We start from the raw sequence: 144,179 nt of genomic DNA, 5'->3' as shown, positions 1-144,179 counted from the left end.
TGAATCTTCGAAGGGCCCACACTATGGCAAAGCATTCTTTTTCAACTGCAGACCAGTTCTGCTCCCTGCAGAGTAGTCGGCGGCTGATAAAGGCCACCGGATGCTCCCTTCCCTTTTCATTGAGCTGGGCAAGAACTGCCCCAACTCCCTTGTCTGAAGCATCCGTCTGCACATTGAAGGTCTGACTGTAATCAGGGGCCTTCAACACAGGTGCATTGCATAGTGCAGCCTTCAATCCATCAAATGCCTTCTGACATTCTTCAGTCCAGATCACCTTCCTGGGCTGCTTCTTAGCAGGCAGGGTGTCCCCTGTGTCTGTGTCAAGCGCACAGACAGGCGTCAGCCCAGGGGTAAGTGAAAAGAGACGGGACAATCTCCCCAGCAGCTCTTTACACTCCACCTGCTGTTCAGGTGTCAGTTCAGAGGCAAGCTTAACTCCCTCAAATGAACCATCCTTCTCATCACCTTGCAATAAGTCAGGGAGGGACTCAGTCTCCTCTTCTAACTCTTCAGCCATTGCAAGTAAAGAAACCGTGTCATTCCTGGGAAGACACACCACCCTCTCTAAGTGTACCTCCACGACTGGTAGGGAAACCAAGGGTGCCTTCATCGGGCCACCAGACATGCTGCTGGCCTGACAGACCAGACAGGTATGGCAAAACCTCTCCACATCCTGACCTACTCCTGGCCAGTAAAACAGAGGTGCTAACCTGTCCTTTGTCTTTTTGATGCCCAAGTGACCAGCTAGGGGTACTTCATGGGCTAGATGCAGCAGGAAATTCCTGTGCACCTGAGGAACCACCAACCTTTTGCTGGCTCCTGGCTCTGGGTCAGCAGACTCACTGTAAAGGAGTCCATCTTCCCAAGCCACCTTGTGCTTTCCGACTACTCCAGTGGAGACCTGCTCCTGAGCAGTCGTCCGCAGACCAACAAGTGTAGGACACTCAGCCTGTGCCTTACAAAACTCCTCACGGGACGGTCCTCCTGCCACAAGCAGCTCCTGCAGCTCTGGCAGGGACCCAGATTCCAACACCTTATCCACCTCTGGATACTTGCCCTCCTCTCCAACCGGAGCAGGAGGTGCAGACACCAGGACAGGTGCCTTCTCAGAATCTGCCCTTAGTTCTTGTTCTGACCTGTTCCCCTCTAGTGTCTCTTCCACTAAAGCGGTCCCCGCTTCACTAGGAAGCAGTTTTTCAGTCTGTGCCCTTGTGAGCACAGCTGATGAAATCCAGGCCATATAGGCCTCAGGGCCTGGTACTAACCCGGGTTCAACAAGATCATTCCCCAGAAAGCACCCAGCACCCTGCTTCTCTCGCACCCCGACATTGACCATGGCATTCTTGCCATTCACCCCTACCTGCACTCTAGCAAGAGGGTACTCCATGTCATCACCACTAGCTACAAGTCCATACCCCTTGGAACCAGGAATGATCTCTTCGGGTTTGAGATATTTGCGTTCAACCATAGTCCTGTGGGCACCAGTATCCCTCATGGCAGGAACCTTCCTTCCATTGATACGTGCCACACTCATATACCCCATTGAGTTAGGGTGAATATGCTTAAGGGCATCTGGGTCAAGTTCCCAGATGTCCCTGGTGACTAAGTTAAACTCACTTGGGCCTCCCTTCATGTCTGCCCCCACTGAAAGCACACTTGCTATCACGGGTGCCACTGGCACCACGTCCTTCACTGGGCAGTCTGGCTTTAAGTGTCCCTCTCGGTGGCACTTATAGCATTTAATCCCCTTCGGAGTGAAAGGACCCTTTCCTCCTTTCCCCTTCTGGTACTGACTAGAGGCCCCGTTCCCCTTAGACTCTTGTCCTGACTGAGAGCCTTGGGAACCGTTCTGGCCCTTCCCCTCTGGTTTAGGGCCAGCCTGCTGGGAGTTCTTCTCCCCCTTGGGTTTGGAGAGGGGTTGGCCCTGCCCCCTGTTCACTCTGTTGGCAAGCCACTTATCTGCCATCACTGCAAGTTTCTCAGGATCCCTCTCAGGAAGGTCAGACAAATACTGTCTGAGTGGGACAGAGCACTCTTCCCGGAGACGCTCTGCAATCATCACCTGATTTAGGGACTGGTAATCATTTGCTTCCATCCCTCTCACCCACTCATTCCAGTCTCTCACTATGTCATGGACCCAATTCTCAAAAGGAACCCCCTCTGCCTTCTTGTTCTCACGGAACCTCTGCAAGTACTGGGCTGGTTTCAACCCAAACCGCCTAATCAAAGCATCCTTCATGCACTCATATGTCAGACTGTCTTTCTCAGGCATCTTTTCAATCACTTCAGTCCCTTCCCGAGGGAGGCGACTCAGTAAAGTCGCTGCTTTGGACTGACCATTAAGACCTTGAGCCTTACATGCTAAATGAAAGGCACGCATCCAACTGAGAATATCAGTGCCAGGGACATACATGTGTATCAATTCTTTTGGTACCTTGGTGGTATTTTCCTTTCCCTGGGACTTTGAAGTGGATACACCATCCACAGAGCTAAGCCCTCTATCAGCTGCTAACTTGAGCTTCTCTTTCTCTAGGGCTATCCGCTCTTTCTCCAATTCCCTATCCTTCTCTTTCTCCCGTCTCTCCCTTTCTTTCTCCAGCATCTCCCTTTCCCTCTCCTTCTCCTTCCAAGCCCACTCTTCCTGTCTGACCCTTCGCTGCTCCTCTTCTGCCTGGCGGGCCATCCTTAGCGTCTCCCTTTCAAACTCCCTTGCTTTCTCCTCTGCTAAATCCTTAGCTTCCTGGAGTTTAAGCTGAAGTTTAAGGGTCTCTGCTAGCTCAGTCCCTCCTAAGTAGGCGAATCCTGGGACAGGGGAAAAGGTAGCCCTGGAGATAGGGGGAGGTGAAAGTCTAGGGGCAGGTCTAGGGGAATACCTAGGGGAAAGCATGGGGGAAAGCCTTGGGGCTGGTACAGGAGAAGCCTGCCCTGACTGACTTGGCAGGCTTGTGGTATCAGTGCTCTCCAACTCTTGCACAACAGTGACTTCTTCTTCAAAGCATTTTCTCATGTGGCTAATCAGGTGTTCCCTGTCCTTAGACCTTGGGACCTTCCACCCCCTTTCTGCACACATTTGCTTTAACTGCTCCACAGTCAAGTTCTGCAATTCCAAATCCTCTCCAATGTTATCTGCCATTTTATATATAGCTTATGGATATCTACTGGAATTATCAACTGGCCTCAGTGTCCACTGAGCCTGAAGTCTAGTGATCCGTCACCGCTTGCCACCAATGTTAGACCCGGCTTCCTGGGCACCAGGACACTCAGGGGTAACTGCGCTCCAATCGCATCAACTGGAGTGTTCCCTCACTGATGTCCTGGGGCCTCAGTACTAAAGGACCCGAAACTGGATAACCAAGTACTCCTCTCCAGCACTTGACTCTCTCAGGGTAGCGAGACAGAGCAGTCCAAGGCTTACTCAAGGAGGTGAGCTGGGGTTAGACATTCTGAATACAGTGTAAACCGTACCACCAGCTGATAAACTCAATGTCCAGTCAGTGCTTTACTTTTTATAAAAGAAAAGTACTTTAATACACATAAGATAATTATTCTACACATAAAACTAGGATAAACAGTGAAAACCAGAAGTCTCTACAACCCTCTGGGGCAGAGTTCTGACCCCAAACATTATTATAGCGCCTAGACGCCAAGCACTATTAAAACACAGTTAACATGAAAACACACAGTAAGCATTGCATATTACAGATCATGTTACACAGGGCTGTTCTCATTCACTAGGGCCTTGATACCAAACTTTGTATTGAAAGGATATAGTTTCAGCATAGGATGCAAAGTCAAATGGTCGTGACCGGCCCCATAACCCCCCACCCAAAGCAACAGAAGTGCCCTCCCATTGTGAGTGAGGACACGGCTCTAGTGGTGTCAGGGATCTGATCAAAGATGCCGGATGTCTTGGCACAGTTTACTGGAGTCCCACTAGTCCAGTAGCCACTGGCTAGCTGAAGAAGGGTAGTGGCTGGGCAGAGTGCCAGTTCACCCTGATACCCTCAGAGTTCACAAAAAGAAAGGTGGGGTCTGCTTCACTGGCCTCTCTTCCCAGTTACTGCTTGTACAGGCTCCCAGAGCGCAAGGGAGGAGCCTAGAGGGGATTTGATCTCACCTTCAAAGACTAGAATCAAGCATCCACCTCTCTGGCTCTCGTCATGTGCTGCAAGCTTCTTTCCACCAGCCTCTGTGATGTGCTGTAAGCTTCCTTCCCACACCTTTGGTGATGTGCCGCAAGCTTCCTTCCCACACTGGGCAGCTGTCTGTAATTTCCTTGGTCCAAAGCGAACGCTCATCCAAGCCTCACAAACAGCTGGTCCTTAATGACCTTCCTTCCAGACCGCAGTGAACAGAGTCTTATCATCTGTCTTCACACCAGCGGGGTCCGTGCCTGGCTATCTTCTCTGTCATAGCCCAGTCTTCGAACCACAGCTGACCACTCAGGCAAGACTTTTATCACCTCTGATTGATAGGCTCATCCAATCAGAGGGTCTGCTACTTTTTACACCTCCAATCACAGACCATTCACCGCGTGTTCCATGCATGGGTAAAGCACGTAGCAGGTCGTGTTCTGGTATCAGGCTGCGCCACCCTCTAGAGAGGAATTTTAATTAACTCCAGCCCAGGAGGCCCTGACAAGTGAGGGAGGGTCCTATCCACAGAGTTAGTGCAGCTAAACCCAGATAAGAGCTGAGGGTCTCCTCCAGCCCACCAGGCCTTTCCAAGGAAATAGGGAGAGGGACGGGGGAGCTGGGATGTCCAGCAGGACAGCTCGCATTCCTCACACTGGCTCAAATCACCATTCTTCCCCTGTACACCCACGGGCTCTCAAACACACATCAGCCAGACAACGGCAACAGGCCCACAGGCATGGCAAACTGCACAGACTTGGTCAGGAAGGTGCCTAGGGACTCACCCCTCCTGACTATAGATTTATTGCTGCCACCACTGTCAGTCTACCACAGCCTTAATAGAGAGGGCAGTAGCCACTCTCTGAAAAATAGGGGTGCACTAGGCATGCCCCCTCGACCTCAGAGCCAAGCTCTAGGGTCTCAATCCAGGTAAACAGGGTGACCCTCAGTGGACATGTATGATTGTCATGCTCACTGAGGTAGGGATCTAGAAACTATACAGTAGCTTTTTGAGTGACTTGCCTGGAGATTAGCATAAGGCAGGGGAAGCACTCTCTCCAGAGACATGCAGGAGACTTCCCGTCCCAACAGAGAGTCATTTTATCTCTGGATTTCCCTTCTCTTTTTGAAACTCAGGAAAAGCAATATTGTCATGGTGTCATCAGGGCATTAAGTGGAAGCTTTTTCAATATTATATACACACCATAGTTGCTGCCTATTTATCTTATGCAACTAACAACCATTGACAAAGCCAATAGTCCTGACTTGTTGCAGGTATGAAACAGCAAAATACAAGTCGGCACAGAGTTTTACTGTAGGTGTATTTAAGCCACATCCTTAATTACATTGGCCACGCCCCTTTGAGAGATATCCCAGTTTTTTCATCCCACTTAAAACCCTGCTGAGTGGCATCGGTGGTACAGCAGTAGGATGGGTGAGGAAGTCATCATCATCATCATCATCATCATCTTTATTCGATCATATTAAAAATGACCATAAAAGCACATATAAATACGTCAATAAAAAGATATTATTACATAATATTTTCCTTTAAAATTACAAATATTTCTTCACAGTCCTGAAATAAGATGAGAATGCGTAAAAAATATAAAGTAATAAGTAAAACATTTAAAAAATATAAAGTAATAAGTAAAACATTTCATATTGCGGGTCTAGTTAAATTATGATTATTGATCATACTCAGTGGGCTACATGTCATCCCCTTCCTTTTCCTCATGCAAGCCCATAAGAATGTTGCCACAGAGTAGAAAACCAAAGGGTCAGGCAATGTTTTTAGAAACAATAGTGCTACCCGACACTGCTTAAAGACCATTTTCTTTAAAATTGGTTTCAGATAGGCGTTCCTTTCGCTCTCATAGAGCCCGCAGAATAAAACCAAATGCAGTTCAGTTTGGGGTGATAGATTATCACACGGGCACCTGCTTAGATTGGAGTGGTTATAGGTTTTTTCAGGATAGCCAAGCATTAGAGGAATCAAATTAGTGCGGAATCTTAACAGTATAAATCTATGTTGCGCACGGTTTATGTTGGCTAGGTAGGAGAAATTTCCCTCCATTAGTGGTGGATTAAGGTAATGAACCTGTACTGCGTTTGTCTCTTCATAATGTTCCCTACGCTTATATTCAGCCATCAACAGAAACGTAACTTAGCCACTTAGATCTTTTCCAATTATCCATCTCTAGGCAACTCTTAATTACCATTTGTGTCAGAGGTACTGTGTCTCTCCTCCAAATAGAGTGCCATAGAAGGAGTGTGGCTAGTTTTATATAATCTGATATGTAAGGAAGGGCCAATTCCGTGTGTAAGATCCCATTTGTGAGGGACAAAGGGAGGCCAACCACAGATTTAAAAATTGTATTTTCGATAGTGTGTAGTGGTGTTGATGCGACTGTGCCCCAGACCCCAGCTCCATAGGTCACGGCTGCCTTTACTCTAGCCTGGTATTTGTTTTTTATTGGCAATAGGGGTTTGGCGCACAATTTCTTTGCGAAAGATTTTACGGCAGTAATACCCCTCTCCATCACCAGCCTCATTTCTTCCATCAGTTTTGCTCATGACAGATCTTAGTCAAAAAGCATACCTAAATAGGGGAAAGAGTCTACAACCTCAATTTTTATTGCGTCTGCGCTAAAGTGTGGGACGTTGTCTCTTTTAGTACCCCCAGCTATAATTATAAAAGACTTCGATTGGTTTACTTTTAGCTGTAATGAGTCCATAAAAGAAACATACGCTGTTATGAGCCTTTGTAGCCCAATCCCCGTTCTTGCAATTAAAACTGCGTCATCTGCATAGGACAGTATCGGTAACTTTTGGTTTTCGTATAGAGAAACGCCTCTTGAGCCACTGTGAGCACCTTCTCCACACCATTTGTATATAGGGAGAAGAGAGATGGGGCTAGTACACAGCCCTGTCTTACACCTTTGGAGATTTTAAAAAGACGTGTGCAATCTCCCGATTTAGTGTAACGCACTGAAGCCGTTGCATTTACGTACGATTGCCTAATAAAATTTAAAATAGCAGGTTTAACCCCCATCATTCCCATTATGTCCCATAATTTGTGGACCACGCAGTCGAATGCCGCACTCAGGTCCATGAACGCCATGTATAATTTGCCGTCTTTCACACTGGTATATTTACCAATGGTCAATGCTAAATTCAAGCATTGATCCACAGTACCCTTATGTAATGTTATGCAACAGACGCAGAAGATTTGGGGACATATAGCAAACAGGGTTCTTAAAGGGCTGCCCTTTGCAAGACAATTGAATATATGGGATTACAGGCATTCGGATGAAAGGTTATGACTTTCACACAGGGAAGCGAAGGGAGTGGCTGTCAAGTACTGGGAGATTTATACCCAGGACAAACACTCGTAAATTTTCAGGAGGCACAGGACTCATTTGAAGTGGGCCCAGGACAATTTCTGCAATATGCTAAGTTATCTGGTCCGGCCATAGGGATCTGGACAGATTTCTCTAATGTATCTCCTACGTCTAGTACTCTAGAAAGAATTCCGCAGTTGGGCATGGAGTGCCATTTGATTACATTAATATACAAAGCCCTACCATTAGACAGAACCAGGCCTGCATTGAAGGCCAGTGGAGTTTGAGAGGCAGACGTAAGTGATCAGATTACAGGTACAAATTGAGTTGTGGCCTGCAAAATGGTGAAGCAGGTCTCAGGTAATGCTCAATTTAAATTGATTTATGTCAATTTTTTACATTGCAGATACCTGACGCTGAACATTCTTGGTTAAATCTACCTGGCTAGGCCTGCAGAATATCCGAGAGGTGGGGTGGATGGGGCTTTGCTTATACATTTATCCTGAACCTGTTCAGGGATGACACACTTCTGGACAGAGTTCACCACATGACTACATAGAACAACAAGGATCGAAATAGCCCTTTCTCCACAACACTGCTTACTACGGCATTAAAGTTGGCCCAAAGCAAAATAAACTGCAAAAAAACAATGCAATATAAGTTGGGTTTTTCAGAAGTGGCAAAGAATAAGTGGCAAAGAATAAAACTGTGTCTGGAGGCCCAGCAGTAGCTTGCTATTGTTGAACTTACCATTTTGTACTTACCTTGCGGAAGTCTTTTTTGAAATGCTAACCATACCCGCAGTAACGCTCCTTTGCCTCACCTGGAGGTTTGGTGCCTGCTTTGTCTGCCTGCCTTGCCTGGAGTCGTGGTGCTTGATTCATCTTGCCTGCATCACCGCTCCTGAGTAGGATGCTCAGGGGCCTGTAATATTAATATAAAAGCACTTTCCAACAGAGCCTTATTGGTACAAAGTTGTAAGGGTGAATGTTGTATGGACAAAAACCTAGAGTAATGGATACTTGTTTTTGTGCATCACTATTTCTGGATTCTGAAGTTCCTGAAAATAGAAAGATACTATATGAGATTTAGAAAAGTACTTTTTTTGCAAGACTGTTACTTGAAAGCCTTTTGGGATATTTGAAGATTTTTGATATACATTTCCTCTGACACATCCTCATCTAAAGCTGGTTTACTAGTGGAAGTATTTACGGGTTGACTATATAATCCCCAGTCACGCATGGTAATACGGTCCTCCCTGAGTGGTACAATAGGTATTAAGGAGAGCACAAACAACAGCAATTATTTTTGTAAAACATTGCTCCCTACAGTTTACAGCAGTACTCAGACTACAATGTCTAGAAGCATAACTACATATGTGCGCTGAATTGAGTCTCAACACCACTTGAATGTAAATGAGATGCATGCAGTCTTTCAGTATCCCAGAAACTAACAATGAAATGATTCTTCCATCTCTCTGCCAGTATTGTGATACTTGTAGCATTAACAAATCATGCACTGGAGAACATTTTAGAAACATTTGCAATGTTCTCAGAATGTTCATTATGAGGAGCTGAGGGAGTAAACAAGTGGAAATATTTCTTTACACTCCCAAGATCAGAAGGTTTTAAAATAATTTAATGGTAGGTAAGCGGTGTTGCACATCCTATCCCATCATCACTTGTCAGTTATCTGGTTTTCCCTTTATTCCCTCCGGTGAACTGAACACTCATATGTGTCCTCTGCAAGTGCTCCATCCATTTGCTTTTCGGGTTGGCGGAGCTCTGACCCAAATTGTTTTGATTGTGAGTGAGACTGGTTGCTTGACCATCGACCAAGATTATGCGGTGATAGCTCCCAGTAGCAGCAGGTTAATATTGCAGGGGCACAATACTTTTAACCTGTGCAGATATTGGATGCTGGTTGTCCAGGTCCCCACACTGTGGTCTCTTGCCTTCGCTATGTATGGAAGCTCAGTATGTATGGTTTACTGATACTGGGTGAATTGTGGGGTAGAGTTTAAACTGGGTGAATGATGCACAAGTTGGTGACCCTCAAGCAGTGGGCTGACCTAGTCCACGGTGAACATGTTAATTTGCTTCCTAAGCCCACCTGCCGGAAACCACTTCTAGTTGGTGAATAAGGAGAAAGCTGCCAATGTAGTTCCTTTGTCATTTAAGGTTTCCTCCTGTTGTAGTGTAACCCACCTGTCTCCTGCTTCCTATGCTGCTACTGATCTCTGAAGAAACAAGAGCAACTGAAGAAGGCTTCCTGGCCTGGAATAAAAAAAATATTAACCAGTTCCTATTGGCATAACCTTTGACTCTTGGCTTCAGAATCTAGGAACTGTTAGTGCTTGTCATCGGCAGTTGCAGACTGTTAGAATTGGGGGTCTCTGGTTGGCATAGGTGAGAACTTGTGACAAGCAGGGACCCTCTCCTCTAGTCAGGGCAAGGGACTTACTCTTTAAAATAACCCCTGCTCACCCTCTAGGTTGCGTGGCGTGAGCAGACAAGGCTAATCTCAGAGCGTTATGGGTTAAGCACTTGTAAATACACACAGTAACTCAGTGACAACACCACACAAGGACATCAGTCTAGTTTTATATCAAAAATAGGTTTTCTTTATAAAAGGTTTAGCACAAGACCCAAATAACGTTTGTAAAATGAGGCCACAATACTACTTAGCAAAAATAAGAGTTCCGTTAAAAATGCATAGTTTTTGGTTCCTGTGCACTTTGCGCACTCTTGTCCGACTCTCACAGTGCAACAAAAACTGTCAAAAGGTACTATACAAGTGTTGCGGACTCCTTGGTCCGTGGCGTACACACAGGGGTACGAGGTGAGGGACAGTACCTTTTGGGATGATGAGTCCGGCTCGAATGAGGCGTCTGGGACGTGTGGTCAACACAAAGATGCTGGCGGCTCCTCTGTGAGGCGGGCCCCAGCTGTGGTAGGCGTCTCGTTGAGAGACGTAGAGCAGGGGTTCCTCGAGGAGCGGGGCGGGCGATGTTGGTCGTCTTCGGCGTTCACCGTGTTCGAGCCGTACCTTCGGTTCGGAGCTGCTGAGTAAATGCGGGCAGCTCGGCACGAGGCAGCTCGTACGAGGTGTACGGGCCGAGCTCTCTCAGTGCGGCGCGGCCCCGTGATCAAGAGCGCGATGTGAGGCTGCTGGTACGCTTCGTGCGTATGGGCCGTCCTTGGCTTTGTGAGGCACTCCGGTCGGGTTTCCAGCGGTGGGGGCGGCGAGGCGAGCAGTGCGGCTCGAAAAGGGGGGAATAGTGAGGCAGCGTGCGGGAGGCCCTGGCGGGAGGGTGTGAGTGTCGGCTCGTAGCGGAGCAGCTCACGCGGTGCGGGGGCGGCCAGGCACAAGCGTCACAGCAAAGAAGGGGATGAGGCACACTGAGATCGCGGCTCCAGCGATAAGAAAGGGCAAAGTTCTGCAGATCTGTCAGCGAAGGCAGGAGGAGTCCAATAATCCTGGGACTCCGTTCAGGGGGCAAGCTCACCCACAAGCCCTTGGAAATTGTTTGAAGCACAAGTTGCAAAAGTCTCTTTCAGTCCTTTGTCTCTCCTTTCACAGCAAGGCACCCACTGCAGGCCAATCCCCCAGGTTAGGGACAGTACTCCTCCTTACAGCTTCTTCCAGGTCCTTCTCGTCGGGCAGAGGTTCTTCTTGGTTCAGGCAGGATCTGATTTCTTAGGAGCAGGGCTCCTATATTTATACTGCATTTCTTTTGTTCTTTCAGGCCAGGGGAGCTTTGCCTGGTTCAGCCCAGTTCCTGAGCACCTTGTTGACATGATGCAGGCTTCTGCTTTCAGTGTGCAGGGCAGAGACATCAGACGCTCCACAGGAGGTGGAGCCAGCATTGTGGTGGCAGAGCACAGCCCTATTCAGAGTCAAGGGGCACTCCTCCCACCCATCCTGGTGTAAAATTTCTGTTCACCACCTGGCTGCCCAGCCTGTCTCCTGGAATTCCCCAGCCCTGTCACACACAGAAACCAGACAGCAGATACACATCCTAGCAGAGGCGGCTGAAAAGGTTAGGCAAGTAAATACCAACTTTCTAAAAGTGGTATTTGCAAACACAGAACATTAAAATAAACTTTACTAAAATATGTATTTTATTATTCTGAGGTCAGGCATACTAAACTCGAATTTCTCCCATGTTCCCTGAGTCTGTTAGGAATGTAGAATGTAACAATTCCACAGCCCATTCTGGCCTATGAGAACAAGTAGCCTTACAATAGTGAAAAACGAAAATGGCTGTAATTCACTATTAGGACATGCCACACACATCAGGGCTTGTCCTACCTTGTGCTTTCAATGCACCCTGCCCGTGGACCTACCATAGGGGTGACTAACATGAAGTTAAGGGAAGGTTTAGGTACTGGCAAGTAGGTGCACTTGCGCAGTCAGCATGACAGTACCAGACTGCACGCAGGTTCTGCAATGGCATACCTTAGACACATTTTACCAGGCTGCTTCTGTGGGTGGCACAACCAGTGCTGCAAGCCCACCAGCAGCATTTATATTTACAAGCCCTGGCACTCCTGGTGCACTTTACTGGGGTCTGACAGTAAACCAAATAAGCCAATCATGGAATCCAATCAATGTATACACTTTATACAGGGAGCACTAGCACTCTGGCACTGATTGGCAGTGGCACAGTGCTCTGAGCAACTAACACCAGCAAAACACATGAGGCAACAGCAACAAAAATGGAAGGGAGACCCACGCCAATAGTGCCAGGTCTAACACGTGTCCCCTCCAGCTGAAATGTGGGGAGAACTACCCTACCCCAGGGAGTTCTCATCACTAAGGCAGAAAAATCTGGACAGACCATCAGCGTTGGCGTGATCTGTGCCAGGGCGATGTTCCACCGTGTAATCCATACCCTGTAGGGAAATGGACCACCTCAACAGCTTTCGATTCTCACCCCTCATTTGCATCAACCATCTGAGGGGCCTGTGGTCTGTCTGAACCCGGAAGTGAGTCCCAAACAGGTAGGGTCTTAGCTTTTTTAGTGCCCAGACCACAGCAAAAGCCTCACGCTCAATTGCACTCCACCTCTGTTCCCGGGGAAGTAACCTCCTACTGATGAAGGCTACAGGTTGGTCAAAGCCCTCCTCAGTCATCTGTGAGAGAACAGCCCCTACCCCATGCTCTGAAGCATCTGTCTGCACAAGGAACTCTTTGGAGAAGTTGGGTGCCAGGAGCACGGGCGCTGTGCACATGGCAGTTTTCAGGGTGTCAAAAGCTTTCTGACAGGTGTCAGTCCAAATCACTTTCTTTGGCTGCTTCTTGGAAGTCAGCTCTGTCAAGGGTGCAACAAGGTTGGCATACCCCTTGACAAACCTCCTGTAGTACCCGGTGAGTCCTGAGTCTGGGTTTTGGGGGGTTCCCAACCCAGGATGGTTTCAATCTTGGGTTGAAGGGGCGCCACCTGGCCACTCCCAACTTGGTGTCCCAAGTACACCACGGAACCCTGCCCGATCTGGCACTTGCTTGCCTTGATCATGAGGCCTGCCTTGCGCAGTGCCACCAACACTTCCCAGAGGTGGCGCAGGTGTTCTTCCCATGTGACACTGAACACTGCGATGTCATCCGGGTAGGCAGCACTGAACTCATCCAGCCCACCAACACCTGGTTGACCAACCTCTGGAAGGTGGCAGGGGCATTCTTCATCCCAAATGGCATAACCCGGAACTGGAAATGCCCATCTGGTGTGGAGAATGCCGACCTCTCTTTGGCCCCATCAGTCAAGGCGATCTGCCAGTACCCAGACGTTAAGTCAAACGTGCTGAGGTACCGGGCAGCCCCTAACCGATCAATGAGCTCATCAGCTCTGGGGATGGGGTGCACGTCAGTTTTGGTGACTGAATTGAGTCCTCTGTAGTCCACACAGAACCGGAGTTCGGGTGTGGCACCCGGCGCTGCAGCCTTCGGGACCAAGACCACTGGGCTGGCCCAAGGACTGCTGGAGGACTCAATCACCCCAAGAGCAAGCATCTTTGAGACCTCCTCTTTGATGCAAGCCTTGACCCTGTCAGTTACCCTGTAAGCCTTGTGCTTCATAGGTAAGCTGTCTCCTGTATCCACATCATGGACGCACCGATCTGTGATACTAGGAAACTGGGAGAACAGATAAGAAAACTGCCCCAGCAGCTGGCGACAGTCATTCTGTTGCTCAGGGGTCAGGGTGGGAGAGAGGTTAACTCCATCCACTGACCCATCTTGCTCTCTGGCTACCAGGAGGTCAGGAAGAGGCTCAATCTCCTCCTCCAGTCCATCATCTGTTGCCAAGAGCATGCCCACTTCGGACCTCTCCAAGTGGGGCTTAAGGCGGTTGACATGTAGGACCCTCAAGGAGTTCCTAGGAGACTGCAAGTCCACCAAATAGGTGACAGGACTCTTGCGCTCCACAACCTCAAAGGGGCCTGTCCACTTATCCTGGAGCGCACAAGACTCCACCGGGGCCAAGACCCATACCTTCTGTCCAGGTTGGAGCTCTACCAGAGTGGCATTCTGGTCATACCACCGCTTCATTTCTTCCTGGCTGGCTTCCAGATTTGCCTCAGCAAGTGCTCTGAAATGCCTAGTCTGGTTTCTGAAGGCCAGCATGTAGCTATATACATTCTGGGGAGGTTTCCTGGGAGATTGCTCCCAGCCCTCTTTGTCCAGACTTAAAGGTCAACTCACTGGGTGGCCATACAGGAGCTCAAAGGGGCTGAACCCTAGAGACTTCTGTGGCACCTCACGGTAAGCAAAGAGCAGGCATGGCAAGAGGACGTCCCACTTACACCTCATGGGTTCTTCCAGACCCATAATCATGCCCTTCAGGGTACGGTTGAATCTCTCAACTGTAGGAAGGGGGAGTCTCTAGTTGGCGCAGTGCAGCACTGGCGACAAGCAGGGACTCTCTCTTCCCCGTCAGGGCTGAGGGTTACCTTCAAGACAACCTCTGCTTACCCTCTAGGTAGTGTGGCTTAAGCAGTCTTAGGCTAATCTCTGGGGCACATAGGGTTAAACATTTGCAATATTACACCACCACCATCAACCCACCACACAATGACACCAAACTGTATTTTGTAAAAATATATACTCTTTATATAAATTTCAAGCAGGCTTGTAAATACAGTCTTGGTTCACTTTAAAACGGTTCCAGTGTACTTTATATTAGGTTGCCACAGTTCTTTCTAGCAATAAGCAATCTTTGTTCAGTGTTTTCAAAAACAGTTTTTATTCGGCTTATTTCCCCCTAAAACGGGGATTCCAGGCTCCTCACGGTACTTTTCTCTGTCCTGATAGTCAACCAGGATTCCCCCAGCTGTCCGCGGCCTCTCTGTGCCCCTAAGTTACCCCGCGATAGAAAAACGGGCCCGGTCTGCCCCCTCTCACGCTTCTGGCGGGAGCGGCGGCCGGGGAATCAGCGCCTGCCTCTCCGGGCGGGCTGCGCGGCTGTGCACGGCTGACAGGGGGAGAGAGCGGGGGCCCTGGGAGCGCTCCACACGCAGCTCCGAGGGCTGGGCGGGACAGAGGGAAAGAAACAGTACCTTGCTGGGGAGTTGGCTGGGCGCAGGTCAGCGCTGTAGTCCGCGTCGCGTTGTCTTCCGTCCGATGTCAGGAGCGAGCGGCGGCTCGGCTCTGGCTCGGGGGTTGGCGGTGCGGCCCGCGCCGGGTTGCACTGGGCAAGCGCCTCGGGATTTCCTGACGGGAGAGCACACACAGAGGGCAGTGATCCTCGGCGCAGGCCTCTTTTGATCCAGGCGACGATCAGGCGCCCCACGCAACAGCTGTTTCAGCGGCGGCGCGTTCAGGGGCACAAGACTCGAAGGGGTGCAAGCAGGCACCGGGCGCCACCTTCTCTTCACGATGCGAGCTGCAGCTCGGGGCCAGTCACGGTGCTTGGATCAGCTGGGCTGGTCTTCACGTTGCTTCTGGGCCAGGCAGGCGGCAGTCACTTTGTTTAGAGCGAGGGCAGCTCCCAGAGTGGTGCTAGAAAGCGCGATTGTCAGAGCGCGCTCTGCTTTTCCTGGAGAGGCTCGCAAAAGGAAAACAGCGTCTTGCAGTGGTTCCTCTGTCAGGGGGTAGCGCCCACTGTTCCTGGGGCGCTGGTCAGGGGGCAAGTTCACAGGCAAGCCCTTGGAGATCTTTCAGCAGAGTTTGGCACAAAGTTTCAATAAAGCAAAAGTCTCTTGTAGTCTTTTCTTTTCTCTCCTTTGGCAGCAAGGCACCAGACACAGGCCAGAGACAGCACTCCTCCTTGTCCTTCCAGGTCCTTCTCTTCGGGCAGAGTTTCTTCTGTAGCGCAAACAGGATCTAATTTACAAGGAGCAGGGCTCCTACTTTTATACCCAGTTTCTTTTGTTCTTACAGGCCAGGGGGGCCTTTGCATAACTGCTCCAGTCCCTGAGCACTTGTGGTGGGTACTTCTGCTTCTGCATTCAGTGTGAGGGCAGGCACATCAGCCGCTCCCCAGGGGGGCGGAGCCGGCATTGTGAGGACAGGGGCAGCCTGAGCACTTTGTTGACAAGCTTCGGTCCTTCCTGGGCCAGGTGCAGGCTGAGTCATCAGTCGCTCCCCAGGAGGGCGGAGCCAGTATTGTGGAGGCAGAGCACAGCCTGATGCATCATTCAGGGGAAACTCCCACCACCCACTAAGGTGTCATCCTGCTATTCACAACCTGTCAACTCCTAGCCCTGTCACTCACACACTCAGACAGTCAGATACACACAAGAGCAGAGGCGGGCTGAAATGGTTAGACAAGCAAATGCTAGCTTTCTAAAAGTAGCATTTGCAAACACAGGATATTAAAATAAACTTTACTAAAATAAGTATTTTATTATTCTGAGTTCAGGCATACTAAACATTAATTTCTACCATGTTCCCTGAGCCTGCTGGGATTATAGAGTGTAATAATTCCAGCAGCCCATCTGGCCTAGAAGGGAACTGGTAGCCTTACAATAGTGAAAAACGAATTTGGCAGTAATTCACTATTAGAACATGCCACACACATCAGGGCATGTCCTACCTTACACTTACAATGCACCCTGCCCTCAGGCCTACCATAGGGGTGACTAATATGAAGTTAAGGGAAGGTTTAGGGGCTGGCAAGTGTGTGCACTTGCCCAGCCAGCATGACAGTACCAGACTGCACGCAGGTTCTGCAGTGGCAGACCCTAGACACATTTTAAGGCTGCTTCTGTGGGTGGCGCAACCAGCGCTGCAGGCCCACTAGCAGTATTGGCATTGACAAGCCCTGGCACTCCTGGTGCACTTTACTGGGGACTAACAGTAAATCCAATGAACCAATCATGGACATCAATCACATGTACACTTTACAACAGGGAGAGCATATGCACTTTAGCACTGGTCAGCAGTGGCAAAGTGCCCAGAGTCATTAAACCAACAAAAACAGGTCAGAGAGAGTATTGGAGGAAGGCAAAACGTTTAGGGATGACCCTGCCAAGAGGCCCAGGTCCAACACAACCCCCTTCCAGCCAAAACGCAGGGTAGACCAATCACCACTGTGATGGGCTTCCCTGCTTTGGGCGATAGAACCTGGACCTGGCCCGCAACAGCAGGGGCACATTCCAGTTCTACGCCAATCTGAACCTATTTCAAAACCTCTGTCCATACTCTCAGGGTCCACCAAGCCAATCCCTGGGGCACCCTTCTCTTCCCCTGGGGACACCACCTGTGCAGCGTCTAACCTTAACTCGCTCCCAGGTGTGTCCCAACAGGCAGTCTTCAAATCACAGTGGCCACGGACAGTAGTCAGGGCTGAGACCCAGGCCTCATGCCTCTCAGGGCTCCCAAACCTCTGTGGCCTCAGAGAGCGGGGGGCAGTAGCCCCAGGTGCTTGGCACCCTTTGTCCACTCTCCCTCCTGTCAGGTCAGGTATGACATCCTGGCAATGACCCACCAGCCCCAGGCCTGTACCTGGCGGCTGGACCAAAGATTGGGGTGGGCTCTCCCACACCCGGTCCTCCTCCTTGGGGCTCTGTACCCTCCCACCTGGAGTGGCACCCCCTTCCAGAATTGTCAGGGCACCTGTGGCAGGTGATCTGCACAATTCTCCCACCAGTTCAGGGGTGCTATCCTGCAACTGGGGCGCCAGGTCAGGGGGGACACCCTGCACCTGGCCCTTAAACCTAGTGTCTAAACCCTCAAGTTGACCCGGGGTCAGAGGCGAGGACTCCCTCCCTCTGCACCCCTTTCCAGAGTACTGCCCACTCCCAACCGGAGTGGTACCCCTAGAAGCGACATGGGCCAGGACACTGATTACAGTGGTCCTGCCCTCCAGGTCAGACAACACCTGACCCTGGCTTCTCAACTCAGGGACCCAACCCTGCAGTTGAACACTTGCCTGGCGCACCAGGACTTCCCGGGAGCACGCCTGCCCCCCCTGAGGGTGGCACATAACTCATGTGTCGTGCGACAGTCTGCCTGGCGCAGATCTCCCAACCCCTGTCCCTCTGACAGTGCGGGAAGATCCCCCAGGACAGAAGTGGTGTCCCCCTGGTCATTCACTGGGGACGCAGCCCTGCTGGCTGGCCCCTGACCCACTGGTTCTTCCACTGGGGACTCTTTCCCCCTCTCGCCCCTCTTTCTGGACTTCTGCACCCTCCCAACTGGAGCGGTACTGCCAGACACCAGAACTACTGGAGCTCTGCTTACAGAGCCTCCATGTTCTCTAGCCACTGGGGGATCCCCCTCAAAGGGTGACTCATCCGGACAGCCTAGGCTCCCCACCTGGTGTTCCCTTAAAGAACCATCCAGGCTCTGAGACTGAGGTTGGGCACTACCGGGACAAAACCCATTCTCACTCCTTCCCCTTAAGGACAGGACGTGAGGCCCTACACCTATCTCACTACTACAGGACCTAGCTGGGCTACTCTGCGCCACTTCCACCACTCTGGGCTGGAAGATACCTGAGCCACTCCCCACAGGATCACACCCCAATGCCTCTCTAGACCCACTGGAATCCACCACAAGGTCTGCCTCCAATGTGAGCTCCCTGGGGCCAGAGAACTCACTCTCAAACAGGTGTTGGCATAGCTCTGGAAAACTGGGACTTAAAGTATGCTCTCCCACAATTGGATTACACAGCCCCCTAGCAGGGTTAACCAAATTATCCTTCACCTCACCATCCAGCGCCTCACACACATACTCCACACCATTCTTCTGAGACTGGCCAGACAGTAGCGAACTGTCTCTGTCACACAACCCACACTCTTCTGGGCGGTCCTTACACTCACCCACCAGGACCTCAACCATGGGGGAATCCCTCCCACCACTAGGACCATGAACTCCTACGCCAGCTACCCTATTCCCTTCAGGGACGCTGCGCACTACTGGAGCTACCTCATGCCCTTGAACCTCCTGGTGTATGTTAACCCCCTCCAAGTCAGGTGCCATACCTCTAGGTGCGCGCGCTATGCTGTCTGCACTGGTTACATTAATGTTGCTGCCACCATCTGAGCTGGACTCCACCTCCAACTCAGCAAAGCTCAATCTCTGAGCTACACACATTTCTTGTTGCTGGGCTGAAGCCCTCCTGGCCTCACGCCCCTCGAGCTCCAAGTCAAGTTTCCTCATTCTTAAGTCATGCGCAAGCTCCATTTTCATTTCTTCCAGGGCTAACTTCCTAGATTCTAGCTCCAGTTGGCAATTCAATTTCAGCTCCGCCAACTTCATTTCATGATCTCGGGTTGCCTGTCTGTCCGCCAGCTCCTCTGGCGACAGACCTCGGCCAGAAACACTGCTACCCAATGGGGAGGTTGCACCCCTCCACTCTGGAGTCAGGGGTCCCTCCAGCTGCTGTTCTGCATCCTCAAATTCAAAATCCTTTCCAGGGGCATTCCTTGCCTTGACCCAGGCCCTCAGCGCCTTTTGGAACTGCTCCCTTCTGGAGAGTCCGGTCATGGAAATGTTCAAATTTTTGCAGAAGCTCTTGAGCTGTTTCCCGGTGTAGTTTTCTAGTTTCTCCCAATCACAGTCAATAGAAGAAATGGATGCTGCCCTTTCCATTTTCACTGACACAGGCATGACTTCAAAAACACATGGAGATCTCTTCTCGCAAATCATAAATCAACAAAAAATGTCTGTGGCTTAAGTTACTGGACTGTCATCACCGTGCAATGGTCAGTAGCTAAGGTAAAAACACTGCAAATGTAAATCCGCAAATCCTCACCGCTGCGTCCAATGTAGGAAGGGGGAGTCTCTAGTTGGCGCAGTGCAGCACTGGCGACAAGCAGGGACTCTCTCTTCCCCGTCAGGGCTGAGGGTTACCTTCAAGACAACCTCTGCTTACCCTCTAGGTAGTGTGGCTTAAGCAGTCTTAGGCTAATCTCTGGGGCACATAGGGTTAAACATTTGCAATATTACACCATCACCATCAACCCACCACACAATGACACCAAACTGTATTTTGTAAAAATATATACTCTTTATATAAATTTCAAGCAGGCTTGTAAATACAGTCTTGGTTCACTTTAAAACGGTTCCAGTGTACTTTATATTAGGTTGCCACAGTTCTTTCTAGCAATAAGCAATCTTTGTTCAGTGTTTTCAAAAACAGTTTTTATTCGGCTTATTTCCCCCTAAAACGGGGATTCCAGGCTCCTCACGGTACTTTTCTCTGTCCTGATAGTCAACCAGGATTCCCCCAGCTGTCCGCGGCCTCTCTGTGCCCCTAAGTTACCCCGCAATAGAAAAACGGGCCCGGTCTGCCCCCTCTCACGCTTCTGGCGGGAGCGGCGGCCGGGGAATCAGCGCCTGCCTCTCCGGGCGGGCTGCGCGGCTGTGCACGGCTGACAGGGGGAGAGAGCGGGGGCCCTGGGAGCGCTCCACACGCAGCTCCGAGGGCTGGGCGGGACAGAGGGAAAGAAACAGTACCTTGCTGGGGAGTTGGCTGGGCGCAGGTCAGCGCTGTAGTCCGCGTCGCGTTGTCTTCCGTCCGATGTCAGGAGCGAGCGGCGGCTCGGCTCTGGCTCGGGGGTTGGCGGTGCGGCGCGGGCCGGGTTGCACTGGGCAAGCGCCTCGGGATTTCCTGACGGGAGAGCACACACAGAGGGCAGTGATCCTCGGCGCAGGCCTCTTTTGATCCAGGCGACGATCAGGCGCCCCACGCAACAGCTGTTTCAGCGGCGGCGCGTTCAGGGGCACAAGACTCGAAGGGGTGCAAGCAGGCACCGGGCGCCACCTTCTCTTCACGATGCGAGCTGCAGCTCGGGGCCAGTCACGGTGCTTGGATCAGCTGGGCTGGTCTTCACGTTGCTTCTGGGCCAGGCAGGCGGCAGTCACTTTGTTTAGAGCGAGGGCAGCTCCCAGAGTGGTGCTAGAAAGCGCGATTGTCAGAGCGCGCTCTGCTTTTCCTGGAGAGGCTCGCAAAAGGAAAACAGCGTCTTGCAGTGGTTCCTCTGTCAGGGGGTAGCGCCCACTGTTCCTGGGGCGCTGGTCAGGGGGCAAGTTCACAGGCAAGCCCTTGGAGATCTTTCAGCAGAGTTTGGCACAAAGTTTCAATAAAGCAAAAGTCTCTTGTAGTCTTTTCTTTTCTCTCCTTTGGCAGCAAGGCACCAGACACAGGCCAGAGACAGCACTCCTCCTTGTCCTTCCAGGTCCTTCTCTTCGGGCAGAGTTTCTTCTGTAGCGCAAACAGGATCTAATTTACAAGGAGCAGGGCTCCTACTTTTATACCCAGTTTCTTTTGTTCTTACAGGCCAGGGGGGCCTTTGCATAACTGCTCCAGTCCCTGAGCACTTGTGGTGGGTACTTCTGCTTCTGCATTCAGTGTGAGGGCAGGCACATCAGCCGCTCCCCAGGGGGGCGGAGCCGGCATTGTGAGGACAGGGGCAGCCTGAGCACTTTGTTGACAAGCTTCGGTCCTTCCTGGGCCAGGTGCAGGCTGAGTCATCAGTCGCTCCCCAGGAGGGCGGAGCCAGTATTGTGGAGGCAGAGCACAGCCTGATGCATCATTCAGGGGAAACTCCCACCACCCACTAAGGTGTCATCCTGCTATTCACAACCTGTCAACTCCTAGCCCTGTCACTCACACACTCAGACAGTCAGATACACACAAGAGCAGAGGCGGGCTGAAATGGTTAGACAAGCAAATGCTAGCTTTCTAAAAGTAGCATTTGCAAACACAGGATATTAAAATAAACTTTACTAAAATAAGTATTTTATTATTCTGAGTTCAGGCATACTAAACATTAATTTCTACCATGTTCCCTGAGCCTGCTGGGATTATAGAGTGTAATAATTCCAGCAGCCCATCTGGCCTAGAAGGGAACTGGTAGCCTTACAATAGTGAAAAACGAATTTGGCAGTAATTCACTATTAGAACATGCCACACACATCAGGGCATGTCCTACCTTACACTTACAATGCACCCTGCCCTCAGGCCTACCATAGGGGTGACTAATATGAAGTTAAGGGAAGGTTTAGGGGCTGGCAAGTGTGTGCACTTGCCCAGCCAGCATGACAGTACCAGACTGCACGCAGGTTCTGCAGTGGCAGACCCTAGACACATTTTAAGGCTGCTTCTGTGGGTGGCGCAACCAGCGCTGCAGGCCCACTAGCAGTATTGGCATTGACAAGCCCTGGCACTCCTGGTGCACTTTACTGGGGACTAACAGTAAATCCAATGAACCAATCATGGACATCAATCACATGTACACTTTACAACAGGGAGAGCATATGCACTTTAGCACTGGTCAGCAGTGGCAAAGTGCCCAGAGTCATTAAACCAACAAAAACAGGTCAGAGAGAGTATTGGAGGAAGGCAAAACGTTTAGGGATGACCCTGCCAAGAGGCCCAGGTCCAACACAACCCCCTTCCAGCCAAAACGCAGGGTAGACCAATCACCACTGTGATGGGCTTCCCTGCTTTGGGCGATAGAACCTGGACCTGGCCCGCAACAGCAGGGGCACATTCCAGTTCTACGCCAATCTGAACCTATTTCAAAACCTCTGTCCATACTCTCAGGGTCCACCAAGCCAATCCCTGGGGCACCCTTCTCTTCCCCTGGGGACACCACCTGTGCAGCGTCTAACCTTAACTCGCTCCCAGGTGTGTCCCAACAGGCAGTCTTCAAATCACAGTGGCCACGGACAGTAGTGAGGGCTGAGACCCAGGCCTCATGCCTCTCAGGGCTCCCAAACCTCTGTGGCCTCAGAGAGCGGGGGGCAGTAGCCCCAGGTGCTTGGCACCCTTTGTCCACTCTCCCTCCTGTCAGGTCAGGTATGACATCCTGGCAATGACCCACCAGCCCCAGGCCTGTACCTGGCGGCTGGACCAAAGATTGGGGTGGGCTCTCCCACACCCGGTCCTCCTCCTTGGGGCTCTGTACCCTCCCACCTGGAGTGGCACCCCCTTCCAGAATTGTCAGGGCACCTGTGGCAGGTGATCTGCACAATTCTCCCACCAGTTCAGGGGTGCTATCCTGCAACTGGGGCGCCAGGTCAGGGGGGACACCCTGCACCTGGCCCTTAAACCTAGTGTCTAAACCCTCAAGTTGACCCGGGGTCAGAGGCGAGGACTCCCTCCCTCTGCACCCCTTTCCAGAGTACTGCCCACTCCCAACCGGAGTGGTACCCCTAGAAGCGACATGGGCCAGGACACTGATTACAGTGGTCCTGCCCTCCAGGTCAGACAACACCTGACCCTGGCTTCTCAACTCAGGGACCCAACCCTGCAGTTGAACACTTGCCTGGCGCACCAGGACTTCCCGGGGAGCACGCCTGCCCCCCCTGAGGGTGGCACATAACTCATGTGTCGTGCGACAGTCTGCCTGGCGCAGATCTCCCAACCCCTGTCCCTCTGACAGTGCGGGAAGATCCCCCAGGACAGAAGTGGTGTCCCCCTGGTCATTCACTGGGGACGCAGCCCTGCTGGCTGGCCCCTGACCCACTGGTTCTTCCACTGGGGACTCTTTCCCCCTCTCGCCCCTCTTTCTGGACTTCTGCACCCTCCCAACTGGAGCGGTACTGCCAGACACCAGAACTACTGGAGCTCTGCTTACAGAGCCTCCATGTTCTCTAGCCACTGGGGGATCCCCCTCAAAGGGTGACTCATCCGGACAGCCTAGGCTCCCCACCTGGTGTTCCCTTAAAGAACCATCCAGGCTCTGAGACTGAGGTTGGGCACTACCGGGACAAAACCCATTCTCACTCCTTCCCCTTAAGGACAGGACGTGAGGCCCTACACCCATCTCACTACTACAGGACCTAGCTGGGCTACTCTGCGCCACTTCCACCACTCTGGGCTGGAAGATACCTGAGCCACTCCCCACAGGATCACACCCCAATGCCTCTCTAGACCCACTGGAATCCACCACAAGGTCTGCCTCCAATGTGAGCTCCCTGGGGCCAGAGAACTCACTCTCAAACAGGTGTTGGCATAGCTCTGGAAAACTGGGACTTAAAGTATGCTCTCCCACAATTGGATTACACAGCCCCCTAGCAGGGTTAACCAAATTATCCTTCACCTCACCATCCAGCGCCTCACACACATACTCCACACCATTCTTCTGAGACTGGCCAGACAGTAGCGAACTGTCTCTGTCACACAACCCACACTCTTCTGGGCGGTCCTTACACTCACCCACCAGGACCTCAACCATGGGGGAATCCCTCCCACCACTAGGACCATGAACTCCTACGCCAGCTACCCTATTCCCTTCAGGGACGCTGCGCACTACTGGAGCTACCTCATGCCCTTGAACCTCCTGGTGTATGTTAACCCCCTCCAAGTCAGGTGCCATACCTCTAGGTGCGCGCGCTATGCTGTCTGCACTGGTTACATTAATGTTGCTGCCACCATCTGAGCTGGACTCCACCTCCAACTCAGCAAAGCTCAATCTCTGAGCTACACACATTTCTTGTTGCTGGGCTGAAGCCCTCCTGTCCTCACGCCCCTCGAGCTCCAAGTCAAGTTTCCTCATTCTTAAGTCATGCGCAAGCTCCATTTTCATTTCTTCCAGGGCTAACTTCCTAGATTCTAGCTCCAGTTGGCAATTCAATTTCAGCTCCGCCAACTTCATTTCATGATCTCGGGTTGCCTGTCTGTCCGCCAGCTCCTCTGGCGACAGACCTCGGCCAGAAACACTGCTACCCAATGGGGAGGTTGCACCCCTCCACTCTGGAGTCAGGGGTCCCTCCAGCTGCTGTTCTGCATCCTCAAATTCAAAATCCTTTCCAGGGGCATTCCTTGCCTTGACCCAGGCCCTCAGCGCCTTTTGGAACTGCTCCCTTCTGGAGAGTCCGGTCATGGAAATGTTCAAATTTTTGCAGAAGCTCTTGAGCTGTTTCCCGGTGTAGTTTTCTAGTTTCTCCCAATCACAGTCAATAGAAGAAATGGATGCTGCCCTTTCCATTTTCACTGACACAGGCATGACTTCAAAAACACATGGAGATCTCTTCTCGCAAATCATAAATCAACAAAAAATGTCTGTGGCTTAAGTTACTGGACTGTCATCACCGTGCAATGGTCAGTAGCTAAGGTAAAAACACTGCAAATGTAAATCCGCAAATCCTCACCGCTGCGTCCAATGTAGGAAGGGGGAGTCTCTAGTTGGCGCAGTGCAGCACTGGCGACAAGCAGGGACTCTCTCTTCCCCGTCAGGGCTGAGGGTTACCTTCAAGACAACCTCTGCTTACCCTCTAGGTAGTGTGGCTTAAGCAGTCTTAGGCTAATCTCTGGGGCACATAGGGTTAAACATTTGCAATATTACACCATCACCATCAACCCACCACACAATGACACCAAACTGTATTTTGTAAAAATATATACTCTTTATATAAATTTCAAGCAGGCTTGTAAATACAGTCTTGGTTCACTTTAAAACGGTTCCAGTGTACTTTATATTAGGTTGCCACAGTTCTTTCTAGCAATAAGCAATCTTTGTTCAGTGTTTTCAAAAACAGTTTTTATTCGGCTTATTTCCCCCTAAAACGGGGATTCCAGGCTCCTCACGGTACTTTTCTCTGTCCTGATAGTCAACCAGGATTCCCCCAGCTGTCCGCGGCCTCTCTGTGCCCCTAAGTTACCCCGCGATAGAAAAACGGGCCCGGTCTGCCCCCTCTCACGCTTCTGGCGGGAGCGGCGGCCGGGGAATCAGCGCCTGCCTCTCCGGGCGGGCTGCGCGGCTGTGCACGGCTGACAGGGGGAGAGAGCGGGGGCCCTGGGAGCGCTCCACACGCAGCTCCGAGGGCTGGGCGGGACAGAGGGAAAGAAACAGTACCTTGCTGGGGAGTTGGCTGGGCGCAGGTCAGCGCTGTAGTCCGCGTCGCGTTGTCTTCCGTCCGATGTCAGGAGCGAGCAGCGGCTCGGCTCTGGCTCGGGGGTTGGCGGTGCGGCGCGGGCCGGGTTGCACTGGGCAAGCGCCTCGGGATTTCCTGACGGGAGAGCACACACAGAGGGCAGTGATCCTCGGCGCAGGCCTCTTTTGATCCAGGCGACGATCAGGCGCCCCACGCAACAGCTGTTTCAGCGGCGGCGCGTTCAGGGGCACAAGACTCGAAGGGGTGCAAGCAGGCACCGGGCGCCACCTTCTCTTCACGATGCGAGCTGCAGCTCGGGGCCAGTCACGGTGCTTGGATCAGCTGGGCTGGTCTTCACGTTGCTTCTGGGCCAGGCAGGCGGCAGTCACTTTGTTTAGAGCGAGGGCAGCTCCCAGAGTGGTGCTAGAAAGCGCGATTGTCAGAGCGCGCTCTGCTTTTCCTGGAGAGGCTCGCAAAAGGAAAACAGCATCTTGCAGTGGTTCCTCTGTCAGGGGGTAGCGCCCACTGTTCCTGGGGCGCTGGTCAGGGGGCAAGTTCACAGGCAAGCCCTTGGAGATCTTTCAGCAGAGTTTGGCACAAAGTTTCAATAAAGCATAAGTCTCTTGTAGTCTTTTCTTTTCTCTCCTTTGGCAGCAAGGTACCAGACACAGGCCAGAGACAGCACTCCTCCTTGTCCTTCCAGGTCCTTCTCTTCGGGCAGAGTTTCTTCTGTAGCGCAAACAGGATCTAATTTACAAGGAGCAGGGCTCCTACTTTTATACCCAGTTTCTTTTGTTCTTACAGGCCAGGGGGGCCTTTGCATAACTGCTCCAGTCCCTGAGCACTTGTGGTGGGTACTTCTGCTTCTGCATTCAGTGTGAGGGCAGGCACATCAGCCGCTCCCCAGGGGGGCGGAGCCGGCATTGTGAGGACAGGGGCAGCCTGAGCACTTTGTTGACAAGCTTCGGTCCTTCCTGGGCCAGGTGCAGGCTGAGTCATCAGTCGCTCCCCAGGAGGGCGGAGCCAGTATTGTGGAGGCAGAGCACAGCCTGATGCATCATTCAGGGGAAACTCCCACCACCCACTAAGGTGTCATCCTGCTATTCACAACCTGTCAACTCCTAGCCCTGTCACTCACACACTCAGACAGTCAGATACACACAAGAGCAGAGGCGGGCTGAAATGGTTAGACAAGCAAATGCTAGCTTTCTAAAAGTAGCATTTGCAAACACAGGATATTAAAATAAACTTTACTAAAATAAGTATTTTATTATTCTGAGTTCAGGCATACTAAACATTAATTTCTACCATGTTCCCTGAGCCTGCTGGGATTATAGAGTGTAATAATTCCAGCAGCCCATCTGGCCTAGAAGGGAACTGGTAGCCTTACAATAGTGAAAAACGAATTTGGCAGTAATTCACTATTAGAACATGCCACACACATCAGGGCATGTCCTACCTTACACTTACAATGCACCCTGCCCTCAGGCCTACGATAGGGGTGACTAATATGAAGTTAAGGGAAGGTTTAGGGGCTGGCAAGTGTGTGCACTTGCCCAGCCAGCATGACAGTACCAGACTGCACGCAGGTTCTGCAGTGGCAGACCCTAGACACATTTTAAGGCTGCTTCTGTGGGTGGCGCAACCAGCGCTGCAGGCCCACTAGCAGTATTGGCATTGACAAGCCCTGGCACTCCTGGTGCACTTTACTGGGGACTAACAGTAAATCCAATGAACCAATCATGGACATCAATCACATGTACACTTTACAACAGGGAGAGCATATGCACTTTAGCACTGGTCAGCAGTGGCAAAGTGCCCAGATTCATTAAACCAACAAAAACAGGTCAGAGAGAGTATTGGAGGAAGGCAAAAAGTTTAGGGATGACCCTGCCAAGAGGCCCAGGTCCAACATCAACCAACCCATTTCCTTGGGGGGTGGTAAGGAGTGGTGAACTTGTAGGTTACACCACACTCTTGCCAAAGGGTTTTCATATACTTGAATATGAAATTGGTACACCGGTCAGACACCACCTCTAGAGGGAATCCCACTCTGGAGAAAATTCCCACCAGTGCACGTCCCACCACGGGGGCCGTCACTGTCCTCAGAGGGATGGCTTCCGGGTACCGGGTGGCATGTTCCACCAGGATAAACCTGTTGCCCATGGCTGTCCTGGGGTTCAGTGGCCCCACAATGTCAATTCCCACTCACTGGAATGGTGTACTGACTACAGGGAATGGCTGAAGAGGAGCCTTCTGCTTCCTCCCACTCTTTCCACTTGCCTGGCAAGTCTGGCAGTTCCTACAGTGAGCATCTGAGTTCCTGTGCATTTGAGGCCAATAAAAGTGGGTGACAAGCCTTTCATAGGTCTTGTCCTGCCCCAAATGCCCTGCCAATGGCACATCGTGAGCCAGCCCCAGTAGGAAGGCTCTGAAGCGCTGGGGTACCACCAGCGCACGGGCTGACCCAGGCTCAGCAACCTTAGGCTCTGAATACAGGAGGTCATTCTCCCAATAAATGAAATGTGTTCCAGACTGATCACCGTTGGCCTGGTCTGCAGCCTGCTGCTGCAGACCTATGAGAGAAGGACATTCTTTCTGCGCCCTGCAAAATTCCTCCCTGGAGGGGCCTCCTTTATGCTGCCAATGGGTCAGCTCAGGCAGGTCCCCCAGTTCAGCTATCTGTTCCCCTGTAGGTTCCAGGGCATCCCCCTCAAGGTCTGCTTCCTCCTGGACCCTGGGAACAACAGGGGACGGTTTCCCGCGCCTCATGCGCCTTCTCTCTAAGGCCGGTTCCTGGGCCTCTCCCTCAGGCTCCCGGACCTCTTGAGCACCCCTACTGGCTGCCATTGACCGGGTGGTCACGCACGCCCAGTCAGGCAGACCCCCATCTTCAGGTCAGTACTCTTCTCCACCTTCTCCCAAGGTGAACTTTCCAAGTCGTTCCCCAACAAACAGTCTACAGGCATGGCAGTTCTCACAGCTACTTGAAGAGTACCAGAGACCCCCCCCACTCAAAGGGAACCTGATCCATTGGACACTGACTCTCAGTGTTGTTGGCGTTCACGACTCGGCAGAATGCATGTGGGACCACCTGCTCTTGAGACACCAGGTGATGCTTGACAGCTGTCATACTGGCTCCTGTATCTCTAAGAGCCCCCACCTTTTTGCCATTGATGGTCACCCACTGCCCATATTTCTTAGTGTTATTGTTCAGTTGGTTTTAAGGGACCACCTTACAGTCTCCTAAAGAGACAAGGGACATTTCTACTGTACCCCACCCACCTTGGGCTGCTACTTCGTCCCCAAAGGCTACACTAGCCATCTGCCGGGGCGGAGCACTAGTGGGTGCTGGTTTACCAAACTAGCAACACTGTGGATCATTGGCAAAATGACCCAGTTCACCACACTTGTAACACTTTGGGGGCCATCTTTGAACAGGTGTACCTGTCGGTGCCCCGGCGGGTTTCTGGTTTGGGGGAGGCTGAGAACCTTTTCCTTGGTTCCCCTGGCGATTACTTTGGGGCCTCTTCTGAAACTCCCTCTGTTTGCCCTTGTCCCCCCCACTCATCTGCTGGGAACCCTGCCCACCTTTGGTGGAGTCTCCCACTTGACCCTTGTGGACCCTGATGCTGACCCAGCGGTCCGCCTCCTCAGCAAGCTTCCTAGAGTTAGTCAGCTTGCTATCAATCAGGTGCTGGCGTAGCTCAGGAAAACAATTACTAGACAAGTGCTCCCATGCAATTAAATCAAAGAGACCTTGAAAATCATCAACTTTGCTACCCTTCACCCAAACATCCAGTGCTCTGCAGAAAAAGTTACATACTCCACATACGTACTATTAGGAATTTTTGTACAACCCCTGAACCTCTGTCTGTACAATTCAGGAGTGAACCCATACCTGGTCATCAAAGCTTCCTTCATGTGTGGGTAAGAATTATGGACCTCAGAGGGTAGATCTAGCAGTGTGTCCCGCCCCTCACTAAGGAAGCACCCCCACAACCCCGCTCCCCAATCTCTGTCAGGGACCTGGTGGGAAGACATGGCTACCTGATAGGCCTTGAACCACTGCCCTATGTCATCATTCTTAAAAAACTATTTTACCACTTCTTTCAGTATGTACACCCTTGGTTCTACCTGCCCTGGCGAAGCGCTGCCACCAGAGGGAGTATGTTCCATACTTTTAGCTTTCAGCTCCAACTCCCTCAATTTAATCTCATGCTCCATTTGGGTTCTTCTCTCTTCCATAGCCACCCTTTTGTTTTCCATAGCCAGCTGTCCATTAAGTTTTGCCTTCTCCATTTCATGTGCCCGGGTTTCCTTCCTGTCTGCCAACTCCTCTGGTGACAGGACTCTGCCAAAATCATGGATGCTTTCTGCTGGTTCAATTTCCACCACATTCTCAGGTGCCCTTGACTCCATCCAGGCCCTCAGCACCTTTTAGAAGTGGGACTTGTTTTTACATCCAGACTGTGAAACTCTAAACTTGAGACAGAAGCCGTTCAGCTGGGCTAAGGTGTAGTTCTCTAGCCTCTCTTCTTCGAATTCTATTCCGTCAATGTCAGGGATGATAGATGCTGCCTTTCCTCCATTGAGTGAACCAGGCATGACTTTTCTTTAAAAATGGAGATCTTTTGGCAAAACAAAAATCAATAAGTATGTGGCTGCGTTATTGGTCTGCACTCACTACGTGGTGTTCACCAAATTCGAAATCCTCACCGCTGCCTCCAATGTAGAATTGGGGGTCTCTGGTTGTCACAGGTAAGAACTTGTGACAAGCAGGGACCCACTCGTCTAGTCAGGGCAAGGGACTTACTCTTTAAAATAACCCCTGCTCACCCTCTAGGTTGCGTGGCGCGAGCAGACAAGGCTAATCTCAGAGCGTTATGGGTTAAGCACTTGTAAATACACACAGTAACTCAGTGACAACACCACACAAGGACACCAGTCTAGTTTTATATCACAAATAGGTTTTCTTTATATGAGGCTGAGCACAAGACCCAAATAACGTTTGTAAAATAAGGCCACAATACTATTTTGCAAAAATAAGAGTTCCGTTAAAAATGCGTAGTTCTTGGTTTCTGTGTGCGTTGCGCACTCTTGTCCGACTCTCACAGTGTAACAAAAACTGTCAAAAGGTACCATACAAGCGTTGCGGACTCCTTGGTCCGTGGCGTACACACAGGGGTACGGGGTGAAGGACAGTACCTTTTGGGATGAAGAGTCCGGCTCGAATGAAGCGTCCGGGACGTGTGGTCAACACAAAGATGCTGGCGGCTCCTCTGTGAAGTGGGTCCCGGCAAGGGTAGGCGTCTCGGTGAGAGGCATAGAGCAGGGGGCCTCGAGGAGCGGGGCGGGCGATGTTGGTCATCTTCGGCGTTCACGGCGTTCGAGCCGTACCTTCGGTTCGGAGCTGCTGAGTAAATGCGGGCAGCGCGGCACCCAGTACGAGGCGTACGGGCCGGGCTCTCTCAGGCCCCGGTAATCAAGAGCGCGATGTGAGGTGGCTGGTACGCTTCGTGCGTACGGGCCGTCCTTGGCTTTGTGAGGCACTCCGGTCGGGCTTCCAGCGGTGGGGGCGGCGAGGCGAGCAGTGTGGCTCGAACAGGGGGGAAGAGTGAGGCAGAGTGCGGGCAGCCCTGGCGGGACGTGCGAGGGTTGGCTCGTAGCGGTGCGGCTCACACGGTGCGGGGGCGGCCAGGCACAAGCGTCATGGCAAAGAAGGGGATGAGGCGCACTGGGATCACGGCTCCAGCGATAAGGAAGGGCAAAGTTCAGCAGATCTGTCAGCGAAGGCAGGAGGAGTCCAATAATCCTGGGACTACGTTCAAGGGGCAAGCTCACCCACAAGCCCTTGGAGATTGTTTGAAGCACAAGTTGCAAAAGTCTCTTTCAGTCCTTTTTCTCTCCTTTCACAGCAAGGCACCCACTGCAGGCCAATCCCCCAGGTCAGGGACAGTACTCCTCCTTACAGCTTCTTCCAGGTCCTTCTCGTCGGGAAGAGGTTCTTCGTGGTTCAAGCAGGATCTGATTTCTTAGGAGCAGGGCTCCTATATTTATACTGCATTTCTTTTGTTCTTTCAGGCCAGGGGGCTTTGCCTGGTCAGTCCATTTCCTGAGCACCTTGTTGACATGATGCAGGCTTCTGCTTTCAGTGTGCAGGGCAGAGACATCAGACGCTCCACAGGAGGTGGATCCAGCATTGTGGTGGCAGAGCACAGCCCTATTCAGAGTCAAGGGGCACTCCTCCCACCCATCCTGGTGTAATCTTTCTATTCACCACCTGGCTGCCCAGCCTGTCTCCTGGAATTCCCCAGCCCTGTCACACATAGAAACCAGAGAGCAAATACACATCCTAGCAGAGGCGGACTGAAAAGGTTAGGCAAGTAAATACCAACTTTCTAAAAGTGGTATTTGCAAACACAGAACATTAAAATAAACTTTACTAAAAGATATATTTTATTATTCTGAGTTCAGGCATGCTAATCTCGAATTTCTACCATGTTCCCTGAGTCTGTTAGGAATGTAGAATGTAACAATTCCAACAGCCCATTCTGGCCTATGAGAACAGGTAGCCTTACAATAGGGAAAAACGAAAATGGCTGTAATTCACTATTAGGACATGCCACACACATCAGGGCTTGTCCTACCTTATGCTTACAATGCACCCTGCCCGTGGGCCTACCATAGGGGTGACTAATATGAAGTTAAGGGAAGGTTTAGGTACTGGCAAGTAGGTGCACTTGCGCAGTCAGCATGACAGTACCAGACTGCACGCAGGTTCTGCAATGGTAGACCTTAGACACATTTTACCAGGCCGCTTCTGTGGGTGGCACAACCAGTGCTGCAAGCCCGTCAGCAGCATTTGTATTTACAAGCCCTGGCACTCCTGGTGCACTTTACTGGGGTCTGACAGTAAACCAAATAAGCCAATCATGGAATCCAATCAATGTATACACTTTATACAGGGAGCACTTGCACTGTGGCACTGATTGGCAGTAGCGCAGTGCTCTGAGCAGCTAACACCAGCAAAGCACATGAGGCAACAGCAACAAAAATGGAAGAGAGACCCACGCCAATTGTGCCAGGTCTAACAGAGACACATACCAGTGCTTGGTTAGCAGTTACAGCTCCCAGGCGAATCTCCAGCATGTGTTCACCTTCAGCAATTGGAGCCTCCCAGGATGGATCAGGGCTTTTGCATCAGTGGTGACAATGACTCCTTTTCCATGGGAGCCCCAGCATCAGGCAGCGGCCCCTCAGTCTCTTAGCACATGGTATGCAAGGCGGATGAAACAATGTTGCTCTTCAGTTGAATGTCTTGTTTCAGTTCACTATGGGAACCACTCTGAGGAACCGCAAGACCCTTCATGCCTTAAAGTGCTGGGAAGCCTTCGGGTCGCCACACGCTATACAAAAACTACATAATAGAATAGATACGGGTCGATTCCTGGCTTCTGGGTGTTTTCCACATTGGGCACATGCTGGGCTTCTTCTCCTGGACAGTATCTCCAAGTGCAGGGCCAAGCACGCTTCTTCCATCTCTGAGAAGGCAGAAAGACAGTCTTTTAAGTAATGGGCAAACCATCAGCTCACCCAGCAAGAAGTGCAGTCTTCAGGTTATGTATCCTTGCCTTCAGTAGACTGGCTGTCATGCAGATACCAGCCCTGGTCACACGGCAGGTTTTGGGGCACTTGGTAGAGCACTCCCTTTATTGATCATGAAGAATTGGGAACTAGAACTGAGTGCATTTTGGGTCCCTCTGACAAGTGTCAAAGCATGTCCTTCTCAATAAGAATCGCACCTGGTTAAGGCAACATCAAGTTATAGCACAAAATTAGCAATGTTACACTGTACCTCAAGAACAGACGCACCAATGATTTAGGTTTAATAACCCAAAACCTGGTTGCTACAGTCAACAACCATGGTCGGGATAGCAATGTCTGAAGGTTAGAGAGGAAATCAACCCTGGGTCAAATCCAGACTACACAAGGGACCACTGCACCTGGCAAAGTGGACCGCATTACTCCGCAAGTAAGTTCCTTATTCCAGAGTCCTTCACTAGCGATGGCAGGGGTGCAGATGGGGAGGATTTGGACTTTTAAGAGGGAAGGGGCTAGGAGCAGCTCTTACAGCTGATCGCCCTATCAGAATACTGGAGATGTTAGAGCCATTCTCTCCAGCTGGAACTCCACCTGTAGGGAATCAGAAGCTTTGAGCCATCCGAGATCCTCTTTGAACTCCACCATATATACAGAAGAGATAAAGAGACTGTAGATTGGGGAACATTCAGGCTACATGCCAAAAATGGCCACTGCCTCTTCTTTCTCATAAGTAGGAATAACTAATGGAATATAAGAACGTTTTTCCTAAGAGGGTGGATGAGCATTCAGGCTGCACACCAAAGATGGCTATTGCCTCTTGTTTCTCTCAGGACAGAAACACTTTCCTGTGGAAGGTTATATGAAGAAAAGGTCCTGGAAAAGTGAACTAATCCCCACCATATGGCGAACTCATGGATAATGCCTTCTTTACTAGCGAAGGAATGGAAATGAAGGAGTATTCACAGTAAATTTGAGAAAGACACATAGGCATCAAAGTCACAGAAACTGACAGAGATCTTCTATTCATTGATTGTATTACAAATATATTGTAGGAAATAAGACACTGTGAGCTAACACAGACTTTTTGTTACCTCTGTTCTTGTAAGCTGCATATCAATTATTTCTGTGACTTTTTTTCTAATTTTCCAGACAGGGCATGTGGATCCATTATTTAAGGTTTCAGAACAAATTTAGATACTTTTCTTTCAAATGTTATTTATTGGCTGTAGTTCAGAGTGTTTGTGCGATGTGATGGCTCTAACAGCAGTAACAATGTGCTAGCTCCAAGCAGGAGTATTCTAGACAAGGACACCATGAGGCATGGAATCTCAGCATCTGGCTGTCATCTGGCTTCCTGATGCAGTCATCAGGCACAGAGAAAAAGGCAGGCCCTGCTTAGAAATGTTGCTAACAAGGTCCATGTGTTGCCTTTTCTCCATCCTCCTGCACTTCAGTATCTGGGTCATTATCTTCCAGCCTTAGGGATGCAGTCAATACACTACCCGTGTCTCGGGAAGCTGTATCTACTCTCCATCACATGCCATACTAAACCAAGGGCTATGCAAAATGTATCCCACTGGTCCCAGCATTCAGACTTTGACCACGCATGGAGTCTTCCTACTACACACTTTCTACACATCTACTTCACATGCACGCACATGGAATGTCAAGGTAAGGGTATGAAAGTCACAGTCTACTCTACCAGTCTTGACACTTATTACCTCTTTGCTGGTCTTCCAGACATTTCTGCAGCATTTGTATATCCCCCACCCTTCATTTAACCATCAGAGTTTCATAGACCACTCGTCTGGAGCTGAAACTGTCTCTACTGAATTTGGCTCGCAGTGCGATCACAGCTGGGAATTAAAGCTCTTTGTTACCCAGAATCCCTCTGTGTTTCATCTGAGACTATCTATCTGGAGCCTCCTTCACCCCGTCTTCTGCTCATCAGAGCCTTCTTATGATATTAAGCTCCCCATTTGCTGATTACCCTAAAACTTTGACCCCTTTGTTAGCCATTGGAAATCGTTGTTGTTTTCAGCCGTCTGAGTTTCTCAAACCCTTTCTGCAATCCTTTACCCTTTCTCAATCCTTTTCACCATTCCACCTTAAGATCCCTCTGCCACGTTTAATTCCTTATGTCCTCTGATCCAGCCTCAGACTATTGTACCAGCATCAGGCAGTGTTTGTAAACACACAGAGGCATATTTACAATAACATAACGCCACCAGAACGTCACTTTGTAAGATGTTCTGCTGGCATTGAGTCCATCGCCTTACTTACAAGGTGGGGGTAAGCCACTTAAGGTGGTATTAATGCCGCCTTGTAATTAAGGCCCCCTTTCACGCTACCCTTAGTATGAAAAGGGCGGGCAATGGGTGTTAAGGTAGGCGTTCTGCTGCACCACCCATCAATTTTTACTCTGCCCTCTATATGCAAGGGTGGCGTAAATGTGGGGCAGCGCCAAAATTCCCTGTAGCTCAGGTTGTCCTGCTTGTCCTCATTCTCACCAGCGTGCTCATGCTACCCTAGTTCCTAGTCCACCTGCTCCACTTGGTACGTCAGGTCCTGGCCCCCTTGGTTCTACCTCCTGGTCCTCCTAGTCCTGTACCTGCTAATCCTGATCCTTCTAGAGGGCGTGGCCGACACCATGGCGTGCTAGGGCGTGTGGCTCCGGAGCTCCCTGCAAGCTGCCTCGAAATCCGTCATTAAAACTACCTAAACTGCCACCAACTTACAAAAACTAACCAGGGGCATAGCGTGCCCGCCGGAGATGAGAAATCGAGAGAAATACCTGTCCATAGCACCTCATACGTGAACTTTCTGATGCCGCTTTGCGCGCCCGGCCGAAGGCAATATGGCGGTCTCGGGCATAGACGGGGGAGCTGAAACCCAGCCTCCGAGTCCAGCGACAGGTCCCCCAACGGGAGAGGAGGGCACCATTATCGGAGCAACGATTGCTGGGCCCGGACACCTCGGTTTGGGACCTGGGAGCGCCGAAGAGGATCGCCCCTTCACCAAGATGGCGGCGGCGGTGTCCGTGATATGAAGCGTGGCGCCGGGGGAATACCGACGCCTCGCCAGAGGGGACCGTAAGGTGAGGAGCGGTGACACAGGAGGCGCCTGCCTTGCCGGAGACTGGGTGTGTGGAGGGGCCCCTGGGAAGACGCTGTGGAGCTGCGCTGCACCCGGGGTTACACCAAGATGGCGCCCGGAGCCGCGAGCCGGGCTAGAGGGGCCCCCGACTCGGCCTGAGACCCTGTTGCGGCCCTGATGCTCTGTGGCCGGGTTGGCATGCATAGACGCCCTCCTGGTGGGGCGCCCAGACGGCGCGGACTCCCGGCCACTGATATGTCGCCGGCACCTACTCGGGGAGTGCCTTGTGCACCTGCCACATACCACTAATACCCGGCCCATCTGCAAGAAACGCGGCTCGCTGCCCGGGGCTGAGGGCACAACCCCTGGAAGTGGCCATCGGAGAAGGGGGGCTTGGTAGACCTTCCTGGCGTCACCCACCAGCGACCCGAACAGTACGAAAGGCGGAAAGTGGACGAAAGTTCCTACGAGACCCAATAGGTGAGGCTCTTTGACCCCAGCACACCTGAGGAGACACGGATACGGCGGACCATCCTCAGGGAAGTGGCCGGCGCCCGAGAGGTAGGGTGATATACCATTTGCCCAGTGTGCTTGACGCACGACGCCTGCGAACCATGGGGAAGAAGGATATACCGCCTAAAGTGCCTAAGCAGGGGCCCATGGACAATTTTGCCGTGCCGAGACAGGTGGCGGAGGGCCTCCCTGCCGCGTCAGGCGTGCGCTCGGATATCGAATTGCTGATGGGGGCCATTCAGGCCTCACGCACTGATATCCAGGAGTCCCGAGCGGCCCTGGAGGTCAAGCTAGGTGAGGTGTGCTCTGAAGTGACACTCCTGAGGCAGGACTTCCGAAACGTATCCGACAGAGTTGCCTCCGCAGAGACGAGGATGGGCGAGGCCGAGGATTCCATCACTACCCTCCAAAAAGACATGGCGGAGCTCAAGGCATCTCACCGCCAACTACTATGGAAGGTGGACGACGCCGAAAATAAAGCGCGACGCAATAACCTGCGCTTTGTCGGATTTAGGGAAGGGATCGAGAAAGCAGATATGGTGTCCTTCCTCCACACATGGCTCCTGGAAACCTTCCCAGCGGTACAATTCTCGCCTTGCTTCGTTATTGAGAGGGCGCATAGGGCCCTCCTAGCAAAACCACCGGAGGGGGCAAGACCGCGACCGGTCATTGCGCGTTTTCTTAACTTCGCTGACAGAGACCTGATTCTAAGGGAGGCTAGGAAACTGGGTGAGATCCGTCTGGAAAACGCACACATCATGGTCTTCCCAGACTACAGTCAGGAGGTTCAGAGACAACGCCGCTCTTTTGATGCAGTAAAGGCGAAACTCAGAGACTTAAAGATCTAGTACATACTCCTTTTCCCAGCGAAACTTAAGGTACTATACAAGGAACAGTCACTCTTCTTCGCACACCCGGAGGACGCCTGGCAGTGGCTGGAGGAACGCCCGATCCTCAACAGCAGGGAGACCGCCGGACGAGATCTGCTAGACAGGTCCCTGCGAAGCTTAACCCAGTGGGAGCTACCGAAGGCACAGAGATTGAAATCCAGGAGATCTAAGAGGCAACCCCCGGCGACACCCTATCGAGGCCGAGTTATGGGAAATACACGGAAAGGACGTTTGGCCTCCCCGAAAGGTGCCGCCGGGACGGGCTCGAGATTTGTAGATCTACGATCCACGGCTCGCTCGGAGGGCGAGGACGAGGAAGGACTCGATAGCCGCACGTCTGGAGGCGAGGAAGAGGAGGAAGGGAGACAGTCTGTTCATCCATTGGTGGAGGAGATCCGAGTGTTGGAGCAGGACATGTCTGGACAGCATAGTGCGCTGGAATCAGAGACTCAAGACTTAAAATCCTAATCGGTGGTGGTTCGGGCCACTGAGCATGCAACGTAAGGTTGTGATACGAGCAAGTTGACACGCTCTTTGAACGATGGTGCATTTGGAGAATGGTAATGGCAGCCCAACATAGGGAAGCACGCAAGTTGACACGCCTCTCTGTTTTACACGTTTTACTGTTTTTTGGGTTTTTGAAGGGAGGGATCGGTGGGTGGGCGACAGGCCTACTCTTACGGAAAGTTATGTCCTGTGCTGGGACAATACTGGAAGGGGAGGGAGGTGGGGTGAGGGGTGGGAGAGGGGGATTTCAAGTTCATTCAGATAAGGGAATGGGTGGGAACAGTTGGGGGAAGACAACAGTTGTGATAATGCAGCAACGCACATTGAACCTCCACTCCAAATACACATGCCAGAGTCTAACCACACGCAGCCATCACATCTATCAATGGCGAGTACCTTAAACACCCCACATTGGGGGGATAGGGGACTGAGCGTCCTGACTTGGAACGTCAACGGACTGGGCTCTAAGATCAAGAGGGGCCTAGTGAACGCCTACATCAAAAAGGTGGACCCGGATGTCACCTTATTACAGGAAACACACCTCAAAGGTACACAGTGTGCCTTCATCGCTAGAGGACGATATAGAGTTCTGTCTCATGCGGGCTACACTTCGGATTCCAGAGGGGTAGCAGTCATGATTAATAAATCCACACCATTCTGCACCACACGAACATGGATAGACCCACAGGGGACATACGCTGAGGTACAGGGCACCTGGAATAGACACATGTACACGCTAATCTCCGTTTATGCACCACCCAAATTACAGACCCGTACGCTCACAGCGCTTGCGAACATCCTTTTAGACACAGCAGACACTATACAAGTGGTGGGAGGCGATTTTAATGATGTTATGAACGTAGGACTCGATAGATCTGGAGACACAGGGAGAGAAGGGCACCAGACCACGCTGTTCAGTCAGATGTCCACTATAGGACTTACAGATACATGGAGGTGGCTACACCCGACACAGCAAACTTACTCATATTACTCTGGAGCACACAGGGTGTTCTCGCGACTCGACTATGTTTTCATGTCCCGACAGTACCTGAGGGTAGACGATATTGCAGAATACCAGGCTAGAGGCATTTCGGACCACTCGCCACTGTTTGTGAGGGTGGGGCAAAACCAGGGCAGGGGCACAGGTTCCTGGCGCTTACAGGCCTGGGATCTTCAAAACGCTACCATACTGAGAGGTATTCGGGCGAACATTAAGGTGTATATTGCAGAAAATGAGGGTACGGTGGACTCGAGTGTCACCCTCTGGGAAGCCCTAAAGCCAGTACTACGAGACAGGATAAAATGCAGATTGGGAGAGGAAAGACGTAAATTACAGGCCGAGGTTGCTACCATAGAACAGGCTATCCTGGGATGGGAAAGGGAATATCTGACCCATAAAAATAGCGAGACTCTTAGGCGGCTACTTGATGCCCAGAGACAGTATAAAGAATTGGCAACTAATGAGGCGAAGACCCAATCCCTCGCCACCCTCCACCGCCTATATGACGTGGGCGACAAGTCGGGAAAACTCTTGGCGTGGCTCAGTAAAAAGGAGTGAGCGGCTAGGTGGATAGACAGTATAGATACCACCGACCGGACCACTGTTAACACCGACACCGAGATAGCAGAAGCATTTGCTACGCACTATGAACAGTTCTATGCAACACTTGACCGTGTAACCTCTGAGGAAGCTCTACAATACCTGGATAAGACGGTCCTACCGGTCTTGCCTCCTGAGGCCCAGGAGGCGCTGGAGGCACACATAACGACTGATGATATCACAGACGCCATCGCCAAGCTGAGACCGGGCAAAACCTCGGGTCCGAATGGTTTCCCAGCCGAGTTCTTTAAGCGCGCGGCGGACCTCTTGACTCGCCATCTTAAAGGCCTCTTTACCGGCGCCTTCCAGGAGGGGGAGCTCCCTCCGGATCTTGCTGTGGCCACGATTATCCCAATATACAAGGAGGGCAAGCCACGAGAGAACTGTGCTTTCTACCGTCCCATTTCCCTACTCAACACAGAGGTAAAACTGTTAGCGACTATCCTGGCGGTCCGCTTGAGAGCGGTTATTCCGGGCCTGGTACACTTAGACCAATCAGGCTTCCTACCAGATAGGGCAACCAAACTGAACCTTAGGAGGACACATAACTGGCTACAGGAAGTACGGGGGCGGAGCGACCCACATTGGTTCCTTTCCTTGGATGCCGAGAAGGCGTTCGACGCGGTACACTGGCCATTCCTATTTGCAGTGCTCCACAAGTTCGGTTTCGGACCAAACTTTATCAAGTGGGTCCAGCTTCTTTACACCGCCCTGAGGGCCAAGGTGAGGGTAAACGGGCAAATGTTGCGTGAGTTCCAGATTCAGAGAGGCACCCGACAGGGTTGTCCCCTGTCTCCCCTCCTCTTTACGCTAACTATTGAGGTACTCGCAGCCAGGATCCGGCAAAACGAGGACATCAGTGGCTTTACAAGCAATGACACGGACCCGGCACAGGAAAAGATCTCGCTATATGCGGATGATGTCTTGCTCTACATAACCAAACCGGAGACCACCATTCCGGCGCTCTTCCGGGAACTAGAACAATATGGTGGGCAGGCGGGGCACAAAATAAACTGGCACAAATCTATCCTTTATGACCCGGGGGGAGGAGACCGTTGGGGGAGGTTGCCGGAGAGTTTACTAACGACCACTGAAGGCTTCCAATACCTCGGGATCTATATAACTCTGAGTGCGACCCTCTCGTTCCACAGAAACCTGCAACGGATCATATTGAATGCGGTGGCGGATATGGATCGTTGGAGACAGCTCCCACTTATGCTCCTAGGCAGAGCGGCCATGTACAAAATGATCACTCTGCCAAAATTCCTTTACGCCCTGCAAAACTAATACTATCCAATACCTACGGCGGTCTTCACCAGGTTTCATGCAGATCTGCGATCTTTCCTTTGGTTAGGCAAACATGCCAGGGTGGCTCTGTCCACGCTTCAGAGACACCAGTATAGTGGAGGGATCTCGCTCCCTAACCTAAAGGCCTACTACTGGGCAGAACATCTGACACCAATTAATGATTGGCTTCACACCCCGGCGGATCACCCGACTTACGCCCTGGAGAGAACAAAAATGTTGTCCAAAAACCTATTGTGCTATCTTTACGGGGGCGCTAGAAGGGCGCTCCTCCTCCCGGCGACATCTATAACACTCAATGCATGGACAAAGGCCACAAGACGAATGGGTTGGGATAAGAAGCCCACACGGCAGACTCCGCTGTGGCACTGCCAATGGCAGGCAGAACTTAACAAACTGCGAGGTTTCCAAAGGTGGGACGATATCGGCATCTCCACTATAGGAGATGTGATAGCCAAAGGGGAGCTAAAATCCTTTCAAGTCCTTAAATCAGAGTTCCGTCTCCATAATACACAGCAGTTCAAATACTTCCAATTCCGACACGCATGGCGAGCCCAAAACATCACACTCACATATGTCCCAAAATATGCACCATTAGAGGGGCGGCTCCTCCAAGAGCAGGTAACGGGGAAGGCAGTCTCCCTAACATATAAAACATTAACTAATCACATGCTGGGAGACTTGGAAAAACTCAGAGGCACGTGGGAGGCAGAGGTTGGAGAGATGGAGGACCTGGATTGGGAAATAGTGTTGATGCATCCCCAGGAGGTGGCAATCAAATCAAGACTGCGACTCATACAATTTAATATACTCCATAGAATCTACTATGATAGACTACGTCTTAGCAAAATGGGGAAAATAGAAGACTCGCGGTGCCTCAGATGTCACCAGGGTGCTGGGGACTTCTATCATACTATATGGACGTGTGGCACAATATAAACATATTGGACACAGATATTCAAGGAATTAGAGAAGGTCTTAGAGGTTTCGATCCCACAGGATCCCAAGCTGGCATTGCTAGGCATGACTAATAAGGTAGACCTGACTCGCCCACTCCTTACCTTCCTGGTCCTTGCACTGGTTGTGGCAAAAAGGGACATCGCAAAACATTGGGGAGCGCCGGAACCACGGGAACTGGAGGAGTGGAGGAGAGGGTTTGATCTATATATGGCAGCCGAGAGGGTTACTTATAAGGCAAGGGGGTGCCCCAAAAAATTCCGGAGAGTGTGGTCCAAGTGGCGACACTATCATGGGCTGGACGGAGGAGTGTGAAGGTTTTTTTTAGGTTGGGTATAGGTCAGGACACGGGGACACACGTGACACCACTATGATGGATAAGACGAGGCACAAGGAACGCGTAGAGTGCCAAGAGGCACCGGAAATCAGTAGCTCCGAACTGTGAAAGACTCTACTGGCACTGAGGGGTTCGGGGGGGGGGGAATTACTGCTGCTATTTTCGTATATCTATTGTTGGAGGTATGAAAAATGCGTTTACTGGTTCATTTGGGGGGTGGGAGGGGCTTAAAAAGAAAAGCAGATGATCGGAATGCTCATTGGATGCTCACATTGGTATGCGAGTTTGTATTTATAGCGCTCTAATGTTACTTGCCGCCCAACCTCTGGGGTGTGGGCTGAATGGCTGTGTGTTCTTCTACCGACTGTGAGATGCGTTAATATGGGTGAATAACTGGAATACCTGTTTGATTGCTGGTAGCTTCCTGTGAATCTGCAATAAAAATAATAAAACAAAAAAAATCCTGATCCTTCTAGTCCACCTAACCCATCTATATGGTCCCTGACCCTAATGACCGAGTCCATCTGCTCATCTGATTAGTTCTCCTGGTTCTCCCCCTTCGTCTATGATACTCTTGGCCCTGTTTATCCTGGTTCTGCACTAACTCGTCCATTTAGTCCTAATCATCTTCCTTGTTCAGGCCATCCCGTTCATAGGGACTGGGCTTATCTATTTTTGTTTCCATCATGTTAGTCCTTTTCCTCCCTGTGCTGTTCTTCCTTGTCCTGGTATGTGTGGTCTTGATCCTCCAAGGCCTTTATGATTTGACTTTCCAGGCCTCATTGGTTGTGCGCATACTGGTCCTCCTTGCTCTGGTCCTCTGAGCTCTTGTCCTGATGGCTTTGGTTGCCTGGTAACTGCTCTGGGATTCCCAGGTCATATTCTAGCCTTCCTCACTCTGAGTCTGGTTTGCCTAGCATTGAGCTTCCTATTCCTTCTGTGTTAATTTCCTAGTTTTGTGTCCTCTAGACTTGTTCCTCTTGCTTCTGGTTCTTATTTCTTTGGTCTTTTGTATACCTATTCCTATTGTTCCTGGTCTTTCTAGCCATCCTGACCCCTTTCTCTTTGCTTTCCTTTTTCTTTGCTAGACCTTTTGACTCTCATCCCTTTGACCTGGACCTTCTGATACTCCTTACCCTGTTATTCTGATTCTTGGTATACCAGCTCCTGGTCATCCTGATCTCCTGGGTCCACTTGGCCTCTTGTGTCACGGTTCTCTTGTTGGGTCTGGAATGCTAAGCAAGCATACTGCCCTTAAAAGGAAGCTCAAAACTAGCCTACAACCATCCATAAGAGGTCCAAACTGAGCTCAGGTCTCAAAAATATCAAGAGGAGGATCATTACATTAAAAGCACAATGTTTTCTAATAAGTGAACAATATATTTATGTAACATAAGTCAAAACCTTACTCATTATCCTTTGCAGACAGCCAAATATTGTTGGATTGCAACACAAAATATCTGTGTTCTATATCCTGATGCTCCAGAAACAGACATTTGATTCCTACATTTCTTTTTTTAAATAGAACCATTAAAGAAGAGTTAGAAATTCTGTGTTGCATAATGCTGTGAAGTGACACCAGCTCATAGGAGGCCCTTTCAAATAGCGTCAGCTTTTTTGCCAAGTGATCATTACATTTTGAGACTTGCAATTTCACCTCAAATATTTTGCAAGTCACAGCTGCCATTGGGACCGTGTTATGTTATGTTATTTTAATTTAATATAGCGCACAAATCCCCCCAACAGGGTATCTGGGCACTACGGATAGACGCAAGCCACAGGACTGAAGGGCAAAATTAGAATTAGCAAGTCTGTAGTAATTATTTTCAATTCGGTGTAGTCAGTGCAGGCACGAATATAGAATGGCAAACTATTCCAATAGGTAGTTGCTAAATCAGAAAAGGATCTGCCTCCATGTGGACCACGGAGGAGAGACCGGCTGATATGATCCCTCAGTTACTGTGTGTTAGATGGCTGTGTTTGGGAGATCTCTGTTGGTGAGGCTAGTGTGTACTGCAGGTCACACGGAGGATGTATGACATTACAACGCATGCTTTTACCATGCATGCCTTTACAACACAGTTTTTACAACGCATGCCTTTACAACGCATAGCGCTTAGGAGTGCTGGATAGTGAATAGTTTAATTTACTATTCCAACTCCAGTCCCCGTGGATAGTAGGGAAGGTGTTGGATAGTATATTAAATCTATTCCCTATCCTAGAGCGCCCCCCAGCGCTATGTGTTGTAATGACATGCGTTGTAATAGTTGCGTCGTAAAGGCACTGCGTGGTAAAAGTTGCTCTGTAAAAGATGTTTCCCCACACAGACCTTGGTTCCTTCCTCCTGCCTCAGCTTTGCTGATGAAGGATGACCAGCGGCCAGCAGTCTGCAGGGGGTGGGGAGGAGACAGCTTGGGACCTCTTTGAACCATGTCATACTGGGCACCATGCTGCATGTTGCTGCCCTTAAGTGGTGCAAGTCTCTGTGTTCTTCGATGGTGGGAAAAAGTTAAAGAAGAGTGCATGAATTCTCCTAAACGAATGTGGTTTTGAGTCAGTGCACACTTGCTAAGCTGCACGGGCCGTGAAACCCTCATGCTCCACCACATGCATGGGAGCTTCTCTCTTGTAGAGTATTATTATGTAAGAGTAAGTATATTTGTGGCTTCAATATGAACTTTTGTCATTATCTGCAGTTGTAAGACTAGCCGTTTGCATTAATGAGTGTAAAGGGTTTTATGAATTAGGCTTAATAGGCCCTCTTCACAAAGGCAACTTGTCCCTAAATGCTGAAATTACATTTTGTATGCTTGCTAGGAATACAGAAGGGGTCCTAGGAGGCATAATTGCTTTTCCTACTACAGATTTCAGTGCCGCAAGTGCAGAGAAATCCACTATAATAAATGCCTCTCAAGCTCATGGCTTACAGGTGCGGCTCTAGGCTCATGGCAGCCCTTGGCAGGGAGCGTAGGTAGGGGGCCCCGGAGGAGTGGGTCCGGGCGGGGCAGAGCCCCCGGAGCTCAGGAAGGTGTTTTAATAAAACATCCAGAAAAGGCGTTAGATGACCAGTACCTGCGGCTGATCCTACCCTTCCGAAATTGTTGTCAGAATGATAAAATATAGAAGGAGGAGGGTATTGTGACACACGATGTGAGGGACTGGCACAGGCGGCTTCAGTGCCAGGGCCAAGACAGGGGCCCCGGACCCACAGCCCCCCCACAGAGAAAGAATCGGTGGCCTCTTTGCCCAGAAACATTAATATCGATACCATATCGAATATCTCTGTAATGGCTGGTCATGGAGTGCCAGTCAGGACTCAACGTGAAAGGCTGAGTGTGGCCTAAAATTTGTGTGCCTACTCACAATTATTACTGGCACTGGCAAAGGTTAAAATGGCTAGGCAGGGGCGACATGATTTAAACCAAACGAGGGGCGTGCTCGCTTTTCATAAATGCTGGCAATGGTTACATAGTCAAACATGGTCATTGTATGCGGGGAAGGGGCCTCCTGAGTTAGAGAAAGTTCCCTGCCCGGCAAAGGTTTACAAAAATGGGCACATGCTGTTGCGGTATTATTTAAAGGCGGGGGGGCGAACGCCTCCTGATAAATGTGAGAGGTAGGGGCGGTAGGCCATCGTCTAATCCTCAGGATATCGTGCAGCAAAAAGAATCGGTAAAAAGCTGGTTCAGCTATGGGTGTGTGCCTTATCTGGCGCAGCGTAGGACAAATTTGTTATTTTTTGTTATTTTATTTTTATATAGCGCAAAAAACCACTGGTCAAATGAAGAAGAGGGGTATCGAGCAGCAAGATCGCTTACCTTACAATGCCGGCCGTAGCTCAGGATTTAGAAAACGCCGGTGCCGGTTGAGGAGCCAAATATAATTGGTGTGTGCGGGAAGATGCATGAATGTGCGACGTCATAATTTCTCACACTTAGGCAGAGTCAGCACAAGACTACAGTATTGGTGTGGGGGTCCCTGGGGTTTGGCGGCCCTGTGCAGGTGCACAGATTGCACATGCCTAAGGCCGCCCCTGTGGCTTATCTTGGAAGTATGGGAGTTCCTACTATCATGTACTTTTGTGTGCATTCCCAAACTACTCTATGATTTCTTAACATCTTTCAAATGGTTGGAAATTTACCCCAGGAAGGGCTCAGGTGACTCCTTAGAAGGAGAAAAGAGAATACAAAATTACCAGATTTTCTGGGGAGCATAAGAAGAGGTATCTTCATGGGAACATATGTTTTCAGAAATGACAGGTTTGTCCCGGAAAATACACAAATAGAGGATTAATTTTGAAATCTCTAGCCTCCAAAAGAAAAAATAAGTTTCCATTTTTAAGGATGAAAGCCCTCATCACCCCAGTGGCGGCATGCTTAATTATCAGACCCCGCCTCACGTTGGTTGAAGAGTATTACCAATGCCAGATACAACCCTTAGGGAAGTGAAGGACGTGCTTGAGGTGTAAAGGAGTGCAAATATGTGGCTGGGTGAAACCGGGATCTTTGGTATGGGTGATGTATGATACAGCGAAGACAAAATAACAAAGGTTAAATCTACCTCCTGGCAGATGGAAAGACTTTATTCAGTGAGTAAGGTTATAAAAAAAGAAGAAAGGAAATCAATGTGCCTTTCCTAGAAAGTCAGCATGTTTCAGCCTTTAAGTGTGGAGGGTAGATGCCATTGGATTTCTTCAAGACTGGTCCTCACTGGGGATGGCGTGGATACGGTAGTAGTACAGCAATTATTCTAATTATAAACTTAAGTTGAGTAAGATGGCAGAATACTGAGCATGCATGTCCAACAAGGGGGGCATTGATGGACTGCAACTTGGATAAAATTGCTGTCTCTTCTCATACATCGGGATGGCAGGAGTCAGGCTGTGCCTCCTTGGTTCTTGCTTACCTTCCGGACCACGGGGAAAGAGCTGAAGGTTTGCAAAGGGGCGCCATTCTCCCTGTTTGGACTTCTATTCTGTATATCATATAGTCACGGTATGCTATTCAGATTTTTAGAGCCCACTATCACCCAGTAGGGTATCCTAGCACAGAGCAGGTGTGAGGGTAGCCAAACCAAGGGCTTATTGGATCTATTTGAAAAGACAGGTCTTCAGCTTCTTGCCAAACTCAAGAAGTGAGGTGGAAGCTCTTATGTGCAATGGCAGGGTGTTTCCCACTTTAGGAGTGATGTAGAAAGCTCAACGAGCCTTCCAAGTAGTACGTCAGCAAACCTGTGCCTGGTGTAGTTTAACAGTCTACAATTGGGAATATTGTTGAATTTGGGAAAAATGTAAAAATACGTTATATCTCCACATATATTTTTACATTTTGTCGTGAATAGTGTCTGATGCACCTAGTCCTCCAGATAATTACTCCCTTCCCACTCTTTGTAATAAAAATATTCAGCATGTAGAACTCTTGGAATATTTTGTCCTCTGCAGTTGTTAATTTCCAAGACAAGAAACACACATGTTGGGGCTGTATCTCTTCAGTCTTGCCAGCTCCGAGAGGAAGTTTTAGCCTTTGTGTAACTATCTCAATTATATGAACATTTGAAATCTCCCCTTTTCCTCCGCTACCTCTGTTTAGGGCCGGTGCTAGGCATAGGCAGTGAGGGCAGCTGCCCAGGGCCCCACAGCCTTATAACCATGAAGGGGCCACCCACAAGTCCATGATCCTGTTGAAAATGTGTCATTGTATGAGTTCCAGGTGGGCAGCCCCCTCCCTTGGGGTTTGCAGTCATGATGGACTGTGAAAGACCCAAGGTGGGCCCCCCCTCTCCTGGGCCATGTCTCAATGGGCTGAAAGGGCAATATGACTCCTGAATCACTTTCAGCTGTGGCAGACTGGGCAGGGCTGGGTTTCTGGCCGCTTTCGTCTTTCCTTTAATGGCACCTCTTTCTCTTAGCCTAATCGCCGCATCTGCCTGATAACACTGGTTAAGTAGATGCTTGAACTGGCCTGAGGTGTGAAGTGAGCCCTGGCCCTGTATGAATGAAAAGCAGAGCAACAAGCAGGGCCCACAATAAACAAAAACAGAGTGACCTTACATCACGATGGGCACTGCTCACTTCCAATGAAGGGAAAGGGAGAAGAGCAGAAAATGGAAAAATAGGTTATTATTCTTTTGACAATTCGTTTTTTTTTCTCCTTTGAAGCATGTGCATCCAAAAGTAACATAAACAGTCAAACATAAATAATAACTTCGGTTGAGTATAAGCGCTTAGTGTTTTTTTTACTTTCATGTAATTTACATGAAACAAAGGAATAATGAAAAATTGGGTCTGTAAAAGAATAGTAGAGATGACAACATTCAGTTGGTGTTAGGGACGGAGGGATGACCCCACATCCATCCCTACCACCCCAAGGGGAGTGCAGTGAACCCTCCAGGATACACTCAAGTTATATAACCCATCAAGCCACACACCGTTCCTTGTTTTACACATCTAAAAAGGTTGCACTACTTCCCAGCATCATGTTTGTTCACATCTGAAATCTCCAATACCAGTGTTCATGGGTACACCTAAGGAGGTCTGTTGTCCTATTTTGGTTTTAATAGAAGTATCAAGAGAGAGGCGCATTCAAAAAAAGAGTAAGACAAACAAAAGACAATTAGAGGCGGGGGAGATGATGAAGTACAGCAGAGAGATGAGAGCTGAACATAAGGGGCAAAACAGCTATATAAAACACGAGTCTTAAGGAAACCGATTAGGGAAGGAGTGATGTGTATATAATGGCAGAATCAATGAGAATAGGGAAGAATCTTGGTTAAGTAAATGGAATAGCATGCAAAAAAGAAATGTAACAGGCTTAGGGAGAGTGGGAGGATGGAAGGGGAGAGAATGATGTAAAGTAACACAAGAGCAGTGGTGTAACACAAAATGGTGGGGTCCCTCTTTGCAGAATGTAATAATGGGCCCCCAAGTCTCCCACATCTCACAGATAATCATTGGCCCTGGGCTGAAACGGAGTCTGTAATGGGTTGGGCCCCCCAAAGTTTTGTGAGCCCATCTGTGCTGTAGGGGCCTGTATTGCGTCCTGACACAAGAGGCCAAGCAAGGTAAGAGGCTGGGGAGAAGAGTGATGATTAGCTGTGCACGTAGGGGAGAAGGAGAAGCTACAGGGGCGGAAACAGCGAATGGAGGTAAGAGATGAGAGAGACATAAAACATGAAGAGTAGAGCATGGAGGGGAGAGATGGACATAAAGGGAGCAGAACCAGTGAACAAAATTGAGGCTGGCGATAACAATGAAAGGTGAAAGGTAGTGCTTGGATAGGAGAGGTAGATATAAGAGAAGCATCAGGAGAACTTAAGTGTCATAGTGAGGGAATGGTGAGTACTGAATGTAAGAGGGTAAGATAACCAAGGGCAGATAAGAGGCTGGAGGAGAGAGGCAGGGGAGAGGTAGATTATAGAGAGGTAGAACCAGTGAGGGAAGGTTAGAGGCTGCGAAGAGATGTGAGGTGAAAGGTTCAGCAGGTAGGTAAGAGGTGGGTGTAATACAGGCAGAATTAGAGAGAAAGGTAAGAGACAGCAGTAGAGATAAAGTGAAGTGTAGAGCATGGAAGGGAGACACAGATATAAGAGAGACAGAAACATTGAGACAAGATAAGAGGCAGGCAGGTCAAAGAGGAGAGGTGGTGTAAATGGGGCAGACCAGCAAAAAACATTAGGTGGCTGGAGGAAAAAATGAGAAGTGAAGGGCAGTACCTGGATGGGATATGTAGATGTAAGAGAGGCAGAACAATCAAGAAACTTTACACAGGGAAGAGAAAGGGAAGGATGAGAGGTGGATGTAGAATGCCAGAATCAGTGAGAAAAGTAAGAGGCGGGGGAGAGATGAGGCATACAGCATGGAAGTAGAAAGGTGGATATAAGAGGGACATAATGAGAAAGAAAAACAGAAAAGCTGGGGATAGAAGAGGGGCAGAATCCACAAAATAAGGTTTGAAGAAGAGAAAAAAATAAGAGTAGAGCATGAATGTTGATAGGTGGTGTACGAGGGGCAAAATCAGTGAGAAAAGATTCAAGTGCTTAGGAGGGGGAAAATGGAGAGAAGATATAAATGGGACAGAACCAGTGAAAAACGTTATGAGGTGGGGGAAAGATGAACAGTGAAGGTAGTGCATGGATAAAAGAGTCAGAACCAGCAAGAGAGCATAGGCAGAATGTCAAGGGATATAAGTGGATGTAAGAGAAAAGAACTTCCAAGAGATAATAAGAGGTTGGATGAAGAGGGAGAGAGGAGTGGAAGGTGGATTCTATTAGATGTGCAGAACCAGTAAGAGATGGTTAAAGGCTTGGTGAGAGTTTAGAGATGAAGAGTAGACCAGCGAGGTAGAGTGCGTTGTAAGAAGGGCTGAATGTGCAAGAGAAGAGGCGGAAGGGGGAGGGGAGAGGTGTATGTAACAGGGCAGGGGCAGCAACAGAAGATACATGGAAAAGGGAGAAGGAAAAAGCATAGCTGGATTTAGGCTGGCATAACCAGCAGATAAGATAGAGACTGGATGGAGAGTTGAGAGGTGAAGAGAAGGGCAGGTAAAAGAGATGTAGATGTAAGAGGGGCAGAATCAGCAAGTGCCTATGAGAGGCAGGGTGGGAAGATGAGAGGTAAAGAGTAGAGCATTTAGGGATGAGGGCAAAGATGGATGTAAGAGTGGCAGAACCAGAGTGAAAGGATAAGAGGCTTGGGGATTGGGGAGAGATGAGATGTTAAGAGGAGAGCATGCAGAGCGAGGTGGATGTAAGAGGGTCTGAATCAGCAAGAAAGAGAAAAAGCTGGACAAGAGATGAGGTAAAAAGTAAAGCACTGAGGAGAGAGGTGGATGTAAGTGGGTAGAATCAACATAAAAACGTATGAGTCTGGAGGAGAGGTTAAAGTGTCTTTGAACTAACGTGCTGCTAAGTACCCTGAGCCTTCTGCCAAAGTTTGCAATTACCAGTCTCTTTATTTTCAAAGTAGAAAATGTGGCTTAGATTTGCGATGTGTGTCATCCTTCACAAAGGTTTGTGATCTTGAACCATCCTCGACATGTCCATGGAATCCAGCCTGCTCTCTGTGTACTCTTACTTGTTCTGACCTTTCCATTAAATCTAACTCCCAGTTGGGACCCTTTCCTGGCCATTTCACAAATGGACATCTAAAGATCATAGCCCCTGCCCTGACCTCCATTTGCAATATCGCCCTTGCATCGTCATTGGTACCTACCAATGTAAAAAACAACAAAAAAATACTAAAATGTTGTGTTTATTCCTCTGCTCAAAAATCCTTCAGCAGGCTAAAATCTTCTCAGCATCTTCCAACATCTCTCTGCTGCCTTTGTCTGAAAAATCCTTGAAAAATGAGTCAATTGACAAATCTCTTCCATAGAAAATAATGTACTTATTGATCGCTTGCAAGTTGAATTCTGACCTCTCCATGAGATGGAAGTACCATTTCTTACTGTGTCCGGCAGTTTGTGACTGATCCTTGATCAGGAAGGCAGAGCAACCTTGATATTACTAAATTATAATGTTACATTTGTCCGTTTCCCATCTGATGCTTTTAAATCAACTGAAACAACCTGGAATTCAAGGTATTCCCCTGGTGCGGCTTTAACTCTATCCTTTCTTAGAGGCTTCCCATGTCATTTCGGTGATGTGCTAAACCTGTGAATTATAGAATTTCTTTGGCCTCTACTTTTTATTCTTCATCTTACCCATTTATCCTTAGTCATTCAATCCTCTGGTTTGTTGCTGTTGATTTATGCACATTGATACCCAAATCATAATTTCATTAAATGAAAATCTGGTCTATAACCAAGAACATGTTTTGGACCTGTATGTAATCAGTTGCTTTCTGGATAAAGGCAAATTCATTAAATCTTTATAGTGAAACATCAAGCATCCGTATCTTTAAGGGGCCTGGTGCCATATGCACTTCTCTTTGGTGGCCTGTGGAGCTCGGCCAAACCAACCACAATGGTTGGGTCAATAAAAAACATCTTGGATTAATTTTTCAACATCTTCTCTCCTTGGCTGGGCAAACAGTGTGTCATCACTTCTACTACATCCATATGAAACACAACATCCTGCATTTTCATCCCTGTCACTTCTGCAAGACTGATGTACAGAGAAGTATCTTCTCACAAACCAGATTACGCAAGTGTTCCCTGCCTTGAACTTCCCACTTTTTGCGTTTGGTACCCTTCAGATCATTATGAATAGTGATGGGATTCTCATCTGAGGCTGCCCTAGATGCTGTAGCATTTCTATCCATCTTTCTTCTAATCCCAGCAGCCAAATAATCTATCCATTTGCCATTGTGCAGTTCATAAAAGGGCCTGCTCATTCTTCAGCACTGTATTTTCCTTCCGTTTATTCCAGAATCCTGCACTCTGTAACAGCCACACACCTGTGCCATTCTAAAATTAAGAGGGATCATATTGGAGGAAGATCCTTCATTCTAGCTGCACGGGACTGGAAATGTCTGAGTCTTGAACTATGGTGCATCCTAAATCTTCTGGAAAAAATTCAGACTAGTCTTTCCATACATTAGTATAGTCTGCGCCTTTCCCTTGAAAATCCCTTAGCGCCATGATACCCTCTTGGTGTAGTATTTTCATTAATCCCTTTCAATAGAACAATAACTAAAGAAATGTGCTTTATCTGCACCATTTGGTGTCATTTAACAAAACACCCTGAGTGAAAGGGAAAGGTGAAGAGGCCCAAATATCTTGTAAAAGTAGTTTGAAGGCCTATTAGGTATCTGCTCCAGAAAGTTTTACAGTGCATCATTTGTTACTAACTGTCCAAGAAACTAGAGCCATATATGCTACACACTAGTTATCCTGTCCCAGTGAGTATAAAAATACATTTACCAGGCTGCTGCAAAAAAATCTTTATTCGGTGGCTAGCAGCCATAAAAGAACGCATTAGAAGACATTTAAAGCAAGTGAAAATACATATAATAAGTGATGTTTTTCAAGACAGTGGCAATTTCAATGTCAAAATGTCAGAATTATAATTAACAGTTTCCACAGACAGCATCATAAATAAGGGCTGGGGTATAAATAAATTCATAAACATTCCCATATCCCAAAGAACAACAAAGCCCAGAATTGATCCTTTTTAAAGCAAGTAGAATAAAATCATTTTCTAACAATATCCCGTTATCGAACAGCCGAAGAAATGTATCGGTAAATCATTAAACAAGAAAATTCACCTTTTAAAAGCTGGAGGTGATGTAGTGCTGCCCAATACTTCCTAATGTTTAAAAACTTTAAAAGAGAAATAATAAAATCACGCCTTGGTATGATATAGAGTTTACAAAAAAACATAAAATGTAATGCACACTTAAGAGACTTAGGGCTAGATGTAGGTAATTCTATTTTACCCCTTCTTAAATACCGAATTTTACCGATTCGGTATTTAAGAAGTGGTAAAATAGAGGGGGGGGGATGTAGGTATTTACCGATTCTGTAAATACCGAATCGGTATTTCCTATTGATTTCTATGGGCTGTGAAGCCCATAGGAATCAATGGGAAATACCGATTCGGTAATTACCGAATCGGTAAATACCGATTCCTGCCAGGGTGCAGGGGGTGTCACTTTGACACCCTCTAGCACCCCAAATACAGGCATGTGTGCCATGTGGCACACAGACATGGCATGTCTGTCTGTCACATGGCATAGGTGTGCATGCCCACATGTGCATGCACACCTGGATTCGGTATTTTACCACCCAATTGAATTGAGTGGTAAAATACTGAATCTGTATGGCCTTTGGGACTCAGAAGAGTCCCACCTACATTTGGATTTACCGAATCGGTAAAATTACCGATTCAGTATTTTACAGAATCGGTAAATTTACCGATTCGGTAAATTTACAGAATCTGTAAAATTAATGCCCCTACATGCCAATTCTTAAATACCGGTCGGTAACGGCTGAAATGGGCCGTTACCGACCGATATTTAAACTCCTACATCTGGCCCTTAGAGTCAAAGGGACTCAGATCTAGGGGCCGATTAGGATGGCGGTTTTTCCGCATCCTCCGGGCCGGCGGAAGTGTCCGCCGGCCTGGAGGATGCGGAAAAACCGCGGCGGAGACTCCAAAGACCCACCGCCAAATTAGGATGGCTGGTGGGTCTGATAATCTGTCCGCCGCTTTTCCGCCGCGGTCGGAAGGCGACCGCGGCGGAAAAGCACTAACATGTCTGGTGGTGTCTATCAGACACCGCCAGGCATATTAGGATGTCTGAAAATATATGCTTTTCCGCGGCGGCTTTACCGCCGTGGAAAAGCATACGGACCTTCACTTCGGGGGCCCGTTGCGGGCCCCCTGGGTGAAGGTGGGGTGGGGGGTGCACATGGGGGGTACCTATGGTACCCCCCTGCATTTGCGTGCACAATGCAGCAGGCACCGCGCGGTGCCTGCCGCTTTGTGCACGCAAATGCTGTGCATGGATTTTTTACATTGCGGCGGGTGCAGCTTGAAGCTGCACCCGCCGCAATGTTAGAGATAGAGGATGTGACCGCCACCCTGGCGGTCACATCCTAATTTGATCGGAGGGAACGCCGCAGCCCATGCGGACGTTCCCTCCTCCTCAGGGGTTGCGGACGGACTCAAGTCCGTCCGCGATCCTAATCGACCCCCTAGTTTGGCATTGCAATAGACTTTACGAGTATAAGAGACCAAAAAATGCGAAATGCCAAACCTGAATCATATACGACAAAACAGTTTGGCATGGCTGAAGTAAAAGGAAAGGTAGGGCTCAGTGCCTGTTGTGCAAACTAACAAAGAGTGTTCTAAGACACTCTTTTTGCCATCCCTACGTTTTCTCTGATTGAATATAGGCAGATTAAGAAATCCCTTTTCAATTTCACTTTTGAGATCCTAGCAATACTACCTGGATTATCAAAGCAGTTCACCAGCCCCATAGTCTCTAACAGTGTTTTAATGTAACTAAGCCAAGGTATCTTTGTCATGTGATCCAGTTAAGGGCAATCTAAAATAATAGCGCAATTTAGGGCCAAGGGAAAGGTGCAGACTATACTAATGTATGAAAAGACTAGTTGAATTTTTTCCGGAAGATTTAGGATGCACCATAGCTCAAGACTCAGACATTTCCAGTCCTGTGCAGCTAGAATGAAGGATTGAAGTATCAAGGTTTGGCAGTTTTAATCAAAACCTGGAGACGATTTTTAGATTTATGAAAATGCTAGGCTCTTAACTGATTAATGCAATCATGAATATTTATAAGGCACGCTCCAGGTCTACTACTCTGTGTGGTGCTGGTGTATAGGGTTTTTGCAATGTAGAGGGCCTACACAGAGCCAAGAACATTTTTATGAGACGCTTGCTGACAGTTCCGAAAAGTCTTGCTGCCATTGTCTGCTACCGCAAACTTGGTTTGATACTTTTGCCCTTTCGTATCCAGCAGCACCAGTATTATTGTGGCATTCTATTTGGACAAAGGAAGAACCAGCCCTAAATTGCGCTATTATTTTAGATTGCCCTTAACTCAATCACATGACAAAGATACCTTGGCTTAGTTACATTAAAACACTGTTAGAGACTATAAGGCTGGAGGACTGCTTTGATAATCCAGGTAGTATTGCTAAGATATCAAAAGTGAAATTGAAAAGGGATTTCTTAACCTGCCTATATTCAATCCGAGAAAACGTAGAGATGGCAAAAATAGAGTGTCTTGGAACACTCTTTAGTAGTACCAAATGATTCCAGGTGATTTTTTGATCGAAAAGAATTCCCAGGTAGGAAAAGGTGGGGACATAGGTCAACTTTTCATTTTTTATAAAACAAGTTTTTAAAATGATGGAGGATTTACCCACCTCCATAGTATAGTATAAGATTTCCCTACACTAGTCTTTAAGCCATGTTCATTCATAAAATCATTAAACCTAGTCAAAAGCCTCGGCAACCCCACACCAGTTCCAGACATTAACCGCATCGCTGCGGCGGCTTTTCCCGCTGTACGCGGTAATTTTTAAAATACCGCGTTACATGACGAGCTCAGCTCGCCATGAGCGCACGGCAGGTTACGCTCATGACGAGCTGAGCTCGTCATCAGCCTGGAAGGGATTAAAACACAATTGTCTGCATAAAGTAATGCCAGTGGAGATTTTCTAAGTCATTTATATACCAGCAGAATAAAAAAGATGCAAGAACGCAACCCTGGCGAACCCCACGATTTATTTATATTGGTGCCGTGAGTTCACCACCTGCTCCATATCTGACTCGCCCGTCACATCTTGGTGCATAGCAGCTACAAAATGGACAATTGATGGTTCGATGCCCATATTCAACATCTTTTCCCACAATCTCCCTCTCTGCACCCAGTCAAAAGCAGACGTGAGGTCCATGAACCCAAGATAGAGGGATCCAGGCTTGGCTAGTGTATACTTGCTTATAACCCGATGCAGACTGAGGAATTGTTCAACTGTTCCCAGATCCCTCCCAAAGCCGTATTGTATGTCTGAAAATTTCCCACTGTCGGTTACCCAAGCCTCCAACCACTCTAATATGGCCCTGCCCATCAGTTTACACATACAATCAATTAGGGAGATGGGCCGATAACATTTTGGGTCAGACCTGTTTTCTTTTTTAAAAATAGGGACTATTGTCACAGATCTCCCTGGGTTGCAAAACAGCTTAAAATATTCATCAACAGTGGGAGCCAAGGGAGGGTTAGCTAAAAACAAGTCTGCTGGGATGCCGTCATCTGATGCCCCATAATTTAAATTAGAATGCAGCTCACCATTAGTGCTATATAAACCAGAAAAGATTTCCACCCAGACTTCAGGCATAATTGTAATATCAATGTTGCTATTATGGGAGCTATTAAAGAAATCCAAATTAACAGTTTTCCAGAACAGTCTGGGATCTTTGCTCTGAAAAGCTCCATGGAGTTGTTCCCAGGCTTCTTCTCTTAGGTCTAGTTTGTGTCTCCCTAGCGCCTGTTTGAATTCAAATCATGACTGTTTTACCTCCAGTCCATCTCAATGTTTTTTCTTCAATGCCTTAACTAGTCTATTGTGAGAATGTGAGCAGTCACTGTTAAACCACTTACTTTGCCTCTGAGGTATTATTTTATAGTCACTAATTAACGCAGCATTAATAGTCTCAGTTATTGCCGCGAAGGATGTTAGCATACATGGAGGGTTTATGCTATCTTTCAGACAATCTAAGACTTGATTAATGTTGGTTGCCATGATCTGTTGTAAAACAGAATCAGGATTTATAGTATACCACTTCCGCAACAGCCCCTGGTTTTTAACATATGTTTTTGGGCGTGATTTGGTGGGCATAGAAGGGTCAGCAGCTTGAATTTCTAGATGAAGTGATAGCGGGTAATGATCGCTAAAACAAACCCTGTGTATGGTAAAGGTCAGATATTGAGGTTTAAAATAATCAGGAAGGGCAACAAAATCAATTAAAGTCCCTTGACCTCTACCTACGTATGAAACTAATTCCATACACTCCGGTTGGGTAAGATCAAATGTAAGGAAAAGAGAAAATTTCAAAAGTAATGAGTTAAAAATTTTCCTACTAGTGATATGATAAAAATGACAACCGCCGTCCCTAGCCCCATCTAATAAATGACATGCAGACTGTTTTGATAGGGATACAAAAGGGGATGATGGACGGAGCGTTTGAGCAAATCAAACACTCACCCCCAGTCAACTGATCTGGGTTTAATCCATCACCATTCTTTAGCTCACTCAGCCACCCCAGTTCAGACATGGCCATGTGCAAATCAGTCTGACCCTGTGCCTCATGGGAACAGCCCAGCCCGAACTGCCAAGCCATGTCTTCCCTGGACCGGAAACAAGCATCCTGGGACCGGTTTCGGATTCATAATCCTCATCAGCCAGGCTATCTTTTTTTCTTTTTATTCCAAAAATGGCTACCGTAAACAGTTGTGCCATTATGGCTGCAGGACTTTTCCTCAGTGGGTAAGCTGCTATCTCACAATCATTTTGAGGTATCATAGCCATATTAAAGGGTGCCAAAGATTGAGCCACCTCGCCCATTGAAATAACATTGGGCACAGATATGACTAACTCTGATGACTCAGGAGAGGGAGAACTAACTGCATGTGGCACAACAGTCAATATTGTTTTTTACCAGGCCACCAGTACTGCCTTCAAACGGTCTATATTTGAAATCATGCTTAGCTTGTCTAACACACCCAGTCGCCAGAGGATTTTGTCAATCCACATAATCTAGAGGAGAAAAACGATTAAAGGTTGGGATTGAAAAATCATGAAAGACATTACCATTTGAAGGTGGAAGCCTATGTCCTGTGGGGACGTGTGGCTTGTAAAAGTACACTAATGGTACTGCCTCAATGGGACCACTGGCATTATTACACCAAAAAAAACTATCCATGGGAGCGTGGCCAAGATGGCGGCCTGAGAGGACGCGACTTGAAGAGGCTCCTCGTCCCAAACGCACATTATTTCGCCCCCTGCATGCTTTACTGGTTGCCGGCTTTGAGCGGGATACCTGCTGGGGCCCCGGCCGAGCTCACACGCGCCGGATACCGGGGCGCAGGTCAGTCGGCGGCAGAGAAAGCTGTCCCCGGCCGATAGCGATAGCGGCTGGCGGGGCGCTCCGCGGCGGATTGACAGACGTTGCAACACGGCGTGTCTGACCTCCGCTCACAAGAAGCAAGACATGAGGTGAGGAGCGCAAGATCGGCCGCAGATCGCCTGTAAAAGGCTCGCGGAGCGGAGAGCAGAGCCGGACGGCAGGGGGCACTACCTGGGGCCTCGGCTTTGGCCTACTCGGTGAGAGCAGCAACGGCCGCTGTGAAGAGCAGGCGATACCCCGCACGGAGGTGAGGAGCAAGCCGGTGGGGCACACCGGGGCTGGAGCTCGGGGGGCAGGCACTCGAGCCCCTGGCGCACAACTGACCAAAGCCTAAAACACTGAGGCCCTCCAGCACACAGCCACGCTACTGGGGCAGCACCACGAGGCAGCTCTAGGGCACAGCAGCAACCGCACATTCACACGGCCTCACCCAGATTAAAAGGGAGCGGCATCGCGGGACAGACACCGAGTCTCCGGGGAGAGCAGGCAAAGTTGAAGGTGGCAGGTCCTGGTGCCGGGAGTGTGGGCTCGGGGGGTGTCAGTCGAGCCCCCGGCGACTGGTAGCAACCTGAGAGGCTCGCGAAGCGTGGAGCTGGGCCGGACGGCATGGGACACTACCCGGGGCCCAGGCTTGGGCCTACTCAGCGGGAACAGTAACGTCTGCAGCGGGAGGCAGGCGATTACCAGCACGGAGGTGAGGAACAAGCCGGTGGGGCGCCTAGGGGCTGAAGCTCAGGGGGCAGGCACTCGAGCCGCCGGCGCGGGACGGACCAGGGCCTAAGATTGGAGACCCCTCAGCATACGGCCATGCTACGGAGGGCGACGCCACGAGGCAGAGCCTAGGCTCAGCCGCACCCGCACGTCCGCACGGCCTCACCCAGGCTGCAGGAGAGGGGCATCGGAGGACCGACATCGAGTCACCGAGGAAAGACTGCAAGGCCGAGGGGGACAGGTCCTGGTGCCGAGGGAGTAAGCTCGGGGGGCATCGATCGAGCCCCGGCGATCAGCGGCAACCCAACACGGGGTGAGGCAACAGTCCAGTTGACAGGGCACAGCTGCAGGCCCAACGTTGAGGATGGCTGGCCCGGGAGGCCGCCGGATAGCACAGCCACAAACCCCTTGCTGGTGGATGCACGGGGTCCATCGAAACGCAGTGCAACCCGCACATTCGGCACATCGCCTCCCTCACAGGCCTGCCGGTGACCGTGGACTCACTAAGGGACACAACAAGTGCTTGGGGCACTACCGGACTCGTACGGGAGTAGAGCATGTCATCCACAAACCGCAGAGGGGGCCGCACCATCCCAGAAATGCTGGCTAAAGGAACATCTAAGGGGGAAAAGAGCCTCGACAAACCGACACAGTTGACTCAGCCTAAAGAGAAGGACCGGGACGAAAGGGAGGCCCCAGCAACAAAGTCGTTCATGGAGGCCCTATCCACCTCTCTCAGGGAAGACATTCAAACCCTCAAGCAAGACATGGCGGGAGGATACAAAGAGCTGCGCCGCGACATAGACGACATTGGAGAACGAGTGGCAGCGGTCGAGAACACTGGGCATGCTAGGAGTGAAGAGGTAGAACTCCTGCAGCAGGAAATCATCAGGCTCCATGAACAACAAACGGACCTGCAGGCCCACACGGAAGGCCTAAAGAACCGCTCAAGACGCAACAACATACAGGTCCGAAATGTGTCATCTAAGGCGGAGGGGGAAGACTTCACGGCCTACTTGCAGTGTCTGTTCCAAGAAATACTGGAGGAGAGTGGGGACTTCGTGATCCGAATCGACAGGGCCAACATTGTGGGCCTCGCACGCCGAGCGCCAGCTCCCCCTCGGACATTCTAGCCTTCCTGCCCGATTACCCCCTCAAAGAGCGCATTCTGAAGGCAGCGCGCCAAAAACAACCCCTTCGCTTTCAGGGTCACACAGTGGAGTTATTTCAAGACTGCAGAAGCGACGGGCATTCAAAGTGGCTACCACCTTCTTGCGCGACAATAGGGTCCCGTACTCTTGGGGACACCCATTTAGACTTATTTTCAAATGGAAAGGGGCCCTTCACCAACTCCGGTCCCTGCGAGACACCTGCACCTTGCTAGGCATTCCCCATGAGGGGGACGCATCAGACGACGACTCCGGACTGCGGCCGTCCCAGTCAAAGTCCCCACAGACGACAAGAGATGGCTGGCAGAGAGTGAGACGTAGACACTCACCCAAAAAAGGTCTCAAACCAGATCCCGAGACTGTGGCACAAGAACACGCAGCGGCGATACAAGAGGTCTCCAAGGACACAAACGCCGGATCATGAGAAGACACAAGCGGGGGTGTTATCTTGCATAGCCGCAGCATTGCGATGGGGGGGCGGGACGGGGGGTCTCAGGGCCGCCATTGCCACCTTTTCCCTTTACTCGAAACTCTACCACAGGCCTGGACTGACGGTGTATAGGCCTGGGACAATGTTCACCAGTTGGGGATTCACGGGGGGGCTGAGGAGGGGAGGGAGGGGCGGGAGGGAGCGGGAAGAGAGGAGTCTATGGGGGTAAAGGCAGTTGGGGTTCAGGGTAGAGGGTGGGGACTGGGAGGGGGGTAGACTCCGGTGTGTTCGGTTCAATCAGGCAGCGTGTGCAGGGGCACAGAGTAGCTTCAGACCAGTGCACAGAGGGACAGGGCACACATCACCTCATGGCTGACGAGTTCATCCAGGTTCTCACCCTCAATGTTAAAGGGCTCAACAACCCAGTCAAGAGAAGGGCAGTGCTCTCCTATTTAGAAAACTCCAGGGCGGCCATATGCCTGCTCCAGGAGACGCACTTGCTGGCCAAAGACTGGCATCGTATGAGGTCCAGGGCTTTCCCGGAGAGGGGGGGTAACAATGGGGGGGGCACCAGGGAAGGGGTGCAGTTGGGGTTAGGGAGGGCTACGAGGGGCATTGGGATACAGGAGCTCCAATATGCACTATCTTGATGGGTATCGACCTCACCAGCTTACATGGACACATGGCATCTATCCCCAAAGTTCAGATCTCTAACGCAGGTGTAGAAATAGGGATTGACGGGCACCTACACCATAATGATTGTCTACATGTTACCTTGTATTTTACTGCTGAGCTCAATAAAAATAAATTTGATCAAAAAAACTATCCATAAGACAATAGACTAATGACCGATTTCTAAAATGTACAACAATGCAGTTACCTGGCTCCATTTTAGATTGTGTGCCCACCCATGAAAACCGTCTGCCGCTTTCGCAAGCCAATGAACAGTTATATTATTTAACTGCATCAAGTCTTCCTCCATGTTAGGTAACAGAAATGGCATATTCTTAAGAACTATTACGAATGGAGTAGCTTCGAGTGGAAGATGGAGTATTCTTTTGTGATTTATCCTTGATGTAGAATGACAATTGTCATGCCGATTGTCAACAGGATTGAGCACTCCAGTCTCTCTTGGCCCAAGTGGAATGATTGGCTGACCACTGGCCAAGACTGGGGCATTATTTTTCTGATGCTAGGAGGAACAGGTTGAAATATTAGTATCAATAGCAAGACGATCTCCTAAGGACGGGACTAAGAAAGAGGGTGCTGCAAGCGGGGAATTGGGATTAGAATTTGGTACATCGTTTCCCCCAGGGGTTAGGCTAGATAGACTTGAGTCAATCAATATTTTCAGTGACATGTCGATGCTAGTCAGGATACTTAGAAATGGTTTAAGGAGTGACTTCATTGCTACTTCAAGAGAACTAATAAGTTATGTGTGATGGTAAGTACCCTTTGACTCCATTTTCTTTTGATCCTGCATCAGTTTCCAGGTCTAAGGCCCTTACGCTTTTCCTTACAGGAGGTGCCAATGTTTTCTTGCGAGTTGCCGGTGGTAATGCATCTTCCTTAAGCTTGCTGCATGCCTTTGACTTTTTCAACGGGTTGGCGTAAAGTATCTAAAAAGCAGCCTTGCTGGTTAACACTGGTATTAGTTATATTTGTAGGGGCTTCCAGACCATTCAATTCCCTAGCACCGATGGGTGAGTCAGAGGTCCTCAATTGATCACTATCTGTTGGGCACTCCAGCTCCGGCAATGTACTTTTGTTTAGTGCCCCTTTTGTGGCCTCCAGTCTCTCTTCCACAGACTCAATCGCACTTGAAAACTAGTAATAGTTGTAGTTATTGGGCGATCCTTATTGGTAGGCATGGTAGTTTTACGTTTTCCCATCCTCGTACCTTTGCTCGCACGTTGTTGACCACCTAGGCAGCAAACTGCAGTGGCCAACCAAGGGACCTGGCCCAGCCCAGCCTTGTATGGCAGCGGACGGGTGCAGATCGGCCCTACCACACGCGTCCCGCGCTGTGGGTGCTTGGAGCGGCTTAAATGCACCTCCTGGCACTGCCCCCCGATGACGAGAGCGGCTCCTGCCATGCTGCGGCGTGGGCAGCGAAGTCCGGCTGCGGGCCCTAGCGAGAGAACAGTGAAACAAAGGTTCCCGCACTGCAGGTGCCTGGAGAGGCTTAAATGCACCTCCTGGCGCTGCCTCCGATGACGTGAGTGGCTCCTGCTGTGCTGCAGTGTGGGCAGTGAAGTTCGACTCCATGCCCCAGCGAGAGAACAGAGAAACAAAGACTCCCGAGCTGCGGGTGCCTGGAGCGGCTTAAATGCGCCTACTGGCACTGCCCCCGAAGACGTGAGCTGCTCCTGTCACTCTGCGGTGTGGGCAGTGAAGTCCGGCTGCGTGCCCCAGTGAGAGAACAGTGAAACAAAGGCTTCCACGCTATGGGTGCCTGGAGAGACTTAAATGCGCCTCCTGGTGCTGCCCCCGGTGACGTGAGTATCTCCTGCCACGCTGTGGTGTGGGCAGTGAAGTCCGGCTGCATGCCCAGTGAGAGAACAGTGAAAGAAAGGCTAAGTTCTACTATTCTATGCTCCCTCAAGTCTTCCGATACAAATGGTACCTCACTTGTGTGGGTAGGCCTAGTGCCTGGGACAGAACACGGCCCAATTAGGGCTAGTATTTGTATTTGTAGTCATCTCAGTGATAACCACATTAGAGAAGTAGCTTCTTGCAAAGCTGCTTCAACAGTGCCAGAAATAAATGGTCAGTTGACACTTTCTATGACGTCACTTCCTGTGACATTACATCTTATACAAATTACAGTGGCCTCACATGTTCCTATCCAGCCTGGGCCCCACAAATCCTAGGACCGGCCTTGCCGGTGTTAATTACTGTTGATCATGGAGTGCCACACCGGCAGACTATGCTGGGAAGCCACGTGAATGCTGAAGCTGAGCTTTATAAGCTTCAAATGACAATTTAACATAAAATTACAGTGCATAGCAGTAAATGATCCAATATTACATGGAATAGCATAGGATACTCTAATGCCGATAGAATATTTTTTATTACCAGAATGAAGGGATTAACATATTTCCAATTACTGGGATTACTCATTTATGTGGAATTCATCTATAAAAATAATTGTGATATCCTCTGCAAAAAGGTTACTTTCTCACAATTTATATTACAGATTATAATGGGCAGAATATTTATCGCTAGCATTATTGGTATATTTTTAATTTAGTCATATTCAAAACAGCCCTTTGAGCAGGTAGTTTGCGACTCACTGGAGAAACGGGCTTACAAATGTTCCACATCGTTTAAAGCAAGAGAGATGTTTTGCGTTTCAGAATGAAAGTGACAACATTCAGGTCAACAGATGGCTGACTTCTCTCGGCAGCATAAATTCCTAAAAATGGCAGATAAATCATAGGAAAGTCACGAACAAAGCCAAAAATGAAAGAATGTCATCGGAAATGTTACAAGTCATAAATTACGTGATTTCCATGACAAATGCATATCTTTTTTTAATGCCAGTGTGTACAGCCATGAATGCTCCCGGAAACCTTGAGCGCGGGGCTATACCCACGGGCTGGGAGAGAGAGTCTGCATGGACCAAGCAAATCTATATTTTGGCCTGCATACCCCCAAAACCTCACCCCATATTTTTGACCTATGAGCGTTTACCTAGACATTTTGTTTAAGTATGTCACCCCTGCCAACTTTTAAATTGGGAGAGACCAGACTGAGACCCATTTGTGTGTGAAAAAGGCCGCTTTAATAAAACAGGTGCGCATTACAAATGCCATACCTGGCAACTGCCTTACAAAACTAAAACCTCGCTATACATCCAACAACTGACCCCTGAGCCCACCCCCGCCCCATGATCCCCTCAAACCTGCCCCCACCCTGCTATTAACATGTCAACAACATTATAATTTATTGCAGTTAAAAATATGCCTTACTATAAAACCAACCTCCCATAACTGCTTTCTGAAACTGTAAATAACAAAATGTCTACAACTGAAACTTAAACTACCTGCCTACCTTTCCCCTGCCCCTGCTCACAACTTGCAACGCTTAACCAAAAACCTCTGCCAACCCTGGCCAACTTTTCAAAACCCAGCCATCCAGAAAAAGGGTGTGGGGTTTACTGCATCCATTTATTCTGCCCCCCTTTCTATTTACACCACTGGGTTCCTGACTGCATGACTTTGTACATTTAGGATCCTGGCCAAAACCTCCCTTACATCAAGGAGGTATAAATCCATACCAATCCTAAAAAGGTGTACTCCATCACCTCTGAAAAATTAAACTGGGGGGCATTAGCTTGCTGGGGGCTACCTTGAAACACTGCTGGACCCAGTCCCTGTTTTCCGGCCTCGCAGAATACCACGGCTCTCCTCCGCCGCCGCTCCTGACACCGCGGCCGCAGAGCGGGTAGAGCGGGGGCACAACGACAACTACATTACCCAGCGTCCCTTGGTGTTCCCGGAGACGCAAATTGACGCGTCAGCATCCCGCGCCCGGAGGCGCTTATCAGACGGCTGCTGCTGCGGCCGAGCAGGGGCATTAGCTTGCTGGGGGCTACCTTGAAACACTGCCGGACCCAGTCCCTGTTTTCCGGCCTCGCAGAATACCACGGCTCTCCTCCGCGGCCGCTCCTGACACCGCGGCCGCAGAGCGGGGAGAGCGGGGGCACAACGACAACTACATTACCCAGCGTCCCTTGGTGTTCCCGGAGACGCGAATTGACGCGTCAGCATCCCGCGCCCGGAGGTGCTTATCAGACGGCTGCTGCTGCGGCTGAGCAGGGGCATTAGCTTGCTGGGGGCTACCTTGAAACACTGCTGGACCTAGTCCCTGTTTTCCGGCCTCGCAGAATACCACGGCTCTCCTCCGCCGCTCCTGACACCGCGGCCGCAGAGCGGGGAGAGCGGGGGCACAACGACAACTACATTACCCAGCGTCCCTTGGTGTTCCCGGAGACGCAAATTGACGCGTCAGCATCCCGCGCCCGGAGGCGCTTATCAGACGGCTGCTGCTGCGGCCGAGCGGGGGCATTAGCTTGCTGGGGGCTACCTTGAAACACTGCTGGACCCAGTCCCTGTTTTCCGGCCTCGCAGAATACCACGCTCTCCTCCGCCGCCGCTCCTGACACCGCGGCCGCATAGCGGGGAGAGCGGGGCACAACGACAACTACATTACCCAGCGTCCCTTGGTATTCCCGGAGACGCGAATTGACGCGTCAGCATCCCGCGCCCGGAGGCGCTTACCAGACGGCTGCTGCTCCCGCCTCGCGGGACGCGCGCGGGCGATGCCGGGCTGAGCCCGGGCAGAGGGCGGGCCGTCCGTGGACAACAGGGGACGGGCCACCCCCTTACCAGCGGTATGTAAACCGGAAAGCTCCCGGAACTCACCAATAAGGTATTGTCATTTGCTCTTCCCTGCATTTTAACTGTGGGATATTGAGCCAGCTGCCTCCCTTAAGAGTGTGAGTGTTACATTTTCTCTTGTGCGGGACTATTAGTTTCTCCAAGTTCATTCTCTTGTACCTCAACGTTATTTGCACCCCAAAGCAAAATGAGTATCCAGGGCAAGAAATCTAAATTATCTGCTTCTCGCCCAAATACTAGACTTCAGGCCACAATGCCGCAGTCCCTCCCAACACTGACGGCCATTGATAAAATGTTGCAACAAACCATAGGGGTGGTTGCCAACGCAATTGAAAATACCGAAAGAAGATTATCCTTCCCACCCACAATAAGCTCTAAAGACCATGTAGAAGATTGCTCGGTTATTGCCATTGATCCCACGATCCTGGACTCTTACTTAACATCCACCTATGCCGAGCTGCCTTGCGCACAGATCCCAGATGAGACCTCAGTGGTTGATGATGTACCACCGGCCCCAGTTGAGTCCTCTATTAATAACAACAACGATCAACCGTGCATTTTGACTTCCCCCCTCTCCTGTGGTCAAATCCAAACCTGGTAGGGTGGGCTGCAAAAAAAAAGGATAGTCTTCCTAAGAACTTAGGAACTAAGAAACAGCCTAACCACAATTTAGTAACCCCAGCCGAATACCCCCGGCACCCAACTACAGGGATACCATGCTGGGTCACCAATATGGTGACGGATCTTCAGAATAGCTTAGAGCAAATTATCGCCTCCCACATTAAACCTCTGGTCTCAAAATTGGATAGACTATCTTCCATGCTAAATAATAGGACTACAGGGACAACGGAGCCACAAAACTCCCAAGGTAACTTGGCACCATTTGCTCCAGCCGGTTCCTCTACAAAGGCACCCTGTCCTGAAGCAGCTAAGTTCACCGTTCCAGTGGTATCAAACAAAAAATTAGGACCAGCAACTACTGCTGCCAAGCTCACAAACCCCGCACCTCCTCCTACATCTGTAGCCAACCCACTAGGTCCTACCATATCTCCCGCTGTGGGCCAAACTACTAAATCTAGTCTACATCTTAAGGAGGGTATAAATACGGCACCAAAAAATGCTGCGCCAACATCGAGACCTCCCCCTTCTACGGCAACTTTTAATCGATTGCCGTCAATAAACTTGCCCCCAGAAGCACAACCATATGTAGTTGCCCTAGTGGGGGTTCCGTCCCTTAGTGAGGGGAAGAGAGAACAGGAGGTAGACTTATACAATAAGTGCATACAGTGGCTGAACCTAAACAGACCCTTACCTCCTCGCATTTTAGGTCATATATTGGCAGTGAGAAGAGTAGAATGGATTTGAAGGGGTCCTAAAACTGTGGCAGGGGATGTTGTTACAATTAATTTTAGGGACTCCTCTGCTGTTGATCATATCTGTAGAACCTCTTTGCACAGAGAGTCCCAGATTTTTCCTCTGCCCTTGTCCTATTTCTATCCTACTCCAATCCATAAATCGATTTATCAAAGGAGACCAGAGTATATGAGAAATCATCTCTCACACCCGAACAGGATTCATCACTGGCAGCCTTTTAGGGAGGGTTTTCTACCACCCACCCCGATCTATCCGCTACAAGCCCATTGGAACAGGTTTAGCGTCCTCGGAGAGGTGGACTGACTTACCCAGATTGGTATGCCCCCACGAGAACACAATGAGGGTAATTTAGATGAGGGTGTTGTAATACTGGAAAAGACACTATCCTCTGTTAGCTGCGAGGACCCTTGTCTCTATGTACCAGAGCGGGAGGTGACAAGGGTAGAACAGAGCCTGGACCAGGTATTACCTAGAAAACAAGGGGAGGGGAGGGATAAAGTAAAGGCTACGGAAGGAAGTATAAAAATCCTCTCGTGGAATGTGGCAGGCCTAAAGAGCAAGTTCAATTCAATCTTAGCTTTATTCGATTTCTATATAAGAATCATAAAAGCAACAACGGTACATAAATATAGACCAGTGCATTTCATCAAAATTACATATGTAAAAAATAAAATCAGATCGATAAAATAATCGGCTAAACATTCTAGGGCGAGATAATGAGTCAAATTGATCAGGCGTGGAGATGAATACAGCCACTTGATACAAGACCACACCTGCCCATCAGATGGTGGCTCTATGGTTTTTTACATTTCAACTAGACATATAATGATCGAGGGTAGAAGTCAATTCAATTCAATTCAAATGACTTTATTTCGATTCCACAAAGGAGTCATAAAAGTATACACCAATATAAAATACATGAATTGTAATAATAAACCACAATACATATTTACATATTTCGGATTTTCAATACTTTAAAAAATGACCGTAATCACATATATGAACATAACATAAAGTGCTCAGTTAATTTCATCAACAGGCCAACAATAAAGAGATTTTATAAGAATTTCCACCCTTCACTTATTTCAGTATCGGTTTCTAATAACAAAAGCTGATCTGATAAAACTAAGTACGGCATTACAAATGTTTGGGGTTGACAAGGACAATAGATGTTCATAGCCCTCTTTGTAATAGCGTGATCCAAAGGATAATAGGACTGCTCTAATGAAAGTGTTTCTTGGGACCTTATACAAAGCACAGAAAAGAATGAGGTGCAAAGTACTTTGTGAAACCTTATCATTACAGGGACAAAAAGGTAGTCTCTCACACCACCCCCCTTGTTTTGGGAAATCAAAAAGGAAGTGTAGAGTACTAAGGCGAAACCTTGTCAAATAAAACCGCCATTGCGTATTGATGATATATGATAAATAAAAAGGCCGCAGCAATTTGCCCCTAACATACAGTGCATTCTCACTATTCCTTTAGGTACCCAAATTAGAACCATAAGCATTTTTGATAATTAATTTTGAATCCTTACTAATCCTATCAGGGTTTTCAAACATATTACCTAACCCAATCTTGTAGAAGGTATCCCTGACATATAAAAGCCATGGAATTTCCCTATATTGCTCAAGTTTAAGGCAATCTTGTAAAATATCTTTTGTCAATTTCAGTTCTTCAGATTGCCAAACTTTAGACCATAGTAGTAATGGAGCTACATGTATAATGTCACTTACAAACTCCATACCAACCTCCCCATGACAGAAACTATTCGACGTACCCGATGGGACAGATAGGAGGCGTTTTATAAATTTATTCTCCATAATCTGTAACTTTTCACATTTTTGTGACCCCCAGACTCCAGCGCCAAAAGTTATAACGGAAGTACAGGCGTTATTGGCTAATCTTAAATCTGGCTCGCCACTGGACCCCTGCCCTGCCAAATTTTTGGCCGGGATGGCGGCGGTGGTGAATCCTCTCGTCAATTCTGTCCTCAATTCCTCCTTGAAGGAGGGAAGGGTCCCCAGCTCTTGGAAAAGAGCGATGGTGATCCCCCTCCTAAAAAAAACGGGTCTTGACACCGAGGTTTTGGCGAACTACAGGCCGATCTCGCTTTTACCTGCACTGGCAAAGATCACGGAAAAACATGCCCACGGAGTCCTGTCGGGCTTTTTGGAAGCTAACAATCTGCTCCACTCATCCCAATCGGGTTTCCGTCCTAATTTTAGTACGGAAACGGCTCTGTTGGAGGTGACTGAGATTATCAGGGAGACTCTGGATGTCGGCGGTAGGGCCATGCTGGTCATGTTAGATCTGTCGGCGGCGTTCGACACCGTCCCCTATAAGGCGCTTTTAGCGAGGCTTTATGACATCGGCCTCAGGGGGACGGTGCTCAGGTGGTTCACCTCTTTCCTGGAAGATCGCCGCCAGACGGTCTGGGTTTCCCAGAGCTCCGCCGAGATGCCGCCATTGGGAGTTGGGGTTCCACAGGGCTCTGTGTTGAGCCCCACGCTATTTAACATCTTTATGTCCCCTTTGGCGGCCTTGGTGGAGGCCTACGGGGCCCAGATCGTCTCCTATGCCGACGACACGCAACTCCTCTTCACATGCGGGAAAGACCAAGAGTTTGATGGAGAGAGAATCCGGGACTGCCTTGCGCTGGTCTTCGACTGGTTCCAACGGAACAGTCTGAGGGCCAACTCGGGCAAGTCCGAGATTTTATTTTTTGGCTGTGTCGCCGAGCCTGATTGGCAGCATTGGTGGCCGTCTGACATGAATCCACCCGCTCAGTCCTCCCAGGTTGCTAAAAATCTGGGCATCAAGCTAGATAACCAGCTGACGCTGCGAACCCATATCCTTGGCCTGGCTGGTACCTGTTACGGAATCCTGAAGATGCTCCGCAAATTTTTGCCCCTGTTGTCGGAGGAGCATAGGAGGATTACCGTTCAGGCTCTTATCGGCTCAAGGCTGGATTATGTAAACGCCCTCTTTCTTGGCCTCCCCGATTATCTGGTTCAGCGTCTGCAGGTGGTGCAGAACTCTGCTGCCCGGGCAATTTTCGGTCTTGGCAGACGTGCCCGTGCCTCAGGGTTGCTTCAGAGGCTTCACTGGCTCCCTATTAGGAAGCGGATTCTGTTTAAATCCCTTACCCTGATGCACAAAGCATTGCATGGATCAGGGGCGGGATATCTACAGCGGAGATTGAACTTTTATCATCCGGCTCGTTCTCTCCGTTCGGAATCCCTTTTTAAAGCTGTGGTCCCACGGGTGAGGAAGGCGCGCGCTGGAGGGCGATCCTTCAGCTGACGAGCTCCCCAGGTATGGAATTCGCTTCCGCTTGCGTTGCGCAGTACTGCCAATCTGCTTCAGTTTAGGAGGAGCCTGAAGACTTGGCTTTTTAATTCCTAGGCTGTTCTTTTCTATTAAACTGTTTCCTCTTTGTTCTCTTTTTAGGGTTTTTGTGTTTTTAACTGTGTTGTGTTACTTTTTATGAGCCACGGGTGGAAAAGCGTCGGGACACTCCTTTCGAGTAGCCGTACGCTATACAAAAACAACGTAACATAACATAACATAACACTTGGCTTTATACAGGGATATTATTTCAGCTATTCGCCGTTGACTTAATTTACTCGCAAAACGAAAAAGGGCTTTAATTGATTGTGTAACCTTTTGGACCCGAGCTGATATCAAAGGGTCCCAATCCAATTTCTTGTTAAATAGGTTACCCAAATAATTAAAGTTATCAACTTTCACTATAGTTGAGTCCTTTACCATACACCTGCCGGTTTTAACACTTTTCAAGCCGCAAGTCATGGCAAAGGATTTTATAAAATTGACCCTAAGGTCTAAACTTTCCATAAATGTCTCAAAAGCATTCAGGCAGATCTGCATGCTATTGGGAGTGAGGGTCATTAAAACAGTGTCATCTGCGTATGACAACATTGGAATCCTTTTACCATTAGCCTGTGGAAAATCAGCACCAGATTTTAACAAAAAACCTTCCAATCCATTGGTATAGACCAAAAATAAAAAAGGGGCTAAAATACATCCCTGGCGGACGCCTTCAGTGGATAATATGGGTCTAGTCTTCTCCCCACCAGGGCCATATCTAATCCTCACAGTTGTGGCAGCATGGAGCCTGCGAAGCAAGGTAACCAAAGGCTCCTCAAACCCCACAGACTCCATCATCTGCCACAACTTACCCCTACATACAGTGTCAAAAGCACTGGACAAGTCCATGAATGCCAAGTAGATGGAACTATTCTTGGCACCCATGTACTTGCCCATAATTAGTGCCAAATGAAGACACTGCTCAGTGGTTCCTTTACCTCTTCTGAATCCATATTGGGAGTCCACAACAACCCCAGCTGAGTCTGCCCATGTTTCAAGCCGAGCCAATATCACTCAGCCCATTAACTTGCAGGATGCATCTATTAGTGATATTGGCCTGTAGCAAGTTACTTGTACCAGAGTGGTCCTCCTTTATGACCACACACGATATTTGTTTGATGCAAGATACTTGGTCCTTTGAGGTGAGCGCCAGCCCTGGTTTTGCAAGCTATGACATCCCTGCAGTCTCCGGGGGGAAAGGCCGCCCTTCGGGTGGTCTTGCCATATGGGTAGGCATACACTTAGGCGTGCAGGCCACACAAGTGGATACAAACTCCCCAGATATCCAATGTGTTTTGCTAACACCTGTTGGTAAATCCACATTGGCTATTATTAATATCTACTCCAGGCCTACCGTGAATGGAAAAGAATCGAGTACTATAAAGGCACTCGATCACTTCCTTCAGACACTTGACCCCGCAATCCCGATTATTCTTGGTGGCGACTTGAATTGTCAGTTCGAACCATTGGGTGGATCCAAGCTGTGTGAGGAGGATGAGGTCGACGTGCTCTGGCACATTCCAGCCCCAAAAATCACCCCGGTTAAGGCTTTGACCTCGTTAGTATTACAAATCAAAGCCTTGACCCTTGCATTGTCTCTGCGGGCATGCAATGGAAGGGGCAATAACGAAAGTTCCGGCCTGCCCACATATAATAGGATAAATCGTAGCTCCACCATTGACTATCTTATGTTGAAAGCAAAACACTGGGACAAGTTTAAAGATTTTGGGGTTGTCCCTAGGAACGATAGCGACCACAATGCGCTGGTCCTAACTAAGAAACCCGGCGCATTTGGATTAACTAACCCTGACTCTGGCTCCAGTTTGACAATCCCCCCACACATTATATCTAATAATAGGAGAAGAGTTAAATGGCCTTCCTGCCTAGACTCTCCTACCCGTCTCGCAAAAATCTATCAGATAGCTATCCCACTAATTTGCGATATGGGCAATTCCATCTCCCATGGGCAGACCATAGAGACCCACAGAAAGTTAGTTGAGAGTCTAGGGGATGTATTTTATCCGGTCAGTGGGACTAAGTTGCGTCGGAACAAAACACACCCCTGGCACAACCACGCATGTAAAAACTCAAAGAAAGCCCTTCTTAAGGCAATTAAATCTAGGGATATCCTTAAAATTCGAGCATCCAGATTGCTGGATAAGAAGGTGCTCACTAGGGCAAAGAGCGAGTGGGAGGAATCTAGGTGGGATGAATTGAGACAGGCACTACTCCTAAAAGATTCCAAGACCTTCTGGCTAATTGTTACTTCCTTAGCGGCAGGTGAGTGAGAAGCTGGGGTCTCGAATATTGCTTCTATAGTGTGGGAGGCACACTTCAAGTCACTCTATACAAGTCCTGAGATGGAGGAAACTGGGTGCCAGAGCCAGGATAGGTTGCCACAACTGGTTTTGGATTCTCGGGCCTGTGTGCCTCGGGACCTCCGGCACGAGAGTCGACTGCCGGGGGCCCCGGGGCCCGGGAGCTCGATCTCATGTACCTGTACGGCCCGGGACCTCCTGCACGAGTGTCGACGGCTGGGGGCCCCGGGCGCTGGGACCTCCCCCTGTCAAGATTACAGTTCCAACCAGGGCCCCGAGATTCCCATGGCCCCAGACCCCCTGTATGAGAGCCAATTGCCGGGGACCTTGGGACCTGGGTTCTCGGTTCCACGCACCTGTACGGCCCGGGACTTCCCGCACGAGTGTCGACTGCTGGGGGCCCCGGACTCAGGGACTTCCCCCTGTCAAAATCACAGCTTCAACCAAGCTCCCGAGTTTCCTACGGCCCCTGACCCCCCGCACGAGTGTGGACTGTTGGAGGCCTCGGGCCCTGGATTCTCTATAGTGAGTCAGGATGCCCATAACAGGACTTCCACTAATAGCTTAGTCCATATTACACTCAGGGAAGTTGAATTGGCAATTGAGAAATTGCTCCCGAATAAGGCTCCAGGTCTAGACAAGCTCCCTGGAGATCTTTTTCAATCCCAGCCAAAAATCTGGGCCCCATACTTGATGGTTCTGTTTAATGCCGTCCTACAGGGTTCCCCAGTACCTAAGACCTGGCTAGGAGCCGAGATTGTTCCAATTTTTAAAAAGGGCTGTCCGCTCGCCCCATCAAATTATAGACCAATTAGTTTACTCGATACGACCCAGAAGTTGATGGGCCGAATCCTACTGGAGAGATTACTGGGCTGGATGGAGGAAAATAAAATCTTGACCACCCTCCAAGCCGGATTTAGATCAGGGGTCTCGACTCTGGACCAGATTTTTCGCCTGCAGGTCCTATACTGGAAAACTGCAAGAGTAGAGGGTGGCAGCCTCTACCTTGTTTTTGTGGACCTGCGGGCCGCATTCAATCTGGTGCCCAGGGAGAGGCTCTGGTCGGTGTTGGAGGAACTTGGTCTCCCTCCTTACTTATTAGATGCCCTAACCAGACTCCACACTGGGAATTACGCCCAGGTGAGGTGTGGAAAAATGGGGAATTATCTGAACGCTTCCCTGTTACCCGGGGCGTACGCCAGGGTTGCGTACTGCCCCTACTCTCTTCAGTTTGTATGTTAATGGCCTGATAGATAGACTTAATTGTGTCAGGGACAACGATGCTCCACGCCTAGCTACTGGTAGGGTGCCCACTCTGATGTTTGCGGACGACACCCTGTTGTTGTCGCGGACATCATCGGGCATCCAGCGGGTTTTGGACGGCTTTGTCTCCTTTTGTGCCTCGCGGGGATTGGAGATCAACTTGGAGAAAACCAAGTTCATGATCTTCAACCCCCCGAGGCACACCCGTCCAAACCCCACACTGAATGGAACCCCACTTGAGCGAGTCAAGACTTTTATATACCTGGGGGTGACTTTGACTGAGCACTTCACATGGGACCATCAAGTCTCTAAATCCTCTTTGAGACTTGCACAGATAATGGGTGGTGTAGGTAGACTCCATAATGCCTCAACCTTTAAACCGGCTACCCCTGCCCTAGAGATATACAAGACACAGGTCAGGTCTGCTGCTTTGTATGCTGCCGAACTCTGGGGACACACTAATGCATGTAATTTAATGAAAGTAGAGCAGTCCTTCATGCGACACCTGTTTGGTCTCCCACAAAGCACACCCCTCCTACCATTACGTTTGGACCTGGGTCTGGAACCTATTACTGACTTGGTGGCTGCACGACCCCTGCTCTATTGGAGAAGGCTCTGGTCTGTGCCGGAGCTTGAACCCTTTAGAGCAGAATTCAACACTATTTGGGGGCAGCTAAAGAACAAGAATAAACCTTGGCTGGTCCATGTCAAGACTCTCCTTTATCAAATTGGCCTTCCCCAACTTTGGGATACACCGGAGGACAGCTGCATGAGGATGCAAAGGACTGTACTGGTGGCAGCTGTAAAATCGTACAATCTTAAATTGCTACATTGCTCTACCTCCCTGGGCAGACTGTCAACTGAGTTCCTTACAATAAAAGTCGAATACAGGACGGAGGTGTTTCTGGACCTGGTGCAGCCTCCACTAGCAAGAAAACTATACATCCAATTGATGCACGGCTCTTTACCGGTTGGGGCACTGACATTCAGATGGGCAAAAAAGACGAAAGCCAACTGCCCTGCCTGTAATTATGCCAGAGAAGACATTGCACATATTCTCCTCTTTTGTCCAGCCTATAGTGAAATTCGAAAATGTTGGATCATCCCATTATGCAAAAATCTTGGTTTCAGACACTGTGCACACGCTTGTAGAGTGCTAACTTATGACACTGCCCCTTTTATTGATTTTGCCGTTTCCCGGTTTCTACTAGGCATGTGGCGGAGAAAAACTGTTTTTATTCACAAGAAATAACGGACTGCTGTTTTTATCCTCTACTATACCTTTGACAACCAAAGTTTAATAACTTTTTAATTCTAATGTATCTATGTTTTATCATTGTGCTTGTATATATTTTATTGCACTTTTATGGTCTCTGACCGAAATAAAGTTATCAAGAGAGAGAATCTCTTTATGTGAAATCCTACCAAACCCTAATCCCCTACAAAAGTGAGCCGTCTCAGTATTAAGTTTTCATCTGGCCCTGTCCTCTGCTCCTGGATTAAGTGGCCGCGCCAAGCTCTATGCGGAATGAATTCGGTCCATGAAACAAAACAACCTGCCCTCTGCTCTTAAATTAAAGCCAAATCCTTTTTCATGTTATGCATCAAAGCAATACCTTTTTCCTTGCACAAGTCATTCTTTCCCAAATGTATCACCAAAATGTATGTCACTTGCCGCCCACCATCAAACTATTTAAACAAGGTACTAGCATTTTCCAGCAAGTTTTGTCCAAAATTGCTCTGGCGGGCCTGAACATTTTTTTTTTTTTTTTTTAAACAAAATTTTATTGGTTTTCCATATCAACAAACGAACAAATGATGGCAAGCTCTCCATTTGCATGCTACAGATCACAATGGAAAACATTACGCCCTGCACATCAGTATCCTATCTTTCCCACAACCCCCACCCTCTCTACCCCCACCCCCCCTTGTCAGTGTGCCCGTACATTAGCCTTGCAGCGCATCATAACTCGGCACGGAACGGCAGGTGTCTCTTCCTAGCACTCAGGCAGCAGTTCCCACGCCTGAGTGGGGTCCAAACGCCATGCAGGGTCGTGCATGTATCCCCAACCCATTTCCACAATCCTTGGTGCGGTGATCCATTTCCTTGACCGCTAGCTGTTACGCAATCCTAGCATGCAATGACCCCTGTAGGCGTCCCCGCCCTCCCCACTGCTCTCTCCTCCCCCTGATTTGCCTGCGCCCCTCCCCACCATCCTCCGCGACTTCTGACATTGATTGTAATTCTGTTACTAGTGCGCCCCACGCCCTGGCAGTGTGTAGCGCTTTATCGTTAGCTGCGCGGTTGGCCAGTTGTAAGCGGAGAATCCCTTCACTAGATGCCCATTGCTGAAAACATCCCCGCCATCTCAGAAAGCTGGGACCCCCCCTAGATTTCCAGTGTAGGGTGAGCTCCCTCTTGGCCAGGATCAGCCCCAGATCGAAGAATTTACTGGTAACCTGGGTGGTTGGGGTGTGCGGGAACCAGAGCAGGAGGCAAACCCCCATGTCAGTTTCAACTTGACGCCCCGTAATCTCATTCAGACAGGCCACAACATAAGTCCAGTATGAACCAAGCCCCGCGCAGGCCCAAAACATATGTCCAAAGTCAGCACCCTCCGAATTACAACGGGGACACACCGACTGCGCCCCACCAAAAACCCGCTGGATCTTAGCCGGCGTCCAATACGCTCTATGGAGTGTGAAGTATTGGACCAATTGGAACCGGACATTGCGCGTGCCCTTCCAGGCCCGGCGCACAAGCTGGGGCCAAGTAGTCTCCGGTATCTGTCGGCCTAGGTCCGTCTCCCAGCGTTCCCGCAGCTTATCCAGGGGAGGGGGGGCATCCAGTGCCAGTCTCTTATACAAACAAGTAATAGCCTTAAAGGTGCCAGCTGCCATCACAACGTACTGGCAGCCCAAAGACGTAGGTGGCTCCGCCCGACCCCTCTTCCAGCGTCTCTGGATCGCAGAGACCAAAGCCGCATGGAGTAAGAAGTCGCCTCTTGGTAAATCAAATGCCTCCTGCAGGTCAGAAAACGACAGCAGGACACCATCCCTGTACAGATCTCCCACCATGTGGAGCCCACAGTCTTCCCAAGTGGCTAGCCCTGACCAGTCCCCGCCGTGCGGCAAGGCTGTGCACATGCCTAAGGGGATCGCCGGCGCATATGGGACGTGGATACCTGCCCGTTTCTGACTACGAAGCCAGCAGTGGCGGAGGGTGCGTTCTTCCATAGACAACTGGTCCAGACGAAGTCCCTGCTGGAGCAATATGAAGGACAGGACATGGCGTTGTACAAATCTGTCATGCGGGCCATCCGGCCCCCTAAATTCCCGCGCCACAGCCTGGGTAAGCCACTGCAGCTGTGCCGCCAGGTAGTACCATTCAAAATCCGGCACAGCTAGCCCACCTTCCTCCCGCGATCGAAGTAGGGTGGAGAGAGCCACACGCCTCCTGCCAGAGCCCCATATGAATCCTATCACCAGTGACCTTAAAGTCTGGAAAAAGGAGAGCGGGATCCGCACTGGTAGTGTACAGAAAAAATAAAGCAAGCGCGAGAGAACCACCATCTTTAGTAAGGCTATTCGCCCGGCCACGGACAGGGGTAGGGTACGCCAGAATCCAATACTGCCCCTGATGCCTCTCAGCGCTCTGCCCACATTTCCCTCATACAGAAACGAGTGGGTATGATAAATGTGAACCCCGAGGTACGGCATACATTCCGGCTCCCATCGTAGCTCTCCAAGTTCCGCAGGTCGTGCACACCGGGGAGTCAGGGGGAACAGGCAGGTCTTGGACAAATTAACACGGAGACCCGATAGGTCGCCAAACTCTCGGAGCAAGGCCCGCGCTCCCCGCACCGAGGTCGTCACGTCAGCCAGGTACAACAGGAGGTCATCGGCATACAGAGAGATGTGGTGTTGGACACCACGCAACAATACCCCCTCATAAAGCCGCCCCTGGCGCGCCCGCGCTGCCAGTGGTTCAATCACCAAGGCGAATAGAAGCGGGGACAGGGAAAAGCCCTGCCTAGTACCCCTCGTCACCGCACATGCCGCAGATATTGTACGGCCCGTGCGAACCCTGGCAGTAGCGGAAGCATATAACAGTTGCGTCCAGCGGACAAAGCCGTCCCCAATCCAAACTGACGCAACACACCGAACAGGTACGGCCATTCCACGCTATCGAACGCCTTTTCGATATCCACCGACAGGACAGCCGCAGTCGGAGGACCCTCCCCCTCAACATTCATGACCCATAGCAAGCGCCGTATACACGCAGAGGTATTTCGCGTGGGAATGAAGCCCGCCTGGTCTGGGTGGACGAGGGAACACATATGAGCCGACAAACGCGTAGCCAGAATCCTGCTCAGTATTTTATAGTCCACAGTAAGCATCGAGAGTGGACGGTATGCCGTTCTCGCCGTGGATTGGCCGCCCTTCTTCAACAACGGCACAATGATCGCCTCCCTCGCCGACTCCGGCAGCCTGCCCAGTTCCCACGCCTCACCGTATACCTGTAACAACTGAGGCACCAGAAGGTCCAGGAATGCAGCATAGAACTCCACTGGAAGACCATCACCCCCCGGCGTCTTCTTCCGAGCCATGTGTTTAATCGCCGCTCTAATCTCCCCCTGCGTCACAGCCGCGCCCAGGGCGTTCCCTTGTTCTAGGTCCAGCTGCGGCAGCTGGGCCTCCTCCAAGAAGGCCTCCAAACCCATTGAGAGCAAGGGTAGCCTGCATCGATACAGCGTCGAGTAATAGGCTAGGAACTGGTCATTAATTTCCCGTTGGGAGTGAACCAGCGCCCCGGCAGGAGTAGCTAGGGACAGAATCGGCGCGCCCCCAAAGTGGGGATTTGCCAGCCACGCCAGCAGCGATCCGGCTCGGTCCCTCTCAGCGTGGGCCCGAACCATGTATTCCTGGTAGTCATGGCAGCGAAGCCTTTCCACTTGTACGGCTACTCATTCCCTTGCCGCCAGGACTTCCTCCATATCGCTCCCTGCCGCGTGGCTAGCCCTCTCCACCCGCCGAAGCGAGTCCTCCTCCCGTTCCACATCTGCCAGCAACGTCTTACGTACCCCGGCCGACGAGGAGAGGCATGCGCCTCGCACCACCACCTTGAAGGCATCCCATTCGATCGCTCTGGTAGTGGCGGTGCCCGCGTTCTCCCGGAAATAGCGCTCAAGGCATTCCTGGGTCTTCCAGCATCAGCGGGTTCAGTCGCCACGTGGGAATCGGCTGCCGCTGTCTAGACCAGAGGACTGTGAGTAAGCAAGGGTTGTGGTCTGAGATAGTCTTCGCCAAGTACTCGCTACTGCGCACTAGCTCCTGGGCCACAGCAGTACAGAGGAAGGTGTCGAGGCGGACATGGAGATCATGGGGTGCAGAGTAGAACGAGTAGTCCCTATCGTCGGAATGGAGCGTACACCAGGCGTCCAGTAAGCCCCAAAGCTCTTGCCAGGCCCTCCGGGCTTTGGCCACCCTGCGCACCGCCGACTGAGCCAGGGGAGGATGAGAGCGATCTAAATCCACATCCACCACCGAATTGAAGTCCCCCCCTATGAACACCGTGCCGATCAACAGTGGCGCCAATCTTGTCGATAACGCTGAGAAGAACGTGGCTTGGTCAAAATTAGGGACATAAACACTGCAAAGCGTGACGTCTCGGCCATCCAGTCTCCCCAGCACCGCTGCAAACCTCCCTTCAGGGTCAATTTCCGTCGTTATGGGGACGCCCGCCCGAACCCAAATCAACGCCCCCCTAGCATGAGCGGAGTAGGTAGTATAGTAAAGTTGCCCCCTCCAACGCCGCTGCAGCGCTCGCCCCTCCGCCAGAGTCAAATGCGTTTCCTGCAGAAAGGCTATCTGGACCCCCCTACGCACTAGATATGCATGCACCTTATACCTCTTACTCATGGAGTTGAGCCCCCGCACATTCCATGTAACACATTTCAGTTCCAACTTAGCCGCCATTGGTAAATCTATAGCTGTAACAGAACCTCAACAACCCTAGTGGCATACTGACAGACCCCTGCAACATCAAACACCCCCAACTCTCCCCCAACCCACCCACCCCCAGAACAGGCATCAAACAGTTGTTACCCATCCAAACTCCTGCCCTCACAGGTGAGGGAATCTCTGGAAAGCACCAGAGACTCACAAAGGATGTGAGATAGAGGGGATAGCGCAGCACCTCCGGCTGGACAGCCAGAGACCCACCACACCGTGATGGGCCGATCCCGAGTGAGAAAGAACTTCTCCCCCCCACCGCCCAGGCAGCGCTCCTGCCCAATCAAGGTCATAGTGCCATAGGGCCCCGGCAGCACCATCAATACCCCAGGAAGACAGGGAGAGTAGCCCCACCCAACACCCCTTCCGAAAGGACCTCAAGTAACCCTGTCATAGTCATCTCCATAGGCCAAACACCCCTCCTTACTGTTCATTGCACAGCCGCCTGGCAGTCACTCGTCCAACAGTCCCTCGGCCGTCTGAGGGGTAACCTGAGGTAAATCCCCAGATTCCTTCTCCGAACCCTCATCCGAGCCTCCCAGACCCGTTTCATCAGAGCCCAATCGGAAGCCCGAGTCCATCACAGGGCCCTCTGCCGCCGCTCCAGAAATAAGCGACACCGCCTGCAAGGTGGCCTGTCTCTCCAGTTCCGTCTGCGATGCCGGTGGGGATCGCCGGCTCAGTCCTCGCTTCCGATTGCGCCTGCTCCGTCGCGGCTGTGGTCGGCCCTCAGTAGCCTCCGTCCACGTTCCCGTACCATCCTTGCCCGCACGGTAGCGTTCCAGCCATTGCCAGGCGTCATTCGGCGTGTCACAGAACGTCGCCACTCCGTCCACCAGCACCTTCAAGCGTGGCGGGAACAGCAAAGAATACTGGACTCCCTCGTCGCGGAGAGCTCGCTTGACAGCAACGAAGGAGAAGCGGTTGCGCTGGACCTCTTGTGAGTAGTCAGGAAAGAGGGACACAGACGCATTGTCCACCTTGTACGGACCATTTGATCTAGCTTGCCGCAGGATAATGTCTCGATCCCTGAAGTGCAGCAGGCGGGCTATGACAGGCCGAGGGGGACGGCCGGGGCCAGAGGTCGGGCCGGGACCCTATGGGCTCTCTCCAGAGTATAGAAGCTCGTCAGGCCCTCAGGTACCACCACATCTCGTAGCCAACGTTCAAGATAAGAGACCATGTCATCCCCCTTGACGTTTTCGGGCAAACCCACCACTCTGATGTTGTTGCGTCTGTTGCGCCCTTCTGCATCAGCCGCTCTCCTCTCCAGTTGCTGCACCCTACGCACCAGATCATCCAGCGTAGCGTCCGTCGCTTTCCGGGCCGGTTCTAGTGTCTCAAGCACCAGCTCCGTGGATTTGACGCGGTCGGCAAGCTTGTCGTGATCCGCTTTCAGTAGGCCGAGGTTCGTTGAAACCAGCGCAATATCCTGACGCAGCGCCTCTCTCGTGTCCCCTATGGCCTTAAGGATCTGGTCCATCTGTTGTTGCTGAAGACCTGGGCTCTGGCTATCCGGCGATCGATGGTTGTGCGCATCAGGAGGGTCTTCAGCCTGGTCCTTCGAGGTCGCACCAGCGCCCTTCCGCGGCTTCCCCATGACGCACCACCAGAGCACGCGGTTGCGGCAAGCACCGGAGGTCCGTCCCATAGTGTCAATAGCGTCGCAGGACGCACCTCCACCCAGCTGGCCCGTGCGTGGTATAGGGCGAGGGCTACTGGTCAAGTCTTGGGTACAGTGTAGGTCCACTCTCCGACTCCCCGTTCGTTAACACGGACCGCTAGCCATGCAGGGTACGCCACGACATGCCAGGCCCCCAACGGACGACCGTAAGGTCCAGAAAGGAGGTCCCAGACCAGGGGAGCACAAACGTATCTCCGTGCCCCCACCAGCGCACATCCAGGGCCAAGGGCAGGGACCTGCGCCAGAAACATCAGGCACGCCGAAGTAGGCCGGAGGGTGCCCGCAGTCCGGGGCCCATGCCGTAGGTTCCAATACGCCACCACTAGAGTGCCAGCACGGCCCCCTCAAGGCGCTAGTGGGCCCCTGGTAGTTTCCCAGCTCCCAGTCCTCCAAACGACCAATCAGGCCCTCAGGGGCCGGGCACCCACTCCTGCGTCTGGCGTCCGGTCGACGCCGCTCCAGAATTATAAGTCTCTGCCCCAGAGCGCCTGTCGCGTGACCTCAGGCCAGCACTGCTCCACACAGTACCTGCTCCGTCGCAACAGCCACGTCCGCAGTGCACTCCGCAGCAGGAGACACGCCACCAGCTGGGTGTAGCGCCGCCTTCGCCCCATTCGGATCTGGGCCTCCGTCCGTGTACACCCGTCAGGCGCCGCCTCAGGCCCTCGGCGACCTGCGCGAGAAGTCCGCGGCGTCCTCCACAGCCGGGTCAGCCTTCCGGTCGCGCCGACTCCCACTCCGCCGCGATGGGTCAGCCCCCCCGGCGGGCCCTCCGAAATCGAGGCCGGGGATCCGGGCCGGTTGCAGTCCCACGGCAAGATGGCCGTCCGTTGGAACCCTAGCCTCCCGGCGGCCGCCGGAATCAAGGCGATCGCGACACTCCCCCGGCTCACAACAGGAGCCGAGTCACCCTCGGATCATCAGGGACCACAGCAGGTCGGCGGCGCCGCTGGGGAGGAGGTCTGTCAGGATAACTCGCCGAGATCGGCCCGGAGCTCGGGACTCAGGCGACCATGCTTGTTGGCGCTTAAGCCACACCCCCCCCTGGCGGGCCTGAACTTGGGCCCACTTCACAAACGAGTGCCCCACCAACTAAATTGTCATCTCCTCAAAAAGGGGGACCTGAAAAGAGAAAAATCTGCATGAGTTTACACATTATTCACAACTGCACCAACCACACTGCCCAACCACACTGCCATCCCTTCTCAGGTAACACCTGTAACATTCAGATGACCAACGCCCTAGCCGCATGATGTCTCCCCGCTCCCAACCTCTATTATTTGCTTCGGACGCTGCCCCAATTCTGAACAAATGTGTCCTAAAACCTGCACCGTTGACTCCAAGCTTTTTTAAGGCCTTTCTCAAAACCGCTAGTGGCTGGTAAGCTGTCATTCTGCCCCCATTAGCATGCCTAAAAAGAGTTCCCCCAAAGCCCCCTAGACGGAGCACGCCAATCTGATGCCCATCTAAAGGCTGCCTGTAGCAATACCCATTTACCCAGCCCCCTCTGATCTGTTTTAGACTTTTGCAACCTTATCTGGACCTCTGAACTGCATGGAACCACATCTTCCCACATCACTCCCCCACCGTTTTTGTCACCCAACAGCTCTGATACCCTAAAAGCACCAAAGAACATCCACACCATAAGTGTAGAAAACATGCAAGTCTCAAAATCATCTGTACAAATTCCTGGCAATATCTCTAACACCCAGCCTAGCAGCCGCCAAGACAAAGGCTTTCTCAAATGCTGCTTCTACCTATGTTCTCTCCCAACCTTAAAAAAACGTGTTCCTAGTTCACCTGCTGGTGGCGGGTAGCCTCAAAGCAGCTTACCCACAAAAGCAATCCCCACTAACTTCCTAGCAATTGTGACTCTGGACAGTCCTTTGTTAATGAGATCTAGAATTAACTGTATGACATCTTCTACACTTTGCCCACTGTTGGCATGCCATTGGGCACCCAAATGCATGAATTCCTTCCACGCCAAACTGTATGCTACCCTGGTTGACTTTGCTAGTGACCCCACCACCGGTTGTAGCATCCTGTGTTGCCTACGTACCACAACTGCGGAGGCATTGGCGTCGGAGTCCTATCGGCGTCCTTGGCTAGCCCATGGAATCTCCCCCACTGCGAACAAGACAAAGCATCCGCTTCAAGACCTGCTCGTCCCTTGCTGACTGGCCACTCACTATCTCAACTACTGACATGTTTTCTACTCTGAAGGTACCCTTTTTGTGTGCCAGCCTATCTCCCCACAATGTCAGTGCTACTACAAAGGGAAGACACTCAAGAAAAGCAATGCCCCCCCCCCATCACTCCAGTGTAAAGGCCATTGTTCTGCACACCACCTTCCTTGCCAATACATGACAAAATACACACTGCCTGCAGCGTCTGAAAATATTTGCACGTCCCACAACAAGTCGTCCTTTCTTGCAAGAGGAATCCTGTAGAAAAACTGAAAAAATACCATCCACATTCTCAGATTCTCTTTCACGCCCACACAGAGCCGCACATGATGGTGAGTTAACTGTTGACCTGACAGTGCTCGCCCCAACCTCCTGCATAAAGTCCTCCTTATTCTCACTACTCTGCATGCAAAGTTGAGATGACCCAATAGGGCCTGTATCTCTTTGACTTTCACTTTGTCACGAGCTAGCATGACATTCAGCAATTCCAACATCTTCCTTTTCTTTTCCTCTGGTAAGTGCGCCGGTATTACACTTGAATCAATTTCAATTCCTAGAAAAGACGGTGCCGTGCTGGGGCCTATGGTCTTTTCTGGAGCCAGGGGCACCCTAAATTCCCCCATCAGCTCTTTGAAGTTTTCCAGAGCCTCCTGGCACTCTGGGGAGACCACAAAGAAGAAATCATCGAGATAATGTGTCACCAGCCGGTGTCCTGTGCGCTGTGAAAATAGCCAGTGCAAGAAGGTACTGAAACTCTCAAATAATGCGCATGACATAGAGCAGCCCATCTGTAATGCTTCGTCCACGTACCATTTCCTGTTGAAATGAATACCCAGAAGATCCCAATCATCTGGATGGACTGGAAGCAAATGGAAAGCTGATTTTATGTTGCATTTTGCAATTGATGCAGCTGCGCCCGCCGTCACCACTAGTGACATGGCCACATCAACTGATCAATATGAGACTGTGGCCTCCTTCTCATCGATAAAGTGATTCATTGAGCACCCTTCAGCTCATGATAAGTGCTGAATTAGCCGAAAAATACCTCACTCTTTCATTGGAGCCACCCCAATGGGTGAAAAGATCAAGTTCTCCATGGGTCAATCATTGAACGGCCCAGCCATTCTTCCCTCTCTCACTTCTTTGTCCAATTTTCTTGCACTATTTGTTTGTGCTCTTTTGCTGACTTTAGATTCTCTCCCCACCTCCTGTGCCTCGGACACGTGTACCCAAAACAAAACCCCCATCTGAAACCCTCCCTAAAAAGCATTTGCTGCCCCTGGTCCTCACATCCTTGTAGCCCTACCTCAACCCTTTCTGGCTTAACCGGTGTGTGAGCCTTTTTGGCCCAGACCCTTGTGCACCCCTAGTCCTCCGTGCCCCTGCAAATTGTTGTTGCTGTTGCACCCCTGCATTGTCTCCCTCCTGATGCCACTGCTGGCCTCCCTGATGGCAGCCTCCACCTGCCCCAAAGCAGTTGACCAGCATATGTCGACCCCTGCACTTCGAGCATTCGTGGCTGGATTTACAAAACTCTTGAGTGCACAAACCCTTGTTGAAATCCCAACAATCTCCCCCTGACCCTGTCTGACCTCTTCCTGTACTTTCCACCCCCCCCTGGTAGTCTCCCCAGGAAGGGCCGGTAAACTATCAGTAAACCACTCACTGTAAAGATTGTTTTACCCCCCTTTTGCCGCTCTCATGGTGTGTTGCCACAAATCAGTGTCCAACTCTCCCTATTTTGCCTCTGGGTCCCAAGCCATGCGTGCTCTAAACTCCTCATCGTATTGCGGCCAAGCATATCCCCCAGTAATTTGAGCTTTCCAAATAACATCCAAGGGGCTCAGGATATATTTTGTAGTAAACACTTGCATATATCAAAAATGCCACTGTCCAATTTTCTGTTGTCAATGGAACCATCGGCCCTTGGGTCAGTTCATATTCCTCTTCTTTTGACCCCTCTTTCGCTCGCACTTCTCTATATAGCAGCATAAGCATTTCAACATACTCCCCTTTCCAAATGCGCTCTTTAGTAGTTACCATCAAATGTACCCCAGTGGCTTAGTCACACCCATGTAAGGAAGTTTTTTAATCTTAATTTCCTTGCTCTTCAGTGTTTCTTTTTTCTCCTCAATTGAATCGTCTCCCTTGCTTACTTTATTTGCATCTTTGTCCTTTTCACTTTTGCTCCCTCCTGTGGTACCCACATCGTCTGTGCCCACACCTATGTCTGCGACATACCAACCCTCTCCCCCTCCTGTCTTCCCCCATCCTTATGCCCACTGACACCATTATGGGCTTTTGATTCAAGTCCTTGGCCTTATCTGGCTCCAAGGAGGGTGCACGTGTGGTTGCAGTCCACCTCGCCAGTGGCCCTGTGTTATGCGATGACTTTGCTGGCCTCCTCGCAGGTCCGATGCCCTCGGTGGTATCTGAAACACACTAGTAGACAGGTTAATCGGTTCGCCCCCTTCCCTGTCCACTTCCTCACGTAGTTCGCCTTCTTCAAGGCTTTCTTTGTCAAAATCTAGCTCCTCACCACTTGGCCCTTGATGCCATTCACCATGCGTCTGCACCATATTGTCCCAACTGGGACCCCTTTTCCCTGCTTCACGTGGCGCTGGTTGCACCCGCCCATACTTGACCGGCCCTACTGTTCATTTGAACTTACACTTCTTTGTCCCTGCTGTCTGCCAAGGCCTGCCGGGTGTTGGGGCCAGCGAGGTCACTCTGGGCCTACTTATGACGGTCACACCGGGGTCCCCCGTTGGTAAAGGGCGTGCCATTCTAGGCTCCACCCTCCCAACTCCTCTGCCTCAGCAAGCCGCCCCCAGCTCTGCAGAGTCTGCCACTCTACGTTGATCTTCTACCTGAAAATTAAACGTCTGTCCAGGTTTGCTGGGCCTAATCAACCCCCCTGCTCTATTTTCCTCTTCTTACCCACACGGAGGCTATTTTTCGGTCATCCTAGACCCATGTTTGGACCCCCACCTGCTTCACTGTCACTGACCCCTCCCTCATCCTCCCCGCTCCAGTCCAGCATGGCAGCCACACAGGCCGAAGCTGGGCCCCGCCCCAGGCTCTGCCCAGGCCCCCCAAAACCAGGCTCAGAATTGAACCCCGCTCCCCTTCCTGGCCCCCCTTTTAATAATCCTGCACCCCTTCCCATCTGCCAGTGACCCCCCGAGCAAGATAAGCATTTGGCTGGCCCACTCTATCTAAGCCCCTCACCTCCTCATTCCATGAGGAGAAGATATACAACCCCGCCCAGGCCCACCGCAGGCTCCCACTCCCCAGCAATATCATCCTCTTCCCCTACATCTGAGCCTCTAAGCTCATAAATCCCCCCAGACGAGCCAAAGTCACCCCCCCAGAAGAAAAATCCCCCAAACCCTAGGAGCCTCACCTCTTTCACCCTGTAAAGGAGCCTGACCACTGCCGTAGAAGCACTGCTCGCCGCAAAATTGAGCTTGACTTTTCCCTCCCCACTCCCAGCCTGAGTATTACTAGTGCGTGCACATAAAGCTGCACTGTGCTGTGCTGTGCCGTATCCCCCTCACTCTGCCCCACCTCTCCTTCCTCATGTCAGCGCCAACAGAGCTTTTGCTCCTCTCCCTGCAGTTCCAGGGGTCCTGGTCTCATTCGCCTAGTGCCCCAGAGCTGACAGGACTCTCTTCCCAGTCCTCTCCTTCTTAGTGCTTTTGCGCCACCACAGTCTGTAATGGCCCCGCCCCAACCTCACTCCCAGGAGCCTCAGATGACGTCCGAGGCTCCACCCTCCTGGCATATGAGCGGCCCCTCTGCCTTAGGCCTCTTGGGGGAGGTGCACGCCATGACAGTGGCCGCTACCCCTGCTGACGCTCACCGAGGCGCGATGGGCCCAACGCTTCTGGCACTAGCATGTCAAGCCATCCTGCCTCGCACAACAGACGCCTCACTTCAAAGACAGGGTAATCCTCCACCCTTAAAGGTATGCCTTACGCTAATTTCTTCTGACCAAAAACAACTCATATACGGAAAAAAGGCTAACTAAACTACCGCAGCTCCCAGCTACCAGGTCACCAAACCTAAAATGGTGGCTGGGAGCAACCTCGCTGGCCCTTATAGTTGGGCTATAATTGAGTTATATTCTACGGAGCCCAAAACTTACAAAATGGCCGACACCTGGCCAGCCCAGCCCCTCTCAATCGGCCCAGGGCACAGGCCTCCCTACGTTTGGCTGCCCCCCCAAATCTCCATTAGAATCCAGGGTACATCCGGCCAAGTCCAAACATATGCCGAGGAAACACCCATTCCTCCAACCCCCCACCTGCTCTGGGACACACTTCAAACGGTCCAGGACTGCAGAGTCCCTGCAGCCATTCTGCACTTTATGCAAAAGGCATGCAGTTACTTCAGTGTGCAGGATTTCAACCCTTGTTGTAACCCTGTCACCGCTTGGCCTGTGTAGTGTTATGTCAGTGGGCAAGCCACTCCATGTGGGATGCCCAATGGAGGAGGATTTTAGGTGTTCCCCTGCGGGTGTGCTGCCGATGGTTTGTCCTGACTTTAGCATCACAAAGTTAATCAAGTACCCCCACAAGTATGGGTGTGGTCAGTTCAGAGACCATGAGTTATCCAGTACACTGTGTCCTTAATTGAAAATGCACCATCGACACACTACATTGGCACAGAGGAAGCTGCACGGACCCTCCATGCACACCGACTTCGCCTGCCTCCTTTGCTAACATATGCTGTGCCGAAGCTGCCCCGATGCGGCTGCCTACCACATGCAGAGTTAGCCTGCCATTTGCTCCCTCCGCCGCTGCTGTCGACTGGCAGCATGCCCACTGCCCATATGCAAATTTGCAGATTAGCGCAGAGGGCTCGTGCAGGCTGCAGGCCCTGCCCTCACTGCCCCTCTCTGGCATGGAGCAACGGGCTCTGAAGCTGTCCCACAAGTGAGGAGCCCTCCCCACTGACTCCCAGCGTTGAGCTGATGCAGCGGCTGCTCAGTAGCTGCAGCTCCCATTTTCCTGGGCCCTAAAGACTGCCCATCTACTGCTCGCTCTTGCAATAGGCCTCCAACCATGCTGCATGAGCCATCCAGCTGCTTGCGGGGACCTCCACCAGCATAGCCAAGCAAGGCCCTGTGCAAGCGTCCAGCTGGAAGGCAGATGCCTGAGTGCCCCATGGTGACTTCTGGTGACCAGCGTCTGCACCCTGCGTCCTCCATATGGCCATCCTTCGCTGTGGGTACTCTGGTTCCTCCCTAGGTCCAGGTGCCAGAACCTCCTGGTTTCCTAGTGGTTACCTGGGTCCCATGCAACCTCCTCGGCACCACCTGGTCCAGCCGCAGTGCTCACAATTGCAAGAGAAGTGTGAGGGTGACCCATGTCTGTCCTGGGGTTTGGCTGCCACCCAACCATGTCTGCCATCCCATCCCTCGAGCCCTTTACTGGCATTAGGTCCCCACCGACACAGGTCGCTCAGTAGAAGGCATGGGTAGAATTCCTTGAGACCTACTTTGAGGCTGTAGACATTTCTGATGACAGAAAAGAGGGCCCTGCTTCTTCACCTGGGTTGGGCTGACATGCACAAGATCTCTAAGTCCGTGGTTGAAGCTGGCCCCCTATGCACGTACACAATGCTGAAGAATGCCATCACAGGAAACCTCATGCTAACTCTGACTACGAGCTGTTCCTTCTTCACCAGGTGTGGAAGTGGCCTGTTGAGCCTATAGATGCATTTTATAGCAGCCTCAAAATCGGAGCTCAGTTCCTCTGGTGCCAGTCATCACAGAATAAGGACCTACTTCTCCATGGTAACGAGTCAGTGCAGAATTTGGGAGTCTCTGTGATGGTTTCCTCATTCCCATCATGGTGGATTACTTTTCTCGATATCCTAAAGTCTAAATCGTGCTGACCACCTCTGCGCCAGTAGTCATCCTTAAATTTTTTTTAAATGATGGCCACTTATGTGTTGTTTGGGGAACTTCAAGCTGAAAATGGCCCACCTTTCAACAGTCATAAGAAGGCCGAGTATCTATGCGCTAGAATCATGAAACGCCGATGCATAACTCCTCGATGGTCCCAAGCCAAAAGTGAAAGCAGAACGATTTATAATGTCATTAACTAAAGTCATCCGAATTGCAGTGGCAGAAACCAAGAATGTGGAAATTGCCATCTACAGTTTCTTCTGATAATATCGGTTAGCGCCCCTCTCCACCACAGGCATTGCCAAAGCAAGTTGTTTTTTTGGCAAACTTAGTAGACACCATTCCCCATCATCGCCTGTGGGTTGCCTAATGAAATCCCCTGAACCATCCTGACTCCTGGAGGGCCTGCAACAATGCTTTGTGGTGACGGCATGCCAAATACCACACTCTCTATGGTAGAGATAGAATCTTAGTCAAAGATCGGCATCCAGGTGGAAAGTTCGCCTTCCTTTTGAAGCTGCCCCATGGACAATCACAAACATTAAAGGCACAATGCTAACCACCAGGAGAGGGACATAGACTTTCACCCAGAACATCTCCCAGTTCAAAACAGTGCCCAGGGTGCTTCATAATGCAACATGAATGGTGACACTCAGGACTACTCCACCGTGAACTGTCTACCCATCCCTGCTGAGGCTGCTGAGAGTGACGCCAACGGCATCCTAGTATCCGGCGGGTCGCCCCAGACCAACCCACCCTGGCACCACCAGCAATGATGCCATCTCCCAGAGAGCAGAGCCTGGAGGCTTTCAGAATGACCTTCATTCCTCAGGATCTGTAGGTGATGACACAAAGGCCCACCTCACAGCACCCCAACTCTTAATGCTGTAATAGCACAGAGGATTAGAGTGGCTAAGTGGGGGGAAGGGTTTAGGGAAGGGAACAGCAGGGAAGAAGATCTGTAAAGCAAAAGGTTAGTAGGAACAGAATAAAGAACAATCACTTTGTATATGTACCTCTCAATTGTATTCCACCATAAGTGTTTGATGACAATAATAGCACTAAGATTAACAAAAATGCCACAGGTAATTTGGCAATGATGGTGCATTATGGGAAGGGATAAAACTCATTTCATCATGCGTTTAAGAAAGGTAATGGAATAGTGTTTGGATCGAGCCACGATCCTTTAATGAAATCAAACAATGCTGCTGAAATAGAAACAAAAGCCTCAAAATAAAATGGCTTGCACTCATGTGCTTCACTATTCACATGTGTTGCACGTTTCCAATAATCAACTGTGTGAAGTACTTCAATAAATACCTATAAAGTGATTAACACTGGGATAAATAAAAGGCACAGAGTATACACTGCAGTATATCACTTGCACACAAAGATATTCACTTCTTTCTTTCACCAAACTCTTTGGGGCAGATTTACAAGCCCCTTGCGCCTCATTTATGCCGCCGTTGCGTCACTTTTGTGACGCAGCGGCGGCGCAAATCCTGCTCCATGGTGCGGGGGTACTTACAACGTGACGCATCTGAGAGATGCGTCACGTTGTAATGCCCTGCGCCACATGTAGGCGTTCCTGTGCAGGGGGGGCGTTCCTGCGCAGGAACGCCTCCTAAAAGTGGCTGAGTGAAATCTACAAGATTTCACTCAGTCACTTTTAGGCCCATGCTGCGTCAAAACCCTGCGCCTGCCGGAAGCAGGCGTAAGGATTGACGCAGCATTAACTAGATAGGGCCCCCAGAGCATTGCTGGAGCTGCGTCGCACTTGCACCATGGTGTGCCGCATTGTAAATGCGGCGCATCCATGATGGTGGAGCTGTGGCGCACAATAACTGGCGCATCCCTGCTGATTTGAAGGGATGTGCCAGTTATTGTAAATATGCCCCTTAATGCGCAGAGTACGACATACTCTGAAAGCGCGCTCAATGATGTCGAAGATGCAAGATTAGAAGTGCGCCCGGCAAAGCCGATCTCCAGGAATGCATCAGGAGCTGGCCAAAAGTGTCCAGAGAGAGAAACGGGGGTCACATAATTAATACACCCGCCAAGGGAAACCCCCAAAGAAACTCCCAAAGCGTGGAAGGACCGGACCAGAAAGAAGCTCCGCAACAGGAGGAATCCGGACTATAGTGAGCACTGATCTGAGGGTGTGGCTGGTTTTATGGGTTCTGCCACACCCAAGACGGCCGCCACCAGGAATCATGGGACATGTAGTCCCAAGCTGACTAGAACACATAAAGGAGCAAAAACCCATAATAACAACCTTCAAAAAAGTAGCACATCGGCATAGGACATGTCAACAATACGGAAGTAACAAAAATACAAAGCAATACATGAAACACAGTCCAGCAACAACAGTGGTAACCAGATAGTTGTGCATATTACCCAGAAGTTAACAGTGTTAACAGTGATAATAACAGGGTGACCACAAACGTGCGGAAAGGGTTGTTTCATGAGCTTTGCCACATAAAGGCTTGGCACGTGTAGGTAAAGACAGGTAAGTGTGCACCAGAGAGATGCATGGGGAAGGCCCTTGACCGTACACTGCCCTAATTCTGACAGAGGCGTTCAGGCTACCTGAGGCTCATGAGGCTATCCAGGACTCCATCCAGAGGAGCAGAAGAGGGTGGTATCACCTGAGGTCCAACATGATCCCTCTTGACATACGATACACAGACTTTTTAGTTGACTAAAAAGTTGGGGTGGGTGGTGAACTCTGCTCCGGAAGCAGTTTGCAGAGTTTTGCAACTCCAAGCTCTGCTGGGAGCACGGAGTTTGGCAAAAAACTATGATTCCACTGCGTGGCGAAGTTTGCCATTGTTGCCCACCCCTAGTCACAGGCAGCTCGAGCCCAGTTGCCTGTCCCACTTGTCCCAGGGGCTGCTTTGACATACGGGTCCCACACATCCGGTTGCAGTGCCTCTGTGAACAGGGAGGGTCTCCGTATCAATGACCTATTAGTAGAAGCTATTACAGTGTGAGGGTAAACTAGTCAGTGACTTGCTTGGGGGACCTGCTGCCCCTGTCCAATTCACTACTATTATTATTATTATTATTATTATTATTATTCTATATAGCGCCGAATAACCCCGAAGGGGTATCTCTGCACTTAGGATGGAGGGCAGCAGCCAGAGGAGAGGGGATCAGAAGAGGTGAGTTTTCAGAAGCTTACTGAACTGAGAGAGGCTCTGGCAGTTGTGAAGCTGGAGGGGCAGCTCATTCCAGAAAGCAGGAGCAAGGTGTGATTAAGCTTTGCCACCGCTGCGCTTTTTTTTTATTCTAGGGGTGCTGAGGAGGAGCTTTGAGCCTGATCTAAGAGACCGTGAGGGGATATACTTGGTAAGTTTAGCAGAAAGTTAGGGACACCGCTACTCATTAAGTGCCTTGAAAACAGTGCATCCTATCTTAAATTTTACCCGCTTTCTCACAGGGAGCCAGTGAAGTTTTTTGAGAAGGGGAATGGAAGCCGTTCTAGGTGGGGCATTTGCTACAAGACGGGCAGCCGTGTTCTACACAACTTGTAGCTTGTTTAAGGAGGCTTTGTTGGCCGCATCTAACAGTGCATTACATAGTCCAGTCAACTTAGTACCAGAGCTTGTATCGATGTTTTTTTGGTAGGAGAAGGTAGCAGGGGGAAGATTCTTTTAAGTAGACTGAGAGTGTAAAAGCAGGTGCCAGCAGTGGTATTGGCGTGAGCATCAAGAGTGAGGTTCTGGTCGATCCAGATGCCTACATTTTTTACCACTTCCTTAGAGTGTGTGTTCCTGCAGTTCACTGATGCTGGGCTGAATGCATTACAACACTACTGGGTTCTGGCTCCCGAGCAGTAAGGCCAAGCCTTTGAAACCAATATAACCACAACAATTGCCAATACTGCAACCTGTTATTTCTAATCCCAATTGCCTACCACTAATTGAGAAAAAACAAAAAGGGAGGTTCAAGGACTATTATTTGGTCCGATTAAATCAGAAATTAATTTATTCAAGTTATTTCATTTTAAAGGAAAATATTTTTCAGTTTTTTGTTTTTGATAGCGGCGATCATGCAATTAAAATTTTTATGCAAAAATACAAATCAAAACAAAAATAACATTTAAACCATTAACCTGTGTGATTTTCCTAGCATTCATACCCACTCTACACATTCATCCTACACAACAACACAATATTTACAGTGATTGAATTTTTTTTACATATACATGTCACTTCTTATTTGCCATAAAGATAAATGTTTCAGATAAGTTCTCTTTTTTAAGTAAAGTTAACGCAATACTGTTTTTTGCAGAGCTTTTATGGCATGAAAAAACGGGGGGTCTACGCGTTTCGAACTCTGACCATTAGGGAGTTCTCATCAGGACCACAAAAAGAGCTCCAAAAGGGCTCGTTTGGGACACCAGGCTCATTCAGTCGTCAAATGATTCTTAAACTGGGGTTTTGGACTTGTCAGGGTCTTTATACAGGCTTGCGGTGGATGCTTCACGCTGTATTTGCATTCATGAAATCCTTGGATATGAATTATCGTGTTTGTTTGGTCCCTCGCCTTGGTACGCGCTGTCAGCGCGACCGGGACCGCTATCTGTAACCCGTCTGCCTCGGAAGACTTCTGATTGCAGCGTCTTCGGTCAAGACGCTGCAATCAGAAGTCTTCCGCAGTTTAAGAATCATTTGACGACTGAATGAGCCTGGTGTCCCAAACGAGCCCTTTTGGAGCTCTTTTTGTGGTCTAATGGTCTAAATGTTATTTTTGTTTTGATTTGTATTTTTGCATAAAAATTTTAATTGTATGATCGCCGCTATCAAAAACAAAAAACTGAAAAATATTTTCCTTTAAAATGAAATAACTTGAATAAATTAATTTCTGATTTAATCGGACCAAATAATAGTCCTTGAACCTCCCTTTTTGTTTTTTCTCAATTAGTGGTAGGCAATTGGGATTAGAAATAACAGGTCGCAGTATTGGCAATTGTTGTGGTTATATTGGGCTGAATGCATGGCATGCTGTTGCAGTGTACAAGTGCTGCACTGCAGCTGAAGGCAGATTATGTCCTTGCAGTACAGGTCCTGTTCTGCAGCTGAAGGCAGTACACCTCCAGTGCACATACGCAGCAGCTTGGGTGAGGATAGGACATACTCAAGCCAGGTCTCGTGGCTCAGAGGCCTTATGGAACCACTACAGGGGTTTGTGTTTCACCTCGGGGTGACACCTTAGAATCCCAGCTAGGCCTCTCAGCCTTTCATCTTTCAGAGAATGACAATATACGTAACACTGAGTTTTGTAAGAATAAATATCCATAATCTGTCAATATCTTAAGGAGACCTCCTCCCTTAGAATGTATTGTATACGGCCCAAATACTCCTGACATACTAGATTTATGCTCTATCGTGCATTTTAATTTGATGTCTTCCAAAATTACCACTGCAATGCATATTGACCGAGTGTTCCAGGTTCTAAAAATTGCCCTTATTTAATCAACATTTCACACCTACTACTGGTATATACACTAAATAGTATATACCACTGAATAGTATATACCACACCTACCACTCTGGCATCCCACCGGGACCGTGATTTGAAGCAAGGAGATGAGATTCGCCCGGACTTCCCTAAAACGGAGATCGTGTTCGCGGCTCTGCTCTGATCCCCGTCTACTTGTCTAATAAGGCTTCAACTTAATCCTTAACGGTCCCGGCAGCCATTGTGCTCACTACGGTTTTCTTCGGCACATATCAGGGCCAAAAGAAGCCACGCCAATCATTGATGTAAACTGCCTTGGACCCTCCGATTCGCCGGTTCCTTAGCTTAATGCATACATGCATGTTACCTTAATGTCCTGAAGATGATCCCACTATTAATTTAAGGGATCGAAATGTCGTCGACAAAATATACACCATATACATTGACTATAATGCAATGTTGAACTTGTAATGGTGTACCCACAGTATTCTGTCTATTGTGTTTATATCAAACTTAAGTACAGACACGTTTTCCTTGCCTGAACCCTTCACTTAATGTTGTTTGTTTGTCCATGTCAGTAGGACACAGGCTGTGTCCCACTTCCCTTACTTTTTGTTATAAATGTATTATGTATTAAAAACCTGTCCGGCTGGACAGAGAATATAGCACTGAGTGGGTCTATATCAATTTGTACTTTTTTTGACTGTCTAGGGACCTTTGTCTTTGGAAATACTTTTAGAAAATTGGCATTTACCTTCACTTTTGTACGTACAGCCTATCTTGGGTCACATGACTGGTTGTATCTGATAGTTAGACTTTGTGAATTCCTCCCAGACTGTCACACAATAGAGGAATTAGGCGTGCCTTAATGGGCCATCTGCTGGCAGGATGGGGGCAGAGCTGAGCACAGTTCGACTTAAAGCTGAATAGCCTGGGCTCTGCCTTCACACAAAGGGACTAACAACCTCACTTTGTCAATGCGGCCAGCTTGAAGCCAGGGCAGGGGAGTAAGGAAATTCCAGGCACTTCAAAGAACCTTTTCCAGAAGGTTCTACCTCCTTCCAGAAGAAGGGCACCAGGATATAAAAGTAGGACCTTCAGACCCACTCTTCAGTTAACTACTGGACCTGCTGAAGAAACTCTCAAAGGCCAAGGCCTGCCTGCTGCTGTGTACTGAGCTAGACTGCTGCTGTACCTGAAAGGACTGGTTTGCTGTCTGCAGTCTGCCTTGAACCCTCAGTGGCCAGTCCTGCGGTTGAACTCTACATCTCCACCTGCATTCAGGACCGCCGAAACGACTCCAAGGGCAAGTTTTCTGTCCCCTTGTTCAGAGACACAGGGACATAAAAGGCTCCCACCATCATGAACACACACCTGGACCCAGCCTGAGTGAGTCCTGAACTCCCTGAGAGGAGTCCCATTAGTGCTGGACCCTAGAATGTGATGCTAAAAGTGTCCAGATAGTCCCAAAACTGAGGACTAGGAAAGATTTTGGCTAAAAATTGCTCTGAGAGCCATGAGGACCCACATGTTCGCTTATCCACCAAAGGTGCATTGCCGGTCAGATTAACTTCACAGATTCTCTCACTAACGTCCTATCCACAGCAGTAAATCCTTTTCAGTGATTCTTTGCCATGGGGGTATCCTACTTTGTGGAACTGTCCCTCTGGCTTATCCTGCTAGGGATTTTCGACTTCCGTTTCGATTACTAAATCCGAACCTAGAAATATTCACAGCACCAGCCACCCAATGAGGGTGCTCCCTCCGCGGACACCTCCTGCAGCCTTGCCCTGCTAAAATTTACTTTCTCAGACACTTTCTTTCAGAATTTCCTCTAAGTCCGAATGTAAGCACTGACCGGACCCAATCCACTTCTTGTATTTGAACTGTGCCCCATCGCGGTCGGCCATATTTTTAGACTTTGACCCGGTCTCTTGTGACTAAATGTCTGCGGTTGGTACTTTAATCTTTTAGGTGCTAGTTTTTACTAAAAACTTTACACATTTCACAACTTCGGTTCTATTGATAGGATTGTTGGCAGTTTGGTGTCAAATAATGTATTAAAATGTAATACATTTTTAAAAATTCGTTTGGGATCTTTTATGTGTTGTATTTTCACTTTATTTCTGCTTGTGTGCTGCATAAATACTTAGACTATCTTAATTGCCATTAAAACATGCACAAATAGAATCAAATCCACTATAGTAATATGCCCCTCCTTCAGTGAAATAGCCACCTATATGTACCAAAGGAGAGACATTTTTGGCAAATTTGATATTACATTATCCAAACCCATAATCATTCCATACCCCTCCATTCTTTTGACAAACAATATTTCAAAAACAGAATTAAGTTCCTTTAACCCCTAAAACTCACAATTATCATCCCTTCCCCTTTACAAAAACCTACCTAACAGATGTTATAGAGTCCAATTTCAACATCAGATTACATTCCAGACTTCACAGTAAGTTATATCACTGGTCATGGAAAATATTGCAGTATTAGAAAATGCCTTCCTGATGGGGAAAAAAGATGGCATCTGTGAGGGACGAGTGAGAGGCTAGCTCCGTTACAGCTCCTCTCTACTCGGCATAGAAAAACGGAGAAAGAAGGTGATACCGCACGGAGGAAAATGAAAAGCGGTAGCTTAATCGGAAATCATACCGCAATCTCACCCGTAGCTGAGTTTGGTTCTATGAGTGCTGAGGGAAACATCTGACCTCAACTGACCTGGGAGCGCCAGAGCGCGGAGCCGACTGGATTGACATGAACATTGCGGACTCCACGGGTTTGTTGTGCTGATATACAGATAATTTTTCCTTAAGGAGTGCCGCATATTGAACACATTGAACATTTAAGTGTGGATAGGTAAACGTGGAACACTGTGATCTCTCTTAGGATTGAAAGGGCAAATCAAGATTGACAATCAGTAAATGATACTGGGCACAAGTGGGCATTATATGATTTAACCTACGCTCCTACTTACTGACGCACAGACGCACAGAGATGCCACCAAAAACAGCACGAGGTGGAAAGAGCAGAGAAATGATGGATACCATGCTGGGTAATCCGCTTCAGGACCCCCAAATAGGAAGTAGTAGCAGGAAAAGAGCCCTGGAAGGTGCGGTTGGGGAGATGAACTGTTCAAACACTAAAGTGGACTCGAACGAGGGAAAAAGTAAGAGAGTTCCTCAAATGTTCTCAACTAAGAAGGATAAAAATAAAACAGTGCAAGATGTGGGGAGTCAGCAAAATCTCCTACCAGTGGTAACAACCCAATTAAAAAATGTGAAATTAACAGGTAAGGGACAAGCTGGGAGCCAAGCTGAAAAGGGGAACCAGATGACAAGATCAATAGTACAGCCTATCGAATCGCTGGATTCCTGCAGTCCCCAAATACAGGGTCTGGACTGAGTGTAGAAAAAGGGGCAAAACTAATCTGTGAGAGCGATTCAAGTGAGCCTTTCCTCTCATTTTCAGATCATACAGACAGCTCGGATGAGGAGCACGGTGAAGGACAAAAGGCTGAGTCTTTAGATGGCTCAATAACTAGTCTGGCAAGTGAGCAGAATGACTTGGTTATGGATTCAACATCTGAAGAGAGGACCCCAAATATTACTATGGTTCACAACAAAACAATGGCTCACGGGACTCCAAGATTAGATATATCACAAGCTGGAACAGGCAAAAGCTTAGCTTGGGAAATATCTCTTTCTCCAGAGGTTCAAGTTGATCCAGAACCCACCCCTGGGACAGTAGAGGGAGCAACAGGGGGAGCCTTGGCAGGCACATTGGCAACACCTATTAATCCTGATGAGATATCACTGAGTACAATCTACCAACAAATAGTGGAACATAGAGCAGAAACTCGCTCAGAAAGCCAGTAGACACAAACAGCTTGTCATAAATTGCAGAATTTAGTGAGGAGAATTGCTAAGACCTGCAATGAATTTTCAGGAAAGGTAAATGCAGCGGAAGAGCGGATATCAGCAATAGAGGATCAAATGATGACACAAAAGAATGATATAGATATGATCTCGTCTGACTGTGAGGATATGCAACTAAAAATAGTTGACCGAGAAAATCGACTCCGGAGAAATAATCTCAAGATACTGGGAATACCTGAGGGGGCGGAAGGGACGGATGTGCGTAAATTTGTACAGGAACTCTTTTTGGAGGTCTTTCCGGAGTTAACAATGTGGAACTGGGCCAGCGAGCTACAGAGAGCCCACAGATTTCCATTTAGGCTAACCGAGGGGAAAAAAGGCTCAGCAGCAAAATATCCCAGAGCCATATTGATCAGTTTGAATAACTTTCTAGCACGGGAGGCACTATATGATCTCGCAAGGCCCGATAGGAAACGACAAGGGAAAGGATTCCAATTCTTCGTGAGACCTGATTTCTGCCACTATACTGTGGAAAGGAGGTGGCATCTAAGGTGACTAATCACTCCGTTTCAAAGCAAGGGTGCACAGGCTTTCCTGCTGAACCCAGCTACCCTAAAAGTACTCTACAAAGGTTGCACACATTTTTTTTATATCCGAGATACAAGCTCAAGACTACCTGAATACACTTTGAGATATGAAATACTAATCTGCTCAAGATAGGAATATCTGAAAATAAGAACTTTGAATAATCTATAAGATTAAGCTGTTTATATGTCTAACATGGGTAGGATAATGAGGAATCTATAGAAGATGGAATATGAATATAAGTAATGTTGGTATTCAAAATGCGGTTGCTAAGGTTTAAAGAGCCAGAGTAGAGCGGGGACAGGAGTAAAGTCTCTTCCCATCGTTAAGGGCCATAAGCCCTTTTTCCTTAGTTGTAGGGTGGAGGGTGGGTGGGGGAAGGGGAGGGAAAGCACAAGGGGTGGTGGCGGGAGTGAAGGGGGAGAGGAGAGTTGGGGTCACGGAAGAGGGTGGGAAATGAGGGTGGGTAATAGGGGTAGTCGGGGTAGGGGGTGGATGGGCAGAAAGGAAAAAAAGACAAAATTCAGACAGATGCAGACGAATGTATGACGGGGTATGCTGTACCAGACAAAGATGGCATAATCAGTGGCAATGGAAATACAAGATATGCCAAATAGGGAAATTTAGGATTTGTTCATCAAATGTTGGTGGTCTAAATGACAAGGCAAAACGTGCAAAGGTCTTTGAAATAATCACTGTGTTGAGCCCAGACATCCTGTGTTTACAGGAGACGCACATTCCATGGGTAAGCAAAACATGCCTTGAGGTCAGAGGGTATAACCTAACAGTGTGCTCCACCCAAACAACAACAACGAGAGGTGTGGCTACATATATTAAACACCGGAGCGGTACGGTTCATCGAACAAAAGCAGATAAATGGGGTCGCTGGGCCATAATGGAGGTATCACTGGGCTTTTCTGTTGTTAACATATATGGCTCAAATTTAGACAATCCTAATATTTGGGGGGAGCTAGAGCTGGAACTATCACATGGGTCACGTTCTTTGATTATCTGTGGTGATTTTAACATACATCTGGGTGGAAGCAACGCTGCTAATATATACACAGGGAGGAAGCCTAAAGTATTTAAAGCACTCTCCTTGCTCAAAAATACCCATGGGGTAGCGAATATTTGGTTAGAGAAACAACAAAATGATCCAGGTTTTACATATTACTCACATCCCCACAAAAATTTGCTCGCTTGGATTATTTTTTGGCCCCAATACAATAATTAGATAATCTGGATATAATAAAACTTCCACAGCTCTATTGAGATCACAATCCGTTAATTTTGGAAATCAGGGAAGTTCAGGGTTTGAATAGACAAACTCCATGGACTTTTGATTGAAAGCTATTATTAGATGATAGGTTTTGTGTATATATCAAACAACGGACCCAATCGTTCTTTGATTGTAATAGATTTAACGCTTCCCGAGCAGTGGTGTGGGATTCGTACAAGGCAGCACTAAGGGGGGAAATAATAGGGTTGGTTGCTCACACTCAGAGGGAACGTAAAGAACAGATGGATCAATTAATTAACAAATTAGGTAAATTGGAACCAGAACATGTACCAATAATCTTTAATGGCGCTGCGGAAGATATACTACTACAACATTTATCTAAGATAGCACTGGTTAAAGCTGAAATTAATCAGCATTTCCACGAGAAAGTGGCCCAAAACTTCCAGATATATTGTAAGGAGCTATATGAATATGGAGAGACAACTGGGAGACAATTAGCTCTAAGAACGAGACAAAAAAGTGTTAGAAATACCATATAAAAAATGCAAGATGTGAATGGTGTACTGATATCAGATTCTGAGAAGATTATTAAACTCTTCGAGGAATTCTATAGTAAATTATATCAGGCAGAACTCTCGGTGGGGGACCAAGGGGAGCAAGACGAAGATATTGATAATTGTGGTAAATCACTTCTCAGGATAAATAGCAAAACGACTTAGGAACTAGAGCAGGAAATTACGTTAGAAGAAGTACAAGAAGTACAATTGGCATTATCGTCTCTCTCATCTGGTAAAGCAGCTGGGCCAGACAAAATTCCAATTGAGCTGTATAAAATGCTAGCAGCACAAATAATACCTCTTATGCAAGACCTATTTTTAGGTGTTCAATATCATGGAATACCCCCAATGTCATGGCAGGACATAGACATTGTAGTTTTTTTAAAGAAAGACAAACCCCTAGAACTCCCCTCGCCGTATCGCACGATTTCGCTTATGAATACAGACGCAAAAATATATACAAAAGTTATGGCCACCCGATTACAAAAGAACATCGCTGCAATTATTTCACCATGGCAGCACAGCTTTGTTCCTGGCCGGGGGACCACAGACCACACGCGGCGAGTAATATCAATATTAGATATTGCTGAGATAGAGAAAAGAGCGGTGGCTGTGGTCCTCCTAGACGCCGAGAAAGCTTTTGATCAGGTGGCTTGGAGCTACCTGTGGGATAAACTGGCTGAGAGAGGCTTTGGTCCAGGATTTATTCGGTCAATACAGGCTATGTATTATAACCCTCACGCCAAGATTCAGATAATGGGTTATACATCTAAGAGGCTGAAGATAGAAAGAGGTACTCACCAGGGCTGCCCGTGCTCCCCAATCCTTTTCGCATTTTATTTGGATCCTTTTATCTCCCTGATTTTAAATAATCCTATAAGTAAAACAGTAGTTTCTCATAGGTATGAGACAAAAATATTGGCATATGCCGATGACATTGCCTTGCTAACACCAGCCCCACAAGAAGCAATTGCAGAGGTAGAAGAGCTGGCAAAATTTTGGGAGGAGATCAGGATATCTTTTAAACAGCTCAAAGACACAAATCATCTGCTCGCCCTACTGTATATTACACGATCTTCGAGTAAAGGAGTGAGCAACACACTTAGGACTCAGATTAACAGCAAAAGCTGGCGATATCTGGACAATAAATATAGATCCAGTGATGGGCTCAATCAGTAGGGAGCTGAAACGACTGGACCATTTACACCTCACAATAATCGGCAGGATAAATGTAATTAAAAGGAAAATCTTTGCTAAAATTTCATATCTAATTCGGGCCATCCCACTAGAATTAACGGTAAAAAAGATACGGAAAATTGAGGGGATGTTCACTAACTTCATTTGGAGCTATCAGAAAACTCGACGTGCTTACAAATATCTGTGCCAACCGATTGATCGGGGTGGGTGGAATGCTCCAAATATACAGCTATATTATTGGGCTATGGCCCTGCAACATCTAGGCATTCTGTATTATCATAGGAATATGCAAAATTATGTGATTGAAGTACCAAGTATCTATGAACTGGCGATTGGAGAAGTCGCAGGCGGAATATTTCAGCGTCAAGATGACTTGATAAAATATCAAAAGAAAGGCTACAAATGTATTGACTGTGCAATTAAAATTTGGAGAAGGGTAGGGAAAACCTGTATGATAAGCAGGTTTACCAACTATTCATCACTTTGGCATTCTGACCTCCTGCGTCCTATTATATATGATGATATGGCCAGAAAGTGGGAAGAAAAAGGGATCGTAATGCTGACAGATGTTTATTCAAATCGAAAATGGTGAGGTTTATAGAAATTGCACAGAAATTTGGCCTGCAAAGTGATTTAAATATCTACAGGTTAGGAACTGCATGAGAGGTATTTCAAAAGAGAGTATTAGCTCTGGGTCGATACCAATACTTCAGCTCATGAGTAATTCTAAGAATAGAATAAAAGATTTTTATCAGGAGCTGCAAAAATTTACGCCCAATGATTTGGAAAGAACAGAAGCAAACTGGTCAAGTAAATTAAGTGATTTGGAGGTTGATATCGATAAGGTGTTGGACATAGGTAAACATGTTTTTATGTCATCTAACCTAAAGGCTCAACAATACAAAATGGTGTATAGCTTATACTATACACCGACCAAACTTTTGAAATGGGGAAAAGGAGAATCGGATGGTTGCCCAAGATGTCAAAGTGGACCAGCGGACATGATACATATGTTTTTATTCCTGTGCAAAATTAGATAACTTAAAAATGGGGATTGAGACGTTTATGGCACAGACTTTGGGGAGATATGTTAAGATTTCCTCTACATTAATTTTATTGGGCTATGACGCAAGGCTGCAATTTGATGTGCTACAAAGGGATTTTGTGTTCTTAAGTCTATCAATAGCACGTCTCCTGATTGCTACTGTATGGAAGGATTCCGAACCACCAACATACCATCAGTAGTTAAATTGGTTAATATTTACTGGGAAGTAGGACATTGCTTTATATAAATGTAAAGGGTTAAAAACTATGAAGAAAGGTATGAAAGTCTGGAAACCACTTATTGTTTGGATGGAGGAACGAAATAGACAAGGGGTCGGATAAAGGAATAGATTGTATTATGCTTATAACGAATGACAATGAAATGATAATGCTAGAAAGTTATGTTCTTTTTTGTTTATCTAGTATACCTACTGTATAGTTTTCTTTACCAAGCTATTCTACTGTATCATGTCTGGTTTCAATAAAAATATATTTAAAAAAAAGGAAAATATTGCAGTATTAAAGAATTGAACACCCCAATATCCCACATGGAAGACTGAAGCTATCTCCCTCAAACCCTACTAAGACATCATTATAACTGAATTCTCCATTTAAAAAAATGAGAGAGTTTAACTATGCATAGCTCTTCATTAATAAAACTGTGTTCATGGTCTGTCAGTGGCCTGGCGTATGTGGGGCAAGACCCTGAGGCGTCAGTCTTCTGGAAGCACTGTCACTTTAATTTTGTTCAAGAAATTTGGTGTGCTGGTGCATTCTCACTATTAGTTATTTGCCAAATCACACACATTTGCTAACAGAATATTTGAAAGGCTACGTAAGGGGTGACATAAATTTATATTTCATCGTATCTTAATCTAGATGCTAACAAACTAGAAAGTAGATATAAATAGTTCTAAAGTTTTAGGGTTACTGATGAAGAACCATGTGGTAATGTGTAAATATTAGTTTAAGTTATGCTTTGGCTGTGTTGTGTGTCTCCATTGGACAATGCAATTTCCATGACAAACTCTGTTCCTTTATAGAGTTCTGAATAGAATGTTTTCTGTTGAAGTGGAGACTGTGAAAGTCAGTTACCCGGGAGACCTGTCAGAGACTGTGGCTGAGCAGTTCCAACAAGATTTTCTCAGAAAGGGTTGAATGTTAGAAAGGTTATGTCCATCGCACCACCCCAGTCGCATGCAAGGTTAGGAATATCCCCTTGAGTCTACATTGAGCGGCAGAGTCTGAACTTAACAGGCTCGAGAGGGAGGGAGTTGAGGCTTCACAATGGGTGGCATCAGTGGTGGTGGCTTCTAAGGCCTCTGGGGAAATTTGTCTTTGTGTTGAGCTCTGGTTTCTCAACAGGGAGGCAATTGAAGATGAATATCCCCTGCCGAACACAGCAGAGATTTTGACACTGATGGGCATCGCCAACTATTTCACTAAGCTAGAATTGAAGTCCGCCTATCACCAGGTCCATTTGATCGAATGATCAAAAAACCTAACTACCTTCATTACACTTGTCGGGATGTTACGCTTCAACAGGATGCCGTTTGGTCTCCGTTCTGCTGCAACTGTTTCAGAGGCTCATGACCAATTTGTAGAAGTGTAGGGCGGTGGGGGTGAAATTCTTTGAGGATGATGTGCTAACTTTCAGTAACAATCTGCTTGATCATATCAACAGGGTCAAGGATGTGCTTCGTATATTTTTTCAAAAACGAATAACTCCCAATTTCAACAATTGTAAGTTTTGGGCAATCTCAGATGATGTTCATGGGACATGTTACCTCTAGTGAGGGTGTTAATCCCAAGACTGAACTCATCACCACTATTTCTAAGCTGTCCAACCTTCCAAGAAAGAAGAAAACAAACATTTCTTGAAATGTCGGAATTTTATTCCAGATTTGCGCTCAATTTTGCACATTGCATTACAGCTATTAGGAAACTTCTCAAAAAGGGTGCCCAATTTATTTAGACAAAAGAGTACCAAAAGAAGTTTGAAGACCTGAAATTTGCTCTGTCTTCCGCTCAATTTTGAAGAGCGTTGTCCCTGGGTTGCCTTGCATAATACTTATGGACTTAGTGAAAATGGCTTGGTGCTGTTTTGAAACAGAAGCACAAAGGAGAGGAGGTCACCACATCTTTCGCTTCTAGGTCATTAAGGGGGAAAGAGGTATGGTACTCAATCATAGAAAGAGAAGCCCTTGCTGGATACCAGACAATTGGAAAGTTTCAGCAGTTTCTTTGGGAAGAAGTATCTTGACTGTATTGCCTCTGATCAGCAAGTGTCTAGTGGCACTTCATGATTTTCAGTTTGTTGACTCTTATTTACCTTGTATCGAGAACAAGGTCACGTATTGACTGTCAAGACTGTCAGTGTATTCTAGATCTAAGGATGATGAAAAAAGCTGGTAGAAGGAGGTTGAAGGCAAAGTGTGTCATGTCACGATAGGCTGTTTCATGGAGAGTGAATGGGGGCAGTAGATGGAAGAGGATGAAGTGTTGAAGTGCATGTTTCAGTTTGTTTTGTCTAGAGACAACAGCTGGGAAAAGGATGGAAGGTTTGCTGGCTATGTTAAGATATTTGAAGAGTTGTTAGTAAACAAAGGCATCCTGATGAGAGGGAGCAAATTGGTACCACCTCAGGGAATCTGGGAACATCAGGGCATTAGTAAGATTGAGGAGAGACTTAGATGTGTGAATTTGTGGCCAGGATTGGATTTTGTCATTGAGAGAATTGTAAGGTGATGAAATGAGTGCAAGATGAGTGACAAAAATATGAAAGTGAGAGTGTCTCCTATGGTGTGTTGGAAATGCCTCCAGAGGTTTGGGAGGAGATTGGTTTGGACATAGTTGGGACCATCCATGCGGGTAACATCTCCAAGTATTTGTTTGTTGTCTTTGACATGTATTTCCGGTGGGCAGAGTTGAGGGTGACTAATGAAATCAATTCTGCTGCGGTTATCAGATCTTTAGCTGCAATTTCTGCAAGAGAAGGCAATCCTAGAACTATTTTGACGGTCAATGGGTTGCAATTGACCTCTAAGGAAATGGAAAAGTTCCTTGGTGATAGGGTATTGCTCATAAACAATGTGCCCTATATCACACAGAAACAAACAGAAGGATGGAGACGTTTGATAGGACACTGAAATAAACCATTCAGATTGCAAGAAATAATGGTCGAGATTGGGTTCAAGCTGTCAAGAAACAGGTGGAAGAGTAAAGGTTTACTCGAAACACTGGATGTGACAGGATTCTCCATGATGGCCACGTGAAAAGGCTTGCGACTGAGCGCCCTACACTTGACATACCCTGGTCCGTGAAGGTGACTGCTATTACGGATCTTCACAGATCGAACATTTTTCAGGCTCTGCATCTGAAATAATTATTTAAGCAAGTGCGGACTGATCTGGGCTAATACCCATCAAAATACTCCACCCCCTTCTGGACTGTGTGTATTACTTACCTTGCCCTGAAGAAGCCCGCCTGGGTGAAACGCGTTGGCTGCTGTGTTTTAAATATTGAATAAAAGAATCTACAACACCACCAATGTGAAAGAATTACTTTTTCTGTCATCGCAGTCATCCTTCCGCTGTGGGAATCTAAACCCTATGAATATTTGCCTGTATAGCAATGCCTCTCTCATCCTGTGTGTTCATGGAAGAGTTAAGATTCACTTCACATTCTGCCACGGGGCAAGTTATTTTCTCCTATTTAGAAATGTAAGCCATGTACTTTGGTGGATCCTCCTTGGGTGAGGAGCGACAGTAAGAATGAGATGTGTACCGGAAGATGTGATGGGGAAAACTAAAGTAAGAGAAGTACAACTGCAAGGAAAAAGAAAATAGTGATGTTACTGTTGCAAAGCAGTTAAGCCATTGCTCATAAAAGTGGACTATGTAGTTAGGATAAAGATGCCTCAGAGAGTCAGAGGAACATCACAGTTCAGCAGAACATACAATGTGATTAAGATCTTCTATAGTGCAGCCAAAATGGACAATGGTTGTATCTATAATTTCAATAGGATAGTTGTAGTTAATGACAAGTAATTCTTTTTGGGGATGTTCTTTATTAAAGGGGGAATGTGTGTGGTAATGTATAAATATGAATATAAGTTATGCTTTGACTGTGTTGTGTTTCTTCACTGGGTAATGCAGTTTTTATGATGAACTCTATTACTTTAGAGAGTTGTGAGTAGAATGTTTTCTGTTGAAGGGACGACTGTGAAAGTCAGTTATCTGGGAGACCTGTCAGAGACTGTGGCTAGAGTTTCTTCTATGCAACAAACCTTGTTTTATCACATCTATACTGGTCTTTAGATGGTCACATACATTACTACTGTTGCTGAATGTTTATGTCAATGCCTTATGAAAAATTGGTTTGCAACCTTTAACTAATTGAAATAATTGTTTTCTGAAGCATCATGATTGATCACAGATTTCAAATTAAATCTTACTTATGACTCATTTGATGATGACATGTTAGCCTAGGAGCACCACTTTTGCCAAATATCCTTCCCCAAGGTAACCTTTTGTCAGAGAAAAAAATTATCTAGTGGGATGACTTCTATGCACTTGCCATACACTTAAACTAAGAGTATTAAACAGTAGATTTCCCAGTGATCAATCCAATGTCCTCAACAAATATCACAAATATCACTTGTGGTTTATTGTAATACACACAATATGTGCACTCGTTGATATGTGTTTTGCATGAAGAAAATTAGTTATTTTGCCTAGGTCTATGTTCGAACAATTCCAGCAATATTCTACAAGGGTAATAGTGAGGATGATGTGGTTCTCTATAATGATTTGTGCGGACAGGCGTAGAACATTATGAGCTATTTTGAGAGATGTAGTTCATGCCATGACCAGCTCAAAGCCCATCCCCCCCAAAAGGTTCCATTGTTAAGATTTAACCCTTAGCTCAAGAAATTTAGACAAAAAGGGATTCTAGTGATTGAGTAGAAATTTTCGCCTATCGTAGAATGAACATAATTTTTCTGATGAGTGCCTTTTCCCTAACAAATAATTAAAATGTCAGGCACCATGCTGTGGTTAAGTGAAGTTTATACGGTAGCAGGTGGGATATACTCAATGCATTTGTTAGTTTAGGTAGAATCAGGTCAATGGCATACCTAGTGCTTTAGTCACAGGGACAGCATTCTGCAACCCTGCATTTGTTACTGGTTCTTAGAAGTCACAGTTTACTGCAAATTTCCATTTCATGTCAGAAGTTTTTTGGGACACCTTGAGGGAGTTTACTGTGGTCCTGGGAGTATTAAATTAAAAGGTCGGCGCTTGGAGTTGTTTACCTTGTTTATAGAATAATTCTAAAAGACGTAGGGCCTGATTTAGAGTTTGGCAGATGGGTTACTCCGTCACAAACGTGACAGATAATCCATCCACCTTATTACAAGGGCATTATATCCTATGGCATTTGTAATACGGTAGATAGGATATCCGTCATTTATCTGATTGAGTAACCCGTCCGTCGAACTCTAAATCAAGGACTTTGTGTTTGGTGGATTTTGGTTTTGCGCAAAGTTTCATTTGTCTTGTTCAAGTTTACACCTTTTTGACCTACGTCCCCCTTTAACTTTGACACAGGCCAGGCCCTGTGCTCAAAGGCGCCTGTAAATGCCCTAAGTCCATATGCTATAGGTTTATTGTGGAACTGGTGTGGGTACAGCCACATATACAGAGGGCAATGGGCATGGCTGAAGGTCCTGCATCAATGATTTGTTTGACATTTGGGCCCGGTGCAGCTGCCATGTGCTAAGAGGTCACTGTACATTGCCATGGGCCATGCACAGCTTTAAAGGATAGGAATGAGGTTGTGAGCTGGGCCTGGCTACAGGCCACAAGGTGGTCATTTAAAATATTCTTCCCCTCCTGAGTTATTCTGCTTTCTGTATTAAATTCACTAATATTATTTTGGTGCATTGCCGACAAAAGTGCTTCTGCCAGCAAAGCAAGAGCACTTTTGTTAGAAATATAATCCTGGGTATGCCGCCATGTCATTGAAGCCCACATAGCAATATATTTGGTCCTCAGAAATAAACCTAAAGTATTGTTTGATTTTGTGATGTAGGTGTTTTTCTCCCTTCTTGGGAACTCTTTGCTGCACACGATGGTCTCGATAAACAAAGAAAATAATAAAACAGGAAAGTCACTGATAAACCCTCCTCAGGTGGGGATATATCTGCAGGTATCACAAAGGCCTTATATTTGATTAGTTCACAACAATTATCCATTCTAGAAGACAGCTTGTAAGGCTTGAATATATTTAAAAATATAAATGTATTTATACTTTTTTTTAAATACATTAACTCAGACTCTGATTATTCACATTTCATTAATGCGTCTGAAATGTATTGAATCTTCTGTTCAACCTACCCACCAATTAATGAAAATGAATGAAAAATTATTTTATTTGATTTAGTTTAAATCATAAAAGAGTGGCACAACCACTAATACACATACAATTCACAAGCAAAGTCCCGATTCGATGATAGACTCTCATTAAAATTTGTAATAAAAAACCCAAGTTAAAACAGTGTGTAATAGATTCATACAGTCTTGTAGTTGCCAGTCATGCTATAACAGACCTACTTCTTGAGATGCTATGCATGGGCTGTGACCGGCCAGGCTTGATGCGTGGTCTCTTGGAGTGGCCCTAGGGCAATTAGCAAATATAGTGATTTGATTTTGATTTGATTTGATTATTGGACTTGTAGAGCGCTCGAATGCCCAAGGGCGTCTTGGCGCTAAATGACTATGCTGCAGAAGTGGAAAGAGCCGTGCGACAGCCAGACAGGACTAAGCTGAAAAAAGGCAAGGTCTTCAGATTCTTACGAAAAGACAACAATGAGGGGCTGTTTTTTAATTCTAGAGGTAACTTGTTCCAAGCTTTGGCTGTGTTCAATAGGAAACTTCTCCCCCCCCCAATCTCAGTTGTTTATATATGGGAGTTTTGAGAAGCTTAGCACTGCTTGACCTTAGAGTCCTAGGAGGTTCGTAATGTTGTAAATTTCTTTTTAGGAAGTGAGGGCCTGATCCATGCAGTGTTTTGTAAGCCAGGCAAGCTGACTTGAATTGCATTCTTTTTCCTACGGGGAGCCAGTGGAGACCTCTCATTTTATGGGCCACTGGTTCGAACCTCGGGATATTCAGTACCAGCCTGGCTGCTGCGTTCTGAAGCCGCTGTAGTTTTAATGATAACTGTGTTTGCAGCCCTACATATAGTGCATTACCATAATCTGTTTTTTAAAAGAGCCAGCAAGGTTACCAGAGTTTTGCAGGTGCCTGGAGGAATATATGGCAGCAGTTTCCTGATCAGTTTTAGCGTGTACCATACAGAGGAGGCAACTTTATTTATTTGAGCCTTAAAAGTAAGTTTGGAGTCGAATATAACCCCCAGATTCCTTACGTTGTTCACCGGCAATGGGCATCTGCCGAGACTGTCGGGCCACCAGTTGCTTGACAAGATGTTGGGTTCAGCCCCCAGTAGCAGGACCTCTGACTTATCCCCATTCAGCTTTAAGCAGTTAGCCTGCATCCATTGACTGACCTGGTCCATGCAATGCCTGAATCTATCCGCTGTCTCAGTAGTGTTGTTTGAGATTGCCACCACTATTTGGGTGTCATCAGCGTAAGAGAGTGGGATGAAACCGCAATTTCTAATGATGTTGGCTAAAGGGGCAATATATATATTAAAGAGGGAAGGGCTCAGTGAAGAACCCTGGGGAACCCCCCAGGGCAAGCTGAAGGACCTTGATACATATTCCCCAAGCTGAACCGAGAAGGATCTTTCACCAAGAAAGGAGACCAGCAATGCGATTGCCGATGTATGTAGGCCTATTTCCTCAAGCCGGGTTAGGAGAATATCATGGTTAACGGTGTCGAAGGCTGCCGACAGATCTAACAATATGAGGGCAGCCTTCCCCCGCATCCAGAATGCTCCTAATTTCCTCTGCTGCCATCACCAGAGCAGTTTCTGTCCCATGTTCCTCCCGGAACCCATATTGGGAATCATCTAAGACATGGGAGTCCCTAACAAACCCAGCAAGTTGTGAGTTCAGCAGTTTTTCTAAGATCTTGGCCGGGAATGGGATTCTCGAAATTGGCCTAAAGTTGGCTGGGATAGAAGGGTCAAGGTTAGGCTTCTTAAGGAGAGGAAGAACGGAAGCCGCCTTCCAGGCTTTCGGGAAGCAGTTGGACCGTATTATAATGGCGAGGAGCAACTGAAGTTGAGTGCTGGGCAACTCTGGGAACATGTACAAGACCTTGGGGGGGCACGGGTCCAGAGGGTCCCAGACTTAGTTGATAAAACAAGATGATTAATCTGTTCCACTGACGGAACTGAGAACTTGAATTTTGGGGGGCTTGAAACTAAGGGCTTTCCCAAAATAGGTTGTAGATTACCCCTAACATGTGAGTCGCGGTGCGGAGGAGCGAAGGAATCGTAGCTGAGTCTCACTTTATCAGTGAAAAATAACCCTAATTCGTTACACAGATCCACACTACCTTCAATCTGTTTGGCAGTGGGCTCAGTGAGTTTTTTTACAGTGGCAAACAATTCTTTACTGGAGTTTTTAGCCTCGTTGATTTTTTTTACGAAAAAAGCCGATTTTTTTTCAGCTATCAGTTTCTTATAAGTGGCTAATGATTTGCAGTAAGATTCTTTCTCCCTAACCTCATAATTGGCCCTCCATCTCCTTTCTGCCCACCTGCATATCTGTTTTTGTGGTCTTAATTTCTCTGAGAACCATGGCTCCGAGACGTTTTTCCTCTTACGGTTTTTAATTTTAATGGGAGCAACTGAGAGAACTGCTGATTTGATCCAATTATCTACTTGATTTATAGCTACATCACAGTTTTGATCTAAGCCTTATATAGTAGCACCAAGCTGCGCTTGCAGTTCGGCTATATCAATTATCAATCTTGTCCCATTACTGGTACGAAAGTTACCCCCCCCCCCCTCCCCCCTGGACCCTGACCGATTTAGTATAGTCAATAGTTAGGGTGAAATGGACAACTTTGTGATCGGACCAAGAAACCGGCATCACCTCCTCTATTTTGATGTTAAGATTGGAGGAGAAGATCCCATCCAAGATGTGACCAGCGGAATGGGTTCCTTGTTGGACTTGTTGGGTCATGCCACAGCTAGTCATGGTCTCTGTGATGAGTATCGTATTACTGTCTTCGACTTTTTCAAGGTGGATATTAAAGTCCCCCAGAATCGTGTAGTCTGCCCCCGATAAACTGGACTCCAGAGCGGGGCCCAGCAATTGTGACAAAGGGGAGCTAGCCTTTGGAGGCCTATACAGCAGAAGGCCGGTGAATGTATAGTTATTAGTGATGCAGATTTTAAACGGTAGGGTTTCACACTCAGGGGAGTTCAAGCCCTCCAAACCCCGCATCTGAAATGCCTTTTTACTGATAATGGCAAGCCCTCCCCCCGCTTCCCAATTCTGTCCGCTCGAATGAGAGAATAACCCCCGGGACTGCTAACGCCAGGTCAATATCTGAGGATTTATCTGCCCACGTTTCCATTATGAACAACAGATTTAGATTGTGAGTGTCGATCATATTGGCTACTTCCGTGTTATGTTTCACAAGGGACCTGACATTCACCAGAGATGCCTTTATCTGTTTACTTGAAGTGAGACCAGGCTGCTGTTACTGACGTGCTGCTGTACCACAGAGCGTGTAACAGAGGCATGGCGGACAGCTAGTGCAGTGTTTGACTTCATCCCGAGGATTGAGGGTGTCACAAACCGGCTTAGTCCGTAGTTCCTTCAGTTGTAAACTGTTATAAACCTTCCTGTTCGCGCTGTTATTATTTTGCGCAGAGATTCTGGCCCTAGGCCCGGGCCAGGCGTGGACGGGTGCAGATGGGCTTGTCTTTGGTGCGCCGCTGGCGCGCCCGCTGCGCGCGTCCGCTACGCGAACGTAACAGCATGGGTTTAAATTGTCTTAGGGTTTCAACAACTAGCCCGCTCACCCCCGTACTGCTCTCCCAGCCGGAAGTGATGTCGTTCTGACTGTGCCCTCCGCCCCCTCCGTACAATCGGCACTTGCCGTGACGGACCGGGGAGCATAGGCGGGTAGCTACAGCCAGGGATTTAGCAACAGTGACGGTAAGGAGTTTAACACAATATACATTTTTTAAAATCCAGCAGTGAATTCAATAGTTTTTAAAAAGCGAAAAAAGCTTCATTTAAAAAATAAATGTATGATTCTAAGAGACTATATGGCCCATTAGGATGTAGGGCGGATTGCCAGCGCTCGCATGGCGGTGGCGATCCGCCCTACATCCTAGCCCGCCCGCCACCCATTTCCCCCGCCATACTGGTATGGCGGGGGGCCCACGGTGGACAGAAAGATTATCCGCTGCTTTTCCGCCCGGTCAACGAGTTGACCGGGCGGAAAAGGGTTTACTATGGTGGCGGTGTCTGTTAGACACTGCCATCCATATTATGATGGGTGCGGAAAGATGCCTTTCAGTGGCGGTATTGCCACCACAGAAAGGTATGTGCGAATGGACTGCGGGAGCCCATTGCGGGCCCCCAGGTATTCAGGGGGGTGAGGGGGTGCACATGGGGGGTACCTATGGTACACCCCAGCAGTACCATGCACAACATGGCAGGCACCGCGCAGTGCCTGCCATGGATTTGCACAACATGCCTTCCTGGCATTGTGGTGGGCGGTGCTGAGTGCATCACCCGCCACAATGACAGGAATGGAGGATGCGCCCGCCACTGTGGCAGACGCATCCTAATTGCCCCCACGGGACCCCCGCCCTAATGACAGGCGGTCCCGTTTCCCGATAGCATAGCGGGCAGACAAAGTCCGCCCGTCATCCTAATGACCCCCTATGTCTTTATGTTTGTGTTTCCTATATGAAGTCTTTTGAGTTCGGCTTGGTGACTTGAGATAAGGTGCTTTTTTTTTATTGAATTTTATGACAGCAGACAGACAGAAAAGCAAAATAAAAAGAACAATAGTATTATTAATACAAAAGGAGACATCATACATATCGATAAACATTCCCAGACTTTACACTGAGAGCGTTCTTGTACTTACATCATCAAAGCATTTAAAGCTAAGCAACAAAAACAAAAGAGAGATAATGGGAATAACAAGATACCAGATAGAGTTCAATAACAGAGATATTTAGAAAATTCCATTAAGATGCTATCCAATTAGTAATAGGGGACCATACTTTTTATCCAAAAATGTTCTTCCTTATGCCCTTAATTTTGTACAATGCAGTCTCTAAATAGTAAATAGACAATATTTTAGTTTGCCATTTAATAAAATTTGGTGATTCCTCGTCTAACCATTGGGAAGTAATACATGAGCGATATACGGCCATACATATAAAAATAAAACCTTCGTCGGCCACTGAAAAATTATTAATGTCGTTCTTTTCACATCCAAAAATAACCAGTGGTGCTGTTAGCTTTACTGAAATGCCCAAGTTGTTATGCAAATAGGACTCTACTTCAGATATAAACTGAGCCAATTTAGGGCAAAAGAAAAACACATGAGCAGCGTCAGCTGCATATAGGCCTCAACGATTACAATTTGTTCCTCTCCCCGAATTCCATTTAGCCAATTTTCTTGGCGTATAATACAGCTCGAAAACAGACATGAAATGTTGGCTTATCAGTGATCCATTCAATAATAAATTAGTGGCCATTTCTATACTTCTCTCGAGGTCAATAGACTCAGAACTTAATTTGTTTTGCCATTTTGCTTCCCTAGCTTCTATATCGTCCCCTATCTTTTCCTGCAATAATTGATACAAAAATCCAATTTTTTGCCTATCTTCAATAGCCTCAAAGATCGCAATTTTTCCTAGTACAATCAGGTTCTTTGATATTTTCTGATCACTAAAACTACGTAATTGAAGGTATTTGAAAAAATCTGGGCGATGCAGCCTATAAACCTCCCTTAAGTAATTGAAAGAGGCCTCAGCACCTAATAGCATCTCATAGATAGATGGAGCAGCAAAATCCTCAGTTGGATCTTCTGGTAAAATAAGAAAACCCATATGCTGTAATATCGCTATCCAGTGATATGTCTGGAAATTTGGGATACCCCAACCTCCTCTCTCTCGGGGCAGTGTACATCTCTTAAATGCTCTCCGAGCACGGTGGTACCCCCATAAAAATTGTGAACACATTCTCTCTATTCGCGAAAAATAAGAATTAGATATAAGAAAGGGAATAGCCCGAAATAAGTACAAAAACTTGGGAAAAAATATGCATTTTTAAAACATTACTGCGATCAAAGAGTGAAAGCTTTAGATTATTTAATCTATCTAATATTTTATTAGATGAGATTATAACTGGGTCTAAATTTACCGAAATAATATCCTCCATATTAGTAGTAATTTTTATTCCTAGATAGGTTGTCTCCTTTTCAAACTTAATATTCTCGGGACGACCGGTCTCAGAGTGAATAAATTGCGTCTTTCCAACATTTAATTTATAACCGGATAACTGACCACATTTTTCAGCTTCCGCTATAATATTAGGTAATGCGGTGCTAATATCTGATGTCAATATCGCGATATCATCTGCGTACGCGCAGACTTTAAAATCAAGATTATGTAGCTGCACAGGCTTAATTAAGCAGTTCCTCTCCAGAGTAGAAATAAACGGATCAATATATAGTGCGAAGAGCAAGAGGGAACAGGGACAACCCTGTCTAGTCCCCCTTGCTATCAGCACCTTCCCTGATGTTTTCCTGGAAACCCTGATAACCGCTGATGGATTTAGGTACAGTGTCTGGATAGCACGGACAAATTCCGGCGGAAACCCCTTCCTTGCAAGGACTGACCACATCAACAGGGGAATTAGTACACTGCGCCCAATCCAATAAGGAAATTATCCGCCTTATATGATCCGTAGTACCTCTGTGCTGTATGAATTTGTGCTGTCTTAAAGAAACTTAGCCTGGCATCATGTCATTTAGCCTATTGGCTAAAAGTTTAGAATAGATTTTACTATCTGAGTTTAATAATGAAATGGGTCTATAAGACCCCATTTCAGTATCCTTTTTACCTTTCTTTTTGAACACAAATATTGTAGCCTTAGACCATGACTGAGGAGCCATCCCCAGAAATGCTTGTTGGCAAACTTCTACCAGTTCAGTTTTTATCAGATCACGAAAAGTCCTATAAAATTCCAAGGGGATATTATCCGGGCCCATAGCCTCGTTCATAGCCAAGCCCATTATTGCCAATTCAATTTCAGACCAATCCGGAGGTGCCCGAAATATCATTTTTTGAGCTTCCGACAATGTTGTAGAACTCATATCATTTGAATATTCCTCAACATCCACCCGGCCGGTCTCATCCCTATACAACTCTTGATAAAATTCTTGAAAAGAAGACAAGACGCCTTCCTTAGTCTCTTGCAGAACCCCCTTTAAGTCTATAATTCTAGGGATATCACTATAGACAGCTTTTTCTCTTGTCCTTTTTGCCAACACACTTCCCGTTTTTTCTCCAAACTCATATGCTGTTTCTTTATATTGTACATACTTTTCGGCAATTCGATCGGCAATGATGGCATAAGCACTAGCCCTTTTTATCGTGAGATCCCTCAGCGCCATTTGTACTATATCTACTTCTGCTCCTTGCCTTATTGTCTCTGCCAGTTTCTTTTCAGCGATGTAGACCTGATCAAACTCGTGTCGGTCTTTGATCCACATCTTTTTGCATTTAAATTTAGAAAAACTAAGAGTTTCTCCACGTACTACTGATTTAAACGTGTCCCAGACTATCTCCTGTGCAGCCGTACCTTTATTAATAGCAAAAAATTCCTGAATTATTTTAGAAGTATATTGTCGGTACTCCTCATCCAAGAGCAACTTTCTGTCAAAAGTCCACTGTTGGAACTCCACTTTTTCAGTCGTGTCTACATCCAAGTCTAATGAAATCGGATTATGGTCAGAGACTAGTTTAGGATGAATCTCGATTTTGGCTTTAGCTATCAGTACGGATGAGATAAAAAAAGAATCCAAACGAACAAACTTTGAGTGAGGGGCGGAGAAAATAGTGAAGCCAGGATCACTGGAATGTTTTGAGTTTCATACATCGTATAGGCCATGATCCAAAATCAAACCCCCGAGAGCTTTAAACACTAGCTTCTTTCGTCCAGTATAAACATGATTAGATCTAAGATTAACTCCAGCTTCAAGATTGATATTAAGATCCCCGTACATTAACATTGGCAACTTCCATTGTGCCGATTCCACATTCAAAAAATTAAACAGTTCAGAATCATCCAGATTCGGCTCATAAACATTGCAGAGTGTAAACTTGTATAGGCTAATCCTGAACTCAGAGATAGCCCAGCATCCCCATTTGTCAGCTGCGGTTTTAACACACTCCCCAACCCCCCTTTTTTTAAGTATCGCAACCCCTCTTTTAATACCCGTCTGTTTAGAACATACTACCAACTCCATACCCAAATTTCTGAAATAGCCTCTATTGACCCAAGCAACATGCGTTTCTTGCAAACACAGTATATCAATATGCAATATTTGCACTATTCTGGCTAGAGCTTGTCGTTTCTTTGGGTCATTAAGACCACATATATTTAATGTACAAATCTTTATTTTCCTAACCGTAAGCAGTATAGAGAGGAACCAGCTTCAAAATAACATAATCGATTTTCTTAAATTCAACTGCATTGCATCCACTTTCACAGATTTCCATTCTTATATCACTTAACTGTTTTAATCCAATTCTATCTGCTGCTGCCTTTTTCACCCACCTCCACCAAAAACCCATGCCCAAACCCTTTCCCGCCCCGTCATACCACCTACCCCAGCCCTCCCACCCACCCCCACCCTTCCTTCCCACCTTATGAGGCCCAGGGACCATTAGTCCCTGCAATATATGGAATGCCGTGTCCTCCCCTCTCCTGGCACTTGACATCAAATCTAGATTTTTTTAAAAACGTAATCGCAATTGTTTCAGGAAGAAGATCCAAATGACAGTTAAAAGAAAGAAAAAGAGATACAAGAAAGAAGATAAGGAGGAAAAAAGAAAAATAAGAAAAGCATTCTTAATTTCTCAATTGAGGGCTTCCGCCCAACTTTCCCCGATTTTTCTCTTCTTTATGGCTTACTACATCCCCCCCTATAAAGTGTCCAGATAGTCTTTAGCTTGGATTTCTGACCAGAAAAATTTAGTTTAACCTTTCACCAGAACCTTAAGTTTTGCCGGATTCTGTAAATAAACCACAGCCCCTTTTTTTTAAAGTCAGGTATCAATTGTCTTAAATGCCATCGTTTGGTGACTGTGCCCGGGCAAAAATCTGGTCTAACAAAAAAACTGCAATCTTTAGCAGTGGCTTTCTTGCCTGGTCATGCCAAAGCGTATATGTCCTCTCGTGCTAAGAAGATGTTAAAGCAAACTAGATTGCTCTAGGGAGGCTCTCTTCTCCTTGACGAGATTTATTTACTGTGAAAGGAAACCGGTGTGCCCTTTGGATTTCTCTGGACCAGTCCCAGGCTGTCAGTTCGGGGAAAGCTTCATTCAATAGTTCCGCAATGAATTTACGCACATCCGAGCCCTCCTTTTTCTCCGGAACCCCCAAAAAACGTAAATTATTCCTGCAAGCTTGATTTTCCATCTCCGAGAGTTTATGACTCAAGTCATCGCGGTGAGCCTTCAGAGCGTCTAGCTCCGCTTTTTGAGCGACAGTATAATCCTCTAAGGCTGAGATTCGGGCTTCTGCCTCCATAACTCTTTCCGCCGTTTCCGTACCTATTTTTATTGCGCGTCGTACAGCGTTCTTTACCTTGCTACATGTGGCCTGCATCTTGGTGTTCTCCGCTTTGCTCTCGGCTCTATGGCTCATCATAGTCTTGTAAATAGTTGCCAAAGTAATCTCCTGGGTGGATGACTTAAGTGTATTTTCACCGTCTGCATCAGCTAAATTTAGAGCTCTAGCTCCTTCTACAATTTCACTAGGTGTTAGGGTACTTTCTGATGTTGCCAGCCGTGAACCTCTTGTCTTTTGTCTCTTAACTGTGGTAACACTAGTATTAGTAGATGCTGTACTCTGTCTTAAATCCTCATCAAAGCTGCTACCTTTGCTATAGTCCACCCAGTCCTTGCTTATATTCAGTCCCTCATCTGAGGATGCTTCAGACAGTGAAAATTTTTTTTCAACAGATTCAGAGATCCCTGTTCCCCCTTGTGCCCCCTCGTTCACCTCCAATAAATCTGTTCTAATCACTTGATGGCCCTGGTTATCCTTCATTAAATCGTCTGAGTTTCCAAGGACTCCGTCTCCCATAATGCACCTAGTTCCACCAATACACCCAGTATATTGTTGATTCTCATTTAACTCTACCTCCGGAGCTAGTTCTGTCTGATTCGAAATTTCTTTATGGGAAGATTGTTCACTATTAACAACCAGGGGAGCAGTTTCATAGTCCACTTCCGTAATACTTTGCGTTAAATCCAAATTACGCGCATTCTGCTTTTCAAACATAGCAGGGAGAGTCTGTATGCCTTGCTTTGCTTAGATACACGTGGGATAGCGGCATTTTTCCCCCGACTATCATCTCCCTTTTTTTGATATGCTTTAACATTATTAGTACTCTGGGTGCTAGGATATCGAAAACAGTCTCACCTTCTATGTTTGAGCTTTCGGTTACATTTCCTCCGTTTTTTCCATGTTTGCTTCTGTGGTTTGCTCCTTAGTTTTTTTGCTACGTGTGGTAACCTTTACCACCTCATTAGCTTTACCGGGGGCTTTCGGTGGCATCCTTTTTTTCCTCTTCGTGGTTCCTCCTTGGCCTCGGATTACTCCAAGCCGGGACCCCAATAAACATAAAGGAAACTGCCAGAAAGGAGACCTATATCGAGTTAACAGCCAGCTGCTCAGCATCTATGTCAGCGCTGGGTTACCGCTCTTAGTCTTCTGTTACAGTCCACACAGAAACCGTGTTAGTTCCTAGTACCTTGGCCACCAATGTTAAACCACTCCACTCTACTCCGCTTTTTCCAGTATCCCGACGTCCCTTCACACAGGCAGGGACCGAGTTAAACTAACCGCGGGATAGTTTTCTTTTTTGCGCCTTTAAATAATGTCCCAAAGCTTCTTCCTTTATTCGACTTCCAACATTAGCTCTGCATTACTGATAGCCAGTTTACTATTACTGAAAACATTCCAATGAACACGGAGCTGCTGTAGCCTGCACCTGACTCGTATCTTCCTGCGGGAGCAGACCACGTCAATCTACGCCCGCTAGCCGTACCGCAACAGCCGCAGCAGCCGCTTAGTTATCAGCGTTTTATCTGCGTTTTCCGGATGTCCAAACGGATCAAACATGAGAACACGAGAAGGAATCTCCACCTTCCTTGTTCAATCAAGGTCCCCAGCCAATGCAGCACTCCTCTCCTCTCCCTGATACGCTACAGGTCAGTAACCCGAATAGAGAAGGTCCGAGCTGCTTACACAGCCCACGCCATGGCCGCGATCTTGCCTCGACCTGAGATAAGGTGCTAATGCCATTGATGATTCCCTATTATTTCTCTGAGGTAAAGTGCATTGTGCTGTAAACAAGTAGACTGCGGAGTAATTAATTGTGCTTAATCACCTTGCAGGCCCGACCAGTTTGAGTACTCTGTCACTCTTTTCTAGTTTATCTGCTTCTAAGCTCAGAAACTGTATTGCTTTACATGCTAGTTGTACTGTCGAGCCTCCTAAGAATAATATTACGGCGGATCTACAAGTCCCTATTTGTTCTCTTTTCATTATTGGCCATCGGAGTTCTTTCCATATGGATAATAGTGCCGTACAAATACATAATAGATGGAGCAATAATTCAACTGCTTGACCACAAAGGGGGCAATCCATTGAGGGCCATATCCGTTTCCATTTTGGGATAAGATCTTTTGATTGATAAACTCCCAGTCTCAATAAAATCAGTTTCCTCTTTATGCGACTTGCAAAATGGTCCGACAGATATGGTTGGGGCTTTAGCATTTTATATGTTGGCAACACCATCCATGCATTGGATTTTGAGGTCAATGAAACTTTGTCTTTTTTTAAGTTTAGAAAGCTTTATTGAAAGATAATAAGAATAGTAAAACATCTCACAGGAGCAAATGAGTTACAATAATATATAAAATAATTTTAGAACAGAACATTTGCAAAATCAGTCCTAAATAGGAGATAAATCTATACCTAGGAGAAAAGCTTTTGAGATTTTTAAAAAAGAAAAAAAAGAGAAAGAAATAAAAAGAAAAGGGGAAAGAATGGGGGAGAAAAAGAGAGGGGATAATTGAAAGGAAAGAAAGCACAGTTCAACAACATAGGCCTGTAAGCAAACAGATAACAGTAGACTGAAAAAGTTCTGTAAAGGGGAATAGGCAATGTTATCAAGGGGCAGAAGTAGAGAGAAATGTTGTGAAAGGTGACCACAATAAATCTCTACTAATCAATAAGGGTACAGAAGTAGCAAAGGAACGATCAAGCCTGTGATGATGACACAACAAATTTCACCATGCTAGGTACGAGATTTTGGAAGCGTCCTTCCAGTTGATAGTAATAATTTGGAAAGAAATAGCTATAAACAAATCAATAAATTGACGAATATTACACTGAACATTCCAAATTGGTGAGGAACCTCCCAAAAATATGTATATTATCTCAAAAGGGAAATTGCTGGATAGAATAGCATTCAACTTGGACCAAATATGAGACCATAGTGACTTAACTGCTGGACAATAAAAAAAACAAATGGAGAAAGTCACTATTCTCAAATGGACATGACCAACATTTTTTTTATTCTAATAGTTTGAATTTGTGCAAATCAGAGGGAGTGAAAAAAAAGTCTAATATAAAAGAAAAATAAAGTCTGTGTGGTGCTGGCAGAAGGAGAAGAGGTATTTATTTTGGACCAAACAGAGTTCCAAAGTTGAAGCGAGAGTTCTTGGGCCAAATCTTTCACCCAAAGCAGCTCTATTGGTGATTTGGACCTGCTTACTGAAGGGCGAGAGAGTAATTTATAAATGGCGGAACCTTTAAGACGAGTAGAGAAATCAAGAGAAGATGGAGGAATATGAGTAGGAGTAGTCGAAGGACAAACCTGAGAAAAGAGTTGAAAGAGAGAAGTTTTCAATAGGGGATATTGAGAATAAGTGACAGATATATTAAACGACTTGCGAAGATCTGAAAAATCTCTTGGTAAGTTATCTTTCCTAAGCTGATCAAGAGTGATAATACTTTTACCAATCCACTCCTTCCAGAAGAGCGCTCTGTTGTTGATCTTCAAGGATTTGTTGTATCATATTGGGGTTCGGGAGAGAAGTTCTTCATGAGAGAGATAAGAATGAAACAGAGAAAGCGAGAGAGCTTTGGAGTGATTAAAAATGGGAGTAGAAAAACGTTTCGGGGGTTGAGACATGCGGGTGGCTGTAAGAAATGAAAAGGGTAAAAGTTGAGCGAGCTCGAGCATACTCCAAGCTGTTAAGGGAGGGGCGAGGAAGTCAGTTAAGAATGGCCAAATTTGTTTTAGAGTAAAGGCAGAGTGATATCAACTGATGCTAGGGAAATTGACGACGCCTACGTTTTTGGGTTGCTGGAGGCAGGAGAGGGAAATCCTAGCTTTATGATTGTTCCACAAAATTTTTGTTAAGGAGTGTTAATGATACGAAAGAAATAAAGTGGCAGAGAAACTGGGAGCATAGAGAGGTAGAAGTTAACAATGGGGAGGAGCATCATCTTGATAGTGGAGAGTCTTCCCCACCAGGACAGAGAAAGCAGGGACCAAAAATCTATAAGAGCAGAGAGTTTTTTGAGTATATCAGCATGATTAATTTTAATAGTCTCGCTAATGGTATTAGTATATAGGACACCTAAGCATTTGATTCTTTTGGAATTTCATTCAAAGCCAGAGCCTTGAAACATGTGTGAAAGACAATATTTGTTTAGAGGTAAAACTTCAGACTTATCAATATTCAATTTGTAGCCTGAGACTGAAGAATATTCGTGTAGTAAAGAAAAAAGAGCCGGCAATGAAGTAGAAGGGTTTGAAATGTAAAGCATAATATCGTCTGCGTAAGCAGTGAACTTAATATCAATATCCTTAATTTGGAAACCAGTATAAGAAGGTGGGCGCTTGATTTTTTCGAGAAAAGGCTCTAAAGCAAGAATAAAAAGAAGAGGGGAGAGGGGACACCCTTGTTTAGTTCCTCTATGCAGAGAGAAATATTTAGACTGACAACCGTTGGTCCATATGGATGTGGAGGGGTTGGAATGAAGTAATTGAATATATTTTATAAAAGGGGTACTAAAACCATGCCATCTTAAAGCTCCAAACATAAAATCCCACCACACCCTATCAAATGCTTTTTCTGCATCCAACATAATGGCAGCAACAGGAGAATCAAATTTGGAAGCAAGATAGATGATATTAAGGAGAATTCTTGAATTGTTGGTTATAGATCGCCCCTTACCAAACCCAGACTAGTAAATGTTGATGAGATCAGGAATTACTGTATTAATACAAATGGCTAGTATTTTAGCAAAAATGTTACAATCAGTGTTAATCAAAGATATGGGTCTATAATTTTTACAGAGGGAGGGGTCTTTATCCTCTTTAGGAATTAGACATAGCATGGCTTGGGTAAAAGTTCCTTTTGACTCTCCTTCTTGAAGAAAATAATGTATCAATAAAAGTAAATGGGGTCTTTTTTAAAATGGAGATAGAATCGAAACGTGAAGCCGTCTGGGCCTGGTGTTTTGTCTTTGGGAAGAAGATTGATAGCGTTAATAATTTCCGTTTCTGTAATGGGAGTATCCAATAACGTAAGATCTGTGGAAGCAGTAGAAGAATTAGGAATGGATTGGAAAAAGGAGTCAATTTGAGCAGATGAAGGAGTAGATTCTGGAGTGTAACGGGAGGTATAATACTGAACAAAGCAGTCAAGTATTTTTTCATCAGCAGTTTGATGAACACCGGAGGTATCAGTAATAGTAATTATTTTAGACTTCTGTTTCTTAATTTTAAGGTAATTAGCCAGAGATTTACCCGCTTGAAGTTAAGGAGCAGATTACTAGCTGAATCCCAGGCATGTTTATTAAATTGCATTTTGGCTTTGATGAGAGAGGAAAGAGTGTCTGAAGAATTAGTGGTAAAATATTGATGTTCTAATGTTTTAATTTGTTTAAGAATAAGAGAAGATTCTAAAAGAGTTTTTTTTTCTTCTTCCCAGCTACAAAGTCAATTATAAACCCTCTAGCAGCAGCCTTAAAAGCGTCCTAGATAAAATGAAATTGGGGAGTGGAGGTAAGGTTATGAAGAAAGAATTCATCTATAAAGAGAGTAAATTGTTCAACAAATTGAGGATTTAAGAGAAGAGAGTTATTGAAACGGCAACGACGAGAAGTGGGAGAAGGTGACGGAAAATCCATATCTAGAATGACTGGGGCGTGATCTGAAATAAGGATGGAACCTTTCTCTACATTAGTCATAAACTGAAGAGAATGCTGGGTGAGAAAAATATAGTCAATACGGGAATGGGACTTGTGCACTGGGGAAAAAAAAGTGAATTCGAGGGTATCCGGGTAAGAGAACCTCCAGGAATCTATTAGGCCTCTGGTAGAGATTGCTTTATGAAAGGATTTCTGCATCTTGTTGGGAACATATTTAGTTTGTGATTTACGATCTAGGAAGGGATCCATACGTTGATAACAATCGCCTCCCAGAATCAAATCATCAACAGCAGGTGAAGAGAAAAGGGTAGAGAAATCGTTCCAAAATTGAGGATCAATACCATTTGGACCATAAATATTACAAAAAGAATGTGGAGTATTGTTGACAGTGGTATTTAAAAACAGCCATCTACCATTATCATCAACAAACTCATTTTATAATTGAACAGTTAAAGATTGGTAAAATAAAATAACCACACCATTCTTATTATTTACAGCTGGTGAGCAAAAAACATCTCCTACCCATTGTTTACGTAAAGAGGACAAATCCTTTAACTTAAGGTGTGTCTCTTGTAATAATGCAACATGAGATTCTAACCTCGCTAAATGAGATAAAACACGCTGCTTCTTAACAGGGTTACAAATACCTTTAACATTCCAGGATATCACATGTAAGCCTTTCATTTATATACTTCGAAAAATGATAAGCAAAAAAGTATAGGCAGAACAAATTTTAGGAAAGGAAGAAAAATAAATAGGCAGGAATGGAATGAAGAGTAAAATGACTTGAAAAGCATAGAGGGAAAAAGAACCTGTACTGAAAGGCCACAGAAAATATCTAGGTACCATATAGTGAGAATGCAAAGGAAACTTGAAAAAGAGAAGGGGCGCAGAGGAGTAGGAAAACGGAGACAGAAAGAAGAAGAAGAAAAGGAAAAAGGGAAGAAAGAAGAAACAGGGAGCAATATCTCCCGAAGAAAATAGGAAAGAAGAGATGACAGGAAGCCGAGAGACTTCAGTCACGATGATCAAGGAAGAGGTAACAAGTGACATTGTTGAGGGAGGAGGGACGGGGAAAAGGAACCAAGATGACCACACCACCGGGGCACATCATAACAGAGAACGACGATATACATCACTTAAAGAGGAATGGAAGAAATACTCCGAATGGGGCATGGTAAACAAATGGAACAATGAGACAATGAAAAGAAGAGCTTACCAGGATTTAGGAGGACACACCAATGGTTTACGTCTAACAAAAGAAAGAAAAACAGATGGTATAAGGAGGGATCTTCAACCATAGCACAAGATAAAACCTAAAAAAACAAAAAAAAACAAAAAAACAATTAACATTAATTTAGAACAACGTTGCCCTAAGAAGAGAAGACAAGGAAGAGAAACATTTTAAAAAGAATGACAAGACAGTTAGGGGCTCATTAGGATGGCGGTTTTTCCGCATCCTCCGGGCCGGCGGAAGTGTCCGCCGGCCTGGAGGATGCGGAAAAACCGCGGCGGAGACTCCAAAGACCCACCGCCAAATTAGGATGGCTGGTGGGTCTGGAATTCCGTCCGCCGCTTTTCCGCCGCGGTCGGCTTCCGACCGCGGCGGAAAAGCTATAACATGGCAGGCGGTGTCTATGAGACACCGTCCGCCATATCATGATGTTGGTGTAAATATGCTTTTCCACGGCGGGTTTTCCGCCATGGAAAAGCATACGGACATTCACTTTGGGGGCCGTTGCGGGCCCCCTGGGTGAATGGGGGGTGGGGGGTGCACATGGGGGGTACCTATGGTACCCCCCTGCATTTGCGTACACAAAGCAGCAGGCACCGTGCGGTGCCTGCCGCTTTGTGCATGTAAATGCAACACATGCATTTTTCACATTGCGGCGGGTGCAGCTTGAAGCTCCACCCGCCGCAATGTTAAAAATAGAGGATGTGACCGCCACCCTGGCGGTCACATCCTAATCAGCACGGAGGGAACACCGCAGCCCCTGCGGACGTTCCCTCCTCCTCAAGGGTGGCGGACGGACGCAAGTCCGTCCGCCATCCTAATGAGCCCCTCAATGTTTGCCAAGTTCCATGTGTTCTTTTCAGTGGGTATGAATGAACTTCCGAAGGTCACCTGCATCCTCAAATGAAAATGTTCTGTCTTTATATGTCACTTTGAAGAAACATGGGTGTATAAGACTATAGCGTGCATTCATAGAATTCAAGGCTGGTCGAAGATCCAGGAACTCCTTGCGTCTGCTGGCAGAAGGCTTGGACACAACCTGACTAAAAAAAACCTTATGACCGGAACAAAACATCTGCTTGTGTTGTTTAGCTGCTGTGAGGATAGTCATTAGGCCAGAATAGAGCAAAAAATAGGCAAATATACCCCTTGGCTTGGTTGCAGAAGACGCACTTTGAGGCCCCAATCTATGAGCTCTTTGAATATTAAAATCAGCTGTTTTAGGGAGACCAACAATTTGCAAAACCTGAGATTTTAAGAAAGAGACCATGTCAGCTCTTTCAGAACCTTCTGGAATTCCATAAATTCGCAGGTTGTTGCACCAATTGCGATTTTCTAAGTCCTCTGTAGACTTTTTAAGTTGGTGTACTTCCTTAGTAAGGGACTCAACATTAGCAATAACGTCTTGAGCATTGCTCACCTTCTGTTCGACATCTGACAATCTCATGTCTAAGCCAGACCATTTTCCCTCAATTCTCTGTAGAGTAGTAGTAGTGTCTGACATGAATGGGCGAAAGAGACGTAGTTCTTCCATAATATCCTCTAGAGTGATGGGAAGAAGAGACTTAGTTGGAGAAGAGGGGTCTTTTTTCAGATGTTTGCTGTTATTACCAGAAGTAGACCCTGAAGTGCAGTGGGACTTATTAGACTGCGTGAGATCCATGGTAGACCAGTAAGGAAGATAACAAAACGCAAAGTAAAAAACAGCCAATATACTGAGAAGAAAGCTGTAGGCGCGATGAGCCAGACAAACAGCAGCACTAGGTTAGCCAAGGGTAAGCGAGCAGAAACCAACCATTATAAGGCAAAGAAACAATGAAGATGGATTTGCTGCTTCCGTAGTGAACAAATAAATTGACGAATCCGTTGGAGAGTAAAAACAGCAGATTAGTAGGCACTTGAGCGCAATGGCAAGGTTAAATGCAAAAATACATAAAGGGGATCAATTGAACAAGGCTTGGTGCGTAGATCAAGGTGAGCAGTAAAGCAGACTAGTGCACGTGAATAGCAATGCCAAATGATAGAAAGCTGAACGTGGTCACTTACAAAATAGGGCTGTATGTATCATATAAAATTGGTGGAAATCTTTAATTGCCATAGACATTTATGCATAAACAACCATTATTTCTGAATTGCTAAGGTGAAGAGAGAAAAAAAAACAAAAAAAAACGACATGTAGTAAGAAACAGGTGACCTTGAAGCAAAAATAAATATGCATCTGTCAAATTGAGGAGAAGAACGCTGCTGAATGCTCCATATGCAATTTTTGAAAGAAAAAACATTGTTTTGAGTACCCTCCACTGCCACCAGTTAATGAGGGAACATTGCTGCGCAGCGCTTCGGGAACACGCAAAATGGCGGCCGCTACGAACAGGCAGAGCTGGCAGAATGTCAGTATGCCAAAAACGCACCTTTCAGGGCATAACTACGGTCGGAAACTCGCCACAGCAGTCCCGGCGGTTTCCGACATGCGTAGCACTAACTGCAACCAGGAACAAGGACGTTAGGCGGACCCTTCAAAGGAAAGCAGCCATCGACTCTGCAGAGTCTCCTCAGGATGCACCCATCTTGCCGCCGCCGCGCGCTCCAATGAAACTTCTTCCTGAGATTGTTGCTTGATGGTTTTATTGTCTATTTGTTTCAGATAAGGTGCAGGAGGCGCCAGCAACCGGACTGCTTATGTCGGATCAACGAGGTCAAATGACCGGTCCGGTTGCTGGCGCCTCCTGCACCTTATCTGAAGACAAATTGCGCAGCCAGCGACGAATGCGAATCATTCTCCTGCGCTGAATACAACAAGGAATCCCAACAGTACAACATAGAGGACAGCCATTGAGCTTCCCAGAATTGCTGAAACTCACAAGCTCTATAGGGAACCCGGCCGGGTTTCCTAGTGAGTACATATTTTAAATTCACCTGCAAATGGTTCCTCACTCAAAGCACTATTATTCTAGCAATTCGACAATCAGATGTCCCCAAAATTGTAGGTCCTTGTTAGAAATGGGACTTTCTGGTTGGCTGAGGCTTGCGCCAAAGCAAGGCAGACACCACCACTCTAGTCAGGGCAAGGAAGTTACCCGCCAAGATAACCCCTGCTCACCCCCTTGGTAGCTTGGCACGAGCAGTCAGGCTTATCTCAGAGGCGATGTGTAAAGCGTTTGCGCGCGCACCCAGCAACAACACCCAAGGCCCACCACAAAGGAAACTCCACACAAGGGTATATATAAAAAATAATCTTTGTATTATACCACAAACATTAGATAATAAACATATACTTTACAAGGTGCCATGGGCACGGGCAGAATGTAGAGGGGATTATTTACATGGGACAGGGCCACCTGGACCGCTGTCAGGAGTAATCACTTTTAGAACTAGCGCGTAGAACATATCATAACTGTAGTCCCAAAATTAGCACATGTAGCATACAACCAGTACTCACTGGTAACAGGTAAAAACCACCTATGTAATCCTAAAACACCTTAGTTAAATATCACGCAGGGCATCATGACCTCACTAGCATCACTCTTCTAGGACAAACAACCTCCTAGGCATAAAAACACATATTTAGAGGCATGGGCAAAAGCATTGCATAAATCACATTAGGCAGGCGAAGCATCTGCACCAAAACATTACAGGACTGACCCCAGGCCAACCTGGCCTCTCAGGGGCTTACACGCCCTCTGTCCAGCAAAGTCAGGGCAGGCTGCGCAGGCAGCCAAAGGAGAACTACTCCAGAGTTCCCAGCCTAAACGTAGCAGCTGCCCACTAAGTGGGCAGCTGGACGATCTCTTCTGGGCTCTTAGAAACGACCAATGGGGCCAGAACAATGTGGGCGCCTCAGGAGCCTCGCAGGCACTGAATTAACTGTGCCCTCAAATCACGCTGGAGCCTCGTGGGCTCTAATAAACAATAGGGCAGAAAAAGACTATGTGTGAGCCCCGTGGGTGCGAGACAACAATGTCTCCGTTGAGCCTCGTGGGCTCTGATTCTCACAATGCCCCCACACGTTGGAGTCCCGCTCGGGGGACTCGAAGACACAATGCCCCCGTGAGCCTCGTGGCTCGAAACAAGAATGCCCCCAGTGGCGTTGGAGTCCCGCTCGGGGGACTCAGGAAAACAATTGCCCCCTTGAGCCTCTCGTGGGCTCTGAAGAACGGTGGCGCCCTACATGGGTGCGGGCAACGACTCTATGCCCCAATGTGCCCCCTCTCTCCCTCGTCACTGGAGAGCTTCGTGGGAGCGGACCACTGACAGTCGGGGCCGCTCGGGGATCGGTGCGCAGAGCTCGCACCTCTCAGCAACCACCCCCCCGGGTCTCCACTCACCGGGTCTCTGCTCACGAGGAGAGCAGCGCGTCTCCTCTCTTAGCGGCGGGGGCTGGCAGCGGCAATGTGCCTCGGGCCCCCTCCACCTCGCCTCCGCAGCTGCTACTGGGCACAAGGCTCTCTGCGTGTCCCGCCCGGGCTCCCCTGTTTCGCCGGCACTTCGCCTCCTTACACCGGAGCACGGGGTGGGCTCCCGTCGGCTTCCGGTTCGGGGGAAAGTACTTCTGGGTCGCCGCAGGCAGCGCGGTGGCCCCCGTCAGGCACTGCAGCACCGTAGGCTCCCTCAAGGAGCGCACAATTACGGGGACAGCCCCCGATAATTAAATGATAAACGGGGCAACACGAGGGGTAGGCTCCCTCTTTAATTTAAATATAACGCGGGCTGGCCACCCGCTAGATAACCTGCGAATGGGCACAAAGAAGCAGGGTGGGCACCTGCTTCGAAGATAAGGCGTAAAAAGGGGGATCCTCTCTCTCTTCCCCAGCAGCGCGACGCTGCTGAGCCTCCTGGAGCAAGTCAAGCGCCCCCAGGCGCTGCGAGGGAAATAAAGTGCTCCCAGGCGCTTGATGCACAAAAGTCCAGGGCAAATCTCTGTAGGAAGGCAGGGGGGGGCAAGGCTGGGCCCAGGTGCCAGCTCACAGGGTCCTCCAGGCAGGGAGGCAGTCCCCAGTGGCGGTCCTCCTGCCAGCAGCAGCAGGCCCCCCTCTAAATTAGGGTCAGCAAGAGAACCCCTCATGGGGACACAGCCCCTTTTAATATACACAATTCCTTTGTTGTAAAAGGTGCAGGCAAGGGGTGAACCAGACTCAACTGGTTCCTGAGCACTTTGTTTTGCTCAGCCCCTCTGCCTATTCACAAAGTGAATAGGCAGAGGGGCTGTGACACACCACAGGGGCCGAAGCCAGCATTGCAAGTTAAGGATCGCCCTGGAGCACCTTGATGTGCTCAGCCCCTCTCATTATTCAGAGGACAGGCTAGGGTCATCAGTCGCACCACAGGGGGAGGAGTCAGCATTGTGTGGGGAAAAGCCCAGCCATTTTCAGGTCCCAGGTGCACTCCTCCCCAGCCATCAACATGAAGATCTCCCTTTCACCGCCGGGGCAGACCCATCCTGACTCCTGGAGCCTGGCACACCAGCCAGCTCCAGCCAATCATACGCCAGCACCTTCACTGCAGAGGCAAACCAACTTTAGAAGTGGCCCTTCCACACTAGACACAATCATGCCGTACACATCATCGCACAGCATTTACTCACACGAGTCCGCACATACCAAACTCGCACCTGCACTCCCCACGCATCAGGAACTAACATGGACACATACATTCCCCATGCATTCCTATGGGAGGGCAGGCCAACCTTAACAAACGCACACACTTTACACTGGGACACAGTGGTAAAGTGCGCAGAAGCCAAAAATCACTAACACTGGGTCACCATTAAAAGCAAAAAGTTTAGAGGTGAACCTGCCAGAAGGGCCAAGTCCAACAGTCCTGAAGACACCCTACATCCCTATTAGGGTCGAAACACCGTCGACAACTAAGAAAAGCGAACTGCTGAATTTGGCATTCTATAACTATATAGATGTTATGTATTGTGAAAAATGAGAGTGGTCGCACATTTGGATACAAAACTTTATTTGAAACCTTTCACATATTGTTTCACAAACGTTATTTCTATGTTTTTCGTTCATAATTTCACTTGATACACATTACACAACTGTAAATAACCGTTGATATTTAGTGTAAATATTGCCTTCACTGTATACTCGTATCTAAATACAACTTTTGAAAAACGCAATCCGTGTTTTTGGCTAGTTTGTTCTATTTGACATCTCACCTAAACCCTGCCTATACTTGCGAATTTTCGCCTCCTCTCCATTCTATTATTGAGTATTTTCTCCACAGGAGCCATTGTTTTTCTTATAATATGTTTCTTGAAGTAGCAGTATGTCGTACTGTTGGATGAAGTCTACGAAATCAATTTCAACAATTTTTGAGGCTAGGCCATTCACGTTCCAGGAGCAGATTTTACAACCCTGTAATGTTTTTGTGGGGTTTTGTTCATGCTACTCCTTGTTGTATGTTTTCAGGGTCTCAAGTGCTGGTTATACTCATTATTGGCTGTTTCTGAATGTGAGATTATAATTGTAATTTGTTTTATTGATTGGTCTTCGCCCTTCGTTTGGTCTGGATTATCAGGACTTTTCGCTCCTTTTAATATACCCCCTGGGCAGTAGGGCTGTTGTAGTGGGCTTGGATAACAGGGTAGTTCCACCTTTTTTAATTCGATAACCCATCATGCAAATGCCTCCTTGTGCCTCAAGTTCTGTTCGGTAATAGAGTGATCTAGTCAAGTGGCTATTGTGATTTCAGGCTGTATTTGGTTTGTATTAGGTTTGAATTCAATTTTTTCCAAGTCCTTAGATTTAATATGTCTTAGTGCTGGAAGAGTTTCGAGTAGCCTTAATATTGCACTTCTATTCAATATATCATGGGCTCCCCTCGACTTGTAATGTGCAACCAATTTTATCTGATCGTGAGAAGTAAGCAGTTGTGTTTTTGTACGGTTGATCAGGGTCCCTTTGATGCTACTGTTGGATCTTGATGATATGTTACCACGTGATGGATATATCCAGCTTGATCTTGTTGTGAGCTTTCAATGGACTCTCAGCTCCTCTGGGACTGTGGATTCATTTTGATTTTGTTATGGACGGTACGCACCTGAGTGACTCCTTTCCCACTGAATGCTTCATCCTGATTACGATATTCTCTTGTTTTTGTCTTTAATTCCTCTGTGATTTGATTTGCACCTATTTTTAAAGTTTCTTTGCGTATTGTGATATTGAGTTCCTGTTTAAACAGGGGTTTGAATATGTTATATATTTTACTTATTGAGGAGGTTTCCATTTTTTTGCAAGTTATGGTTTCTTGAAGTGGCAGCCTCTTTTATTGCTGAGTTGTTATGATCCAGCTGCATCGTTATTGCTTTCATCTCCTTTATCAGGACTTTTCCGGATGAATGGTAATGATATTTATGGACTGACTTTGTTTGGTTTACTTTTCCTTGCTTTCCTCAAGCGTTTTTGTTCCCGCTTTGTGAGGGGTGTTTTCAGACTTATTCGTTCCATGCTTTCTACAGCTTCCTTTGGTGAATCACTTAGGTTGGGAGTTGGTATTGAACCTTCTGGATGTGGTTGTCCATTCAGTTGTTCGGACCCTTTCACAGCATCTGATGGAGTTCTACTTTCACCTGCTTGGAACTTGATTTCCTCTTTCACTCTTTTGTTATTACTCCTGGGGGTTTCCCCACTGACTTTGTTTGTTTCCTCGAGGTCTCTTTCCATATAAGTTATGGGGATAGTTTGAGTTTCCCTGACTGCCCCAACATCTCTGATATTATGTTTGGAAACCCTGCAGGCCTATCAATTATTTGGTGACAGTGCAGGTGTGATATGTGATATTCCGCTCTTGTTGTACCTTTATTATCATGGAGTTCAGGTCGTGCAACTTTTGTTCTATCCCCTCAACGTATATTTCTAAAACATTAAATAGCTCGACTTGAGTATCCAGCTAGTCGGCATGATAGGTCATAGCAGAGCCGATCGTTTCCATGGTGCCTAATAGTTGTATCCAGAATGAGCCTTTTGGTGGGCTTTCTTGTGCTTTGTCAAAGATTGGCCCCCTTATTCCTTGGAAATTCTTGGCCGTGCAGATTCACGTAAGTTTTGTGCTTCTAAGGGGCTGACTGGCATGGGTTCTTCAGCCTCGTGAGGCACGTGGGGCGCTGGCCGCTTCAACTTTTGTTGAGGTGGTCCCTGTGTCGACTGCTGTTCAGTTTGGGTTTGGTTAATTGATATCTCAAAATTGGCAGGAACTTGTTCTTGCCTGCAGGTTATTAGAGCCCCAAGTTGGTAGAGAAATTGAAGGTCTGCCTGTGAGTTTTATAATGTAGAAGAGTTTCCAATGCTGTCTTGCCAAAGCACAAGGTCATCATCAAGGTGCTGCAAAGTGATTTGTTGTTGCTGGTGTTGTTGGTTTGATTGAACCGGACAGATCTTTTGCCTGGACATGGACTCCCTGTTTGATCCGGGCGCTTTATGGACCCAGCCTCTATGGCCTGATAGAAAGGTCCTTGACGGTCGATAAATGAGTTCCAACAGCCTCGTGTAGGACTGGCACAACTTGCTCCTTCTATTGCGCCTTCTCTTGTGGTAGGCATAAGATCCCCTTGTTCCGTGCCTTCTTTCATTGCTGTTTTGATGTAATTATTGCTGTTGTTTTCTCTGTATGTCTCATTGGTGTTGTTGCCTGGCCTGTCTCTCTCAGTTTTCCTTGGCTTCCTTGGCTGCTTTGTAGGCCTTATGCTTCACCGGAGATATACTGCGGCACACTTTCAAAAAGTCTGTTATGAGAGCCCGCTTGCTGGGTTTGGTGCTGGTTTTAACTGGAGAGCAAGTGTCAATGGTGATGATCGAGTTGTCTTCTTTAGTGTTTTCTGTTTTGCTCTCCTTGACTTTGTCTTGGTTTTGATCAGATTCCAATTCCAATTCCGATTCCTGGGGCCTGCTGAAATTTTGCATTACTTGTTGGCCCCCTCCCTCCCTTTTAGATTTTCCATGAGGGTTTCCTGCCGTGCCCCTAACTTTTCCTGATCTCGTGGTGTAGTTATTGGCGCAGTTTTTAGTCGCAGTCTGTGACGCATGGAATGTGCCCAACCCTCGAGTGCTACGACTTGGCTGGGTTTGGTTGCACTTGTGGATTTGCTTAACTATAGCTGGAAAGTTGCCTTTGATGACTGGGCGCTGTTGTGCTCTGTTAAGGAGAAATAGGCCTTTCCCCTACCTCCTTTTTCCCCTAGCTCCCTTGCCCCCTCCGTGTCCTGAAAGAGCGAGGCAGTCTAAGATGTTAGAGCGCTTTAGGCTTTAGTCGCTTAATGCTCCCGGCTGCTCTAATGCTCTAAATGCTCTGTGCTTATGCGGAGGGGTGCTGACGGTGATGAGGAGGCAGAGGTTTATGGCTGAAGCGGACTGAAAAGGGTAGCAGGGGAGCAGGTGAGGTGCAGAAGCAAGCAGGGCACACAGGGCGGGGTCGCAGGCTGCACCCAATCTGATCAGTCCGCCTCCCCAATGCCGCCAAGTGCTCACTCTCAATGCGGCCGCCAACTAATAGCGGCGCGCTTGCCACTTACAGCGGAAGGCTCCCACTGAGGTTCCTGCAACAGGAATCTTCTGCTGGGGATTGCTGCTGGGTTCCCTACCCTCCATGTTGGTTCTTTATAAATTGAAAACAATATTTTACAACTTATTTCAAGACTGTTTTCAAAAAGAACTCTCCATATACAATCATATTCGGAAATATCTGGTTTCCAATATGTACAAACACAAACTGAAAATGTAATGAGTAGATTGTGTGCTCCTATTTTTCAACCTAATGGATTTCTTAACCAAAATTTTGCTATCAGTGTGTGCAACACCTAATCAAATGCTGCCAAGCAATTTTAAATCATGAATCTGCAAGACCAAGCCTTATTTGTGACTCGGACAAGGTGTGCACTACATAATGGATTTATCTGACATGTTTTTTAGACATGTGCCCATTCTTGAATATATATAATACAATTGATTTGTATCACATCTTATCAATGTTCTTAAGCCTATGCTAATACACAAACCACTCCTATTTACTGATAGGTGAATTTATTAATGAAAACAAAAGATTTTTACATTAATTCATTAACAAATCCACAGTTGATTGCCAATCACAAAAAATAATGTCCAATGCATTTCGGGACTTCGTCCCTTCGTCAGGGGCCAATATGTAAAAAGAAGAAACAATTGTACAGGTGCAGTGTTAACACAGCTTGTTGATAAGTGAACTATTTGTTTGAAAATCTGTGATTTTTTTCATTAGTGAGCATAAAAGTAATTAAGTGCTGTATATTAATATAGCCCATCCTCCTGGTAGATGGGTAAACGATGCGAACAACCCAAATATACTAGAACAGATTCACGAAAAGAACCTAACAAAGTGCATAGGTGTACTCAAGAGTTGCAGACTCAGTGTACCAAGACGAATGGTGGATCAAAATCAAATAAGAAAAAAGCATCAGCCAAAGCCCCATACCAATCACCGGAGCATAACTAACTCAGCATAGGGTGTGAATGAATTCTGTAAGTGAATAAAATGCTACTTCAATACTCACTGGTATCAACTTCTAAAGTGAACCGCGAGTTACTGAGGAGTGACTAATATCTGGGAAAAACAAACTTAAGTAAGATCGCTCTATTAATAATACAAAGTAGAGATAAAAAGCTAGAACGTATGATGCAGTTAATGAGACATTCTTGCAGATTCAAACACAAACAGAAACCATCTGTACAGTTATCTCTCAATAATGTTGATGCTATTTCCCATCCCTGAAAAAAGCTAGAGAGGGAATCAGTTGATATGCTAGATCCTATTATAATCCGAGCCCTGAGGTGGGAGGGTTCTGTGTCATATTTTTTCTGACAGCAGAACCAGCAGGGTCTCCAGTATGAGTTCCTATCCCTGAAGAAGGCTAAAGTGGTAAACTGTTGAAATGTTATATTCTCTAAACAACAGAGCCCTGTGGTGGAAGGGTTCTGTGTCATAGTTTTTTGACAGCAGAATCAGCTGGGTCTCTGTAATCAGAAATAGTATCAATCCCACTGTCTCGAAATGAGGTAGACGAATCTCAGGTTTGATTCATGGGAACTCTGGATGCTTCACGGTGGGGCTTCGGCACTGTCAGACCTTAAATGACCCCTAGGCCTCTAAGGAGGGGTTCATGCTCTCTTGCTTTGCTTGCTGACTTGGTGCAATGTGGGACTTGTTTTAAGATATCTTCCTGTTTTGGTTTTGGCTTTCTGTTCCCATTTAGTCGAGCTCGATGATTGTGTGGTGGGTCTTTCATTATAGAGTATCTGCTTTGATTACTAATATGCTTGAGAAGTTTGTTGGACAGGAGATGGGAGATAGACTGTGCAAGGGAGGATGAGGGCTGAAGCAGGCCAATAAAGCATCATTGTCATTGTGTCACTATCTCAATGTTTTAAAAACATTTTACTCACTGAACTGCAGTGCCTTATGATATTTTATGATGGAATCCTTTTGGATCCTAAATGACTCTATAGAGCTGTAACATAGGTGTCAAAGGACAATGCCATGAAATTAAGTTTTATAATGTTGGGTTCTCAGTTACATGCAGCAAAATAAAAATGTGTAATTCTAAGCTCCGTGTGTGGCAAATGGCAGGTACCCAGGCTGGAAAAGGCGCTACAAATGACGATGAGATAGGTGATAAGTAACCCGAAGAACAACCATGCTCTCCCAGAGCATTTGCCGTGGTCCAAGCAAACTGCTTCTACAAGCCACATGTGTTGCTGTCAAAGAATGAATCAGTGATTCATGTATGTGGAGTCAAAGCGCAACTTCAGCCATTGTAAAGCAAATGAAGACAACAGAAACTTTTCAAAGAATTTACACAATGATGATTGAGAACCTGCTGGTCACTTCATACATAAAGGGACCACGCTACCACGCAAGATAGAATTGTACAATATACAGCTGGTTAATGTTGAAAGTGGATTCAACATGGTTTATGAAGCACAGCTGCTGATAATCATAACTTGCAAAATAACGCTGCGAATAAAAGCTCTACAATGTGAACATCAACCAGGTGTAACAAAATGTAAATTGATCTTTAGACAAAAAGAAATAAATGACTTACTAAATGCTCTGAAGAGAGTCATCATACTACTGCACTCAATAAAGAAAATAAATGTGCAGGGTTGTGCCTAAAGGGCTGTCCATATCTGAAGTGTGCCATTCACAAAGTTGCCAACAATGTCACAGGTCATCAGAAAGTGCGGGGAGAGGAGTTGGCCTAACGGCTAAGGCGCTCGACCTCGGACCTGGGGAACTGGGTTCGAGTCTCGGTAATGACGCAAAACGTCCTGTGATTCTGGGCACATCACATAATCTCCCCGTGCCTAACAAAAATGAATGTGTGTCCTCATGTAACGTAACTGGTGCTAAGTACAGCGCTCTAATACTCAATTCGGGTCAAGTTTGCACTATATAAAACTCTGCAAAAAAAAAAGAAAAAAGAAGGGAGCCAAGAACGACTCTCAGAAGAGTGAAACCTTTCAGATGGCTGCAAAGGAAGTCAAGTTTCCAGCTCTCATGAAAGATTAGTCAGAGGCCAGCATGTAGCAATGTCTCAAAGACGAGTTTCAAACACCAAGTCACAAGGAACCACCCATTGTATCAGTAAGTTCTATGTTGGTCTACATCGCTGCTGCATTCCTGAAACCCCCACCACTTTTTGATACTGCCAAAAAGCTAAATATTAGCATAGATGGTCTGGTGGTTAGTTACATTTGGTGATTTCACTGATGCACTTGAAGGGACTGGTACCAAAAGGGTTATCAAGTATCTCAACAATCTTGCTGGTGATGGTGTGAAAGAAGTCATAAAGAATATGCTGCGAAACGGAGGAAAATAATTCCCTATTGTCAGATTAAAGAATTGCTGAATCTGAAGTTCAATCTAGTACCAAAGATTGAGAACCAAAGATACATTTTTAGTCAAGAACACCAAAAAGTTGGTGAAACCATTTGTGAATTTGTGGAGTGACTTGGTACGCTCATCAAACACTGTCAGTTCAAGGTATTTAATGATGGGGAAGCATTGTGACTTACAGTTATTGATGGATGCTTGTAAGAGTCATTCAGATGACAAATGCTGAGAAAAACTCTTGATCTGCAGCAAGTGTTGATGGCTGCCAGAGCTGAGGAGCATGCTCATAGACAAGCACCTGACATGGAGGCCGTAGGTCCCCGGAGTGAATCAGTCATGAGCATAAATATTTTTTTAAAGTTTTTATTGGTAGAAAATTAATGAGCAGTACATATAAGGAACAGTTATTTTGTATTGCCATTTTCTTTTATTTATACACTTTGTTAGGAATCAGCTATACATTGTTATGCACTACAACGATGACGAGTGATTATGACCATTACAATTTGCAGGAAACTCCCTATAAGCCTCTGTAAGTCTGCCAGGCCCCCCCATATCTTCTCCCATTTACTTGGGCACCCTCTGCTCTTGTATACTGTATGTTCTGCCTGTCAACACCAATCTAGATCGTTTTTCCATTATTCTACTGTTGGAATTGCAGTTGCCTCCCATTTCCTAGCAATATTCAGTTTTGTATGTACGGCTGCTAATGCCAACCACCGTCTTACATGTCTCAGCCAGTCCTCTTCCCCCTAAGTCAATTTTAGGAACCATTTTTACTCTATCAGTACCCCTATGCCCACAACTGCTGCCATCACCTCACCTACTTTCTGCCAATATGCCTGTAGCATTGGGCATTCCAATAATAGAAGATAAAAGGACCCTTCTGACCCACACTGTCTGTGGCAACGTGTGTCTTCACTACGTCTTCACTGATCTGGAGTAATACACTCTATGTAGAGTTTTTAGTTGTATTAATTGGAACCTTGCTCGTATTGCCACCTCTTTCAGGCCTTGTATTACCTCCATCCATTTCTCCTCCTCCATAGGGCCCACATCTTCTTTTCAGGTATTCTTCAGTGTGCCTAGTATGTCTGGGGCATCATTGATTATGTCCTTATACTGCAAGGAAATGTTTTTTCCCTGTAGCAGTCAATATTCTGTCTTCTAATGGGGAGGCTTCTTCCAGAGTCTCCCCATCACAGATAAGTTTCCACAGTGCATGTCCTAACTGGATGTATCTTAGCCATTCCCCATGCCCCATTTTGAATTCCGTTTGTAAGGTCGTGAATGTGATGTAAGCCCCATCCGCTCCACACGTCCCCCATGACCAATAACTCCCACTTGGTGAAGCCCCCAGGTCACATATTCCCATCAGATAATCACTGTGACGTTGCCTTTCCTGCCCAGATATTTTGTTGCTGCATGCCATGTCTTTATCACTGTCCAAGCGTGTGTTGGTAGATTCATCCTTGCTTGCCTGGTGTATAGTATCGCGTGTGGTCCTTTTCGTAACCATGGCCGATCTGTCCACCCTATATGCTGGTTCAGCCCTCTGTCCAAACATCCACCCATTTATTGTGACTAATTGGGCTGCCCAGTGGTAACCACGTATGTCAGACACCGCTAGCCCTCCTTCATAAATCCCTCTCTGGAGTTTGCACAGTGCAATCCGTGGCACAGAACCGCACCCGTAATAAAGCTTGCAGTTGCAAATCTATCTTTTTAAAGAAAGAGGGGGGCGCCTCATATGGTGTTTTCCATTGAGTATAGTAATTGGGGGCAGCCATCATTTTGAACAGTGCGCCTGGCCCATCATGGTTTGTAAAGCACCTTCACCCCGCATCCGTGACCCCGCATGCTGTCACAACGCGGTTGTTATTACGACTGCTTTGTTACAACGCATACCATTACTCCGCAAGTCGAAGGTGTTGGATTTTAAATCCAACACCTTCCCTAATGTCCGCACAAACTGGAGTTGGAATAGTACATTTTACTATTCAAACATCCAGCGCCCCACTCCGCAGGTCGATGTAATGACTTACGGAGTAATGGTATGCGTTGTGACAACGCGGTCATTGTTATGACCACGTTGTGACAGCATGCGTGATAATGGGATGTGGCGTAAAGAGGCATATTCATCATGGTTAAGGGCAAGTTTCACCAATGTTTGGTGTCTGTTATAAGTCTGTCTAGTTGCAGACCCAGATTATTCCGATAGAACTCCTGGGCATCTTTTGTTAAATAAATCCCTAGGTATTTAAAGCCTTGTCCTCCAATTAGCATTACACACCTGGTTGTTAACACAGGTACTCCCCCGCCACGGGGAAAAGCAGTGATTTGTCCCAGTTAATTCTGCACCCTGAGTATTCTCCGTAAATGCAACATATTTGTAGTATTCTGTAAACCGATTGTCTCGGTTTCCTGACATACAAAAGGATATCATTTGCATATAGCGATATCCGTTCTTCCCATTCCTCCTCAATTGGTATCCCCCAGAACAATGGGTCTTGACGTATCCATGCCGCCAATGCAAATAAAACTGGGGACAGTGGGCAACCTTGTCTTGTCCCCTTGTGCAAGGCGAACACTCGAGACTCTGTGGCATTGACTCTTACTCTGGCCAATGGTTGTTGGTAGAGAAGTTTAAGCCACCCTATAAATTTGGGTCCCATACCAAACTGATCAAAGACCGCAAAGAGATAGTTCCATTACACACTATCAAGGGCAATCCTGGCATCTAGGGACAGGAGGGCCGACTGGTCTCCAGGGTTTGCTTCTGTTAAATGGAGGACTCTGAACAGCCTCCGGAGGTTCAGTCTAGTTCCTCTGTGTGTTATAAACCCGGATTGATCTGGGTGTATAAGGGAGGTAATCACTCTGGCAAGATGCAAGGACAGGATTTTTGCCAGGACCTTTACCTCCTAATTAAGCAGTGAGATTAGTCTATATGAGCCACACTCAGTTGCATTAGCATAAATATTAAGCCAAAGCAAAAGACTGAAGAACACAGAGTGCTGTTTACAAGTAAAAAGACGTTATGTTTTGACTTTCGTTTCCACATGAAGGTAAATGTCCCGCCATTGGACAGATATATAAAGGCTGTGGGAAAGAGAACCACTTTATGACAGTTTGTATTGTGAAGGAAAAAGTAAGTGCATCATGCACTAAGACAAAATGGGCAACAGAATATTCCAGAGGCAGAGTTCAGCACACCCCCACAGGGCAAAGCGGTGACATCGATTGAGCCAAATTGACATTGAACAAAGTTGGTTGTCCTCTAAATCATCGTCAAAAAGTTTGTTAGCCTCAATATCAAGTGAAAGTATCAAAGGCTGTTGTGCCATGTCAATCTATACCTCAGAGAAACGTACGCATGTCGTCCTGGCTGCATGTGAGAAGAAATTTCAGTCAAAGAAAATTCGACATGCCTAACAACCAAGGTTACACAAACATTGTCCAAAAATTACATTGAAAATAAATGCATGCTCAATACCTTTCATCATCGACAGTGGTGCATCGATCAACATATGCCTGAAGAGAAATACAGTGAATTGTCTAATTTCCTCAACTTACACCATCGAAAACCAAAGTGTATACTTGGGC

The sequence above is a fragment of the Lissotriton helveticus genome, chromosome 3_1 (genome assembly GCF_964261635.1).
Source record: "Lissotriton helveticus chromosome 3_1, aLisHel1.1, whole genome shotgun sequence".
NCBI lineage: Eukaryota > Metazoa > Chordata > Amphibia > Caudata > Salamandridae > Lissotriton > Lissotriton helveticus.
The sequence above is the reverse complement of the archived record's forward strand: the minus strand, read 5'-3'. Positions refer to the sequence as shown.